Here is a 121225-nt window from a genome sequence, read left to right as displayed (position 1 = left end):
CTGTAAGTCTTCCTTGGGCTGTTGTCCGTGTGCTTGTGTAGTCTTAACACAAGCTAGGCTCTGCAGGGTGCGTTCCTTGGGCTGAAACTCCTCCGGATCAGTCCCAGTGCAAACCCTCTCTTGCACTGGTTGTGACAAAGGACTGGGGCAATGTACCAGCTCACACGGAAGAGGCTATTTTCAAAGCCTGTGGTCAGAGGGAGGCTCCTGGTGAAGAGCCTCACTTCTCCTTCCTTCCTCTAGAGGGGGATTGTGTTACTGTGCATGGGTGTTGAAGGAACCTTGCTTAAATGAGGTTTGAATAGCTTGGATGCAGGGTTAGAAATGTGTTCGTGCTTGTGTATCTGCTTATCCGCAGTCCCACCCTGTTCTGCACCTTTGACTTTCATGCTGCGTTAAGCCTACACGATGCGAACTTCTCTCCCCCAACCACACACATTTGATTCTATTTGCTACCTTATGATTTTGGCTCTCTGGCTGAGTGCACCAAGCTGGATGGAGGCAGTTTAAAACTCAGGCTGTAATAAATACCAGGTTCTAGGCTGTTACACTAACCCCTGTTATCCTGGTCCTTCGCTGTTAAACCAGTGTTACAGCCCGTTCTTTATGACGAGGAAGCAGCGGACTTGTGGTGCGGAGCTGGACAGGACCATCCTGTCCACCACTGCTGATGCAGGTGTGGCACAGCAACAGCCAACAGTTCTCTTTCATGGATCGTGATAGGATTACGCTTACCCTGCCAGGAGCCGTTCCTTTGGCTGTGTTCAGTGAAGGCTAATTGTAACGTAATTACCACGTTCCCATTACAGCGTGAGACTGGAGACTTGCCCACCTCTGAAGCTTCAGGGTTTCTTCTCAGGGAGAAATGTGGGTCCAGGATCAGCCACTGCATGTACTGTGCAACATCTGACATGGCCCTGACCCATTTTAGGGCTTCCAGACCATGCTGGGGAGCTGTGAGTGCAGCTCTCCAGCCTGTTCCTCCCTGGGAGGCTGCCGTGGAGCTGGAGCAGCAGAGAAGCATCTCACAGAGCCCCAGAGTAGGGACTGGAAAGTCTCCACATCCTGTTCAAGTGGTCTACAACCCCTGACTTCGATCTTAACAACACGTTGAAGAGCCTCACCCTCAGGGTGAACGGAGGGAATGAAACTCATCTGGCCCACTCCAAAGTCTCACACCCAAGCACTGGTGTGGGAGCTGAAAGTTAAAACTATTGAAAGTTTTTAACGTTTCTTCTAATAGCTGTTGAAGAATGGGGAAGTGAAGATGGTGCAGGTTCCATGTCTTGTTGCATAAGAGTGGGTATTTTTGTTGTTGTTCTTTGTGGGGTTTTTTTTTCCAATGAAAACATTTATTAGTTCGTTATGAAGATAAGTATTTGGTGGTGTTTTCATGAAAGCTGTAGGTCCTGAAGCAATGCAACTGTGGGAGAATTTAATTTTTCAGGGTTTTGGGGTGTTTGTTGGGGTTTTTTGCAAGCTAAAGTTCTATCCTCTGTAGTTTTGGAGAACCATGATTGACCTGTAATTGTTTAAAATGTTAAGGGAAACAATGATCCCCCTATTTGCTATGTTGAAGCCAGCCAGATTACTTTGACTTATGTTTGATTGCTTGGGGTTAGCAGTCCTCCTTTTCTGTGGAAACAAATAATATATATTGCTCTGACACCCAGATTTATTTTCTGGAACAAACGAAGGACGCTCAATGACACGAGAGCTCCAGCTTAGATTTATAACTGGCTAATGAGAAACTGCTGAATAACGTGCTCATTTTCTGCCACTAGGAGGTAATAAATCCTCCCAAACTTCTTGGGCTCTAAGAACGCCACTGTCCAGTCTCATTATCAGCTTCCAACACAGAAACGAAGGAGTCTCCATGGTGCAACACGCTTCCCTGGTGCACAGCAATCTCAGGGCTGGCTTTCATGGCTGCGAGACCCTTCCCCTGGGTGCTGTTGGATGAGAGATCTCCACGTGAGATGCCTCCAGTATTGCTGAGCTGCTGTTTTAACTGTGTTTCTCTGGAGGTGTTTGCTGTGAGGTGGCCTCCAGAATTTGCTGTGGCACTGACATCAGTGAGTTAAGCAGCAAATAGCCTCAGGGGTGGATTGTGAGCTTTACAGATAAGTATAAACTTCTTTTTTTGAAAGCAGCAGGGAGAACCTGGCTGCCAAACAATGCTGTGCTCTCTGCTGCCCAGCCCGGCTGGCCATGCTCCAGCCCAGGTGAACACACCTCGCTGGGGACAAGGAGTTACCCCTGGGGAAAATAGTCTTTGGCAAGAACAGCTCGTTGTCACCTGGCACGGGGAGGTCTTTCTCACTCAGAGGAAATGCAGGCCCTGCAAAATCAGGGATTATATTGTGTTGATGTTGGCTGTGAACTCCTCACTCCTTTCGTTTTTGGTTTGGGTTTTTTTTTTTTTTTTTTTAGTTTGCTAATCTGAATCAAAATCAGTGCGTGGGGTGAGAAGTGATGGCTGATCGCCAGCTGCAGACTGCTGGCACCACATGTGCCAGCTTGGAGCAGGGAAAAGCTGAATCTCAGTCTGTTGCCAGGCTCTCCTACCCTGCACGGGAGATTTCTGCAGCGCTCCGCTTGAAATGCAGAGCCTGAGCTGCGGTGGGGAGGATGCAGTTTAGACAAAGGACTAAGGATGACAAGGATGACTGTGACAGATTGTAGTGTCCTCTGTGCTCACTCCTGGCTTGCTGCTGCAAGTGTGCTTTATAAATAGGTTTTTTTAATCTTTTGACAAATCGTGCATTTATAATTTAAAAACAGACTCCTGTCTTTATCTCAGCCCTGCTTGAGAAAAAGAAGAAAAAAAAATTTTTTTTTAAAAAAAGATCAGTGGGTGCTAAACCTTCTACTTGATGTTGTAACAATGTTGGGAGCTGAAAACCGAGATACCTGGCTGCACCCAGAGGTGCCTCTATCTTTTCTGAACACTTAAGGAGTCAAACTACTTACTAATCTATTGAAACAGAAAAATTCAGACACTACGCTTCCTCTGGAGAGGGGACCTAGATGAAGTGACTCTGCAGTGCTGCGTGCATATTGTTTGTAGCCTTGGACTCCAAAGCCATACCATGAATAGCACTTTTCATCTGTAGATCTAGCTGATCACTAATGAGTTAATTAAACCCTGCACGAGTCGGGGAGACATATCTAGGGACTGTTTTTCCCAGCCCTTAAGTGCTATCACCTCCAGGGTGGAGTTAGCATCAGCTTGCTCAGAGATTGTTCTGAAGGCAGTGACACAAAATGCTTTGGGGAAAAGGTGTCAAATCTGCAAAGGGCACTCCTGAGGTTAATTAAGAGCCGGGTGCTGTGAGCATGGGGCACGCCTGACTTTGCTTTAATGTCCCTTTTTCTCCTGAACTGATGAGATGCTCTTCCCCCTAAACACCAGGGTAAAAACCCAAGGTTGTGACATTCAGACTGCTGTGCTGATGGTGAGTAGAAGTTCCTCCAGGCTTGGATCCTTCCTCTGATGTGGACCAGTAGCAGATGCCAGGGGAAGATGATAAGAAATGGTGAGTAATCTCTCCACTAACATATTCTTGCAGCTTCCAGCAATGAAGACACAAGTAAGCATCCGGATTACCACGTTCTGTGCCAAGACCTGTCCTGCATGAATTTACCTAATCCCTTTTTTAATCCATTAGATTTTGAAATTTAATATTCAGCGATGACAAGTTGCACAATTTAATTTTATGCTGGTGAAGGGGAAAAAAATTCCTATAGTTTGTCTTAAGACTGCTGACTCATTTCATGAGCTTGGCCCTGGTCCTCGTTGGGAGAACAACTACTCCATAGTCACCTTCTCTGTACCAGTTATAATTTTACAGTGGTCCTCTGTCCTCTCATGAGAAGCTTCAGTTTCTACAGCTGCCCCTCATCCCCACACGCAGCTTTCCAAGCACGGATCCACCATCCTCAGCAGACCTGAGTACCGCCGACTGCTGAGTACTCCCAGGGCTTGAGAAGGGGAGATAATATATTTTTAGTAGCTTCTCTTCCTTGATTTTGTGGATTAAATAGAAACATTAATGTCCAATTTAAAGGGTACATTTTACAAGGTTATTTATGGAAGTAATAAGCTTTTCTTCTCTTGTGTTTTTCATGAAAGAAGCTGGCAAGAGCTGAAATCCTTTACCTTGTTACTATAACAGCAAAATATTCACTCTTAGGCTTGGAGCTTCACTTGAAATAGTCAAATACTCTCTCCTTTTCTTACTTTTTTTTTATTATTATTAGGAAGACATTTAATATCCAATGAATAAAACAGCAGCAGTTTCTCCCTAGGTGAAGTGAAGAATACCTGACCAAGAAAGAAAGCAAAGGGGGAACCCCTGGTCTCTTGTGCACCTCTGCAGTGAAAGGACACAGTCATGGGATCGGCCAGAGCAGCAGGCAAATCCTCTCAGCCCATTATTCTGGTAGTGAGGTGACATTAACCTTAGATCATTCTGCTTTTAGCTCTGCGCTACTGTTTCGACCATCAAAAGCAGCCCTGGGCACGCAGTGGGTGTGGGAAAGCAGCTGCCTACAGGTGCTGTTTTTTGGCAAATTCCAAATTAGCCATGGGCTAGGAGAAGGGACAGCTCTGCGGTGGCTCTGTGGGTTGGATGGCCTGGGGAGTGATGGACGAGAGCTGGACGCCAGCTCTGAGGAGGAACACAGGGCCCTGCTGTGTGCGGGCAGGGTGCAGGAGCCGCCTGCCCGTCTGTGATGGGGGGAGTGATGGGATGGGCAGGTTTGGGGGAGGTCTCCTCATGGCACGTATTTCCTTATGAATGAAGGATGCTGCAGCGGTGGGTGGGGACGAGCCCTGCCTGCCCTGGGAGCACCTTAAAGGCCCTTTTGCTGAGACTGGCACAGACCCACCAGCATCAGCGACGGCGGAGCGGACTCCAGGAGATGTTCTGAGAGCTGTCCCAGGGCTGCCAGCGTGCACAAGGGGAGCCTGTTTTCCTGCCTTTATGGCCTGGCGTGATCCGCAGGACGTGGGAGCGAGTATGCTCCGGGAGAGCCCGGATAGAAGGGGCCTTGTTGGTGCAGCCCATCGCTGCTGCTCTCCACACAGCCGGGCTGCAGTGGCTGTTTGACTTGGACAGGAGCACTGAGGTTTGTTCAGCCCCACTAGCTACACCTCTGCTGCTCCTTCCTCAGCAGAGAGCTGGCGGTGATGCTGGCTGGAGGAAGAACAGTGTGACCAGCAGAAGTAGGGAGGTGATAGTCCCCCTGTGCTCTGCACTGGTGAGGTCACATCTGGAGTGTTGTGTCCAGTTCTGGGCACCTCAATACGAGAGAGATCTCGAGGTGCTGGAGCGAGTGCAGAGGAAGGCAACGAGGCTGGGGAAGGGCCTGGAGAATAAATCCTGTGAGGAGAGATTGAAGGAGCTGGGACAGTTTAGTGTGAGGAGGAGAAGGCTGAGGGGAGACCTCATCACTCTCTACAGCTCCCTGAAAGGACATTGTAGAGAGGTTGGTGCTGGTCTCTTCTCACAGGGAATTAGTGACAGAACAAGAGGGAACGGCTTTAAACTGCAACAGGGGAGGTTCAGACTGGACATGAGGAAAAAATGTTTCCCAGAAAGAGTGGTCAGACAGTGGAATAGGCTGCCCAGGGGGGGGGTGGAGTCACCATCCCTGGGTGTGTTTAAGGGTCGATTAGATGAGATGTTGGGGGATATGGTGCAGGGGAGAACTTTGTAGAGTAGGGCTGGTGGTCGGACTCGATGATCCCAACGGTCTTTTCCAACCTGAATGATTCTGTGATTCTGTGAAGACCAGCGTACCTCCAGCTACAGCAGTGCCTTTACCCTGTGTTGCCCGTTCCTTTGTGCTCTGCCCCCATGTGCAGAAACATCTTCCCCCACCCTCTGCTCAGACTGTGCTGCCTGGAGATGGACAATGCACACCCTGAATGCTTGCACAGGAGCACTGACATCTCACGCTGTCAGGGGTTTGTCCCACCCAGGTCAACAGAAAGGATACGGACATGGTGGAACAACTCATGCAAATCGGTGAAAGCCTGATGCTGGGCTCTGTTACGGGGCAGAAAACCTGGTGGGTATCTGATGAAGTCAACCAAGTTTGCAGCCGTCCAAGCAGCGAGAAGGTGGCTGCCAGACGGGGAAATCAGCAGCAGCACCTACAGCCCTCAGCCAAGTGATTCTGCAAACTTCACCCCGAGGAGCGAGCTGCACGCCACGTGCTCAGCCCTTGTAAAGGTGTGCCTTGGCACCTCCACAACAGCTGACACAAGAGCTGGGTCTGTTGGGATGGTATGAAAATCCCCTCCCGACTTGGCAAGGATTAGCAGTACTTGTCAGTGACATATCAACAGCTGGGTGTTACTGGGCTCTGCACCCCAGCCTGGACTCTGAAGAGCTTACGAAGCATCTGTCCCCCTCTCTGAAATGTTTCAGCATCCATCTCTTAGGGATCCAGGAGCCCAGCGATCATCTGAAATCTCACTTCTCAGGACTCGGTGACAAAAGGAAAGTGTTTCAATGATTTGCTTTTGGGAGAGAGGTCACAAAAGGTAAGGAAGCCATGGGAGGCACAGACAGCCCAGGGCCAGCGTAGCCAGGAGGGCAGGCAGGCTGTGAAAGCTGGTCCCCCTCTGCTCGCCTGCCACCGCAGCGAGCCGTGTTTTAGGACACTGAGCTCATTCGGGACTGCCAAGACTGTGTGGTCCCACGTGCCAGCTCGCTGCTGCTCCGCGGCAGGAGGCACACAGCTCCCCCTTTGATTTCAGACCTTGGCCCTGGCACTGCGTGCTGCCCTTCTCGAAACACTAATCTGAGCTTGTCTGATTTAGCAATAGTATGGTGCAGGGGGAATGTAAGCCTGGAAGGGTCTGCTTGTGCTGATGGGGGTATTGGCTAACTAGCTCCTCGCTGACAAACTGGTGCTAATGATGGTCTAACTAAATTAGACAGCTAACGAACTAACAACTAACTAACAGCATTTAGTTTATTAGTGCTTTATTAGGCTTCAGATTGAAGCAGAATCTCCTTAGCTGATACGATTTCCTTCCTTCAACCTCATTTCCACATTCTCTTTTGGTAGGTTTCCCCCCTCTTTTGCATTTCTGTTTGGTCCTTTATGCCAACCAGTATTTTTCACTCCTACTTTAACTAATGGAACTATAATTACACATGCATCCAATGGTAATGATGCATGGAATTAACCATCTCCACATCCCAGTTCCTCTGCCTAGTTCTTTGCTGAACATCACTGCTTTCAGGTCAGCTCTGGCCTGCAGAAAATATCTCAAATAATAAAAATGACTGGTAGTAGCTGAGGCAGGTATCAGTGCCTGGAGGTAGATTTTTAAAGGCTGTAGCTAGTATCACCATACAGGCAAATAGCTTGGCACCAGCAGAGTCCCAGACTCATCAGTGCCAGCTCTTGCTGATTATCAGCCTGTGCTTCTCCATCCAAGCTCTCTGATGGCTGCTACGATGCTCAAGCTGCTCTGAGCCCACTTTTTAGGAAGTGTGGCCATGGTGTTGAGTGCAGCCCACCCTGGGGAGAGGTGGAAATCCTGCAGGGAAGAGGTTGGGGGCAAGCCACATGGCTTGCATCAGGGAATGGCACATCCTGAACCCTTCATAGGAAAGTTACCGCATAAGGAAGGAGGTGTTTGTCCTTCTTACTGCTAATTGAACCACTCATCCTACAGCCTGCCTATGCCCAGAGCCTGCTGGAGTCATCTACACAGAGCAAGCAGAAAGGACACTGTCCGCAGCCTGCTGGAAAGCAGACCTGCCACCTTCCCGGCTCTCAGCTGAAGCCTGGCCAGGGACGAGCGGGTGAGAAACCAGCAAAGCCAGGATCAGATTGCAGCAGGCTCCTCCTCCAGAGACTACAGAGAGGGAAGGAGAGGCGGGGAGCTGGAGCCAGCAGCTCCAGGCTGCCTACCTGCACCTTGCCAGCCAGGCTGGGGACCGCGCTGGAGACCAGCATCTTCTCAACCCGCATCCCATGGGGTGTGTGGGCTACCCCGGGCACATCTCCCCACTGCTGCCCACCTCCTGCCCGGCATGGAGAGCCTGAGCACCAGCCTGAAGAAGAAAGCCACGGAGCAGCACTACAGGGCTGAGGTGATGATTGCTGGAGAGCAACTGAGGTAGGAGGTGATGGGGCCCTCCTCCAGGCTGGGACAGGGCTGCACCCTGGGGCTCCCCACTGTACCCGGTTAGGATGCTCAAGGCTTTATCCTTGAGCGAGCCCTTCCCCACAGGTGCTTTTCTCCTCCCCAGCATCTACTGATCCTTTTTTCACCCACCAAACCAGTGGTGAACCAGGTCCTTTCCCATATTACCTTGTCCTGCTGCTCCTCTCCAGGCATCCCCTGCCCTTTGCCTCCAGGTGCCAAGCAACTGGCAGGTGGTTTTAGATGGCAACAGGTTTTTTTCCTGCTTTTGCATCTTCTCCCAAGTGCAGAGCCCGATGTGGTGACACTGTGCAGCCTCCCCGAGGTCCCTGGTCCCTGGCTGGATAGCAACAGCACCGGCTCGGGGCTCGTTTGGACTTTGGGAGCGATGGGGGAGGTCATCCCACGGGTGCCATGCACCTGAATTGTTTTGCACAGCAACATGTAGGGTCGTCCCTCTCTTGAAATTCGCTTGTGGGAACTTCCACTGGTTTGTAGCCCCTGTTCTTGAGCAGCTTCTGAGGTTTTTTTCTTATGAAAACAGAAATATGTTCTCCTATACAAGAAAACCCACGTGGCTGAGAAAATGTGTTCCTTGTGTATCTGGGGTCAGACCCCTCCTTTCTTCTAAGCATGCGACCGTAGCTTTTCTAGCTCTTGAGCAGAGTTTGCTTGTTTGTGTCTGGAACTCTTCTGTTTTGCTTTGAAATGTGGGTGGAAAATAGGAAATGTATCCTTGAGTAATGTAAAGAGCCCAGAGCCCAAGTGTGCTAACATCAGATTCCTAAAATTAGCTCTGTGTCGCTCTGTTGTCCGTTCTCAGTGAGTCATGTTAGCCTTAGCTTTATTATTTTTACCGTATCAAGGATTGATAATTTCCAAATAAGGATTAGGGCCCCATCTTGAAAACACATCCTGTGTCCAAATTGGTTGTTTTTTAAACATGTAGTGATGGTTACTTGCGTTTCTAGTCTACTGTGTTTTACAATTATTACTGTCCTAGCTCCAGAAATTAAATCTTTTCTTCAGATAGTGACTGGGGAAGATGCTGTTGCAGGTGGAGGCTGCATCAACCTTTCTGCCTTTGCAGTGTTTGCAGTTCATGTTGTAAGCAAGGCTTTGAAAGCGAGCTTAACTTTCTTATAGGGAAAAGCAGCAGCTGATCTAAGAGTGACTTGTCTCATTTCAATAACTCAGTGTAAGAGATGTAAAGTTATAACTTTTTCTATCTTGTGGGCAGGGCAGGCTTATTCACATTTGTATTTCCAGTATTTTACTCCTCTGGAGTGACTGAGGTTTAAAATGGCTCCTATAGCCTGGGCCAAAAGAGGGTCAGGGATTCAGAGAAAAAATGAAATAATCAAGACGTGTTAAAACTGATCAGTGTCATCTAGGGGAATGACGTGGCTTCCTCGTGCCTTTCAGAGGACAGGAGCATGTCAGCTCCTGGAGCATTTGGTGATCGTGACTGTAAGGAGGAGAAAGAGATACAAGAAATCTATGAACAGAGCTCTTCTAGTGTACTGCAGGCTATGCTAGTTCTTCTGAGCAAGGTAAAGGCATAGGTCAAATGCTACAGATTTCTGAACACCAATAATACTAATTCCCTTTTTCCTCCCAACATTTGTCTGGAAACTTCACTCCTTATTGGCAGCATGAATGTGCTCTGGGCCTTTAAAAAGGATGCTAAAAGCCTGAAGGGAGGCCAGGTCTGTGCAAGAGGGAATAACTTTTCTTTAGTGCAGCTGGGATAAAGGTGAATAGAAAACCCAAAATACATGTACTTTTTGGGGCATCCATCTTTTTCTTTTTTCTTTTTTTTTTTTTCCCCCCCCACCCCACCTTATAGCCGGAGTGCCTTGGAGTCTCCTGGTTAGGGAGCTCCCAAAATCTGGGAGTTTTTTTCAGACCAAGCTCATGGCAGCAGGTTGCAGTTTGTTTGCTACCCCAGGGTGAACGTGATGCAGGTTATCTCTGCTGGAAGGGGTGATAGGAGGGCTTGGAAGCAAGGGTAGAGCAGAGGTTAGAGCCCTCACTTCAGATGCTGTTGTGCACTAAATACGTGGTGCTGGGGGACACGTGCTGTTTTGCAAACACCGCAGCGCAGGGAGCAGACCCGATCTGCCTTTGGGCAGCTTTGGCTGCTTCGTGCCCCTGACCTGCTCTTAGAAGGCTCAAGCTCGTTGGTGCGTGGAGAAGAGCAGGTGGATTCCATCCAGCACAACTGCTCTCTTCTTCAGCTGCGAGCTGTGGGTGATGGGTGTAAAGGCCAAGGCAGGCCCCCAGTGCTCACAGGGATGGAGAGGTGGGTCCTTGTGCTGGTGGCTCAGCACAGAACAGTCTCATCCTTCTGCTTTGCTCTGGGCAGGAACCTGTTCCCAGTGCAGAAAGACTGGAAGGAGCTGCTGGCCAGCACGGGGGTGTAAAACCCAGGCAGGAGGATGAAGAGATGGACATCAACCTGCTGTGGGGCTCCTCTTTCCCTCACTGAAAGGAGAATTGAGCGCTGCAGAGCAGAGCACGCTGTGTGCTCGAGCCAGTCTCTTGTCTTTTGGGGATCTTGCAGCCTGGCAGATAAGGAGTTAGTGATATGAATCTTCCTAGGGCCTGGATGCCCAGTAGGGAGCAATGGGGAAACTGAGGCAGAGAGGCTGGATGATGACTCGGGCAACAGCAGATGGGGCAGGGCTAAATGTCTGTGGAGTGGTCCCCTGCTTTTCCCCAGGAATAAAGAAGCATGTAAAGGAGCCTCGTGGTCTGCCCTGACTCTGTAAACCTCGATCAGCAAATACGCTGTTGTATTTACATAAAATCTCAAATATTTGTTTTTCCCTGTTCTCCGCTTCCTGCCCTGCCTCCCCACTATTGTATTTAATCAAACAAACCTTTGCTCCATCTTTACAGTTCTTTGGCTTCCCAGCAAGTTTGCAAATCCCTCTGAGTTTGGTTTGGCTGGAGGGATGAGCCTGTTCAGTGTCAGGATGTGCTTCCCAGACAGAAATAGCTGCACAAGCGAGGGGTGAGGGAATGCTTCGTGGGGATGGCCGGGAGCAAACTAACGGAGTCGAGGGGAGCGTGGAAGCTGTGCTTGGGGCTGTCTGTCTGCCAGGGTCCATTTGCTTCCACGGGGATGCTGCTTTCTAGTCCATGGGGAGGGAAGAGAGTTTTGGGTCTTGAGTCTCTCCCCATCAAAAAGACGAAGATGATAAATTTACACTTTGGTCTTGGTTTTGAGGGCTTCTGTCTCAGACTCGTTCCTCACATCTGCTGTCGGTCTTTATGTTTCAGACATATGAACTTGCATAAAAATCACATTAGTTTTACTGGGCGTTCTGTGGTCCTGGGTGGCATTCTGTAAAAGGCTCAATTAGTCATTTTTAATTGCAACAAATGGCTTATCTGCACAGAGATATCCTGGAACAGCTACTGAGCTTTGAATTCACACCCTGCTGTAATCTGAGTTTCTCAAGTATAGACAAGTCTCTGTGCGCTCTCTTCTGGGTATTCCTCATGGTCAAGTGAACCGGCTGTTCTCTAATAACTCTGTTAAGCTGCATTAGTCACTCTTAAACATAAAATATACTTGGTAAACTTATGTCTTGAGCAGAAGAAGTGAGAGGAGAAGGAAAGTTTTCTATGAAGAGCAAAACTGTGATTTCAGCCACTGTCCAAAATTTTCAGTGGTGCCGAGTGTTTTATTTGGATACTCAGATTGAGACACTGTTAAACAAAATGCTCATACTTTGATGCTCTGGACATTGGGCTCACTCAAAGGTGTGTAGCTGAACAAGACAAAACTTGTATTCCTGGCCAAAACTCTTGGGTCCACAGGAGATTTGGTGTTCTCTGTTGAACTTGGACCTCTTGAAGTGGGGATGTTTTCCTGGAGGGATCGTGGGACACTGCTTGATGTGGTGGTCACCAGCTGAACGTTATTTTCAGCCCTGGTGAACGTGAGGACTGGGAAGTAGACTTGTGCTTGCCAGGGTTTCTTTTTGAGATACAAGTCCTGTTTTCCTATACATACATTTAAATACAAGTAGGAGAACAAAACATCTCTGTGCTGCTTTGGGCTGCCACAGACATGCAAAGCTTTCCCCTCTCCCTTGGAACGTACTGGTGCTTTTGCAGACTGGGAGCGCAGCAAACTGGGTTTTGCTGAGCCTGTTTGCAGTGGGAGTTTTGCATGAACGTGCCTCTCCAGCAGCTACTTTGCAGATATGCTGTTGTGGTTGTTGCTGCCTTTTACTGAGCACTTAGTTGTTTGTTTGTTTGTGGTTTGGTGTTTTTGTTTTTTCTTTTTTTCTGTAGAGATAGGAACAGAAAAGATCCTTTGGGTGATGCATCTTTCCAGGGCCATTCATCTGTACTTAACCGCTGTGGGAATGCGAACCAGAGTTAATATCCTTGAAAGATTCACCTTGACATTTGAGATGCTCAAGGTCTGTTGACATGGTTAGGAGGTGATGGAGAGCAGCCCAGGGAGACTTCCCACTCCATGCTGGCACACACGAGTTCTTGGTGCAGAAAATCTGTCGCTTTAGGGATCGCTCTGGCTGTGCAACCATGACACAGTAAAAGCAGCACCTTTTCCAATACAAGAAAGCCCTTTGCTTTCTGATTTAGACTCTCAGCTGTGAAATTGCACAAAGTGTGAACACGCAGAAGTAATTGAAAGAGGAGCAACCTGGGTTGCCCTCCAGCAGTGGACACCCGTAACGCTGCTGGGAAAATGCTGGCCTGCCAGAGGAGCAGGGACGTTGTGTTTGTAACAGCTGAAGTGACTTGTGGGGGGTTTTTTTCTGTTTTGTGGTTTTTGGGTTGTGTTTTTTTTTTTTTTTCCTATTTACACTGCTGTGGATCTGCCTTTCAACAAGGTTACACAGGATGAATAATGATGTCTTTGTAGTGACCTTGACAAAAGCCCAGTTTGGTTACCCAACGCAGCCTACCCAAAGCAAACGCATGTGAAAGCAGCTCAGCGACTGCCAAGCGAGGAGTGTTTCGTAAGAGTCAACTCTCGTGTTCTGGCAAGTATTTTGTCCTTGCTTTATTCTGCTTGCTGCCTTTTTTTTTTTTTTCCCTTCTGAAGAAGTAATATGTACATGGGGAAGGCTTTGTCATCTAGAAAACTCATAATATTGCATTACACATCCTTCCTTAAAACTTTTTAATCTGGAAGCACAATTGTAAGCCACTCATAATTTCACAGGCTTTGTTTTTGCAACACGGACTGGTTTCTAGAGGGTGTCAGCTGAGCTGTTCGAAGACACAGTGGTATTACGTCCTTCTGTGTCTGAAGGACAGAATTTGTCTCCTCATAGTTGATGGGAAATGGTAAACAAGAGGGAAGTGAAAAGAACACAAGGACACTCGAGCTGTGCATCTTCCGCTGCCCTGGGCCTGCCGGCAAGAGAGCAAATTCGTCACGAACTTAAAACAGCCCGAGGATGCTGCTGCTCCAGAGGTGCTTAAATACCACTTAATTCCTGTCCTGGCAATTGTTCCAACAGAATAGTTTCAAAATAAGTGGTTTTGGATTTTTTTTTTTTTTAATCTTAGATTTTCGTAGTATAGTTTGCTGAAAACCTTTTTTCTTTTCTTTTTTTTTTTTTTCCCCTCAAGATTTATGCATTTTCTGCAGTATTCTGAAACGTGATAAAAAAAAAACTGTGGGGAAATATTATTCTCCCAACCACTTTCTGCTCAGGCCTTGTGTTATTATGGTCTATGTATTATTGTGGGTGAAGATGTGTATGTATATATGTGTGTGTATATATATCTAGTCTCTATAGACTCCTGCAGACTCTTGATAGCAATTGAGTACTCTTGGTACATTTCTTATCTCTACTAAACGTGCCTCTAAAGTGGCATCCCACTTGCTGATTACGAAGGAAAGAAAGCATATAAATAATGACTGCTTGTCTTCTCCCATAGCAGCGGGATGTCTGGGTGGGGAGCTTCTCCGTTTGCTGTTGCTGCTGACTGTGTCCAATTGTATTTTGACAGTGGACCATGAAATAAAGGAAGGAAAAAGCTAAAAACTCTAAAAATAACAGGCAGCTGTCTGTGAACTGTTCTATTCAGGCAAAATCCATATGCAGAATGACTGCTGGTCACTTGTGGGAATGAGCCTTCCAGATAGAGAGTAAAATACTGAATATAGACTTCAGTGTTTGAGGGAGGCCTGTCAAAGGCAAGGCCGGGAGCTGGTTCTGCATGAATCTTTGGTTTAGTATTTTAGTTACAGGGAAGGTTTGAAAATATCTGTTAAGATTTATGTTGGCTTGTAGCAGCCTCAGCATTAACTGTAACAATCAGTTACTCATTCTCCATCCAACAAAAGGTTTTACCTTAAGATTTTTGAGACCCTAGTATTTGTAAATCCTACAATATAGGATAAGCCATTATTACCTGATGGATTTTTAACATATTTAAAACTTCTCCTGTGGTGCCTGTAACTGTTGTCCAACATGCTGTGTTGTACACAACTTCTTCAAACAGAACAAAAGAACTGGAGGCATGAAATAAAGAAAGGCTGCAGTGATGAATGCCTTTGTAAAATATACTGGCTCAAGGCAAAACTGTGCATTGAAATGAGTAATTTGAAAACAGAAACATCCTGGAGTTACAGAGGAGATGTTTAATTAATATCTCCCCTCTGAGTCTGCTGCATGCACTGGGCATTTTCCAGGGTTGGTATTTTGGGAACAGTCATGACTACAGGGCAGAAGTTTGGCTCCTGGACAGATCTTCTGCCAAACTGGGTTGGCTTTGGCTTGAACACATAAGATCTCTGTGCCTTGTGGCTTGCAGAGTTGTTAAGGTCCTTTTAAAATTCAAAGTTATACTCACTTGAGTAACCTTCACCCACATATGTCTTTCCATCAGAGTCACAGACTAGCCATAACATCAGGGTTTTCGGGATAGGATGGTTTTTGTTTTGGTAAACTCTGTCCCAGTCTATCCCAGTTTAAACTAGATTTTAACTAAACTATCTCAGATTAAACTAGGTTTTAACTAAAATGTCAGGACTGTTGTCCACTGTTGCTATGGATTAGTGGGTATGTGTATTAGTAAGTAGGGCATGGGATCCACCTGGCACTTGCAGAAGAAACGAGGGCTCCTGTTACTGCTCCCACCCTGAGCTATGACTAAGGTTTTGTCCTGGGGGCACCTCCATTCCTGTTTTCATGGTTATCAGGAAGGATGAGTCTCTTTAACAAAGTAGCAAGCGCCAGGACAAGAGGGAATGGCCTCAAGCTGCACCAGGGCAGGGTCAGACTGGCTCTTAGGAAGGATTTCTTTGCAGAAGGGGTTGTTGGGCGTTGGAATGGGCTGCCCAGGGCAGGGGGGGAGTCCCCATCCTTGGAGGGGTTGAAGAGTCGGGTTGACCCAGCGCTGAGGGATCTGGTGGAGTTGGGAACGGTCAGGGTGAGGTTCATGGTGGGGCTGGAGGAGCTTCAAGGGCTTTTCCAACCGAGATGATTCTGCGACTCTGTGAGAGCCAGACACAGAATCATGCCAAGATGACAAGTATATGTACTACTATTTTTTTTTCTGTGTTTTGACCCTTCTTCACAAGCTTCAGTTAGCTGCTGTGTATTTTTTAGAGACTTGTTTAGAACAAAAAGACATGCTTCAGATTAAGACTCGTGCAGGCGGTTATATAACCTGTATAGTGGTAGGAGGAGAGAAGGGGATGATGGAGAGGCTCCTTAGGATTGACTGATGCAGTCTGGCAAAATCAAGAGCTTTGGTTGGATTTATAAGTCACTGGGTGCTTGCTCCCAGATCATCAGTGGTTCCTCTAGGCTGGGCTATTAGACCCAAATTCTCCTGTAACACCAGCTATGCTCAAGGGCTGTTTTTCTGTCTAGGCTTCGCCTCCACGATGGGAAGCTCATTAAGGACAGACGTTACCACCTCCGAACATACCCCAACTGCTTTGTGGCGAAGGAGCTCACAGACTGGCTGATCGACCACAAAGAAGCACCAGACCGAGAGACGGGCATCCGGCTCATGCAGAAGCTGATGGACCATTACATCATCCATCATGGTGTGTGGGTTTCTCTGCTCCCTGCTGAGTCTCCCCAGGGAGGTGGCCGTGTATCTGGTCACCGTGTGTGTCCATCAGCCCAGGGCATGGGAGCATGGTCAGGTCCCTGTTCACAACCCTCCTGTGGGTGAGGGCTCCTGGAGAAGCTGGGAGATGATGGGCAGGCATGAGGCTCTATGGGGTTGGATCTGTGTGAAGCTGCAGTGCTCTGGGGGATGTGCCAGCTCCCTGTCCCACAGAAAAGGGATTTGGGCTGTGCACTGGTAAAGCAGCACCTGAAGTGCCTCTTATTTGAAAGCAAGTTCAGCAACACCTGACCTATATTGCCCTACAGCAGTTGCATCAGCAGCTGGTGGTGGATATTTTTTAAAAAGCTGGTCTAGCTCATGTGCAGAAGCAGAAGCTGAATGAGAACACATGCTTCACCTCTGCAGGAAAGTTCATTTTTTTTACCGTAAGAGCCCAGCGTTCCTCAGTTTCCCCATCCATGCTGGGGTGGGACAAGTAGGGGTGTGGAGTCAACACCACTCGAAGCAAAAAGTCATCTGGTACCTGTAAACCTGGGGCTGAAGCAATCCTGTAGGAATGCCTCCCTTGGGAATTAAGTGTGTGACACTATTTTGAAGGCTTAGCTATGGAACCTGTTAAAATTAAAAAAAAAAAAAAAGGGGGGTGGGCTGGGGATAAAAGCAGCAGTTCTCAAGCCCAGCTTTTAGTACTCAGGCTTTGTTCTTTTTAAAAATTATTTGTAACTTCCAGCAGTTTTGGATTAACTCGGGTCATGTACTGTGGTCTGTGCCTGTCCCTGAGCTGCAGAGCAGTCCCCAAGGTCCAGCCCTTGGTCCCAGTGTAACAACAGGAAACAAGGACACATTAGCGAAGAGCTGTTCCTCTCAGTGTGATTTTTTTTTTTTTTAATTTTTTTTAATTTTTTTTTTTTTTGGTCAGGCCCAATCAGGAACAAAAGTCCTGGATTTTCAATAGGCCTGGGGGACCCCTGCCCTTGTTGGGAAGGGCTGTGGCTGAGCTGCTGACTCTTGGTTGAGCTCTTTTGCTTCCAAGTCCTCGGGGGAGGAGCTGTGGTAACCTGGAGTAGGGTGGTAGTTTGTCACAAGAGGATGAAGCTGAGGAGACAGAAGCAGGTGACAACTATTCAGCCCTCTCTTCCCCCCTCCTCTTTAGGGTCCAGAAATAGCTGCCTTGGACCACTGCAATGCAAACACTCTGTTGCCATCTGCTACTTGCTGAGGTTAATGCCCTTTACATTAAGCTGCCTTGAATAAAAATAAACTGCTGCTGTGCTTTATCACAAAAGTGTAAAGCTGAAGCAGTGAGTCCTCAGTTAACCATTAACACTTAAAACTGATTATTTTTCCATCTTTCCAGCCGACAGTTTCAAATAAATCCATTAGTTTGTTAAACCTGTGCAGCACTGGGTACCGGTGCTGTTTTGATTGCTTATCACGGACGTGTCCCTCCTGCTTCTGTGATAATTCCTGGCAGGACACAGAAGCTGACTTTCCAACTTGCCTTATGACCATTAATTTTTGTTGGTCCTATGGAAACAAGGCTGCCTGCTAACCGCAGCACTGCGCTAAGTGCTTTGCTGTCTAAACTGTTTGCCCTCTTCTCCACTGGGATCCAGAAGACGATAATTATCTCATGAAGATCATTATCTGTGCTGCCTCTTAACGGTCTGATGTGGTTTGAGCTGTTGTTCTATTACTTGCTGGAAACACCTTGAAATTGGACTTCAAATAGCAAAAATGCTTCGGTTTTCTAATGGGTGTAGTCCTGTGAGGTTTTTTGTTCAATTCCCAATTGCAATGACATCTGAATCATTGCTCCTTGGAGTTCAGAAAATGCAAACTTTCACCTTTTAAAACAACCTTCTCAGCCTGCCTGCTTGCTTGGTGAGTCATGGGCTTTAGCGTCCTGATTTCACATCAAGACCACTGCTCAGGAGGAATGATGAACTCCAAATAATCTGACAGTTTGGAGCATTTTGCTGCTTACCGAAAGGGGAATGAAGTTTTGCCAGCCTGCTCAGAAGAATGAACAAGTGCTAAAATTTTCACGAGAAGTATCTTGTATAATTTGAATTTCACTCTAGTGGGTTACCTTACTTTAGCGAGGAAATCTTTGTGGTTTTCTTTTCCCCTTTGACAAATTTTCTTTGGTTTTTGGGCATATTTACTTTTTTTTTTTTAACTGCTGAAGTTTCTCCTTCTTGCTTCAGATGGGTGGACCTGAAGAAGGGCAGGCTGACTGCTCTGAGCTGTGATTTTGGGGCTGTGCGGTTCTGTTTTTTGGGGTTTGGTTGGGGTTTTTTTGACTTGTAGTCTAGGAATCTGTTGCAGGCAAGTTTATCTCAAGGCTGGATCCCAAATATTTACTTGCTAAATGTTGCATGCACTTTACACAACCTGTAAATGCATGTCTGTTCTCATCCCCAAGATGAAACTGAGGCTTTTCATATAGATTTGATTATTCCAGTTGAATGCACGTAGCTTTGAAGAAAAAATTCTCACTTGAGGTCAGTTTACTGTGCAAATGAATTGGGCAGAGTTGCCACAAAATGCTGTGGAAAAGTTGGTGTCATTATACATTTTAGCTTACAGGTATTTTTGATGGGGACAGAGCTGATTTTATGGGGTTTTGGATGAAGTGTGGGGTTTTTCCTCCTGTCTTCCAAGTCTACTTACACGTGGCAGTAGCTTTCTAAAAAAACCTGATTGAGACAATCAGTTTGTTTTCTTTTAGTCTAAACCAAAACATCAACATTTAAATTTAAACAGCTGAAAAACCCAAAGACCAACAAGAAAAAAACAAACCCAAAAACTTCCTAGTTTGTTCTAATGAACATCTTAGTGTCTGGCTTAAAATGTAGACTCAACCTCGAGCTTTTCCGAGGTATGTTCAGTGGGAATGAGCTCTCCCACCAGCACGCTGTTCGTAAGCACCTAATTTGGGGAGCAAAGGCTCGGATGCTGGTTGCTCCGAGGTATGAGGGGCATAGAGGACATCGCCTGCAGCCCCCATAGCTTTTAACCAGGAGATAACACCCTCCTGAGCCTGTGCAGGTCTGTCTGTCCCTTAGGGACTGACAGCCGCCCCCAGCACTGACATCCCTGCTCTGAACCGCTTTCAGTCTGCGACGAGCACTCGGACTACAAGGACGCCAAGCTGCTGTACCGCTTCCGCAAGGATGACGGGACCTTCCCTCTCAGTAAGGACGTGAAGGTGTTCATGAGAGGGCAGAGTCTTTACGAGAAGTACGTGAGTTCTTCCCCGGCAAAACAGCTCCCAAGAAGGGGCGGTGGGAGTGCGCTCTGGCTGTGCTTGCTGCTGATGCTCTACAGCCGGGAGCTGCAGCTACAGCTGGCTTTTCTCTTCCTTCTCTGCACCCTGTGCTGTAGCGCTGGGAAATGCTGTTTCCTGAGCCCTGTCACAGCCGCAGGACAACTGGCCTCTTTGGGTCTGGGCCAGGAGCTGGATTCTGAACTTGGATGCTTTTGGAGACTCCAACCCAAGCGCAGGTCCTGGACCTGGCACGGGGAAGCGCTAGTGTCCAGGCTGCAGTTTGAGTGCTCCTGGGATGGGCATGTCCAGTGGCCATTCCCAGCCTCCCTGGGAATGTTGCTTCCACCAGCACAGTTAGGATTTACGTCCCACCAAAATCAGCAGGGTAGAGGATCTTCAGGGCCCTCGTGGGCCTGGATCCCTGCATCTCGCTTAGCCTATTTGCAAAATTTAAAATGGAAAAACTAATTCTCAAGCAGTAAAGAAAACTCCTTTCGCCTCAAAGTGTTTAGTTTTCTTTATGTTGATTGTTTCTGGTTCTAAATCTAAGCTATCTTCCCAGATATCTCACGAGTCCTTTTGTTAGACTGGGTTCAACCACAGACCCCCCCTGTTTCCTTTAACAGCCTCTTCACATCATCTGCATCCTCAAAGCCTGGCAATCAGATTCACAACCTGGCACTGAGGGAGAAGTCCTTCAGCCAGCCGCTGGGGTGGGGGGGTGGAAGGGGAGGATTTTGGCTCCCTGCCCCTCTGGCAGACGCGCATCCCTTGTACTTTGCTTTTACTCGGGGGTGGTGGCCGTGCGACCGGGAAGAGCATCCCGGCGTCCCACAGCTGAGCCCGCTGCACCCTCTCGTGGAGACACCGCATTTAGCTCTCGATTGTGCTGCAAACTGAATATGTGTTTACAGAAACGCACCTTCTCCATCAATTTGGATTATCTGCCATGTGGTGTGTGCATTCGGTTTCTTGCTTGGCTTTCCCCCGCGGTCTTCAGCTGAGGTCGCAGCTGGACTGGTTTTGCTGGAGCTGCTTCCTCCGCTGTGAGAAGATTTACAAAGCTGCCTGACTGCAGCTCTGCATCTCTCCCTCCCTTCCCACTGCTCCCAGGCAGCAATGTTTTGGCTGTAACGCTTTGCCCGCTTCTCTTGGCCTCGCTTCGGCCGGCTGCAGCTCCCGGGTGGGATGGCAGGGCTGCACAGCATCACCTCTGTGCCAGGCTGGTGAGCGTGGAAGAGTCAATTCTGAAGGTGAGAGAGGAGAACTCGGTGAAGTACCAGAGGACTTTCTTGGGCTGTGAGATGGTCGACTGGCTCATTCAGGAGGGAGAAGCGGAGAACCGAAAGGAAGCAGTGGAGCTGGGAAGGGCGCTGCTGGAGCACGGGATCATTCAGCATGGTGAGTGAGGGTCTGGCTGGAGCCGGGAGGAACAAATCCCCATTCATGGCGTGAAACAAGTGCTGGTCAAGTGCCCACTTGGAGATGGCAATGGGGCCTTTTAGTTCTAAGTTTGGAGCCAGTGACCTTTGAAATCGGATCAATCTTCCACCACCCACAAAGGCTTTGAGTTGAAATCTGAGCTATTGCTCTTCAGTTCTTCAAAGCCTCCGGCCGCAGGACTGGGATCCACCCCTGGGTTTGGAGGGCTGGGCTGTGAGGATGTAAGGTTCTGCTATGCTTGGCTGGAGATCATAACCATCTGCAGGAGTTACATGTTCAATTCAGAAGGCAGGGAGTCCTCTAAGTGTCTTGAGGCAGGTGGAGGCCTGTGACTTGGTGGTGCACCCCCAGGAGATGACATCTCTTGGGGAGGTGGCCCTGCTGTTCCTCCTTCCCTGCAGGTAGCATTCCCAAACAGTCCAAAAAACTGCAATAGGACACAGAGACATTAAAAGCAATTCATCTGGGTCCCTCAGTGTATTTGCTGTATGTTTTTTCAAACCCTCTCAGCCTCTCCCTCCTCCCCTATTCTCTCCTAGTCTCCAACAGGCATCACTTCTTTGACAGTGACATCCTCTACCAATTCTGGATCAACTTTCGACGGAGGCGTCGTCTCACAGAGTTACTCAATGAGAATTCTTCTCGTGCCCTCTCCGAGAGCCCGGACAGTCCCTTCTGTCTTCGCAAGCTCAATCCGGACCCAGGCAACACCAGCTTTCTCTCTGGTAACTGTGAATGTGTTTGTGGAGGGGTGTGAAAGCAAGGATTACATTGCCAGAGTATCCCAGAGCTGAGGGTGTTCTGCCAGGCAGCCCATGAAGTGACCACCCATCTCACTGGTTTGTGGTGGATGTCATGATGCAGTGGCAGTCTCCATCACAGCTCCCCATCCCAGGAGAATAACTCAACTTACCATCAGCTCAGCTCTTGGTCTTTCCTTGAAGCTGGTTTTATTCTTTCTAAGCTCAAATGCCATCCTTGGTGCATGGTTACCTCTCAGATGTGGGTCAGGCAGGTGGGGGAAGTTTGTTATTTTAAACTAGTCTGTTCCTTCCTGGGGTAACTGCTATTTCTGCCTCTTTCAGTCCAGACCAACAAGGAGATCAAAATTGTCTCAGCGGTTCGAAGGAGCAGCATCACTTCCCTCGCTGGAAACTCCAACCCCTACTTCAGCACTACTCCTGCGCTGGTGTTCCCTCCTGTGGCTGAGTGCAACCCCAAATCAGGTCTGGGCTTCTGCATGGCCCTGTGGCTGCACAGGATACAGCTATTCCTTCAGGGTGTGGGCTAGCTCAAGCCTCAGGTCCAAACACATCCACTGTCATCTTGGTGACTTGCAGGAGGAGAGGGGCAACCTCACCTCTGAGCCTTGACTTGAAAAGTTGTGCAAGTGTTTTGAAAAACATTGAGGTGAATGCAAAGATTTCTGTGGGCAGTAACTGTGGCTGGTTCTAACACCTGTTTGCCAGCCCATGGTAATCCCCAGGCTGCCTCGTTATGCACTTTAATGTATGAAACCCTTGATTCTGATAGGATCTGTCACCTTCTGCTCTAGTGTTAAAGAGACCCGTCACCACTGAAGAGCTCCTGTCCCCTGGGGCCCCTTACGTCAAGAAAACACTAACTGTAAGTGACCACAGCGAATGGTATTGCTAACCCGACAGTATCGAGTGCTCTGCCTGCTCTTTGATAGCTTTCTGCCTGCTGCTCCGACCTCTGTACGTTGAAACTTTGATTGCATGTCACATCATTACCGCTCTTTCTTGGTGAGTCTCAGTGGGTCAATGTCTGCAGATATTCTTGTGGGTGAAAATGTGCACAGCCTCTGCTTTAGCTTAATGTGTGTCAAAGGGGTAGATCAGGAAAGAGAATGTTTCCTGGGCAGAACAACTCCCATTTATATTTCCCCCAGCTCCATGCAAACTGTATAATCAGTTAAGTCCTGTGACAGTTGAGACACGTCCTCTGTGTCACACCGATATCACCTTTATGCACAGCTTTATGCATCTTTCAGGTTCCTGCTGCAGATCAAATATGCTGCCATGATCTGTCAGCATCTGATGGAGCAGCACTGAATTGGGAGCATCTGAGGGCCACTCTTCCCTTTCTTTGGATGGGCTTTTTTTTTTTTTTAATGGACAAAATAAACACACTGCAAAATCTCCAGGATGCTGCAGACAACCTGAGTTCTGGGCTTTTGTTTTTCTAATTATTTCTAAAGCTGTAGGACCGGTCAAGGCAGGGCTGGTGGGTGCTGGCTGTGAATGTTGCAAGACAGTTCCTGCCCTGCAGATCCTATCGTGCTTGTTTATTTTTGTGTAAAACTTCTCATCTCTTTCCTGCCCACCTTTGAAAGGGGGAATCTCACCAGTTTAGAAAGTGTGAGGGCTGTCTTGCCGTACGGGTTTGACACAAGTGGGGTTACAGAGGAGCTGTGGATCAGGTTCCCAAATTAACTGTGCTGTAGAAATTGGTGGGAAGGAGCAAGAAAAATAAAGCTGGTGATTAGTGTGGCATGTATGAGGATGTGTCGTTCATTCTCCTCCTGAATGTTCTTGCCCTGTCCTTCAACTCTGCCAGCCTCGGCCTTTCATGGCTCATTTCCTTCTGCTTAGTGTGCAGTTGCTGTTATTTATTTATATGGGTAATGTGCAAAGTCCTTTGGGAATTCCTTTTCTCTTTTAGTCACATCAGATGGCCACGGCATTACAGCAAACTGCTCTGACAGACTGAGATCAGAGTGGGAAAAATTAAGAGTGGCTACTTCCACCCTGGAAATGCTCTTCTGTGCCAAGGAAAAGGCGTCATGTGCGTGCTCTGGAAATGTTCTCCACACGTTCTTGGTGCATGCCTTGCACTTCAACTTCATGCTGCCTGTGCTTCACTCTTCTACACTTGCTGGCAGGGGATATTAAACAGAAAGCAGCATTGCAGAGAGCAATTAATCTGTGGTTGTGCATCTCGCTTGGTGCACAGCCCTTTCTCTCCCACCCATGATAGATTAGGATCATGAGCAGAGCTCTCCATCTCACTAGGAACTGTTGCATCTCCTCTATCCAGCCCATTCCTTGGTTTTTAAAACCTTTTTGTTCTGCTTGTAGATTGTGGGGGATGCGGTGGGCTGGGGGTTTGTGGTCCGAGGAGGAAGACCTTGCCACATCCAGGCAGTGGACCCAGGAGGACCTGCTGCTGCTGCAGGGATGAAGGTACTTCTCACTTGTGGTGACTTACCCAGAGGCAGGGACTTATGTCCTGTTTGAGATTTCAGGCTGAACACATCCTCTGTGATAATCTCACCTCCTGCAGTAGAGATCAGTTTGGTTGAGTCGGCCCATGGAGCTCTGGCAGGGCAGCGAGAGGCGGAGGGAAGGATGCTCTCTGCAGGCCAAGTGCACTGTGTGTGGCTGCACAGCGGTGGGTTTGCCTTTTGCCAGGACAGCACAGGGGCTGGGGGCAGCTAAACCCAAAAAAACTCTGTCAAAACTAAACTGTCCCTGTGGCAGACTTTGGAGTTGTAGAAACTGTTTGAGCTGCTAGAAACAAAGCAGAGAATTCCCAGCTCAGCTCCAGTAACTGTATATAACCCCAGTGAAGCAGGGAAGGACCAGAGCTTTATCCTGAACCACTGGCTCTCACGGATCCTGAGACGTGTAACGCATTTTGTGTTTCTCTGCTATTAACAGTGCAGTTCTGTGTGGAACTATTTTCCATGTACATGAAAGCTTAATAACTTCAGACTGATGCCTTGCTTTGATTTGTCAAGTAACTTCCAGTATTTCCAGCTCAGGTGAAATGAACTGAGGTCTTGAAACTCATTTTAGACCCAGGCACATATGGGTTTTGTGTGTCAAGTTTTAGGCATGAAGGAAAGAAATGTTGAGTCTCACGGTTCCCTATAAAAACCTCAGCAGTGAGGGAGTAATTTCTACATAAGTCTAAAGTCGTGTGGATATTTGAAATAATGGGATTCTTCAAAGGCAGAGTGTGACTCCTTGTTTGCTTCAGGCAGGATTGGAAGGGGATGGATGAATTTGTTTCATTTACTCAAGAGCCCAGTTAATTTCTCCTTACCTAATCTCATTTGCTACCAAATTGCTAGATGTTAATATTGTGCCTCATTTCCATCTGTGAAATGAACCACTGCTCATAAATGAGTGCTTTTTTTTTTTTTTCTCTCTGTTAGCTCACAGTCTATATCCCTTTGGTCCCTTTTTTATGATGTAGTGATCATAGCACAGTGATTATTAGTGTATCTTACAGAGTGGTAATGTTTTAGGGGTTGCAGGATTTTGTAGCAAGTTACTTGCTTTGCAGCCTCTGGCTCGAGTCCATCATGGGCAGAATTTGCCAAGAAGACGTCGGCTGAAGGTAACCTGCCCTTCCTCTCCTTGCAGGTGTGCCAGTTTGTTTTCTCAGTGAATGGTATGTGTGTTTTGCATCTGGACTATCAAACCATCAGCAGCCTCATCATGACAGGACCACGAACTCTCGTGATGGAAGTCATGGAAGCCATTGAATGAACAAAGCAGTCTCATCCCACAGCTGTTTGGAAAGGCAGGACACTCCACTAAGCAAGGACGGACTGTGGGGAGGGACCAGGCTTGACCATTCACTGTGAAATGTTAGCCAGGCATTTTAATATATTTTCAAATAAATACGTTCTAACGGACAAGTCACAGATTTTGATGTTGTTGAAATATTTGGCTCTACCTGTTCTTGAGAGGGTCTAAGCTCCTGCAGCTCCTTTTTAATGCCAGTGGGGGAGTTCAGCACATCATGAAACCAAGTCTCAGAACAAGTCATTCACCCAGCTAAGCTGCAAGGCTGGTGGTACAGGCTGGTAAGCAGCAAGAAGTTTGATACCCAAGCAAGTGAGTATATCTGAGCTCCCCTGAGTTGTCTGTGCAGTCTACCAAGAACACGATGTGCTTTCCAGATGGCCCGATAAGCCGTGCCATTGACTCTGTCAAGAAAATAAGGAAATGAATACAGTGATGTATGCTTCCTGGTAAAGAAAGTCTAAGGCTCCTGCTACTCTCTTGGCTTAGCCACACACACAGCCAGGACTGTTTGCTCTTCCCTGCTGTTTCTTGCAAAGGTGAGACTTCCATGACTGTGCTTTTTGTTCTTCCACCCCCTAATAATGCTTAAATTCATCAACCAGCTTCACCTCCGCATGGAGCCAGGCAGAGGTCCCAAACACCGTAGGCTGCCACCAACCTAGTAACGGGAGGCAGGGGGGGAAAGGAGCAACCCTAAACAGTGTCTGCCCAAAAGAAAATGTGTCATGGTCTGAGTTTGACTCTGGGAGGGAACAGAAATTAGTGAAAGCCACCAAAATCCAGCCCCAAGCCCTGCTGCTCCCGGGATGACTGCATTAGCAGACAGTGCAGAATATTCATACACAGACTACCCTGAAAATGAACTAAATTTAGAATAACAGGTAATAACAAGAAACTGGGGAGGTTTCTTGCTTTCCAGTTCACAGCGCATCCTGCTTGCCCTCAGCCTGCAATGCCGTGCATAGAGCAGAATGATTTCCAGGGCTCCTGCTTAGGGCAGGTCCCTCTGCAGCTCTTTTGGCCACCAACCAAGTCTTAAAAAAAAAAAAAATGCTAAACCAAGAAAACAGTCATTTTGATTTGTGCTAAAGTGGGAGCTGTCTTTCTTGGAAGATCAGATGTCAGCTGTATATTAAGTATTGCATTACTGCTGGCTGCCTTTTTTTTTTTTTTTCCTTGATATAAAGGGCTGTGTGCTCCCCCAGTGCTGGTGCAGAGGTAACAGGACTACTTGGAGCAGAGCATTCCTGGAACATGGTCCAAGCAAGATGTTTGCATTGATAATCCATTGGGGTCCTTCCAGCCCCTAAGTGAATCCAGACAATCTTTTAAGCCATTTGTCAATATACTCACAGTTGTTTTTAGCCATTCAGCGCACAAGCAAAGCAGCATCCATCTGTCTTTTTGCTTGTTAAATTCTGGTTTGTGTTGTTGTTCAGGGAGGGCTTGGGTGTCTGTGGTGGCCCCAAGGTTTAATCCAGAGTGTTGGGCTTGAACTAAACTCAAAGGCAGGAGACCACAGCATTTTGTGGGCACCCTGAGAAAGGCAGGCCAGAAAGCAACAAGCTGAATATAAGCACTGGAAGCAGTTCCAGATTTTTCTGGCATAAACAGAGCATGAATTTTAGCTCCGGATCTGAATTCCCTGAAAGTGAAGTGCAGGAGATCTCTGGTCTCTTCTTTCTCACCTCTTCTCATTTTTAAAGGAAATTGTAGCAAATCTGAGCAACTACTGAAATCCAGTAGGAATTACAGAAGAGGTAGCTTGTGGTATTTACATGTAGAGCAGTGACAACTCTGTCTTCTAAGGTTACCAAATGCTCCATGTTTTGTCTTAACAAGATTTAAGTGATTTCTTTTGGTGTTATCCTTTGGCCTGTATACTGTGATGCTTTTTAATACTTACTAGATTATAAAGCAAAATGGCAACAAATAGTTGCCAACAAAACAAACTACCAAATGCTTCTTTAGTTTGCACAAATATTTAAAAACTATGGGTTTGGGGGTTTTTCTTCCTATCTGCATTGACCCTTTCAAAGGTGCCTGTGTTTCCTATGGAAGAGCAATTGTGAGTTTCTTGCAGCTTGCTCTGTTGCAATGGGAGACTGATGCTGACAGTCCCTGGAGATGCAGCTGAAAATCTGGCCTCCATTTGTAATGAGAAATGCCACCGTCAGTTGTTCCACTCCTGGCAATGAGGACAAAATCTTCCTGAAAAAGTTTTGGCGCGGAGCTGGGCGCCTCTCCCAGGCACTCCTGGGGCTGGGGACCACATGCCGGTGGAGGTCAGGGCTGTATCCCACAGCTGGGGAGTCTGAAGCACCGTTGAGCTCCAGTTCATGATTCAGCCTCTGGCCTTGCAAAACTTACAGATGTGCTTAATTTCCTTAAACAAATGCAATTTGCCTTCAGTGCAAATGCAGGGCTCTCAAAAATATTTAATGGGATGCGAGTGGGGCCGGACTGACTTCATCCCTGGGAGCCTGACAGTGGGCGGGAGCCACGACTTGTTGCTGCACTCTAGGAAATCAGCGTGCAGCTTCCTGGACATATATTTAGCATTTAGTTAGCAAACCCACGAAAAGCTGTTTACTGTTTTTCGTAGAAGCAGTCTCTTGCTTTCCACGCACGCTTTATTTAGCTGCATGTAGGGGCCAAGCAGTGATCTCCGCTGCGTGGTGAGAGGGAGGTGGGGGAATCACTGTCCTTCTCCCCCTGCTCTCCCTCCCCTTCCTTATTCCTCCTGACGTCTGGGAATTGAAATCTCTGATCACGCCGAGGAGCAGACGAGGCGCCAGGGCTGCTTCTCCCACAATTTAAGAATGTAGCTGGATTCGTCGCCCTCCCCGGCTGACTCCAGGGAAAGCTGCGCTGCTCCCCAGAGGTCTGTGGCTCGTTCCCCGTTGGGGCTCGGTTCGCAGGGATGCTGAGGAGGGGCTGGGTGGTTCTGGGACACGCGTGGGTATGGGCAGAGCAGGGAACTGTAGGGCTTTGCTCTCCGGGAAACTTAGAGCTGGAGCAGCTCAGCTCCGGGCAGCGCTGCCGAGGCTGCACAGGGGTGGCAAGTCTCATCCGCTCATGGTGAAGTAGCTTCAAGACTCAAATTCACTGCAGGTCAGGTCTAAATAGTGCCAGGGCTGCTTTAGCAATTCTTTTGGAGTGATGGCTGTGAGACACATACGTTGGTTTGGTTTTTTTCCTTCTATTTTGTGGTTACTACTATAAAACCTGCAGGAAATCGCTGCCAGAGAGGACAGTACCTGGAAGAGTTTGTTAGCGATACCAGTGGTCTGAGTGGGTTTTTCCCACCTGGAGGTGTGGTGTGGGTCTGCATCAAGCTGATGTTACTAAGCCTGCCCAGGCTGGGGGGAGCTCAGCCTAGAAGTGAAAATTGTGCCTTAATGTTTTGAGACAAGTGCTGGGATAACCGAGACTTTTTGTTCAATAGTGGAACTGAAATACAGATTTCCAGGAGAGAACAGAAAGGGTTTAATGGATATGATTTTTATTTTTTTTTTTAAGTCCGTTTTAGGTCCTTTAGCTAGCAAAGCACTCAGAGTGTGGGACAGATTTCTCCCTGCTGCTGGCTACGTCGGGCAGGTCACTGGTCTCTTCGGTGGGGCTGTCCCTGCTCGCGTGGGCCATGAGGTGACATTGCTTCTGCGCAGAGATGGTGATGCCCTCTGGGGTGAGGAAATATTCCCCAAACTGTGGCTGTGGTGGGTGGAAATAGTTCACAGTGCCCCCAAATCCCCACTTTTAGTTGTGCTGATTTAAACACGTGATAGTGATATTTTGCATAGAACTTTATTTTTTATTTATTTAGAGCGACTACTTTTAACATTTTCTGTACAAATAAGGGGATCTCTGGCTGCCTTAATCTCCAAATCCCCTCTGAGCACACAGCTGGGGTGAGCAGGAAGTGGTGTGTGTCCCCCACACCCATTTTCCAGATCCTGGAAATACTCACCAGATGCTCCATGTGTTGCTGTGTCCAAATTCCTTCCCAGGGTGAGTTACGGGAGAGAGGCATCAGCGTGCCGGAGGCTCCCTGCCCGCCAGCTGGCTGATGTCACTGTGGTCCCCTCCATCCCAGGGTCCACAGCTCAGACTGGCTGGGTGGTGGCACCAGCAAGGGCAGAAATGGATGGGAAGGGACTACAGAGACCTGGAGTAGGGTCTTGGGGTCCAGGAGGTAACCTGCAGAGAGGGAGCTCCTCCAGTCATGTATCTTCAAATGGGTGCATTTGTTACTGCTGCTTTACAGGTAGGAAAACAAAAGTTGGAGAAGAGGCAGAATAGCGATGGGTTTGCCTCTGAGCTGGGAAGAAGAGATGAAGTCCCTGCTCCTTGCTTTAGTCGCAGTAAAGATCCACACCCTGGGGGCTTATTGGATCCAACCTGGGTTAATATGAACTTACCCTTACTGACACATCATAAGTAAGGATCGGGCCCTGCAGTAAGCCCGGTTCAATTCAGGCTGGAGAAGCCTGTGTGTTTATTTCACTGGACTTCTGGTCCCATATAATCCTGATTAACATGAAAAGATCACACACAGTCCAGTGCTTTTGCCAGAGTTTGGTATCCCGTTTGCCAGCAGAGCCACAGGGAAGTTGCAAGGAAATCAAGAGCAGTTTGGTGGCATTGCGAAATGGCACAAATGAACTTTTCATTCAGGGAATTTTTCCAAGCGCAGGCTTCTTGCTGTTGTTTGGCACATGTACCTCTGCAGCCATGGCAGGCTTTGCTTTTCTTGAGGTGACAGTCAGACTCCTGAAACCCACCTGTAAAATGTCTGTTGTTTTTTATAAGCAATGACTTCATTTTATTAGCTGGAAAAAAAAGGCAAGTGTTTCCCATGGCTAAGGGCTTCAGTTACACTGCAGTTGTTCCGTATAACCTGATCTTCAATCAGAAAAAAAAAATAATCACAGACTGAGCAGGGTGGTTAACATCTCTGTTATAACTTGCATATTTTTCCATTCATTCTTACAGCAATTTAGAACTGATTTAAACCCCAGGAGATCATGGCTGGGTCACTCACGTGCATGTTTATTTTTTCTTGAAACCTCTAAAAAGCTGACATATTTGAAGGGAAATAGGCATTTGCCAGGAGCTTCTAAATACCTACCCATCAAAATGAATAGAAGTGAAATGTCCCTGCAGACGGAAGAGGAAGAAACTTATGTATGGTCTGGTTCTGCCGAAAGCAATAAGGCTGAAATGTGTAGCACAAAAATGACAGATGCCAATGATGCATTGCAAAAGGCCAACAGCATATATTTTAAACCTGGTGTACTGAGACTGAGATGAGGAGGAGGCACTGTTTCCTTCGCGGGGTTTTTATGCTGACCTAACATTTCTGACCCAAGCTGAATAAAACTGAAATCCAGGCCAGCAAAAATAACTGAAGGTGCTCGATGTCCATGGGCTGAGGCTGGCTGTCCTTAGCCAGCCAGCTTTGTCAGTGTGGCAGAGGTTATTTCTAAGTCAAACTGATCCTCTGCCATGATTAAGTCTGTAACTGCATCTGTTTTCAGCTGAACTTTTCAGGTGAACAAGTTCAAACAGGACTATCCCAACAAACCCTGAATGTAACTTCTTGGGAACTCCACTGTGAAATAAGAAATAAACCCCTTGCTTCTAAATTGTTAACATATAAACTCAGCTAGGTCTGTGGTATCCCTCCTGCTGGATAATTGCTTTATCACAGCAACTGCAAGGTCATTAAATCTGTGGTGTGAGGAGCTTGTGTGCCAGAGAGCCCCTCTAAATGCTTTTCCACTCATGATCAGTGCATGTGTTGCAGGGACATGAGAAAGGTGCTGTGTGTTTGTACAGCTATCTTGATTTTGCTTATGATAATCGGAATTAATTACTTCTATATGATTTAAAGTGGAAGTTGTTCTGGTATCTGTGTCTGTCCAGTGATTTCGTCAACGTTGGTTGTTTCCATGATCAGAGCAGAACCCAGCACCTATTGTACCACTGTTGAGATTGTCCCACCACGAGAGCAATGCCCATTTCCAGGCTGAGAGGAGTACTAGGTGAAAACCTACTCCCCATCAGGTTCATAAGCACGGTTTAGTACTGGTCCAAGGCATGGAACAGCTGCATTGAAGAGACCGGGAATATAAAGTAATATATAGGAATTGCAGGAAAATTCATATGTGCTTCTGCATCCACTCCTTCAGTGCTGTCAATGATGCATAGAGCTGTAGATCTCAGCTTGTGGTCCCTTAACTGAGGACTGCCAAAAACTGGGCTTTGACAGGGTGAAATGTAACTTTTACTTCTCCTTCCTGATGTTTGCCCTCTTGTAGGTCCTGCTCACCATGCTGATTCATACTTGTTTCTTTATTGCCTGCCTGCCTGTGGCGAGTCATGTCTGGGGACGAGTGGGCCAAGGTAAGGAGCCTGCCTGCCCGTGCCTGGGCAATTCCTTGTGCTTTGGCTGTCACCTGGGTTAGCCCAGCCCCTGCCCGAGCCCTTCCCTTTGGCAGTGGCACCCTGTGCAAGGGACATTCCCAACCACACGCAGCATTTCAGGGGGCTGCCGTGCCCTGGTGTCTGTTGGTGAAGCTCCAAACAGCCTGTTCCCACACACAAAGAGCAACAGGAGATCACAGGGGCCCATTTGGGGAGAGTGTCTCAATCCCTCCCCACCCTGCAAAGCCTGTCCTCATCACTGGCAGCAGTTCAGCACGCCGCTCCCTCGCACCAGGGATGCATTTCAGCCTGTATGAGCAATGAAGGGTGCTTATGTGATCTGCAAATGGAGCTTGAGAAACAAGAAGAAAAAGGGTGTCGCTTCTGTTAGTCGCTGCATCTGTCCTGTGCTCTGAAACTACAGCTTTGGACGTTTATGGTGATACGTGGTGCAACATCTGAATAAGAAAGCACATGAGGTGCATTCCTCCCGTAACTTATAGTGCTCCCATAGTACCACAAATGACCAGAAAATACCTGTGACACCTCACCATAGCCTTTCTGACATCGAAGAACACCTGTATATTATGTTTGAGCCTCCTGTGGAAGCAGTCAACACAAAGGGTTCGAGAGAGGTGATGGCACTTCAGAGTTTGGACAGACATATCTTCCAGACCAGCCTCTGCAGTTAAGTCTGGGCTTAACTCTCCATCAGCTAGAGAGCAAGTTTACAGCATCAAATACTGCACATCCAACACAGGGCAGGGAAACAGTGGAGCTTTCATGGCACTGGGGTTCATTTGCATCCAGCACATAATGGCGCTTTAGAGGATGCTGTCCTTTCTGATCTGTCTGGGGACATTCTTGCCTTTTTAGCTTCTGGGCTCCTAGAGTGATGGCCGAGGAGCTGGACCATACTTGGCCAAAAGAAGACAGCTCCATGTTTAATCTAACTATGAATTCCCCTCATTGTTCCACGATCTCTTACCATTTCTCTTAGGCATGATTTTGGGATTTGATTTTGCCCCTCACCCCTCATCCCCATGTTTTGTTTCTTCCCCTTCAAAGTTGCCTGGGTTGAGATGTGAATCTGAGCTTTGTTTCCCCAAAATAGTTATCTGCTTGTTGGGCAGCCTGCAGGAAGTCTCTGCAAAGAAAGGTTAAGGCACAGATGTTGTGCTGAGACAAGCAAGTCCTCATTGCCAGCTCTCATTGCTTTCCTGGGCTGTGACTTCATGGAAAAGATGTCAGGAGCTGTCTGGACATCGTGCAAGATTAGGGACTTGAGGAGTCCTGTGCAAGCACTGAGCTGGACGCTCCGGGTCACCTTAAGCTTTTTTTATGACTAATGGTAAAGAGATTGATATCAGCTGCAAACGAGGGGGCATCTGAGTGCAGATGCATATAGTGCACAGGCAAAGGGTGCGCTCACTCCTTGCAAATCAGGGCAGCCTGCTGGAAAGGTGCAGTGTCAGGAAGGCGGGGAGATAAATCTGCTGAGTCGCCATCCTATATCCAGTCAAGTGAAAAAGTTTCATATGGTGACATTTGTATGACGGTACAGCTATGTTTTACCAAGGAATCATTGATTCAAAGAACGACACGTGAGTTCAGATATCTAGCTGGGGTTTAAAAGGTGTCTGTGAAATCTCAAGATGATAAGGGAATGTGCTCTTTCTTCTCTTTACCTCCTTGTCCGATATTATTTTTGTCTTCAGGATTTGTCATTTAGTTTGCTGCTCCCTGCAACAAACTGATACAACCTGGTGCCCATGAGTTATGGTCCTGCCAGGAACTGTTATTTTCACTTTATCAGGTTTTCTTTCTTTTCTTCTTCTTTTTTTTTTTTTTCTTCTCTTTTCTTTCTTTCTAAACCCATCTGGTCCTTGAAGTTGCCTCCGAAATGATCTTTCTGGAGCAGTATGGGATCCACCACCTGGGGAATTTCTGTATTTCTCAGCAGCCCAAGACTATTGAAGAGCCTCACTGAGCCCTTATATCTCTTTCCTGCCCTTCCATTTCAGATGTTTGCGCTAAACACACTTGCTGAAACAAAACATCCTGCATGAAAGCTCCCAGGAGAGTCCTCCAAGATGTGAGGGGTGCAGAGAAAGCCCTCACTTCTGAGGGAGGCTGTTTTCCCTGTTGGCAGCAGTATATATTGAGGTCTCATTTGAGCACATGAGCAACTCCTCTTCACATAGGGTGGGGGCTACAGATTTCCAGTGACTTGTGGCAGGTTTCCTGGCAGAGGTGCAGGGGACTGCGGGAGTTGCCATGCAGCGTCAGGGGATGCTGAGGACTTGCATGGGACAGTGAAGGTTTCCTCTGCACTGCAACTGTTCCCGTGTCCATAGAGGAGGTGGTATATGTGGTGTTTTGTGTGTGCATGCGCAGAGGGAGGAATTGCAGCCATAACAGCGTGGACACATCTCCTCCTCCCCAGGGTCAGGCCGGCTGAAACTCACTGTCCTTTCGGAAGACAGGCTCCAAATGAAATGGAAAGAGACTGAAGGGAACATCAACGGCTACAAAATTCGGGTAAAGCCCATGGCAGGTATGTGCTAACGTGTTGGACATCAGACCCAGCAAAGATTTGTGTATGAGTGAGGGACTGAGCTCCACCTTTTGACTGGTGGACAACAGGACTTAAGTAAAAGCATTATTTAGACCTTAAGATGATAGAGATAATACAGAGGGAATTATCCACTGGTTGTTCTGGGTTTAAGTGTTGATTACCTAGATCAAAACTTTTCCCTGGCTGTACACGCAGTATGGACAAGAAGCCTTTCTGGCCACTATAAGAGCAGTCTGTAGTGCCACATCAGTGCAGGCACAGTCCCTCTATCACTCATTCCCAATAGGGAGTTGAAGTTCATCCCTCTTCATCCTTGGGGAAAGCACTAGCCAGAAAGTGTTGCTTTTTGGGACTGTGTGAGAAAAAAAAGATGAGGAAAGATCCATTGTCTGGTTCTTCTGTGGGAGCTCCCAGCTCTCTCCCCACCTGCAGGGACACAGGATGGGAAGTGCTTGACCCCGTGTGTGTGGGGGCTCTCCCTGACTTTGGACATTGAACCTGGTGGTATTGGAAGGACATGATGTCCCTTGGCAGGGAGCAATGGTTGGAGGCAACCTTAGTCTTGGCTGGCATTTGGTTTTCAGTCGCTGCCACTCTCCCAGTGAGCCAGAGAAGGGAGCTGCCAGGCAGAGTGCGTGCGGCAGAGCTCTTGTGATCATCCACCCACTTTTAGCTCAGTCCCCACCTGTTCCCCAAGCTGGAGCAGGAGGTTTCTCATTCCTTCCCTGCCCTGCTCCTCCTCAGGCCTCAGCTCAGCAGAGAGCGATGAGCATCCCGGGAATGCAGGGAATCCCCGCCAGTGCTCCCGGCACATGCCTGAGGCTTTCCCTCTGCGTAGGCTGGGGAGCTCCGTCTCCAGCCCTAGGCATGAGCACAGGGATAGTGGGGTCAGAAACGCATCCATTCCCATAATTTAAAGCTTGTAGAACTTTCTTAATTAGAGGATTTTAGGGAGCTAGTTTGCCCCTCTCCCCCTTTGTTTTGTGTAGCACAGAGACCATGATGCAGCACTGGCTGCTGCTTTGCAGAGCTGCCTTGCTCCATGTGTTCAATGCCCCAGTTCCCAGCTGGTCCAGGTATCACAGCCCCAGGACAAGTCCTACAGCCCCAGGATATGGCAGGAGGGGTCTGGAGGCAATGACAGCCCCAGAAATGAGCTGTCTTCCTGCAGACAGAAGCTGCCCTTGGGAGAGATGGGGCTTGTAGAGGCAGCCCAGCGAGAGTGGCTGGGATAAGTCAGAGGAGTCCTAAGTGCCAGTGATGACCTTCAAAAACACCAAGCCTCTTCCTCACTTTGTCGCATATGACCTCAAGCACATCAATTGGTTAGATGTTTTCAAGCAATACTTACTAGGAATTGCCCTGTCTTTGCCCTCTGAAGACCAGCTTTTCACTCAGCAACTCCTTGAGAAGTTGGTGAGAGTTGCGTTAAAGCTGGATGCGAACTCGTTTTCCATTTTGGGCACGTATCAGGGATTTTAAAAATAAACCTATATGTTCTCAGCTCTGGATTGGGAAAAAGAGTAAAAATCGGAGATCTACAAAATTAAAAAAAGAAATAGTTGACTGAGGTCCCTAGGCAGACATTCCCTGCATTTCAGCAGTGCTTTTGCTACTGTCAGCTTAAATTTAAGCTCTGACAGGCTCTGAACTGTGGCTTCATCCCACCTCAGGGGACTCTGAGCAAGAAGTCATGCTGAAAACCAAGACTCCCAAAGCCACAGTGGGGGGGCTGAGCCCTACTAAGGAATACACGCTGCAGGTCTACGTGCTCAATGGCTCCCAGGAATCCTTGTTTGCCAAGAGAAAATTTGTGAGTAAGTAGAGTGTGCTACATTTTACCATTCAGAGAGCTCCTGAGGGTCTTGGAGATGTGGCTCCTCAGAGATCGTCCTCTGGCATATGCCCTGTAGACTGTGTGGCAGTCACAGAGCCTGTTACTATTTTGGTTGGAAGATGGGAAAGGGGGATGGTGAAGACCCAGAGGATGAGGGATGGACTGTGACTCACAGACCTGCCTAGATTGACCTTCTCTCTCTGTGTTTGGTCTTCCTACAGTAGAGGAACTAAAAAATGCATCCCAGACAAGAAATAACCGAAGAAACTCAGGAGCTGCGTCGGGAAAGAATCTCACCTCTTCGGGGAACTCAGCAGCTGAGCACAGTGGGGTGGCAGAGGCCACCCCACCACCCCTGAACACTGTCTTGACACAGCCAGGTGGGTGCGCAGACCATCCTGGAGTCACATTGGATTGTTTTTTAGCCATGGCCTCTGCCATGCTACTGTGGTTAGAGCATTAAGCACAGCTGTCCCTAAAACCACTCCCACCCTCTCCCTGCAACCCTACTTCAACAGAGACATTCGTTCAGTGAGGCATGCTAGCTCAGTCTCATCCCTTGCATGCAGGTCTTAACTACAAAAAACCCGGTAAGTCACCTAAAAATATTTGCCCCTCATGCCAGACCACCTGAAAAAGCATATCCATGCATTCCCGGGGCTGACAGATACTGAAGTTCAGCAGATACAGTCATATCCTTTAACTGAGAGGATTCTTTGAGAACAAGCTGCTCCCTAAGCACTGGGGCTAATGGTGCTTGATCCCCTAGGCTCTGTGTCCCAAGGTTGGCTGCAGATGGTCTACAAGAAGGTGTGAGGCCTCCCCTATGGCTGAGGATTTTATATTAGATTCTCATGTGTCTGGCAACAAGGTTTGCATGAGTTCAAGAGTCAATTGTACTTGTTGGTGGAAGAAATATCCATCAGGGCCGTTATACAAAAAAAGACTTGCACTAGCTCAGGATGTTTCCGAGTCACAGATTGCTGAGGTCTGGAGAGTACACTGGGTATCAGGTGCCATGGTATGTTTTCCCTGATTTATATAAAAGTTCATTACTTTTCATCATCAAAGATAATGGTAAAGACAAACTTTTGATCTTATTATTAACTCATGAGTCCATGCACAACCCTCTCAGAGAGACAGAATGGCCTCCTTTGTCTAGCTACCTATTTGCATAAAGCTTGTAGGGCTTTTATCCCCTCTGAGCCCCCTACACCTCTGTCAAATGTGGCTGGAATCAGCTGCCGGCCGCAGCAGGTTGCATGGGGATAACACAGCCAGGGACAATGGATTTTTTTCTCTTTGGAGCACAGCAAAGGAGAGAGCTGAAAAGAAAAGGCAGAAGGGGACTCAGCCAAAGGGCTCAGGAGAAACCACAAAAAACCAGGCCAGTACGGAGGCCAGTGTGACAGAAGCAACACCAACAACCACAAGATCATCCCAGCGCGCTCCTGCAAACTCGGAGCGAGAGTCCCTAGGAAAAGAAAAACCCACAAAGGATTCACTGAGGCGAGGTGAGAGGGGGTTCAAACAGGGCTTGCTCCTTCTTCCCCACAGTTTTCCCTAAATCTTGTTGAATACAAACTTTCTACCCCACTCTCTATCACCAAGATTTTCAAGAGTACCAATGCTGCTGATAGTGCTTTCAATAGCAGGGTCAGGCTTTGGGGAGCTGTCAGGGATCACTGGGGAAATTTGGAGTTCTGTAGAACATCACAGATTTTAAGGCAAACCGGAGCTAGGCCAAAATTTCCTTCCAGATGATTTAATTTATTGATTTGCCACTATTCTCTCTCTTCATGTTGACACCTCCCCCTGCTTCTGACAGATCCGTGTACGAGTTTGTATTCTACAGCAGACCTGCCCAGCCATGGACCTTTCCAAGCCTTCAGAAGGGGAGGAGTGCATCAGTGATGTTTGTTACTCAACCTGCTCCTCCTTCTGGACTTGTTCTTCATGTTTCACAGATAACTGATTCATAATGATCCTCCAGATTCGTCACTTGACACTATGGCAGGGCAGATGGCTCGCAGCACTGTTGAAGTGGGAATGGGATTGGCCAGAGCATCCTTATTTGGTCCCTGGAGACCAGTAGGAATCCATGGCTGTGAAAAGAGATAGGAGAGTAACCTCTCTGCAGCCCACTGAACCTTGATGGGATCATCTATTTCCCTCCACCAAAGATAAAAAGTCTCCCATTTGAAATATATTCAGGGAAGACGCATTTGATCAGCAACATGCCCTATCTTATCCTGCAGGCCTGGGGTGGGGAGAAAGGCAGGGCTGGAGTATCTGTGATGCCAGCAGGTTTTTACGGAGGGATTGGATTTAATATAAAGCCACGAAATAATTATAGCCCACAGGGGATCTCGCGATGGAATGGAATTAAGCAATCACCTGCAATTCTTGGAGACTTAGGCTAAATAAAAGGGAAGCACTGGGCTGGGGCTGAGATATAATTGAGCTGACAGCTTGAAGAGAGCAGTGCTTGGGCTAGGCACACACCTCCTGACAGCTTTAACCCATTCTTTGCAGAAATGCAGCTGTGTGCCACTCGATTTCTTGGTACTGGGATGGGTTACCCTCAGCCACGTGGTTTTCCCAAGATGCTGGGATGCGTCAGGCTGGCAGATGGTCCAACCCACCATCCAGACAAGGCCTTACACTGCAGATTTTCTTTTTATCTTAAAACTGAAGCAGTTTTTCCTCCTTTACAATTACTTCTCTCAGTATCAAACCTTATACCCTCCAGGTTCCCAGTTTCAGTGCGACACATCTGCAATGACTGATATTGTCCTGCTTGTGGATGGATCTTGGAGCATCGGACGCAACAATTTCAAGCTCATTAAGGAGTTTCTGAGCAATCTGATTTCCCCATTCAGTATTGCCCAAGACAAGATAAGAGTAGGTAGGACACTTTCCTGTTTCCTGACCTTGGAAAGTCCGTGTTTGAAGGAGCCTTGGTCTCTGTTCCTGTGGTTATGTGCTCCTTTGAGGAGTTTTTCTTCCTTTAGGGTAGGGTCTTGCTTTCTCTTGGCAGCTTTTCCCATCTGATAGCAAGCTCTGGCCTCTAGTGGCTGTGAGCAATGGCTGCACAGTGAACAGGAGCGATGTCTTCTGTGCAACACCAGCTCAGGCGTTGGTGCTGAGATACCTTTGGGATTTGCGACCTACCTCTGACGAGGTGCTCAGCCTCCACAGCACCGCACAGACAGATGTGGTGGCAATGCTGCATTGGAGCTGCTTTGAGTTCAGCTAAGAAAGGTGCTGCTTCCAGTTCTGAGTGTCACTAACACTGGCCAAGCTGTACGTGAAATAGGACAGCGTAAATCCTTCCTACTCCTTGCAGCCAACTAGTTCAAAACTGATTAACACTGAGACCTTGTAAAATACTTCAGAGCCCTACCGCAGGGGTAAGTACCACTGTGCCCAGTGGCATCTGAAGCATCACCTTGCTGCCTGCACGGCAAGGACCATGTAGAACAGTGGAGCTAGAAACCAAATCTGCTCACCCTGACTCCCTTCCATTATTTTGTGGCATCCTCCCATGGCAAGCCGCCTCCCCCAGAACAAGTCTCCTCTTGCAGCTTACCTCGGCTTGCATGATGCCGATAGCTCTTGCCTTCCCCAGGGCTGTCCCAGTACAGCAGCGATCCCCGCACAGAGTGGGATCTGAGCGCTTACTCTACGAGGGACCAGGTGCTGGAGGCCATGAGGAATTTGCGGTACAAGGGCGGCAACACCTTTACAGGTACCTCCATCTCACAGGTCTCTGCTAAATGATCTGTGTGGCTGCAGTGGGGGAAGGTGTTCCCATGGGATGACGTCCTCTGTGGGGAGCAAGGCCACTGGGGGCAGAGAAAAGAGTAAAGGTGGTGGGGGGCAGTTGTCGGCAAGGCTGTAGCACGCCATCCATCTCTGCTCCTCCCCAGGTCTGGCACTGACCCACGTCCTGGAGAAGAATCTGAAACCAGATGCTGGTGCCCGGCTGGGGGCTGAGAAGTTGGTGATACTCCTGACTGATGGAAAATCCCAGGATGATGCCAACCTGGCTGCTCAGACCTTGAAAAACCTGGGCATAGACATATTTGCCATTGGTAAGATCACAGCCATCGATAAGTCATAGGATAAAGCCAACATACTTTTGATCTTCTCCAAATTGAAGGTTGTGTTCCCTCAACTTTGGTAGAAGCATACTGAGGCTGTAAAACTAAGGTAGTGGGTAAGACCTCATTACATTGTGTCTAAGATGAAAATTAAGTCATTTGTTCAGCATAGGCAATGTCTTCAAAGGGTTTTGTGTTTGTTTAGAAAAAATATTCACATGAGAGATTTCACACCTCCTGTCTAAAAACCTTTGTCAGCCTCAGAGACCTGTGCCATGAGAACAATATTCTCAGCTGTGGAATTAGGCAAGAGAACATTGTATTGGGGAATGCAGGAGACCTCCTTTATAATTACTGCCTCTCACAACTTTCCATTTCTCTAAATAATGTTATCTGCTCCTCACTATCTGGCAGCAATAATGAGACACAAAATGGCCTTGGGCAGCTCTATCCTTGATGACTACATGAGCCTGCTAGAGACTAACACATGAGCAATAAAGTTATAGAAAAATCTCCTAAAATTGCAATCCCCAAACTTCAAGTATTAATTTATGTTGGGAAGAGACAAGCAAGGGTTTATTGCATAGGGTTATGCAGCTAAGTGACTGGCACTGTGATTCCTTTCATGGACTGAGTGGAGCTGCTGAGCCTCAGCTGTATGTTGTGCAGCACAACAGAATAACGTCATGTACCTGAAATGACTTGGAGATCTGTTCCTGGCTGGGGTCTTTGCCTTTCCACTCTGGTTAGAGGAAGCTCACATTGTTTGGCCCTTAGACAACAGGACCTGAGTATTAACCTCAGTAGCACCTTGGTTCTCACTGCAAGAGCAAGGGGGAAGGAGGCCAGCAAAGCTGTTAAGATAATGGTCTTGGACTTGAGAAACCAAGTGGGATCCCCATTTGGCAGTGATACTGCTTGGGCAATGCTAGGGTGACCTTGCATCTAACACTGGGAAGCAAAATAAGTTGTATGCTGTGGGGCTTGGTCTGCAGAGGGTTAATGAAGATGTGGAGTGGAAGGATAGGGATGGAGAATGCTCTGATGGTGAGGTTCTGCTAAATAAATGGTCTGCTTTTTGCTCATCTCCGACACTCTTGAAATGCAATGTGATGTTCTGATGAACAACAGGCTCTCTGTGGGGAGTCCTGGCACCTCATAAATATAAAATTGTTGTTTATTCATTCACTCATTCCCCCATTTATGCCAACTGCCTCTTAGGCTGAAAAATATCTGCCTTTCTGGTAGCAAAGACTGCAAGTGATGAGGAGGCAGGAAAACAGAAGAAGGATTCACTAAACTGTCTCCAGGCCACAAAAGACCTTCTGAGCCCACAGAGTTGGAAGCCCTTCCCAGGCTGGACTGAGGCTGGTGCTGCAGGAAAGCCCAAGGCCATTCTCAGACACCACCACCCCACTGGAAGGACTGGGAAGCTCTGCTTGGAGAGCAGGATGGTGGTGGACCCATCCTGCCCCTGAACAAATGGCACAGAAGCAGGAGGCAGAAGCTGCTCCTCTCTGGGGGGTTTTCTCACTCTTGTTCTCTGCTCTGGTTGCAGGGGTGAAGAACGCGGACGAGGCAGAGCTGAAGCAGGTGGCCTCAGAGCCGCTGGAGCTCACTGTGTACAATGTGCTGGATTTTCCGCTGCTGAGCTCTCTGATTGGCAGGCTCACCCGGGTCCTCTGCACCAGGATCAAAGAGAAGAGCAACAAGGAAAATGCAGGTGATGTGAAACTTCCTCAGTGAGGGCTGAGCTTCCTTCTGCTCACTATGCACTTGCCATCAGGATTGACCCTTTCTCATACCTGTGTCTCCATGAGCTCCAATACCCTGTCAGCACCACCTAACACTTCTTCTCCAGTGCTGATCTCCTTGCTCAGCCCTCTTTCTGCCTGACAATGGTCCTTGCCATGTCAATGTGTTGGCCAGTTCCTCCTGTGATTGTTGTCTTCTACAAGACCCTCCGGTTGCCGTTCTTCCACTCTGACTCTGCTGCAGAGTCCCTGCTGTCTCTAATAAGTCACGGAGAGATGTTCCCTGTAGAAGTTTCCATTCTGATCCTCTTGGTTTAGTTATCTGCTGTTGGCATGTGAGCTAATACAGGCAACAGCCATTTCTACCAGGAGGTTGGATAACTCTTGGTGGATATGATCACCTAATGACAACAACTACCGTTGTAGGGAAGAGGGGACTTCTTTTCCCTCTTCCATTATCATATGGTGTGATAAATGTGTTGTAGCCATCTCCTTTTCTGAGTTTTTTCCGACCAAGAAGAGGCAGAAAAAACAGAAGAGCTAATTTGAGAATATATTGGGGAGAGTGTACAGAGGAAATGTGGAGGTACAAAAAGAAGATGATAAAACATTTAAACACATCTTTTTTTCTCCACACTTTAAATGATGGCTCTCCAAGGCATTTTCAAGTTAAAACCAAACAGCCTTTTTCTTTCCTTTGCTGGAGAGCAGTTTGTACGATGCACAAGAGAATGAAGAACCACTCCAGATGTTAGCTTAGATCCTCAGGAGAAATATCATGTACGTATTTCCATCTCTCTCTGATCTAAGATTGGCCTAAGGCGAATGGGAAAGTCTAACTTTCAAGCATACTTTTATTTTAATGCTCATGTTTGATATAATTAGACATTTTTCAAAGGTACAGATTAGGCTAAAGAAAGATGGACTGCTCAAAAAAGAAACCAAAATAGCTTATTGTTCATTTTGACAAATTTTCATGATGAGGAAAGCCATCTTTTGGATATATGCAAAAATGCAGACTTGTGTTGAAAAGATATTCCCAGCACCCAGGAAAATACACAGCCTGTTCTCTATGGAGTATTTATGTTCTCTGTATGCCCAGTTTTTAAATATTTATTTCAGAGCAGTTTGGAACAGTTTCTACAGGGAAGGAGACTGTAACTTGATTTGAAAAATGTCGCTCACATTTATGAGCTAGAAAGTATATTTGGCATGAGAAGTCTGAATATAAGAAAGTAACTGTGTTTTTAATTCCTAGGCAGCACTGTGAAAGATATCCCTGTGAACACGGGTCCCCAGCTGAGCCCAACTGACCTTAAAATATCAGCTGTGACCTCTAAGAGCATGCACTTGACCTGGAGTCCTCCTCTGAGACCACCAAAGAAATATCGGATTGTGTATTATCCATCTAAGGGTGGTACTCCCAAAGAGGTGAGAGACCTTTCTCTGGACATCTGAGACTGCAGTATCTTCCAGATGGTGGCTGGGAATTTAAGTAGACTTGGGTAGACAAAAAGATGAGGGTAGAGGTACAGTTCCTGTGGGACATCAGCTAAAGCCAGGGATGAAATTAAATGCACAGAGTGTAAATGTGATCAGCTGATAGGATGACAGGATGGAAGAGGACATCAGATAAATGTCATCTTGCGAGAAATACTTCAAGCCGTGCCAATGCAAATTTTTCTCTTATGCAGTGTTATCCCCTCCCTAAAGCACCTGTTTTGACTCAGAGGACACTCAGGTACACAGAGCTGTCCAAGGATGCTCATCTGTGATGGATATGACTTAGAAAAGCAAATCCAAATTGATGATAGATTTCTATTGATTTCAGTGAGAGCATGATTAGAGTATTGTGCTTGATGTTTGCACAGATCCCGGCCTTAGAGGACAGGAATGCTTAGTGCCTCTTACCTCTCTCTTTTGGGGAGATGCTAGCTGGCCCAAAATTCAGAGGGCGACTGGACTTCATGTTTCTGTGCACCGATCTCCCACAAAGAAGCCACGCTTGCTAGGAAAGGCCAGTTCAGCCATTCATTTGCTGAAAACCAGCTAGAACCTCCCTGTCTTGACAGCTCTCCTTTGTGCTTTCAGGCGGTTTTGGACGGAGCAGTCTCCTCTTTGCGGCTTTCCAATTTGACCTCCCACACAGAGTATCTGGTGTCAGTGTTTCCTATTTACGACACAGCTGTTGGGGATGGGCTGAGAGGCGTCACCTCCACATGTAAGTTGTGAGTAGAGAGAATTATGCTGATGCATTATTTTCTTTGCAATCGTCTCAGACTGGAGCCTGGCATTGTAATTTCCCCCCTCCCTCAAGTTCAGTCTGTCTACAGCTATCTCCATCCATGGAGATGTTCAGAACTTGACCAAACAAGACCCTGAGCAACCTGCTCTGATTTGGCCCTGCTTTGAGCAGCAGGTTGTACCAGAGGCCTTCAAGGGTTCCTTTCCACCTACGTCACTCTGCAAAGGAGACCACTATGTTGAGCTCACCCTGACATGGCTAGAAATATCTTGCACCATGCTAGAAATATCTTGCAACCCCCTGCCACATTTTTATCCTTGGGATTCAAGTGAATTAAACCTATTATCTGTGAGGTGGCTGCTCCACTGTGTTAGACGTGGGGTAGATGTCCACCAGCCTGCAGTAGCTGCTGCAAAGCCAGGTCTCCTCTGGGGTTTGAGCTGTCTCAGACTTCATACACTGAAGATATCTTTCTGCCTTGTTTTTTCCTTCAGTGCCTTTGTCTTCCCCTCGCTCCCTGCGTGTCTCTGAGCTGAGCCACAACAGCATGAGGCTGAGCTGGAAGGCAGCCCAGGGAGCCACGCAGTACCTGGTGCTCTGCTCCGCAGCCCCCGACGGAGCGGAGGACTATACGACAGAGGTAGAGTTAATAAGAATAATGACAGTATCATTTTTTCTCTGACTGGTCTGAGTTTAGTTCTAGCTCTAACCTTTGTGAATTGGTATCATGAGTTTTAAAAAAAAAAAAAACAAAACAGTGTCAATATTATTGCCAGCAACATCTTTCATGGAAGCGTTTCATTTTTTAATGACGTATCTCAAACCGATTTATAACTGTGAGGGTTTCACGTGGGAAATAAAGTCATAGGGAGAGAACTGACTGCCTCATGGGGCTCTGGAAACCCAGGCACTGAACTCACATCTTTGCAGCCCCAAGTGTAACTGCTGGATCCTTGAGGCTGTACATAAATGTTTTACTCTGTTTATCTTAAAATGTTAACTGAAAATTTGTTAGGGCGGTTTTTGCTGACCTCTAAAACCAGACCTACGACACCGCATAAGAATGAAACAATGCTTGATGAATGGAAAATCCTTAAAAACATCTAAGAACCCTTAGTCACGTGTGCATTTTAATGGGCTCTTGAGTACCTGTAGATTGAGGATATGAATTAAAAAAAAAAAAAAAAAGTGGGGGGAACATTTATTGCCTCTATGACTCAGATTCCTACCCCACATGCACAGCTGCAGGAGCAATTGCAGGATGGTTTTCAAAACAGAACAATTAATGCTTGTACTCTGCTTTCAGCACATAATTGTGGTTTGGGGTTTTTTTTTTAAGTTTTGGAACATTTGAAAGAGACACCAACATTTAAAAATGCATTTTAGCATATTAGAGCATTTCTGCAGTAACCTGACCTACTCACTGTAAGAGCGCAATGCTCTAAGGCTACGGGATGTCTGCAAAACCAGCGTTACAATGTTCCCTGCCTTTTATAAAACCGTTTTCCATTGTGTGCAGACTCCTAAAAGTCTCTGGGGTGCATTTTTGCAGCGAGCAAGCTGGAGGAGAGCTGTGGCCGTGCTGTGTTAGCGGCAGGTGGCAGCAGCCCAGTTGCTACGGGTCTGCTCGCAGCAGGCAGCTCTTCTGCAAGAGCTTTCCCTGTGTCTGAGCAAAGTGGGATCACATCTCTCACATACAATCACAGAATCAGAATCATCTGGGTTGGAAAAGACCTTGAAGATCCTCCGGTCCAACCATGAACCTCACACTGACCGTTCTCCACCAGATCCCTCAGCGCTGGGTCAACCCAACTCTTCAACCCCTCCAGGGATGGGGACTCCCCCCCTGCCCTGGGCAGCCCATTCCAACGCCCAACAACCCCTTCTGCAAAGAAATCCTTCCTAAGAGCCAGTCTGACCCTGCCCTGGCGCAGCTTGAGGCCATTCCCTCTTGGCCTGGCGCTGGTTCCTTGGTTCATCCCCCCTCTCTGCACCCGCCTTTCAGGGAGTTGGAGAGGGCCATGAGGTCTCCCCTCAGCCTCCTCTTCTCCAGACTAAACCCCCCCAGTTCCCTCAGCCGCTCCCCATCAGACCTGTGCTCCAGGCCCTGCACCAGCTTTGTTGCCCTTCTCTGGACACACTAGAGTCATTCAATGTCCTTTTTGTAGTGAGGGGCCTCTGATCCAACCCAGAACAACAACAGCAGCAGTATTTTTGTGTAAGAGACTCACGCCTCTGCAGACCAGGGTAGGAGAAGGTGATGCGTACCTCCATGGTGCTTGGTGTCCTGGACAAGAGAGCCCAAGCACTGACCACTGTAGAGCACCCACCCAAGTGGTGAAGTCCCAAAGTGGAGAAATCCCCTTGGTGTAACCAAAAGAACTTTGGCCAGTGTCTCTGTAAGGTCTTGTTCTGTTGAGGGCATTGGCAGGTACCCTAGAGTTGAAGGGTGCCCCAAAACATCTCTCTGTTGGCAGGTGAAGGTGTCCCAGCCTGAGGTCCTGCTCCACGGGCTGTTGCCCAGCACGGAGTACTCTGTCGCGGTGTACGCGATGTATGGGGAAGATGCCAGTGATCCAGCCAGCATCCAGGAAACCACCTGTAAGTGCTGCTGCTGCTTACTGAGTTGTTATTAAACCCTTAAGGCAGGAGAGACGTGTTAAATGAGGTGCTTCCCATACTGTGCATGTGGCTTGTAAACAGGCTGTCTCTTCCTTGGCTGATCTTAAGTGAATATTGGTCCCTGAGGGGATCTCTAATTACATGGTGAGCTGTGAAAAAGGAGTGATTTTCCCCTGGTAAAAAAGGGCTGCTGAAAGAGCTGTTCCCCAAGGTCTTTGTTGTCTGGGAAGAAAACGGGAATTATTTGGTTGTTTCTTCACCTAAAGCCCAGGCATCCTTTCATGACATCCCAGAGGCATGTATGGTTGTGACATAAAAAGAATATTTTCCCACATGGTGAATGAGTCTCTTAGTTCAAGGTGGGGTTATCTAGGAGCAGCAGGAGGCAACCGGTGGCGTTGTCAATGTGCAGCCTGTGAAACCTCGGAGTGCTGTCACTAACTGTTGTTGCAGTGGCCTTGAGTCCTCCCAGATACCTGAGCTTCTCTGAGCTCAGCCACGCGTCCGTTCGAGTCAGCTGGGAGGCTGCGTCTCCGGCTGTGAAAGCTCACCACGTCACCTATGTTTCTAACAGAGGGAGCAACGCTGGGAAGGTGAGTCCTCAAGGGGTTGGTGGAAGGAAAAGAAACTTGGGATGTCAGATATTGCCTTGTTCTCCTTCGGATGCATAGTTCAGGGAGGGCTTATCTGCTGGCAGTGTTTTAACTGTGAAATGAGCAGTTTTGATGCAATTGCCACCCGTGTGCTAACTCCTCTGCAGCTGTACCCAGGCTCCTCTACAAATCATGGAATCATAGGTTTGGGTTGGAAGGGACCTTTAAAGGCCATCTAGTGCAACCCCCCTGCAATGAGCAGGGACATCTTCACCTAGATCAGGTTGCTCAGAGCCCCCTCCAACCTGACCTGGGATATTTCCAGAGATGGGGCATTTACCATCTCTCTGGACAACCTGTTCCAGTGCTTCATCACACTCACAGTAAAAAATTTCTTCCTTATATCTGGTCTGAATCTACTCTTTTAGTTTAAAACCACTACCCCCTCTTCTATCGCAACAGGTCCTACTAAAAAGTCTGTCCCCATCTTCCTTATACACCCCCTTTAAGTATCAAAAGGCTGCAATAAGGTCGCCCTGGAGCCTTCTCTTGTCCAGGCTGAGCAACCCCAACCCTCTCAGCCTTTCTCATACAATACTCATACAACTCCTCCACTGCAGGTGGAGGTTCCTGGCACTGCAACATCCACTGTCCTGAGACCTTTGTCCTCCCTCACCCAATACTTCATCAGTGTCAGATCTACGTATGATGAAGGGGACTCCTTTCCAATTACTGGCAATGTTACCACCTGTAAGTAGGGAATAAAATTGGTTTTGGTCCCAGTAACAGGTGACAAAATTGGCTTATGTGTGTCTGAACCAGGACGTTTTGAAGACTGGTCCCAGCAGCTTGTGGCCAAAACCCTTGCACAAAACCCAGATGACTGTTGTTCTTTGCATGTGGAATATGTCCAACTGTGTTATGTTTAAAATAAGATGGAAAGAATAAAGAAAGGAAGTAAATGAAGAAAAAGGATGATATATCACTAACCTCTGTGTCCTTGAGAGCCCTCCTAGTCTTCTCCCCTTTACAATACTGGCATGATTCGTGTCCTCTCCACAAATGAGATAATCTTGCTTAATTAGGGTTTTAAAAATAATTTACCCCTCTCTGTCCTGATGGCTGTTGTCATATGGGTCTGAAGAAGTGAAAGACAGGCTGGTCTCAGACATCTGCCTGGTTGATATTTTGCTCCCCAACCATCTGCTCCCCACCTTGGCTCTGGCAAGGTGCTGTCAGTGCCCACACTTCAGCTCATTTTCCTTCTGCATCCCTCAGTAAAGGTCCCCCCGCCACATGCACTGAAGGTCACAGAGCTCTCCGGGAACAGCCTTCGCCTGCAGTGGGAAGCTGTCGCTGCCTCCGATGTGGTTGTCTATCAGATCAAATGGAGCACAGTTGGTGGAGAGAAGCCTCAGGAGGTATGGACCCACACACAGCTCTGGGGAGGCTGGGTTGGCTTAGTGCCTGCTTGATGGCTCTGAACTTACCTGCAAGACTAGCATGGAGCGGTGTAAAACTATTCAGGTTAACGCACTCAAGCAATTAAACAGTTCAGCATCCAGTCGAAGGAACCTATGGAATAAGACAAGGTCTGTCCTGGGTCTGGCTCTGTTCAGTAGAGCAGTCACCTTGAGTGCTGGAAGCAGGAGCGACAGTGGGATGGAGTCCTGCAGGCTCTGGGAAGATTGCAGAAGTGTTCTGGAAAATCTCAAGGATGAAATTCAATAGGGACAAGCAGAAAGTATTAAGCTTAGGCAGGAATAATTAACTACAAGTATACAGGATGTTCGACAAATAGCTAAGAAACAATTCAGTAGAAAAAAGATCTGGGGTTGCAGAGAATCACCCACCCACAATGTCAAATTGTTATGGAAAAGACAAAAGTAATACTCAAGTATTTATAGCTAGAGGTATCGCCTCTAAGGCAGGTGAAGCAGCTTCTGCTTTCCTCAGTGCTGGTAAACACTGTCTGCTTTTGGGATACTGCTCTTCAAGAAGGATGAGGTTCACGTGGGGAGCACATAATGGAGAGCGGCCAGAGACAGAGCTGGTGCAGGAGTGGCAGGGATGGACCAGGTGACCTCTTCCATCTCCAGCCCCTAATTTCAGTATGAGTGCAGTTTAAATGGTGGTTTAAATACACGAGCCTCTCATGCAACGCTTCACACCTGGGCTGGAGTAGGGGTGTATTGGGGCTTCTGTCCCCAGCACACCTAAAAGCTGGAAACTGAGCAAAGGGATTTCATGCTCCTGGCAGGTTGACTGCCTTGTGTCAGAGCACTGCAGCGTGGTGCTGAAGTAGCTGTTGAATATAACTGGGCAGCAATGCATGGGCATCTACAGTGCATTAATCAGGGCTGGAATTTTGCCTTTGCTTAGATATGTGCAACCCACAACAGTAGACTTTGTCCCCAAAGCCCAGTGCTAACTCATTTGTGCCTACGGGCAATCTGTGAGCCAACCACTTGGATGGCATGAACTATCTTGGGGATGCCTGGGAACTTGACTGACTCATTTCTTCCCCTGCTGCAGCTCTCCGTCACTGGAAATGTGGCAACTGCTGTCCTGACAGGCTTGCAGAAGAATACGGACTATAAAATATCCATCTGGGCCTATTATAAAGATGGTGCTCGAAGTGACACGGTTTCTGTTCAGCACAGGACCAGTAAGTGATCAATGCTCAGCATCCACAGCCTAGGGATAACAAACCAGGCACAGAATGCCTCAGAACCCATCACTGAGCAGCAGCTCAGAAAGACGGTCATCTCCAGCTCTGAAAACCCAAACCTGAATGTCTCAACGGAGTTAGAGATGTTTGGCCTTCTGTCTTAAAGTATTCTGAATTTGTCCTGAGAAAAATAGGCTGGGCAAACACAAGCAGGCCGGTGTATTTTATAGGCATCTGATACCGTTGCAATGTGTTTCATGTAGAATGCATCGCTTTCAACCCCCCTGCTTCTGTGTGGTGTATTGATGCAAATGAATTGGCTTTCTAGAGGGTGTTCAGCTGAACATGTCACTCTGCTGCCTAATGAATGTTTCCTGTTAGTAAAATATTGTCTGTTAAGGAGGGTGAGGATTTCTTCAGCTACATCAGTGCTGAGCTGTGCTTCATCGGAGGGCACTTACAAAAATGAGAGAGAATCCTGCAGGCAGACTCTGTCTTGGAAGCATTATTTAAATCTCACTTTGTACAGACAGGATATGAGGTTAAAAAGTGGCGCTCCCAGAGGTCCTCTTAATTAATATTGCCTGTAAAATGGCTTTGTTGGTGGTGAACGGAATACAGTTCATTCAACAGCAGCAGTCCTCTCCTCCATCTCTCAGCTCTCAACCTCCTTTGAAGAATAAACTCGTCTAGGCTGGTGTTGAGCTGATGAAGCTCAGAGTAAATGGCAGTCTTGGAATAAGAATCTCAGGTTTTATTAATAATGAATAATAATAACATTTGTTTATAGAAAGGTACCTCAGGCAAGTGCCTAGGAGCTGCATACTGAGAAACAAGCAAACAAACAAAAAAGCATTCTACAGGTAGATGATGCTAAAGGGGCAATTAGAGATGTTTAGAGGCTTCAGAAAACAAATGGCTATGTTTTAAGCCATGAATTACAAAATGCCTGAGGAGCGCTCTCAGCCCGCTGCAGATGATATGCGATGGTGCCTTTCTAGGCATATTTGAACAAGCCAGTCCTTGCTGGTGTTGGCACCCCAGTGGGACATAGAAGGCAATTTGACTTTTGCTTGTCAGCTGCTGTCCTTTTTCTGAACAAGGATGCCTTAGGGATGTCAGACTTTGCCATGCTGCATTGAAGAAAGCAAAACACTCGAAGAAATTAGATGTGCAGTTGGGCAGCCAAACCCAAGTGTCAGTGCCTGGGTGCTGCCATGAACACGCTTCTCAGGGCCAATATTTGCATGTGAAATCAATGTCTTTGATGGTGATTCACTCTTTTTAATGTTTAAAGTAAGAAGTGCCCACAGGGGAGAAGTGGCACAGGAGAAGGGATGGCTGATGGTTTCCAGGAGGCAGTGCTGATCTTGGGCAGTTCAGAGGAAACCTGTGGATGCCAGCAAAGTGAATAAGGCTTGTGCAGTGATGTACGGGAAGATGTGGCACTAGGCAGCACTCTGGGAAATTCTGGGATACAGTTATACTTCAAACCTTTACTGTTTCAAGCAAAAGCTACCATCTTGTGCTGTGCAATTACGAGTGGTTAGGATGTCCAACAGGGTCAATCTACATGTCAGAGCTGGTGAATGGTAACTCATTCAGTTAGAGCATGGCAATCTCTTACGTTATCTGGAAAACTAAGCCCTTGGTTTGACTTTTGAGCCCTCTACACCCTAACTTTCATTATAAAAAAGAAATTCTGGGGGCTGAAACCCCACTGAATGTAATCTAGTTCTCCTCAGGATGGCAGACTTTGGGTTGCAATCTGGTGAACAGCAGTGATCAGGCTGTGCTGAATGAAAACAAAAGTACACGTTAGAGGAGGCTGAGAAACCACCCTTCTTTTCATCATTGCTTTTCTCTTTTCCTTTCTTGGCAACATCCCTTTATATAGGAATAGGTCAAGTAATGAAGATTTTCTTAAAAATGCCTTGGTCGAATTTGCAAGAAACACTGAAGTTTAAAGGCAGTGGCTGAAGTGAAACTCAGCAGGAAGCGCTGGTAACACAAGCTGCTTTCCCTGTCCTTCATCCTCCCTGGAATACTTTCTTCTTTGAAGGTTAAGGGAAAAAAAATGCCAGGTCAGATCAATCCTCTTTGTATACTGGTTTTGTGAAATGGAGCCACGTGCCTCCCCTGGGGGTGAGGTGAGAACACCAAGTTCATTTTATTCAGGACCACTAATCCCTCCCTCCTCCCCTGAAACACCCATTTCAAGGCCAAATGGGTTATGCTCAAGGGACCCTGCAGACACCAGTCCCTCACAGACAGCAGGTCATCAGAAACATCTTCCTTTTATAAAAACCAAACCCATTCATCACTGTGATGTGTCATTTGGTAGGCTTGGGATGAGGTTTCTCTTCTTCCTGGTAGGAAGAAAAATTGTTTCAAACTCAGCTTAAAGTGGGTGAATAGCTTTAGCTAGAAAAGGAACAAAAGTTGGAGAGAGTGATATGGTGCAGGTCACTTCTTATCTTCTTATCTTGCTCAGCACCTGGTGTTTAAGTTGTAATGGCGTAATTAAATATTCAGAGAGAGCAAGAGGGAGTAAAATTTCCTTTTGGAGTTAAGATGTGTAGCTGGAAAAACTCAGGCCCTCAGTCTTTTTTAAAGATTATTATTATTTATTTGAATATTTAACTATTTACGTGGAGAGAGATCATTGCAACATAAATGAGATGATACCTTAATTTCATTCTCACCACCAGTGCTAGGTGGTCTGGGCATCCTTCTAGGAGGAGGGTACCCCACCCCACTGCTGTGTGCTAGTGAGGGAGGGCTGACAACCACCTCTCTCCTTCCATAAGTCTCATCCTTCTCTGCCATTGCCTTACTTTTATATGAGCCTGCAACCTAAGCAAAAACCTGGTGCCAAAGGGAGTGCTTTAGTTGTCGCAAAATGCATGGAGCAAGTGGAATTTTTTCAATTCTTACTCGACTAGGGAAAAAAAGAAAAAGTTTAGGATTATTTTTCAGTAACCCAGTTAAACAAACCTTTCTCTGCAGACTTCTGAAGAGGCAGAGCAGGAACAAAAGCACAGTGATGCATTTCCCACAGATAACAAAATTGTTACCGTGTGTTTATCCATGGCTCTGATGTTTCTTCTTGTCTCTCTGTTATATTTAGACTGAAGTCTCATTTGGGTTAAGAGCTCTCCTTTCCATATGTTACTATAAATTGTCAGCTGTAACAAAGTCCTTATCCTTGTCCAAAGGCTCTACACAGAGATCATTTGTCATATTAATAAACAACCTTAGTGGTACTTCAAACAGATACAAACCTTTCATGCAAGTTAGTGGGAGTGCAGAAGATGCTCTTTGGGAGAGGAAGCTGCTGGAACATGGAGATGATGCTGAGCAGTGGTCCTTGGAAGATGCTGGAACGGGGGGTGACTCTTGACCCCGCTGAGAAGCGCAGGGATCTCTCTTTTATACTGAGGGGAAGTTTTTTCATCCAGGCCGAGGAAAAAGAGCTTGAACAAAATAAAACAGTCGCCTGTTTGTTCTGAAGGACAGGGATATTGGAGTCTCTCTCTGCCACGGTGTTTCAGGATTGAGGCTCTGAGGCAGTGGTGATGTGAATGAGTGTTGCAGGACGTGTTAGCAGCCCATGGTGACACAGGGACTCCCCCTGTAGCAAAAGGGCTGTGACATGACTCGGGAACCTGTATGCAAGGGCAGCACTTTAAGGTATATTTTATATGTAACTGAATTTCAGCAGTATAACATGTTACTCAAGCTGTCAGTTGAAATATGCTGTCACCATAAATGTTTAGGTACTGCTCACCATCCTCACCCAGCTTAGCTTAAATCCTACCCAGGAGTTTAAAGTGAAGTTGCATTGTGTCCCAGGCTCAGTTATGAGGAGCAATGGTTACAGGTTAAGCCACCATATCTGACCTGTGTTTCTGAATCTCAGTTGTTTGCTAATATGGGCTTTTCCAGGCAGAGGGACAAATGGACCAGACCCATGTGGTCTGGTGGTCCATCAGCATAAGAACCACAGACGTGGGGCCCTGAAAGAAGTCCCTCAGCTTAGGCAAGATAAGACAAAAATCAGTAAATGTGGACTCGAGAAGACCTTCTTCACAAACTTGGCAATGTTACCTCTCCCCATCTGCTCAGAGAGTGTCTCTTGGAAGTTTTTTGTCACCAGGACAGAGCACACGAATGTGTCTCATCCTCTTCTGTGTGAAGAATAAGAGAGCAGTTTGGATGGGAACTGCTGTTGAAGCTGGGCTGAGCCACCCTCGATGACTTTGCACTGAAGTGCATTACAAAGTGTTTATGTGTCCCACTTCTCTAGCTAAGCTGTGCCAGCAGCATCTCCAGCCTGGGGCTGATAAATGTCTTCAAGTCCTTTACCCAGCTCCTCAATGAGCTCTTCCTAGAACAGCATACATTGGAAATAAAGGGAATTGAAATGTGGGGAAGAAACTTCAACCCATGGCAGTGAGGGAAGAAACATGACCTGTATAATCATTGCAGATGAGTATTTTAATGGAGTGGACTCCACGGTTTTACTCTTATTTGAAAATGTGCCTGTCATGCTGGTTAGACCTGAGAGCAAGCAGACTGGGATCCCTCCTATGGAGGAGCAGAGGTTCAAGAGGTAATCAAAGACACAGACAGTGTCCTCTGTGTCAGAGATGCTTCTATCCTCCTGGGCAGCTTCAGGAGGTGACCTTTCCTCTGGCTGTCAGATCTATGCCTTCAAATTCTGCAGGGCCTGGGGGCTTTCCAGAATAAGCCCAACTCAGAAGACTTTCCCTAACTTTCCTGTTAAAGTTCACTTAAACAGAGCCTCCACTTACCTCAGCGGAAGGAAATAACCAGCGCAGCCAGCAAAGATGCAGACGAATAGCACAGCACTAATAATAGAGCTGTTGAAGTGACTTTACCTCCTACACTTGTTTTCTTCTCCACTTTACCTTGTGGTGATGCACAGCAACAGCCTCCAGCCTGATTCAGCTGCTAGCAATCAGTAAAAGTAAGGTCATTTTATACAGAAAAGGGAGGGAGGATCAATGAAGTTGCAAATGATCTTCATTCAACCTGTGCTTGAAGGTTACCCTAGAACTTTGCTGGGTGGACAGAAGAGCCTCACAGGTAAAATTGCAGAGCAGAAATCTTGTAGTCTGGGGGTGTGTCCTTGGCTGTCTTTAGGGCTCACCCATCATTTTTAGTCTCTTCTGAATAAAATGCTTCTTTTTCTCTAAGACTTCTGTTTTCACACCAGCGTGAGTTCAAGGCCAGGCACATGCATCTATGCAGAGCAAGACACTGCTTGGAATCAAGCTCTAGAAGTAGATGATCCCATGTTCTTGGGCCCCTTGTTTGAACAGTGGATGGATTTAGCCCTCTCTGCCTTTCTCTTACTAACTCTCAAGCCCTGGCCAGAGAAATCACTCCAGCATAACAGCCTCTCTTGTCAAGTCCAGTTTACTACACAGCAGGACCCCAGGGAAAGAAATGCATTTACATAATTAAAAATTGCGCAGCTTTTGTCTCTGGCAAACCCTTTTCTGGCTGTTCATGGCTCAGCCCATCACCTATTTGGGATACATCCATACATTGCAGTGCAGGGCCAGAAAAGGGAGAGTAGCTCAGGCACTGTACATGATCCCCTCCTCGAGGCTGTGGGTGTTGGTGTGAGAAGCACTAGACAGAACTGTTGTGTGCTGGCTGCTCTGGGGTTATTTAGAATAATTTTAAAACAGAAAGAAGAAGCTGGAAAATATTAGAAATTATGATGGATTAACTTTGTGTGATCCAGGTTTAATTGGCAATAAAGCTGTTTGTCCAGTGTGTCTCCAGATCTTTAATGAAATTCAGCTGTGGCTCGGGTCTCTATGAAGGGTATCCGTTGGTGTTTGTCTGTGTCGTATGCAAAAGTTCTCTTTTCCTTGTGCTTCCAGGACTCCTCCCTCCTTCCAAGATATTTTTCCACGTCCTGGGATTTGAATTGTTGAATGCTTGAGTTGTACTCAGGCAATCCTCATCCCTCCAGGTTCTGTTTCCTCTCTTGCCCAGTCCCCAACGTGGCTGCTGCTGCTCTGAGCATTGGTTAACAGCACAGCAGCACACTGAAGCGTTCAGAAATGGGCTTGGAAGCAAGTGCTGCTGGCCCTGTTTATAGATGTTACCACCTGCTTTTTATGCTGTTCACCTTTAATCCCCGTTGCAGATTCCCGGAGCCCACCCACCAACCTCTTCATTGACTCCGAGACACCCACCAGCCTCCAGGTCCACTGGACACCCCCCGAGGGCCGCATACAGCACTACAAAATCACCTACAACCCTGTTTCTGATGCCGGTGCCCAGCAAACAGTAAGTCTCCAGCTCCTTTGTAGGTGACTGGCACTGGACCAGAGGGACATGGGGACAATTTCATGCCCAGGGGAACACTGCTCGCTCCAGTTGGGTTTACCAGAAGGTTTACCTGCTGGTTCACAGGACTACAAAACCAAATCTCTTCTGCTGACTTGCTGATGTGTTGCTTTGTGAAGAGGACCTCCAGGCTTCTCTGTGATTTAGATATTTGTGTCCATCAAAGCTGCTAATAACTCAGCTTTCTGCCCAACCTGAACGGCGGTGGGGAATTCTCAGAGGCAGAGGGGTTAGAGGATAAACCTACTGCCCCTCTGACTTAGGGAGGTTAAACATTAACCTTTTAAAATGCACATTTTCTACTCAAACCCAGACTGGCTACCACATTATAAGGCATTTTGCTGCATTTTCATGGGGAATATTGGGGTCTTTACACAGGGAAATGTTCTTCCCCTGGACACAGCTAGTCCAATGTCAACGCAGAGCCAGGCTTCCTCAGCTTGCTCTCACTGTTGCCTGAACTAAACAGGGATGCTGCCCTGAGCCCCACTGTCCCAGGACTCACCTCTAGAACCCCTCCGGTAACTCTGGGGTGTGAGTAAGAGCCATAACAGGAAGCCTGCCCAAATGTTGGGCTCTTTTTCCACCCCGTTGTAGATCATGGCTTCTGGCAAAAGCAGCAGCGTGACCCTGCAGTCTCTGCTGCCTGATCGAGCCTACAAGGTGGTTGTTTCTGCCATCCACTACACGGGAGAGAGTGAGATCACGTCCACAACAGGACGGACAGGTAAGTGTATTGGTCAGAACGTGCATGTTCTTCATAAACTTCCATCTATCAGTCTTGAGGCAATCTCTATCGGGGCAGCAATGTCCTTGCTTGTACTGGGCTGTGGCCAAGGCCAGGGTTTTGCTCAGCAGGGTAGACTACCAGCCTTGAAAAGGGAAAATCCTGCCCCAATTTCTGCACTCCTGTGCATTATTGGCAATTCCAGGATGACTGGGAAGGGCTGGTGACCATCCAGGTCTTGAGCCAGGCATCGCGGCCCTGAATAACAGAGCTCACGCATGCATTGCTTTCTCTTTCAGCTCCTGTGTTGTCTAAATTCCCTTCAATACGAGGATTCATTCCATCTAAAACAGAGGGTAAATCGTCTTCTATAAAGTCTTGCTTTGGTTTGGTGTTTTTTTGTTTTGTTTTGGTCCCTGCCCCCCCGCCGTAACAAACCGCAGTGTGGGCTCAGTGGCAGCAGTGGATATGTCATTTCTTGACAGATACCTCTGGGGATTGTCCAAGGACAGCCAGAAACCACACAACTTCTTAAAATCAGACTCACTTAGTAAAGAGAGTGATAGTATTTTTAGACGATCTCTGTACAACTTGACCAAAATGGAGCAAAGTGAATGATGACACATTTTAATTTAAAGTTCCCTGTAAAGGCCCTTATTAAATTTAATGAGCATGTGCTCTCAAAGCTGATATAAACCAAACTATGAAATAGATTAGTGAGAAATGTTGAATTAATAGGTTTATAAAAAGTTGTTAAGAAGTAAATATTAGAATACAGGTATCATGGCAGTGTTGGCCTTTCCTGTCTATTTGAAATTATCCTAAACAATACTTCACTTTTAAAATGTATTGAGGGAAGCCACGACAGAAAAATGAAGCAAATTAGATGAGAAAATTTTAGTTTATACCCAGCAAAGAACATATCAGACTAAGTTTTCAAGTGGCTTATTGAGGAAATCTACAGGTGTTCAGACCACAGTGGAAAAGTCCTGTGAAATTTCAAACAGAAAATGATCCTCCCATAAGGTTGATAAGTCACCTTGTAGAATTTAATATAGCTGTTTGGCTATGATACTTGAAAAGACAATAGAAGAAATATTAAATTCTGTATGTTTCATAAAGTAACTTCTTTTGAAGTGGAAACTATATGTAATAATGCTGGCAAAACTGTTGGATGTGCAGTAAAAGACTCCAATATTGAAATGTAACCAAATTATGGAGAGAAATGGTCTGACGCAGGAGAGAATTTTTATTGTACAGTGAATAACTGTATTTGGCTGGGACTTGGGGAGAAAAACAAAAAACAAAGAGAACAACAAGATAGCAGGAATCTTAGGCTGGAAAGTCTAGGTAAAATTCTTCAAAGCAGAAGTGCAAACTGACAGTGGCAGGGATCCTTACCCTTGACTCTGATACTCTTCGTCTAAGCTGAGCATCGCCAGATCAAAGAGCTGTGAGCAATCCGAGTGCCTCCAGCCTGGGAAGGAGGTGAGGACATCAGCAGAGGAACCCTGGGGTCTGGGCAAGGGTCAGAAGGAGCTTCCTGACTCCCAAGCAAGAAAGTCAGATATCTGGTGAACAGGCAAGTTTATAGCCTGTTCATACGACTTTGGGGGGATTTTTTTTTTATTTTTTTTCTTCATCACGCTTCAATTCTGAGCAATGCTTCTCATTTGGGAAGCTAATCGGTTTCTGGAAAGGGAAGGGAAAGAGCAGTGTATAGCTTGTAGACAAACATCAGATCTTCCTGGATGCAGGAGATTGCTCCAAAACCAGGGGCTGGTCAAGCTCAGAGAGATGGTTTTCAGGGTCAAATTTAACTGATTTCCATAGATCCCTTCAATAGTTTTATACTCAGTTCTACAGGAATTATGGTATGTATGTGTAAAACTATGCATCAGGTCAAATAATGGATGTCATGGCAACTTGTGAGTCTTTGTGTTTTAACTTCTGGCTTCATCAGTCCCATGACCATCAAAGTCATAGGTTTGGGTGCCCTTTCTTTGATGTATGTCTTGATCATGAAGAATGGCTTTGAAACTCCTATAGACTTAGGAATCTCAGGTGCCTTGGGGAGGGTAAGTCACCCCCTTTAAATTTTTTACACATTTTACAGAAGTTAGGTGTGGAAAATTGGAAGCCCTGCTTTTCTGATGAGGTATGAAATGGCATTGATGCAGGAATAGCAACAGCAACGCTATAACAGAGCCTCAATACAATGATCTGCTAGATTCTATTATACTGATGACCTAGAAAACCATTTATGAAATAGCCCATCTTGTCAAGTGTCCTTGATTTTCAGGGACATTTCTCATTTTGCATCAAGCATTCCCTTTGTCCCAGCTCCATCTGGCATCCATGGCCTGGGATTTACACAGCAGCAGATAATGGAAAGTAGCATTCGTGCACTGTTTTCTAAAACACTCCCTTACCTGAGCCTTTTAAATAGAGAGTGCTTATAACCATTGTGCTTCGTGTTCCAGCTTCACGTTCCCGCCTGTTATTCTCTGGTTTTTCTTTCAGTCCTGTGGCATATTAAAGGATTCATCAAGGGAATTTCTGAAAAGCAAACTGCAAAATTGTCAAAACTCTTTGTGTTTCCCTAAAGAGTTCAAAAGCCAAACTCTCAGGTTGAGATATATATTTTTGCTGTGTGTATTTTGAGTTTCAGGTACAAAATTTGGGACTGCAGATAGCTTGCTTTATTTTACAACACCATTAAGGCACATGTTGCAGTTAAAGCACTGTTTAAAAATAAAAATTCGTGGTTTGATGTCTGTTTTTAAAGAGAAACTTGCAGAACATGATGTTCCCTTGTATTTCATATTGTTTCGTACCGCATAAACACAAATTTCTCTCTTTCTCCATATATATATATATATAAAATCCAGGTTAAAGGCCAGGCTCTGAATTAAGCTGTAGAATATTCTAAGTTTTGCTGTGTTTTTCCATTGCTCTGCCTAGAGGAACTGTGTTCATTTTGCTTCCATAATCCTCTGCTGTCTTTTTTTTCCCTAACCAGTTTTCCCTTTTATTTTCTTCTCACAGCCTGCCCCACCATCAGCTCTCCCAAAGGCTCCGTACGAGGTACAGTAGCACATCAAGCCCCAGAGGTGCTGGGCTGTGAATGTGAGGACACTACCTGGCCTTGGCTTGTGAGAAATATGCAAGAGCTGAGCAGGGAGGAAATGGTTTCCCTGTGCTGAGGGGAAGGGGTGAAGTCTGAGAACCAAAATAAGAAAATATTCCTTCTCAGGTAGAAGGATATTCTGCATTAACTGAATTGGTATGCCCCTGCTGTTCCACCAGTTCATGCTCTCGGCTCTTAGTGCTTAATGCTGGGATTTTCACTGGCCTTAAGGAAGCTAGGCTTGAAACGGCTGTTGAATATCAAGAGGATTTCAATTCCTAACTCACATAGGCTCCTTAAGAAAAACTGTCAGTCTGTCACCAAGATCACCTTTGTATCCTCTGGAGGAGGTATAGATGCCCACAGAGCTCTCTGCGGTCAGGCCGTACGGACTTTGCCAGGGTAGCAAGTTCCCATTTCTCCTGTCTCAGCTGTAACAGCTGTTCATGCAGTTGGGGTTGCTGTGTGTGTTTGTTACTTAGGAAGCAGTTAGTTCTGCTTATAAAGTGATATCACCTCCTTCCCAGAGAGCTTTGTGGGTGGGTGAGACTGAGAAACTGGCTTCAGTTCTCAACTCTGCTGTTACTCCATGGCTGAGCCACTTCACCTTTGCTCAGCTCCCTCCCCTGACCCTTGCAGCTCACGGGGATGTGCATCCCCGCCTGGGGGGGCTTTCAGTGCTGTTGCCCTGTCTAGGGATGCAGAAGCCAAAGCAATCAAATCATAAAGCCACAACAAATGTTGACCTCTCCCTCTTCTGCTTGACAAAGGTGGCAGGAGTAGCCTACTTCCTTAGCATCTCACTGAAACCATTACATGGCAGATTCATGATATGATAATCATATGATTACATTGCAATATGTTTATAATTGTGACTCAAGCCTTATTTTCAGTCTTTACACTGCAATATTTCCTGCATGTTTTAAAGGAAGTTCCAGTGCCAGAAGCTCCATATCAGAGATAAATGGTTCTCAAGTAGGTCATTTCTTTTGGCAAGCTCCCTAGTACTGTTGGGAAATGAAGGGATTAAAAAAAAAAAAAAAAAACCAAACGAAACACACTGGACCAACCCCCAGGCGAAATAAAAACTCAAACCAAGAAACTGCAGAAGACTGCAAATGGTGAAGGGGTGAGGGAATCCAGACTGAAAGCACTGCGTTGGAATGAAGTTGTAGCCTTTCCATTTGCTAAAGAACAAGATATCTCCTTCATCCCAGCCTACTGCAAACTCAGATAAATTAAAAAAAAAGAATCCTAATTGCAAGATCTTGTTTTATTGAACAGAAAACTGAAATGAGAAAATTACTTGGAGCTTTGATGGTGAGCTGGGAGAGCGAGATGAAACTGCGCAAGCCAGGGAGGAGATGTCAGAGATGCTGGGAGAATCTCTGTAGACCACACGAGGCAGGTCACCCCTGGGTGTCTCGTGAAAATAGAGAGAAATGGAAATGCTCATATTTTAAAGTTCTTCCCTAATTTTTCTGACTCCTACATATAAGGCATTTCAGAGCAGAAATAATTCTTCCTCCCTGCTAGCAATTACTGGACTGATTCCATGGCTTTTGAAGATAATATTTTTGCATCTGGTTGAAAAGGAGAAGTTGTTGGAGTAACTTCTTTCTCATTTGTTTTTCATTCTGAAGATTTGAAAACACAATTGTGAAAGTGTCCATCTTTAGTCTACTCTCCTCCAAGAGGAGGAGATTAGAGAAAATGTGTACAGAGGATACAAACACAAACTATTCCCCTTGGCTGCCACTTGTGGAGTACACTCCAGGTTTCTAGTGAATTTGCACAGCCTTGCTGGTGTCATGTTGCTATGTCATTTCTACTATTGCCTTCTCCGTGCTAGCTAGAGGCTAATTCCACCCGCTCTTCACTCTTTTCTCATCACTTATTTTTCTGTTTTTCTTTGTCTGTTCCAGGATTTGATATGATGGAAGCTTTTGGCTTAGTAGAGAAGGAATACGCCTCCGTTAAAGGCGTAGCGATGGAGCCATTCGTGTTCAGCGGTTCCCGTACCTTCACCCTGTTCAGGGACACTCAGCTCACCCAGAGAACCAGGTGGGAGCGGAGCTGCGACCGGTGTCATCTTCCATAGCTTCCATTAGCTGTGCTTACAGCGAGGGCAGATCGCTGATTTGTGATGCAGTCCCACTGGCAACTTCAAAATGAAATGATAAATATGATGAGCTGAATCAAGCCATAGGTAGACTGACAAGAATGCCAGAGTGTTTTTCCTTAATATATTAAGAAATTAACTTCTGATTTTCCTCAAGATAAGTATGGAATAAGTCATGCAGAAGTTAAGAGGACACAATACGCATATTAATTATATTTTTTTATGCAGCCAAACATTTTTAGTGAGATTTTTCCTTTTTACAAAATCACTTTTTCCAGCAGTGTTAGATGCTGTGATGGACATAAGGATTGTGTCATGTATGGACACTGCACAATTCTTTAGGCACTCTGTCCACAACCACGTGCACCTCAGTGATGGCAGTTTGAGGTCACGTTTTCATCTTCAATCCCTTCTCCCAGCACCTCTGGTTGAAGACAGATCTTTGTTTTAGAAAATATTTGTCCCATAGCTGCTCTCTGCAGCTTGGTCCTTATTGATGAGAGGGAATAATCACTGACTCTGGGTTGTGACTTGACCCTGTTTCATTGTGTACGAGGCTTCTCCACAGGGTCTCAAGCGGGCCAGGCAGCTCCCATGACCTCACTCATTTTTTACAACTATAAATCAGGAATGGTCTGACTCCTGACATTCAGTGCTACTTTGTTTAAAGCCTAATTACCGAGGCACTGGCTCAGTTTAATCTCAGTTAAAGAAGCAAAGCTTCTTAGAGTAAACAGAGTGGGGGAGATTCAGAGAACTCTTTGGTTTAAATACTCAGAAAATTATGGGCAAATCCTTTTGTTCAGCTGGTATATATGCCTTTCCAAGGACATTACCCCTTCAGAAACAGAGAGAGAACCTGGCATTATTTATGAATCAGTCCTGAAAAGATGCTTGATGAGTTGTGTATATGCCCATGCAAATGTGTCCTGTTTCAAATTACAGATGTATTTCAGGCATAACCAATTCGACCTTCCTTGTTGCCTCACATCCTCTCGCTGCAGTTTCTGCCCAGTATGCTCTGATGGGCTTGGCAGGGGCTGCAGAGGGAGCTGGGTGGTGCCAGCAGCTGCTGATGGGCAGCACTGCATGGTCATGAGTTCCAGCACCGAGCCCCAGTTTTGCAGTTGGGATGTGGGGACCCAGAGGGGCCTTTCTGCGGGCTCTGTGCTTACCCCTGAAGGGCACTTACACTGATTTCTGCCAAGGCTTAAAGATTTACCCCATGATACACAACGACCATTCCTCCTTCTTGAAGAGGAGGCCATGGGGACTGTTTTGGAGCCTGGCAGGGATGTTTTGCAAGCTAGCACTGGGCTCTATTTTGACAAGCATTAAGGCTGCACTCACTGTGTCTTGGCATTCCCCAAGGCAGCTCTGGCAGTGATGGACTGACACCGACCTCTCCACCTGGGTACCCCCCTGGCATGAGGGGAAGGTTCCTGAGGGCTCATCACTCAGCACAGGCTTCAACAGCCTGAGATGGATGCACAAAACAGGGGCCAGTCTCTCTCCTGGCATATCGTGTTTAGCTCCTGGGGGTGAAGCTTTCCCAGGCCACCCTGCCCAAGGGACACAATGGATGAGCCCTGCCTGTAGGATCTTGCCTGCTGGCTCTTACTGCTTTAAGCCACTGACACTTGTTCGGTTTGTCCTGTTCCAGTGACATCCACCTCTTTGCAATCCCACCCGAGCACACCATCATCATCCTCCTGCGCCTGCTGCCCGAGACTCCCAAGGAGCCCTTTGCTGTGTGGCAAATAACAGATGAGGACTTCCAGCCCCTTCTTGGTGTTAACCTTGACCGTAAGGTTTCTTGTTGAATACATTAAATTCAGGTAGCTGCATACATTTCTGTGAGCAGCAGAACTCATTTTGGCATTCACTTGGAAGGTTTTAATGTTTTTATTATACAGAAGTAGTTTTTGGGAAGCTTTGTTGTTGCTGCCAACCTTGCATTTTAAATGCTGCCTAGTGCAATTAAAATACATATTTTCATTTTTATTCTAATTGTGACATAATCTTTATTTTTACATATCCTTTTTCTTTTCCATTGTTTAGATGAATTTCATTATAACATATGATGTCTTTCACCATGTTTAAGCCTATTTATTTATTGTTGTTTGTACGTGGGTGGAATGAATTTCTTTTAATTCTAAGCTGTTATTTGTCCTATTTTCCCTGTAGCCAGTAAGAAATCCTTGACCTATTTCAATCATGACTACAAGGCTGATTTACAGGAAGTCTCCTTTGACCAGCAGGAAGTGAAGAAGATATTCTATGGGAGCTTTCATAAGGTCCTTATCAAGAGAGGGAGAAACATGGCTCACGATCTCACTCCAGTCTGGGAGTATTATGTCATCAATGTGTATTGTTCAAAGTGAGGAGTGATTATACAAATATTTTGCATCCAGATTGCTAGGGAACTGGCAAACCTATTTCATATGTTAAGGTTTATAATTGTAAAGAATTAAGGTTCATCCCATATTCAAAATATGATTTTCACATACTGATTACTTCCCTTTCCCCCTGGAAACTCCAAAACTGGGGGGGTTTTTAGGTCTTAATAACCAAGAAAAATTTAAAAATCAAACATTTTTTTAGAATTTGGGATTCTGGCAACCATTTAGTGCTGTAAGGAAGGAAAAAAAAATCTAGCCTTGTGAGAAAGCTACCTTATAGTTCATAACAGAGTGGGGTTTTTTGGACATCTGTGTTCTCAGAGCAAAGGTATTCCACCCAAATGAGCAACAAGCACTTTCTATCAGTATCTGCAGGCAGTTTCATTATTCAACTAGTTCTGAAAACTGAATTCTTTAACACTGCAACTCCAGAAAGGCTTCTCCCAAGGCGAGGTGAGGGGTACATCAGGGAAAAGTGCAGTATTGCACAGCAGACACAGCACATACTGACACTTATTCCTGAGCCCTCTTGATCCATTTGCTCACTAAAAACACACCACCAGTAACAGCAGCAGTCTGGGAATTGGGCAGAAGGCATTACTGTCTTTAAAAGACTCCCTCATCTCGTCGCGGAGCTCCAACCAGCCTCTTTCCACCCGCCGCCCAGGTGCACGTGGCTGTGAGCCACTTCAAGATCAAACTCTATCTGGACTGTAAGAAAATAGCGGAGAAACCTATCAACACCCTCGGCAGCATCTCCACCGCTGGCTTCATCATGCTGGGCAAAGTGACAAGGACCAGAGGACCCAGGAGTGGGTCTGCATCGGTGAGTCCCCAGTGGTGCATGATGTGGGAGAGCGGGGGATGGCTTAAATTTGGAGCTGGCTAGGGTGTGCAGATGGAGAGGAGTGCCGTCTCACATCATTCTCGCTCTGAATGCCTCCAAACGCTGCTGTGACGCACGACCGTGTCCTGATCCCGCTGATCTCTGTGATTTTAATGAGCTTTCCTAGCGCGGCGTTTCTCCCCCTTGCCTCCTACCTCTGTTTGAGGTCTGTGATCAGAGGCAGCAGCGTGAGCGTGTCCCGGAGGTGCCTTCAGCTGGCTGCATCCTCTGGGGACCGGGGGAAGCACAGACCCTGAAGCAGTTTGGGAATTGCTTCTGCAAGGGAAGGTTGGGCACATCAGCCCCCACCGAGTGATATCAGGACATGCTGGTGACTGAAGGCAACAGGGCTGGATGTGCCTCAGTCTCCAGCATGTTTGGGCTTGCCTATCTGCATGCAAATGATAGGAAAATAATCTTCAGTATAGAGGCTCTTTGTCAGCTGCTACTTGAAAAAAAAAAAAAAAAGCCAAACACTTGGTGCCAGCCTGCGGGTATGTCCTTACGGCACTGCACAGCACTGCAGAGAGCCTGTTCCCTACAAGAAGAAAGAATAAGGGAAGTATGGACTCAGTGTCATGCCCTCTGACAGCCCAGTGCCCTGTCCTAAGGGCAAAAACACCCATTGCCTGGCAGTCTGTTGCCATACTTACTGCACAAAACAGGACTGTTACATATACACAGAATAAGGGGCAAGTTCCTCACTCACAGAGTGCTAGTGGGACTGTAGAAAATCAGTCACGACTTATGTGAAGCTTTTACTCCTCGGCTCTGCCTTTAGATCTAGAAGTCCGGGGGAAAACAGCACATCAGTTGATTTACAACCTCCCTCTCCTCAAAGCAGTTCAGTAAAACCAGGTTGCCCCATATGCCTCCCCAACTGCAAACAGAGAAGCAGAGGTCTCGGATATACCAGGAAAAAAGTGGACACTGGAATTGTAAGATATGGGGTCAGCTGTATAACAAACCAGGGGACAGTGGTATTCAAGCAGTATTTACTTATTTCCTAGATAAATTCTGTGGCAATTTGATTACAAGCCTGTGGTGAACAAGGCAGAAATCTGTGCTTTCCTTGTCCCTCCCAAATCCTCCCTGCTAGCATCTCAGCTAGACAGATCTAGCTAAGCAATGAACAGCTTCGTGCCACCCCTACTCCCCTTGTCTTTGAAGCCAGCAAGTTTCACGTCTTCCATGATTTTGCTGCCCTTGAGAAGACGGAGTGTCTCATTACTGGTTATTGTGGAACCTTATTTAATTTAAGATATCTTTAAATGCCACTTGATCTACAGGGCTCATCTATATCTGTATGCTGCGTGTCACACTCCCTGGGCCGTACAGCTTGCTCATTGTGAAATGCATAGAATGAAAGAAAAAAGAAAAAAAAAAAAAAGATGAGAAATGATGTCAAGGAAGGAAAAAAAATCTCTGCCTCATTATTTTGGTTTGACTTTTTGCAGTGTGTGCTCCTTTGTTAATCAGAACGGGAAGATGTGGCAGTTGTGAGGGATGTGGTGAGAGAGACAGGTTGGGGTTTCTTGGGAGGGATCATATCTGTCCTGGGAAACGTGGCTGCCACATTTATCTCCATATGCCTAAGGGGAGCAAAGCAAAGTTTGCTTTCACATTTTGGTCATGCTGAAGCCCAATTACTTGAGAACCTGCCCGCTGTTGCAGGACTGTGAGTAAATTGGAGACCTGGCTTTTGCTGGTGTGAAGCTGCTTGTTGACTTGCTTAGCAAGACACAGAGACCTGAGGGCTTGTAAAACCCTCAGTGGTCGAGGATACTTTTCATGTCGTGGGTTTTTTTGGGTGCAATTATAGTTGGGACCACATGGATGAGTCCTGTCAATTCATTGCTGAAGATTATTTTTAACACTTGAGCACCGTGAGATTTGGTGGTGGACCATGTGTGTCAATGCTACTTTCTTGTCAAACTCTGTTTTCTCCACAGTTCCAGCTGCAGTCTTTGCAGATCATGTGCAGCAGCGTAGGGGCAGAGGAAGACAGATGCTGTGATCTCCCTGCACTGGTACGACAAGAGGGACCACCCTGCTAATGACATGAAGTTGGTTATGATGGAACAAGTCCATGGCACTGAAGTGACACTGCAAACTGTTTTAATAGACTCAAGAGGGAAACCAATTTTTTTCCCCCTCTTATCTTGGGAATAACATCTGTGTGTTTCTTGGTGAAGTGAACAAAACTCTGTTTGCTTCAAAAGGAAAGAAATCTTCAAATCCCAGTGCAGTGTATATCCCTTCTGTCATGGCCTCATCTGTGACAGCAGCCCTGACAGTCCTGTGGCTTTGCTACCACCTCAGCCCTGAGCCACAGCATTCCCCTGCTCTTCCTTTCAAATTTTCTTCTGAACACAGAAAGTTGTTTTGTGGGGTGTATAAATACTTAGCAAGGAGAAAATTATCTTCCAGTGTGTGTTATGCAAATTTTAGGCAGGGCTGGTTCATACTTTTTGTCTAAACTTGTTATTTGACAGTAAAATGAAGCACTCAACTGTTCACAAAAGTCTTTCAGTGGAGTAGAGAAAATTTCTGCTTTCCTCCAACAGAAAGACTGAATTTTGAAACACTAAAAATGTTACCTCTGATCCATCCCGCTGTTGCTATGCAGCTGCTCATGCCACTTTGGCTTGCTTTCATTTCAGAGGGACGAGGAGACCTGCCCTACCTTGGCTCCTGCCTGCTCTTGTACTTCTGGCCGCCCGGGCTTGCCAGGACCTCCAGGTCCCCCTGTAAGTTCACCCTTCCATGCAGTATATTGCACACACTGGTGTTGCTTCATGTTGTTTGGACGTGCCAGGCATGAGGATGATGCTTCTGGGGTTCCATGAGGTTTTAGAATCATAGAATTGTTTAAGTTGGAAAAGAACCTTAAGATCATTGAGTCCAACCGCTAACCTAATGCTACCAAGTCCACCACTAAAACTGTGTCCCTAAGCACCACGTCTACACATCTTTTAAATAACTCTGGGGATAGTGACTCAACCATTTCCCTGGGCAGCCTGTTCCGATGCTTGACAGTCCTTTTGGTGAAGAAATTTCTCCTAATATCCAATCTAAACCTCCCCTGGCACAACTTGAATCCGTTTCCTCTCATCCTATCTCAGGGAGCTTTGATGTCCTCCTTGTGCCAGGGCAAGGCTGAGAGGTGCCCTTCAGATTTCAGATGCTGATGAAATAGGGAGATGGCGAGTTGGCAACGCAACAGCTGCAGCTGGGAACAGGCTGAGCAGGTCCTGGTGCCCCGTTAATTCTCTTAGGAGAGGAGGATGGGTCACCCTTGGTGCCTGCAGAGATTTCATGGATTGGAGGCTCTGAAACTCTTTGTAAATGAAAGAAACTCACCACAAAACTTTGCTATCTGGTTTTCATGTTAAGTGGGAGCCTTGTAAGTGTCTGTGTGGGTGGGCAGTGTAAAAAGAAAAGGGAGACTGCAATCCAGTCTGTCCCCAAAACTCCCTTTTTACAGTGAACGTGACCCGCGAGAAAACCCTGAAGGAAATGGGGGGGAAGTGAAAACAGTCATTAAGTATGTAACATGCTCAGGGACAAAGGGCAAACGCAATATTTTGCCCTATCCATTACAGATGCAGGAGAGTCACCATGGGCTTAAATTGCAGGAGAAAATATTCCAATTACACTAGGAAGCAGTTATCAAAAAGTTTGGGTTTTGGAGGTTTTGAGGAAAACATTTTATTTGCACAAGGCAGCTGAAACCTCCCAACTGTCCAGAGCATTTCAACCACTCCAGGTGCTTTTCTCCTGGAAAATAACCATTAAAAATGACATTGGTCTCCTTTCTCAAGTGAAAAGGTTTCAAATCACCTCTTGCGTTACTGTGGTTTAACTGTGAATTCAGTTCCACACTTTGCAAGAAACAGCACCTCGTTGCAGAGTAATTATGTGCTCATTCCAGTGGAAGTTTAATTACACAGCACACTCCACTATCACAGTTTGCTTCAATATCCTGAGTGCATAATTACCAGCTTGCGTTACCCTGTGGTTTAAACATCTCCACAGTACAGCTCTTTAAAGAGCAGGACTCTTTTAAGCAATAGAGACAATATGTTTTTGACACATAACCTTATCCTCACACCACTAAACCCTTGGTAATTTGCTGTAGTTACAAGAGCATTCGTCGCTATTTTTAAAATTCCAGTTAGCCAGACTATGTCCCACCTTGTATTTATCACCGTCCTTAATGAGTGTTTTCAACCAGGTCCAGCTGACTTCTGAAATGAGCTTCGGAGTGTTTCTGAAAGCGCCTTTCCCAAAGCTCCCTGCCTGTGCTTCTTAATTCAAATCCATTGTTTTTTTAGATTCAAGAATAGAAACTTTCAGATTAAAATGTCAAAAGTTCACATGATATTGGTTCATGCCAGAAGATTGGTTTCTTCCCTCCATCCAGTTATACAAATGCAGAGCTAAGCCAGAACTGGTTGCTGCCCCCAGTCTCTGTTGTCTCGGGATATTATAAAAACCAGCATAGTCCCATCTCTTGGGATGATATTATAAAAACCAATATAGTCCCAAAGGGTTGTAGATGCAAGCACCTCTTCTTTCTCTTCTCAAGTGTGTTCCCATGTTCCTATGTGACATTGTCTTGGCGTGGATTTGCTGGGGGAGTTGGAGGGAGCAGGTTGAAGAGGTTCAAACTTCACCTCTCCCTGCTGGGGGTGAGTGCAGTGTATCCACGCCTGTCACGGCGGGGCTGGGCTGTTTCTCTCTTCTCCCCTTTTCCACATTTGTTGGATGACCTGATTCATTTTCTTCTTGTCTCCATTTGCTGCAAGCTCTCTGGGGCAGGAAATACCTTTCACTGTGCACAGCAAAGTGCACAAACTTCTGCTCCTTGGGCTCCTGGTTACACTGCAATAAAGATTCTGCTATTCCTAACAGCAGCTTTGTGTCCTGCTGGCAGGGCAGCCCTGGGAGGAGAGGACCACAAGGGGAGCAGGGCGAGCCAGGACCCAAGGTGAGTCCTGATACTCAGCATTACCTCTGGCTTTGTTTGCTTCAGGCTGTGTCCTGTGCAGACTCCTGTTAGTGCAGCTGCATGTGTTCATTCCTGGGCTCCTGAGCCTGGGGACTGTCTCACTGCACCAAGAGCCCAAACAGAACCTTAAGGATGGATGCACCGAGGAGAGTGGGATCACTTATTCTTAATTAAATGCTGAGTTGGGCTCTGGAAATTGAGATGATGAGCCTGATTGCATGAATTAATGTAATGTATGTGGTCAGCAATGTTCTCTGAAAGCAGCCTTGCTGGAAAATGGTCAGTCTTTGTGCTGTGTTTGCTCTGGCTGCCAAATCTCCAAACCAGACAGATTGGTGCTGCTCTGGGGCAGAGCAGTGTGAGGAGAGAAGCAGAGCAAGAAGGACAATAAGCCTTCAGGAGCAGCCCTGAGGTGAACATAAGGAAGGGCTGGGTCTGAATTCCCAAACCCTGGGGACTGGATCAAGCCCTGGTGCAAGTGTTCACGGCTCCACTGACCAACACAGGGCAAAGCCAGACCAGCCCATTGGTCCCCTTCTTTGGGATAACATCTGGCAAAGTACAGGGGAAAGATCTGGGGAAGGGATGAGAATGGATGCAGATCTCAGCCACAGGTTAAAGAACATTTCTCTTTGCTCTCTGGCCACCTTGAGTAACAGGAGTGACCCACTGCATGGTAAGGTGAATTGTGCTTTGCAAAGCACCGTCTGCAGCTTTGTTGTCTTCTCCCATGAAAGATGCACCAAAACCTTGCACATAAAAGGCAAAGTCAGCTGAGGTTACTAGAGATCCCCTCACTGTCCTGACTTCATCTTGAATCCTGCAGATGTGCAGCGCAGCCTGTGTGGAGAGCAGACACTAATTGCTTTCTTTCCTTATGTTTGATTTCATGTCTTTGGCTTTAGGGTGAACCAGGCCCACCTGGACAAGTAGGGCCAGAGGGTCCTAGTGGCCAACAAGGCTCTCCAGGTTCCCAAGGAATCACGGTTCAGGGTCCTGTGGTATGTGATCTCTTCCACTGCCTTTTTTTGTCACTTGCTAACTTGCAGTTAGAACGTGTCTCAGAAATGGGTGTCTCAATAAAGCCTCAAAAATGTGATCTATGTATCTACATCATCCTTACTAACAGCTGGACAGCTGTGCAAGAGAGAGATGATGATCATTTTTTCATGCTGATGAGGCCCTGCACTTAGTTATTCTGGCAAAAGACTGCTTTTGTCCAGACTCTCCCTAACGTGCCTTTAATGAAAACATCCCAGTGGAGTATTCAGGCATTTTTCTTTGCAATGATCATTATTGTTTGGCAAGGAGTAGAGGTGGAAGCTGCTGCGTGCATGCCCGGGGTGGCAGAACCCCCATGCACATGCTGCAGCTGAAGAGTACCCTGTAGCACTGCAGAGAGCAGGAGCCACCCGGGACATGGATGTGGAGCAGCAGGATGCTCTTTGCCTTCAAGGAGGCTGCAGAATGTCTAACTATGTGCCTCTGTTTTAATCCAAGGGACCACCAGGAATTAAAGGAGAGAAAGGAGACACTGGAAGTCCTGGCATGCAGGTAATGGTAGACACCATTCTTTTTAATTGTATCAAATATTTCCCATTTTTCCCAGTAACTAGGCAAGATTGAAAAGCCATAGAGTTGTTACTGTTGTCTGCTTGGAAGCTGTCTTTCATTTTGGAGTGTCATCACTTTCCCAAGGGAAACTGAGTCAGTTGGTGCAAGAAAGATAAACCTATCTTGAAGTTAGAGATAATGGAATTAAAGGTGGGCTAACAGTGATTGCTCTGTTCAATGAATGACTGTTTCTTCTTCCATCTATTTCTTATGTGACCTATTACAAGATGAATTAGGGCAATGATAATCAGATGCCAACTTTACCCAGCAATTCTGATTTACAGGGCATTCCCGGTGTGCAGGGAGCTCCAGGCAGGGATGGTCTTCAAGGTGCAAAGGTAAATAGCTCACCTTTACCTCAGTATTCATGCCTAAAATTCTGCTGTGAGCATACCATCAGAGACCAAAACCATCCAGCTCTCCTAATGCACTCAGTGCGTATGTGAATGGTCTTTTCACAAAGCTGGAGGGATTGGGGGTTTAAAAAAAAAAAAAAAAAAAGGTCATCTCAGATTTGGCCAAATTTGACCAGGTGCCACCCTTCTTGCCTCCTTGGCAGATGCTTTTTTTTACCCATTCCTAGCAAGCCCCCGTTAAAAGAAGCACATGGAAAAAATACCTCACTGCTTACTAGGTCTCTTTGAATCTTCTCGTTAATAAATGACTGGATTTGGCTTTGCAGGGGGTGAGGGGGCTAGAAGGCACAGCTGGGCCTCCGGGACCTCCTGGACCAAGGGTGAGTACTCACTATGAGAGACGCGTATTGAAATCTCTTCCTCAGCAGGGGTTTGTGGTTTCTGCTGACCAGCTGTCACCCAGAGGTGTCACAGCAGAACGCCTTCTCGGGGTATCACGGGCAATACCTGGCACATTGTGCAGATGTCCGCTTTCCCTGCCACTCAGTGTAAGAAGTAAAAACTTGGCTTCTTCTGGCACGTTCTGGGGAAGCAAAGAGATGCTTGTTTTGCTATTTTTGCTTCCCCGTTGCTACTATTTTTCAACTGTTGGTTGAGTTTGAGGTATATGGGCTTGTTAGACTGAAATCAGCAGGGGCTGGAGGATGCAGACAGGTGTGAAAGGTTTCCCCCCACACCATTTCCAATATCTGCTACCATAGCTGCTGTATGTAGATAGGTGCATTTGCACTCTGTTGTGTCCAGGATAACAGAACCTTAAGATCTGTTGATCTACATCCATCTGCTAATTGGAAGGCACCACAGCCCTTCCAAGTTCTGTGAAACAGGTACACATCACGTTACATGGGAAACTGAACCAAATTTTATTTTAGATGATGAGTGGTGGACCTGATAGTTACTGATTCTCACTCCTGAAGTATAAGGACTTTGGCAGTCCTGAATCATGTAAGACGGAGATTGCTCACTGCTGGTTTTGCACTAGACCCTACAGTAGTAGTGCTGAAGTTCGGTATTTATGGGAGCTAAGGTTGAATTCAGCTCATAACTTTGACTTGCTCATCTTGGGAAGATGTGGAGCTGGCAGGGTTGAACCTCAGCTTTCTAAATGCAAAGAAAGAATTGTAGCCTTCAGAACAGGCTCTGAAAGCTGTTCTGGTGCTGCCTTGAAGACTTCTTTCATTTCCACTGATCAGAAGAGCTGCTAACCTCTATTGAGTTTAAGCGTAATAGCTGGAAAATTATAAAAGAAAGTATTTCTACTGGTTGTTTTTCGCCTATTTTTTTCTTCCCTTTATGGCTCCAAAGGACACAGAAACTTCAGAAAGAGATGACCAAAGAAGGCACTTCACACTCTCTAAGCTTCTGTTACTCTTTTAAAGTATTAGAGGCAAACACAGGTCTTCTTAAAGGAAAAAGAAAAGAACATCATGGTATTAGGAGGCTGAAGAAAAGGGTTATGCTCTAGGCTATGTCTAAATCTGAATATATAATGAAGGATCTAAAGCCTGTAGGGTAAATACACACTGCAGTTTGTTGGCAAAACTCAGCTTTGCTGGCTTGACCATAATTGAGACAGTAATAGGAAGTGATGCGAACATGACTCACACACGATATACTCTTAACATTGGACTCGTGGCTGGACGAGGTACTGACATAAACCTTAAGGCTACAATGCCCTTGCTAGAGTCCTCTAAACTCAAACTGCTGGTGCCCCTGGAGCTGCAGGGAGATGTCAGCTTTGAACAGAAAAAGAAGAAAGTTAGGACTTTTATCTGTGTCTTGTAATTAACATCTGCAGGGTTTCCAAGGAGTGACAGGCTCCCGAGGCAGCAGTGGAGAGAAGGGACCCCCGGGTGACGTTGGGCCAACAGTAAGTTTCTGCTTTTAGGTCTCAAAGAAGGCCAAGACATGAAATAATTGAGTGGAAACAGGCTCTTCCCGCAGCAGCTCTTCCTCAGAGTCTAAAGGACAGTTTTAATTCATACTCATCCTTCTTAAGGAAATGCCTGGATATGCAAAGCTCAGGCTCAGGCTACTTAACTGTTTATAAAGCATGTAACAAATCCCACCTCCCTTTGCTCTCTGTAGATTTACAAACCACACAAAGCCCAACATCCAAACAAATTTTTTTAAAAAAAGTGTAAGATTCTAGAATAAAGCAAGAGAGTCAGTCCTGAGCTGGAGTAGCCAGCGTTGGTCTACGTGTTGCAGTTCTTTCTTCTTCTCAGATGTTAAAAACCACCTGATATGTTGGGAAATCTGTTTGAAGATTATATCTGAGGAATTTCTGCTTCCCAGTTGATGGTGATTTATGGCACTGCTCCAGCTGCTGCTTTGTTATTTTTTTTCTTAAAGAAGTAACCAGAATATTCCTATGAGCTTGAAGCTCTTCTAGTCACTGTCATGAGGTCAAGGAAATGACAAGAGTGTGGGAAGCAAACTTTGTGCTCCATGTCCCACTAATGTAACCCACATCCCTACTGAATTTTTGTTTTCTTCTGCTCTTCCTTTCCCTAGATATTTTTTTTTTCCTTTTCTTTCCTCATAGGGGCTGCCGGGTCCAAAAGGAGAAAGAGGAGAGAAAGTGAGTTTTTCTGGTGCTAGGCAACACTGTCACTGTATCCTACACTCAAAAGAGAGGATGTGGTAACTTGCTTTGCAAGCTGTGCTTACAAATAGAAATCAAACCTTTCTAGTGTTGAGTAACTTCATGTACCTATAGTTTGTTGCCTTTCTGTTCACCTGCACTGGCTGTGCTGGTGGGATATAAATAATCCTGCAGCAGTCAGGAGCTCCTTACTATCAACTGTAATAACGAAGACAAAATGCCAACTGAAAAAACATTCTTTGCTGAGAAGGAAAAACCAAAACTGCTTGTCTTCACTGAGTTGGTCTTTTTTAATGAATTGCATAAGAGGGGACTCATTTGTCATAATCCTCTGGCGTGCCCTGGCACAGAGCCTCTGAGGTCAGGAGATCCACACTGCCTTTGAAGGTTATTTTATTGTGAGAAGAAGTTTTTCTCATCCTGACTTTCGGTTAGAAAGAAACCCTGTGTCTTTCTAGGAGTCTGAGTCTCATTGCCAAGATTGGCTTATGTGAATTAGGCTTGAGACAGGGATGAGGTGCTTTTGTCTCAAGTTAATACCTCAGTATTATAATTTTAAACAATATTCTCCTTCCTTTCCCACCAGCTTTTCCTTTTCTATACACTTTTTCAGTGGAGCTTTCCTTTTTCCCCTCCCTTAGGTGTTGTGGTAAGCTTTTTTTTAAGTCTGGGTAATCTACACAGTGATCCAAGCAGAGATGTACATTTTATAAATGTTTTTGGAAGTATGCAGTGTGTTAGTTATGAATTTTCACAGAGAGAGACAGTGTTTATTTTTAAGCAGCTTTTTGCATTTTCATCACTTTTCCCTACTTTACTAAAATTTTCTAAAAGACCCCTCATATATGATTTATTCAGAATACAGTAACAGTAAGAATCAATATTCATAAAAGATTTAGACAAAGATATGATGTTGTAATATCTGATCATATTAAATATTTTACATATCACAGAACATTGAGTTATAGACTTAGCATCTTTTGTGATAAAATTTGAGAGTGAAATTTAGTCTCCCTTTTTTGGTAGCTTTGGTAATTATTGAGATTCTGTCTGGGCTTTGTGATATGCAGGAGAAAAGCAATTATCGATGTTTCCCTATTTCAATCTTATGGCTTCAGAGCTTTGTGATAAATAAATAAAGCTGCATGTCACAATAACTAATATCTCTGAAACACAAGCTGACAAAAAGAATAGACAGAAAGCAGTATGATATCGATCCTTTTTAAAAGATATTGATACTTCTTTTTTTTTTAATTTTAAAAAATGTTTCGCTTCAGGGGGAACCACAGTCCTTGGCCACAATTTACCAGCTCGTTAGCCAGGCTTGCGAACGGATGATTCAAAGTGAGTATAACCAGCTCATCTCCTGAGTGTGTTCATGCCTCTCCAGCAGTGGTGAACAAAACCTGAGGGAAGACGGCATGAAGCTGTAATGATCCAGGGAGCTCCTCCATCCTGTGCCGTGCTGAGCACCTCGCACAGCAAATGTCCCATCACAGGCTCTCACTGCTACATTGGTTTTATTGGGTGGCATTAGCACAGAAAACTGTGAAATATTTCTTTTGAAATCCCTTTGGCACTCTGAAAAAGCTCCTTTATTTCTTAAATGGAAAAGCTTGAAACTAATTTGAAAGAAATTATTCTTTCGGTGGTTTGTGCTGATTCCTCTTGAGGCGAGGCGTTTTTGGTAAAGGTCCTGTGCGGTGAAGCACGAAGAGAAGCAGTGGTTTGCCCAAGGTCAGGCGGCAAAGTCATGCTTCAGCTGCCAATCTTCCTCCTCAGCTTCTGGCTCTCTCAGTTTGGACTGACAGCTTTTAGCACTAGCTGATCATTTAAAGTACCTTTTTAGACAACGTCCTTTAATTTTTGTCTCTTTTCTGAATCTCCCAGCCAAGGAAACATTAATTTTCTGTCTTGTCTTCTCAGCTCATGTGTTGAAATTTGACTCATTCATTCATCAACATGCAAGGAAGCCAGTTCCTGTTTGGGAAGAAAAGTTAAAACCAGGAGAACCAGGACCACCAGGGCCTCCAGGTCCCCCTGGAAGCAATGGAGAAAGAGGAGAAAATGGCATCCCTGGACAGCCAGGCAAAGATGGGTATCCTGGAGAAAGAGGTATGGACAAAAGCATTCATAAGCATATTTTACTATATTCTTGATACTTTAACTAAACATTTTAGTGCCTCAAGCAGTACTATAAAGGTAATCCATGATATTATCTCATCTCATTGGTATTTTCCTTTTGGACTTCTCTCTTCTAGGAAGAGTCATCCAAGTTAGACAGCTCAAAGAGTAGGGAGAAGACAGATGCAGCCCATTATTTTTGCAAGCCCTGCTTTGAGAGGAAGGCCAGTTTGTTACCACGTGTACGTTTTGGGGGATGGAGAGTTTAATTTTAGAGGGCAGGAGGCTTTCCTTACAGAAAGGCAACAGAAACAGCCATTGGGATGAACACGTGGTGGTGGAACAGATCACCTCTGGGCAGAAATGACGAGTCTTGGGAAACACTGAAGGAAGGCATGAGGCAGCTGAAGTAATATTGAAAGTGGAAGTAGGTTTCTGGAGCAGTAGTTCCAACAACAAAAGCATCACACATGACTAAAGAAATAGATTAATGTAATCTCAGAAAGTGGCATCAGTTATTGCACATGAATGAGTGAATGCTGGGAATATGTTTTGCTTGGATTTGCAGACAATGTTTGTCAGTGGCTCACGTAATTGTCTGTCAAAATAAAATGAAAAACGTTGGTTTCAGTAGTGTCTTAACACCTCTAAATAACTAGAGACCTTCTGTTTAACTCCTTACTCTGGCACTATTCAGTCTTAGCTGGTGTCTACAGAGCTTATCAAAATGTCACTTAAGAGAAAAGGGAAGTAACAACCTGCAGATGTTTCCAGCCTGTCGAGCGAGGAGATGGGATAAGACAGTTCTCACTGAAAAACAATCTTAAGGACATGACTGATCAAAATATTTTCATCTTAAAAATATGAAAAAAGGTATTTTGTCAAAATGCATCTGTTTCTCTGAGATGTACTGGTTTTGTGAGCAATTTGGATGCAAAACCAGCAATACTGGCTTACCACCACCTGGTCGAAGAGGCAGTTCAGCTTTGTGATTTGTCTGATCCATGTGAAGAGCATGAGAGTGGACCTCACACTCAGGCCAGTGCACTAACACCAGCACTATGAATTTCTCTGTGAGAGATCTCCATTTTCACCCATATTGGGCTGCAAATCGATGCTAGTTGGAGCCCTGTTGGTCATGGGCAAATGGCTACTCTGGAAAAGAAAGTAGGTGCCCAGACAGAAGTAAAGGAAAAGGATATTCCTCTGTGTTGCCAAGGGCTGTGGCTCCACTTCAACATCTGAGAGCCTGGTGGGGAGCCTGTAGGAGCATTAATTCAGGGTAAAATGTGAAATGCAGTGATGTGACCCTTATCTTTTATCTGTGATTAGGTGCCCCAGGGCCCAAAGGAGAAAAAGGGATGTCTGGAGCCAGTGAGGAAGGGATCCAAGGACCCAGAGGCAGAACAGGTAGAGTGAATACAATCTCTTTGTACTGACCCAGTGGGGCCATCCAGAGCTCACCAGTGCCAGATTGAAAGCGTCATTCAGCCTTAGGACCACTGCGGTGGTGCAGACTGACCTTCCCACAGCAGCACTGTTGGCAACATCTTGGACGGTTCCTCTCTGCTAAGATGTAAGAGACTTCTCCAGGCAGCTTCTTCCCTCTGGTACCCATTCCCAGGTAATGATGTATTTTAAGGACCTGAGACACATCCAGGGAGTTTAATTTTGCTGCCTTCTTGCCTGCAAGACCAGATGCTCAGAGGATAGAAACTCTGAAAATTCAGTCCATGAAACACAAGGGGTTTTGAGTAATCTGTTAGGATTTGGTGTACTCCTTCATCCTGATCCCTGTTACTTGGAATCTGTGGGAGGTTTGCCACTGACATAACAAAACAGGCACCATCAAGAGAGTGTGGTCAAACATATTCTTCTCTATTTAAATTTTTATAGTTGAGATGTAAAGACACAGAAAACAATGACTCTGGGATGGATCCTGGGGTTAAGGTGATTTTCTGCATTGACACATAGGTGGACTTTGTATTCTCATAACCAGGCTCCATTTTTAGCCAAGCTGGGCACCTTTAAGGTCAAGAATAAGCCCTCTGGTTAGTGGGATTCAGAAGAGGTTTTCCAACTGTCACGTTCTATTTTTCCACCAAATTGAGGAAACAGTACTCAGAAAATTAACCACCATGTAGGATGGGGAAAACATAGAGGAGGTATTACAGCGAAGCAGCTAAAGTAGATGTGCTACAGCTTATAGTGCTTCTTCTTCTTCAGGTCCACCAGGAGAAGTTGTGCTGGGGAAACCAGGTCCGAAGGGCTACCCTGGGAATGCTGGTCCTCAAGGTTTTCCCGGTGTCAGAGGGCAGCCTGGACAGTCTGGATATCCAGGGGGTTGTGATATCTCTGGATGTTATGGAGCAGGTAGAAGAGGTAAGTCCTGACTATCTCAGAGCAAAAGTTAGGGGTTTATAGCTGGTTACTTCTCTTAAACTAGGCAGAGACTTTTGTTCATCCTTGAGGCACTGTCAGTCCTGCAAGAGCCTCCTTTGCAAAGCAATCAGGATGATTCACGTGCTATTCATATGGATAAAAGCCAGTTCAACTGACTGCTCCTCAGCCATTCTTCATAGATTAACACATAACTGCAGCAGTAGTCGAGCAGGTGGAGTGACCGTGGGGGTATCTTCAGTTCTTAACGTCCCCAGCAATGTGGATAGAGAGAAGCAATATCTCAGTTCCTACACGCACATTTCATGCAGGCTCAATTGTACAAAGTCCTGGGCAGTGAAGAAAATTACTGGCACCAAGCAAAAGATTTACCAGGGAAAAGAATTAATACTATGTCATTCCTTCTCAGTGCTTGACACTGATTTATTCGTTTGCTCAGTGGCCTCATCTCCTTTCCACACACAGATTTCATCCCCTGACGGCTGGTGCGGAGGCAGCTGAAGACGTTCCCCTTGCCCTGGAAATCTCTGGGTAAAAGCTCCACGCGCTCCAAGAGAAGCAGCAACCTGAACACCAAATGTGGTGTTTGTGTTTTTTTAATGTCCCATCATTCCTATACGGGCAAGTCAATCAAACACTAAAGCCACCAAGCCAGCCTGAGTTCAGATGAGTCATCTGTCTGTTTTCCAGCACTGGACAACTGCAGTGTCCAAGCTCACATTGCACGTCCCACAGCAAGACAAAGACACAGTCAGAAGTGCAGGCTGACAGACTTGTGAAAAAAGAAATAATGTATTGAAATGCTCAGAAATAACAGATAATTTTTGCCCATTTGTCTGCTTGTGGTTTATTTTTGTCACTTGTTATTCTGGGTCCCCAGCACAGAGAAAAACAGCACCTCATGCCCAAAGATGCAAATCCACTGGAGCAAAACTGTGTTTTCTGTTGGTTGACAAGGTAACAAAGTCTAGCACCATTTTGACTGTTTCTGCTTTTGGCAAAACGCTGATGGCTTCCTTGCAGGGATGTTACGTTCACAAGCACCGCAGACAGCGTGACAACCTTCCCGTGATGTGACAAACCCCACCGTTTAGCCTTGTTCTCCAGGGCTTGGTAACTGTCAAGCAAAGCCTTAGATCAGACAGAGCATAGTCGTGTACTGAGAGGAGCTGGGGATTAACCTACTGGCCTTTTCCATCTCTCCCTCCTGCAGTCTGAGTAGCTTCTTTACATTTTACCAGGTAGAATATTGAATAGCTCTGAGTCTGACTTTAATCTATATGACATGAAGGTAATTGTCATGTTACACCCCTTTCCTTGCATGAGCCATAGTCCAATGTGTATCCACAACAAACCATACAGGTACTGATAAAAAATGTACCTCCTCCTTTGCAATTGCTACTTTAGGCTGAGCTTGGTTACACTGCTTGGAAACTGCCCTGACTTAAACCTGGAGCAACAAAATCTTTCATTTTTTGCAAAAGCAGAATGAAGCAAAAAGAAGCAGTACAGATTTTTCAAAGATGTTAAGAGGCAAAAAATGGAGCATCATGATTATTCCTGTGCACTTAGTTTGGATGTGCAATTTCTGCAGCTACATGCAGGCTGGTAGCTGGGTATTCACAGAATCACAGAATTGTCTAGGTTGGAAAAGATCTTGAAGATCATCCAGTCCAACCATCAACCCAACATTAACAGTTCCCAACTACACCAGATCCCTCAGCCCTAAGTCGACGCTGCTCTTCAACCCCTCCAGGGATGGGGACTCCACCACCTCCCTGGGCAGCCCATTCCAACGCCCAACAACCCCTTCTGTAAAGAAATGCTTCCTAATATCTAGTCTAAACCTTCCCTGGTGCAACTTGAGGCCATTACCTCTTGTCCTATCGCTTCTTACTTGGTTAAAGAGACTCATCCCCAGTTCTCTGCAACCTCCTTTCAGGTAGTTGTAGATATGGCTAAAGCCAACCTTTGAAAGCTTAACAGCAAATACCTCCACATCTAGAAAGTAGATTGTCACATAAATACCAAAGAGGTCTACCTTAAGAAAATTAGGTTGTTTAGACAAGGAATCCAAGTATTATTTCTTCTTGTCATTATGGAAAAATCCTATAGAATTAAGAAGTTTTGCTCAAGGAACATCTGAATACATCAGACTTGTATGGGAGCCATCCTACAAAAAGGTCACACAGAAGTATGATTACTGCATCCTGTAAGTATTTAAAATAGTCCTTGGCTTAATGTATGTTCATTCTCTAGAAACTCCCAAGAATTAATGTTTTCGGTATGACATATATTCCCTTTGGAAAATGGAGAAAAATGCATAGAAATTCTGTTCTGACAGAAGTAGCATTTCTGTTCACTTTGGAGCTTTCCAGAGTTGCCCTGACATAGGAAAGAGAAATCCTTCTAGCTTAGATGAAATGTTGCTGCAGACAAAGCTCCAGCCAGGAGAAAAGGGAGAGGTCAGAGGAGCTGAAGTATATAGCACGTTGGGAACATGGTGTTTGGAAGAGATGCATTCATTGAGATAGACACCCTGCGTACGTGTTGTAGATGTTTCCGTTTATACAGGTCAAAGAGCTTTTGATCTGTGTTTTCCCTATTCTCTGAAAAATGAAGACATTCTGAAAATAAATCTACCAAACCTGCATTAAGCTGCATTCAGAATGGTTCTGCATTTAGCACTGGATATGAAACCCAAGAGCTGTGATAACTGGCAGATGTAAAGCAGTGGGCAGGAAGGGCAAGGAGGTAAACGGGGTACCCTGCATGGCAGAGCCGAAAATTGGTCCCACAAAACACTCACAAACTGGGGAATGTAAGCAGCTCAGTGTGGAACGTCTGCTTTTTGCTTTTCGCAGGTAATTCTCCTTCCTTTCTGATTTAAATCAGCGCAGGCAAATTCCCAGTTCTGAACTTGCTGTTCTGCCTGTTCGAATCTAGTAACTGCAGGTGATTTGAGACAGAGCTCCTTTATTTTTTCTTCAGCACCTGTTTTTGAGAGTTACCAACATCATCTCACTGCCTGCCTTGGGATTTAATCTATTTGGTAGACTTTCAAGTGACATTTGCTTTTGTCTGATTATTTCAGATACAACACAAAGGGTCAGACTGTAACAAAACTGCGTCCCAGAAGGGCTGTTCATTAGGAGACAGACAACCTGCACAAACAACTTGTCTATTTATGTTCCTAAACTTTGTCCCACGAGTGGTTTTATTTACTTGAAATCGTGGGTATTCAGTCCACCTAGTATCACAGAACGTATGTGCAAGTGTTTTGTAATCCAATTCCTTGAAGCCAAGGAGCTTTTCTCCTGAGAGATTTTAGTATCCTAATAGAGCGATGAACACTTCATGCTATCAAACAGCAAAAAGAAAAGATTTCAGCGGCTGAAGAAACACAGCAGCCCTAATTGTGGAGGTGCAGGGAGGCTCAGGAGACCCTGCCCAGCCCAAATTGCAGTTTCCTCCTCTGCCAGTGAGTACAGAAACCAGCCATTTGAGAATATTAATATCCCACGCTCTTTGCTTAACACAACCTGTTGTTTTCCCTCCTGTGCTGTTCTTCAGCACGCTTTGTACTTTTCTGGCCCAATTTATCACTTTTAATGCAAACTGTAGTTAAGAACAGTGTCATTCATTAGCAATGCGGTTCAAAAAAAATTCTCTTGCAGATCTTTTCTTAGTAGGGACTTTGTTCTCAAAGCTTTAATTGCTACAAATAAAAGTTTGAATATTAGTTTTTCGGGATCTAAACCTGTTTTCTGAATAAATCTGAATTAACCTCAGTGCATAAATTTAACATGTCCTTGTAAAATCCCACATGTTCCTACCATTTCTTCACCTTTGCAGACTAATGCCTGTTTACCTCCCCTTCTGTTCAGTCCTCACCGAAATCCTTTGTCCTGATTTGCTCATTTTTATTACTGCCCTTAAGTAATCTGTGTCACAGAGACTTTCTTTTCCACACAGCATGTAGTGTGACATCATATCTTCAGTTTCTTTAAAACTTCTATCCTCCAGTCCTTAAATCATGATAAAATTGGATTTTTACCTCTGCTGCAGAGTTTGGCCCACCTGATGCAGCTGGATTCTGGCAGAGACTGAGGACCTTTCAGAGACAGATTTTTTTTTTTTTGCCCCAACTATCATTTTAAGGTATTAAATTGGTCTCAGGAGTAAGACATAATAAGCACAGAAGACTAACCAGCAACACTGCTAACAAGGAGCTCTGAAAAGGCTTTCTCCAGGGCTCAACAGCTTGGCTTGACCAGATTTAAAGGGCTAGAAACAAAGAAGACATCCTGGGTGGGGATGGAAGGTCTCTTAAATAGACATCACTGCAGTGGGGGAGAGCCCACTGGGGCTATCAAGGCAGGTGGAGCTGTTTTGGGGGGATTTTCCTTAATACTGCATGTGAACCTTCCATCTCACACATGCATCTTTCTGCCTGTCTGTCTCTACACAGGTGGAGTTCCTCGAGACACTGATAAATGTCTAGAGCGAAACTTAGCCAAAAGGGAGGTGATATGAGGATTAGCTCGCTGGACAATGAGATGTTATGGTGGAAAACAGGCCTGAAAAAGCTGGGGAAATAGGGAACACATAGATCATCCTACCAGCCAGCTCCAGATAAAATATTGTGTGTGCCCTATGGCTGGGAAGAGGACCCAGACAAAGTGAGCATTAGGAAACCAGAAGAGAGGATGTACAGAAAAGCAGAAAAATGGTGGTAACTGAAGTTATTCCAGTCAGGTTTCTATGTCTTTGGTCTTCTTCCATTCACGGCCAATGGAGCTATTCCAGTGGGAAAGCATGAAACACCATGGTGAGGATATGATCTCTCCTCCACAGGTAAAACAAAAGATCAGCATCTATGTCTGCTTTCTGTGATGCCTTTGGGGTCTTTGAGCTTAGTTTTGCACTCCTAGATCCTGAAAACCAGCTACTTTGCTCTGAGACTCTTCCAAGGCAGTTTTAGAGCTCCTGCTGTATCCCAGTCTTGCTTCCTCACTGTTCTGATGTCAGCTTGTTCAGTCAAGTTCTGGGAATCAGTTCTGAGCTGGGAACACTGCAAATGTTAACAGCCTGGCTGCATACATTTTCCTGGAATCTTTCATATGCTAAAAAGCTCTTTCTTTGTGTTTCATGGGTTTGGAATAGCAGAATTATTCATTGTTCTACATGTTCTTATAGTCTGGTTCATGTCCTAGTTTTATTCCAGTTTCTGATCACTGAGTCCTGTGGAGGATTCCATAGGTCGAGGGAGGGGATTCTCCCCCTCTACTTTGCTCTTGTGAGACCCCCCCTTGCAGTGCTGTGTCCAGCTCTGGGGCCCCCAACATCAGAAGGACACAGACCTGCTCGAGCGGGACCAGAGGAGGCCACGAGGATGATCGAGGGCCTGGAGCACCCCCCTGTGAGGACAGGCTGAGAGAGTTGGGGGTGTTCAGCTGGAGAAGGCTCTGGGGAGACCTTAGGGTGGCCTCCCAGGGCTTAAAGGGGCTACAGGAAAGATGGGAAAGGACTTTTTATCAGGGGGTGTAGGGCTAGGATGAGGGGTAATGGTTTTAACTGACAGAAGGCAGATTTATATCATATATAAGGAAGAAATTCTTTAACATGGGGGTGGTGATGCACTGACAGAGAAGCTGTGGCTGCCCCCTCCCTGGAAGGGTTCAAGGCCAGGTTGGACGGGGCTTTGGGCAACCTGGAAGGTCTCCCTGCCTGTGGCAGGGGGGTTGGAACTAGATGCTCTTTAAGGTCCCTTCCAACCAATTCTGTGATTCTGTGATGGTCCTCAAATGTCAGCAACATCTTTGTAACCGATTCCAGCTGTCACTTCTCAATTTGTCCGGCCAGACCCTGTGATCTGCAGTGGTACGGACTCTTCAGGGACATGACCACATCCTTAGCTCTCCTAAACCACACTGGATATTTGTGATGTGCTAATGGGGCAGATGCATGTGGCTCTTTCCTCCTCCTGCATGGCAGGGCCGTTCTGCCAGGGGCTGCACTGCAGTTTCATGTCCTTGCCAGGCGGTCCTGTTCGGTTGCTGTCACAGTGCCACGCTCCCCTTGAGACTCTGCAGTTCACACTGCATGCACTGGCGATAACTTTTTGCAGAAAAGGTGAAGATTTGAGATAGGCCCTTTGCTGTGAACAAAGCACAGCCTATGCCTGCCCCTACTGAATTTCCCAATACGCCACTTTAAGCATTTGGCTTTTAAATCTGTCCTTAAACCTTTATCAATTCTGTTACCCCCAAATCATTCCCTTCTGCTAGGCAGGGGCCCAGCCACAGCTCTTGCTGTACAGACACCCTCACCTCTGTGGGTGTCCACCCCTGGCTGCTTTGGCCATCGCTCCGCTGCTGCCCAAGCCCATGTTCGCCGGGGGATGTGAGCAGAGACCCAAGCTGCTGCTGACTCTCCAGCCTAGCTTGAAAAGTGCATGTGGTTTTATTGCTAAAAATGTGCATGCACAGCCAAGCCTCCCATCTGCTCCATCGCTGCCAGTGCTCATGGGCTCGGGAGAAGGAGGAGGTTGCAGTGGGAGCTCTGAACAGCCACCGTGGGCATTGCTGCGATTCTGACCCAGCAATGCCCAGGGTCAGAAGTCTTCCCACCTTCATGATTATTTTATTGGTGCACTCAAAATCCAGAAAGGCACTGGAGGGGGTTCAGGCTGTCTCTGTGAGTGCAGCCTGCCTGCAGCACAGACCGTAACCCAGCGCCGCTGCCGTCCCCCTCTGTGGCACGCAGCCCTGTCACGCGGAGTGCAGCTGCGGTGGTACGTTTACGCACCAGACCTTGAAGATGTTTGACTGTTTGTTTTCCTTTCATTGCCATAAGCAAACTCACTGACTGTGAAAAGGGATAGAATAGCATCTCCAAAGACTGAGTCTCTCTTTATTCTGAAAGCAAGCAAAGGGGAGCAGCAGCTCGGGATCCCTCATCCTCCCCCCCCCGCACCGCGCCAGCACAGCTCTTTGTGGAACTGGCCCAAACCACAGCTACTCTACATTTTTGTGAGTCATACAGATTTTAAACATCTGGCTGAGTCTGTGAACACAGAGATCAGTGGTAACTTCTTAGATGAGGCTAAATGGGCTGATCACTGCATTGATTTTTAGCCTGTACTCTTCAGACTGAGTGCAGTAACTTGTATTTCAAAGGAATCTCTTTAAACCATATTGTTTCAGTTCCAGCACTACTATCACAAGCCTACGCAGCTCTCTGCTGCTCCCTGAGCTATGTGGCATGAGCAAGCCTCATGTGCCAGGCTACTATGTAGGGGTGCCACACGTCTCACCTGGGGTCTCACTTACCCCAGGCTCTGTCTTCTACCAGGACCTTCTGTGCTGGCCTCCAGGCAGCTGCCTGCCTCTCCTGGTGTGTGTTCCTCAAAGTGCTGGGCTAGTCAGACCTGCCTAGGAGTAAAATTCACAGTGGCCAGTCTAGTGTGTGTTGATCCAGCTGTGAGGTGCGGAGGAGATGCTGGATGAAGCATAGAGCCCCTCAGCTGCCAGCCTGGGCTTTGAGTCGTGCAATCACGGCAGATCCCGGGGGAAGGCTGTATTTTTAGACTATGTCTGCCTTTCCTTGCACGCTGTGGTAAAATGTTTATCAGCCCTTCTGCCTATGAGACCTCTGAAGTAAGCAGGGAGGCACTGGGCTGGGCGCTGCTGTGCTGTTCCCAGCAGTCAGCAATGAGGATGGGAACGGCGGGTTTGTAAGCACCGAGCAGAGGGGATGCTGATCTGGACAGACTTACAGTCTGTTTCAGTGTGGCCACTCTCCTGCGGTTGCAAATGCATACAGAGAACAGACCGAGGATAGATGAAGCCCACGCTTGCTCTCTGTCTTCTGCCCTTTCACCCACACATCTGGCCCAGCTGTGCCCTCATGCACCGATGTCTCCCTGCAGTAGGACAGGGCTCCAGTGTCCCCCCTGCCTTGGCAGGTGGTGTCTGTCCCTGCCTGCTTGCTGCAGGTCCCAAAGCAAGGACAAGATGTGCAAAAAGGTTGGCTTAGCTTGGGTAGAGCTGGGAAGAGCACAGCTGCTGAAACAACTGGCCAAATTTAAGGCAGTTTCTGCAAAGCACCATTCTGAATTCCCGAGTGTGGCTGTGTGTCCTGTTCAGGTGTCCCCAGATAATGGCACATTTCCTTACCATGCTAAAGCCATCCTGGATTTCTGTTGTGGCTTCCCCATGTTTCAGTACCTTCCCCACCTACAGCAAGGGTCTTACAGCTCAGGGTGACCCTCTGCTATTTTACAGGAGTCATAGCTTGGATCCAGGAAATTTCCTTTGAAAGCATGCTCTGAAACATGGTTTGAATTTTAACCCCAAACTCTCCCTTCATTTGCATGATCCTTGCTCAGCTGTGGTCCCCATGGCTTCTGAAGGGCATTGACCAAAGTAAAATCTGTCAATATAAAGACTGCAACTGCTGTGCTAATGATCACTCTTGGTCCCAATGGGGCTGAGCTGCCTCAAGCAATTCTTTCAGCCTTTCCAGTCTGTCCGTCTTTACCAGCTGAGCACAGACCACATCCTGCACTGGTATCCCAAATCTGGAACTTTATTTATAAAATTACTCATACAGGGACACACAGTCCTCAACCACTTTGGCTTGACAGGGCAAAATTACTAGGCAGGGCACACCGAGACCTCTGAAGACAACTGGAGCTAATTTGCCAGGGGCTGGTTTGTAGATGCGAAGCCTCTTTATGTGCTGCTTTAGGGAACAAGCTCGTGTTCTTACACTGCTGAGTATATGCCAATGGATGCCACCATGCTATGTACAGACTTTAATAAGAACTTTTCCCCTAAATTAGATGGAGGAGATGAAAATGGCTTGGTAAAACGACGCGACCTTGGAAAGTATTCCCAGCGAGCTCTGGAGCAACTCAAGCGCGGACACGCAGTAAATTATTCAAAGGGCTGCCTCCATTTCTCTGCTCCTTTCCTTCCAGGTTATCTAAAATCCACAGAGTGGGATATAATTTCTTCCTTCTGGGGCTATATTTAGATCATTCCTGCCAGCCATGGTGGGAGGAAGAGACCAACAGTTCCCAGCAAACACACAATGATGAACATCCAGAGGAAGATCCTGTCAATGACCATTGCAACGTACTTCCAGTCTTCCTTCACCTGGGAACACAGAGATGAAAGGCCCATTACTAACGTTTATTTGAGACTAAAACTTATGAAGACTACTAGTGCTTTATTCCAAAATACGATATTTTCATTTAAGTCCAGAGATAGGAGGGGAAGGTCTTGCTTGCATTTAGTGGTCCTATATGATGGCAAAGATTCTTTCTATCAATCTCTGATGTGGGAGACAGATTCCCAGACTGTGTGGGTGTGCATGTGCAATTGCAAACCCTGCTCACTGCTCCCCAGGGATGACATACGCCTGCGGATAATTAAGCTCATCTGCACACTCACTATCCCATTTTCCATGAGCAACAGCTGTAATTGGGTGTGTAAATGAGGCTGCGATTCAAGCTGGAAGGGGGGGGGGGGGTGGGTGGGTGAAGAAATTACTCGTTTCCCCATGCTCATAAACAGATTTGCTTACAGATTAACAAAGCCAACTCTTTCTGCAATGGGATTTACAGCTTTGGGTGAGTAAGCAGTGAAAATGAATCAGAAAATAGAAGTGGTCTTCCTCACTCTGCTTTTTCCCCCCTTTTGTCTTGCTGTGGGAGGATTTTCCAGCAATTCCTCTCTGGGGAGGTCTAGTACTTATTAATACCATCAGGCAAGAATTGTAAATGGCTATTTCATTAAGTAAGAAACCACATACATATGAAAACCTCTTTTATTACATTGCTGTTATTAATTTCTTTCCCAGGAAGAGGACTGATCAGATGGCAAAGTTTTATTTGATACGGCTGTACCCATAATAATTTCCTACAATATACCACTTGGTGATTAATAGACCCGAGGGCTGAAATCTGGCACGCTGCCTTGGTCTTCAGGGAAAACAGCTCAGCAGGAGCTAGCTCAAACCTCTTTGGTGGCCGTGACTGCAGCTAGTCAGGAGTGTGGTGTAAGGAGGAGACAGCAAAGCCAAGGCTGGGGCTGCTTTACTGTGACCCTGAGCAAACAGTGGCTTCACCATGCCCAAAGCTGCCTCGTACACTGGGCTGTAGCATGAGTGAAAAGCACAGTACAATAATCATGTAACGCTAATGGTGCAGGCCTTGTCATCCACAGATCCTAGGTTTGTTTTAAACAGAGATAATAATAAGGGAGTAGCCAAGAACAGTAGGTGTGAGCTAGAACACAATTTGTAGGAGACCTGGCTGGATTATTTTTTTTAAAGATTTGCTGATTATGCTGAAAATTTGTTTTGGTAAAGGAAAGCAATCCACAGAAATAGCCATTTGCAGCAGATGATGTTTTCACAGGTATAGTGGCAACTTCAGGTCCTAAAATATTATGGTCTGTTAAGCACCAAACAAACAAGCTGTGAGCACAACACAGTGACTCTGTAAACTCACCTTGAGTCCTCTCTTTCTTCACCAGCCATGGATGCACCACTAAATTTTATCTTATACCTTGTGGATGGTTCAGAGGGAGAGAATATACAACCCTGGCTTCCGTGACCAATGTTGTGACATTTTATTGAGCTAGGAGAATTATTCCTTGCAGGTAAGGTACGTGCATTTACCTCATTTTGGCATGCTGAACCCTTCACAAACTGATCATGAATCTTCCAGTGTATTTGCAAAGTACCTGTCATCACGCCGGGCCTCAACGCAGACAAGGTTTAGCTGAAGCAACGCAGCAAAGTGAGCTCTTTAACTACACCTTTTATTATTTGCCATGTGGACTGCTTGGTTAGGCCTTTAAATCATCTGGTATTGTTCTGGCCCCTTGGCTTCGTAAGCAGTTTTGTAAATTGGGAAATGAGGCACACGCTGGAGAGCATATCATATTTTCCCATAATTTGTACTCTGAACAAAGCATCTTAAATTTCAGGAATACCTGAACATTTTCAAAAGTGTAAGAATCGGTTAAATATTTTCATGCAATGGATAATTTTATTCCCTTTAAAAATAGAACCAAGTTAAGCAGGTCTTTACTATTCAATAGGCAGAGGTAAACAAATAGAGGTTCATCCTAAAGCTTGTTAACTTCTTGGGGGAAACCATGTTGGTTTATTATGGTACAGCCCTTAGCATATCCATCTGTAATTAGGGTGAGTAAAAGAAGTAGTGACCCTTGAAATCAAAAGGAATTCTCTCATCCCAAGGATAAGGTCTCAGTGGATAACTCCCCTTTGCTGTACACGGTTTGGGATCTACCCACCACTTGCTGAGAGTTGGAGTGAGTCTCTGGTGCTTAAAATTCCTCATGAGAAGGGCAGCTAAGGAAGCTGTGGATGATTGTGTTTATGGGATTAGTGTTTCATGATGCAACCAATGTGTAAAGAAAATCTGAAATTTGCCACCCTGTGTCCAACTGGAGAGCTGGATGAGTAAATAGTGCCTGATTCTGGCAAAGTAAACTTTTCTGTGTATTCACGCTAGTAAAAGTAAGTGCTAGATCACATGAAGAAAAGAAACTAGATGAGTTTCTCTTTGAGAAGAGGAAAATGTGAGAAGAAGAACAACTTGAGAAGTTCAACAGAAATTTGCTTTCGAATGTAATGGTGTATGCATAAATACCCAGCCCCTCTTGGAAATGATGGCTGGGAGTGCATCAGATGTTTGCAAAATCAATATCCAGCTTCAGACCAAAAGCACAGAAGGGTGAAATTGGAAATTATGGAGAGACAGTGAAAACAAAAGAGGAGAAAGAAAAGAAAATGATCTGGATTTTTTGTTTTGTTTTCTGTAGCATTTTGCTGTGGTTCAGCACCTCACATGGAGCACAATCTGCAGAGGCCTCTCTGACAATGTCTATGCAGCTGTCAACATCTGCCACCCCAACTCCTGAGCTGTATTTTGATTAGTTTTTAAGAAGCTCACTCAAAACTATTTTTGGGAAAGGATCAGGGTCAGGAACCAGATGACTCTCCCACCCCCAAATTCCCCCGAAGTGCAGGAATCTGCAGCTCTTCCCTGGTCCAGCGCCTTGCAGGGCGGAGCAGTGGGAGCAGGGCATCCTGCCCCAGGACCGAGCAGAGGGTTGAGGTGCCTTCGCCATACCTGATCCTCAGGACCCAGAGCCTGCAACACAGATTAGAGCAGTCCTGGGTCGTTTTATTGTACTTTGTTAAAAATAAACCGGTGAGATTATCCCGTGTTTCCTCCCTCTCAGCTACATTCTCTCCCATTTTAGTTTTAAGCTGCCTTCAAAGTCTCCTTATTAGATTAGTCTGGAGATGCACACACGCATGAGGACGACAAAGCTTTCCAGATGGTGCTGTTGGTGTCTGGTTATTTTGCCTCGTGTGTGACATGCAACTTGTTTTGCTTCTCAGTCTGTAATTAATTTCTAATGGCATTTCTATCATATGCTGGGACAATTTGGTCTTGCATTTTCCCCGGTGTGCCATTGTGCTGGTATTGTTTGCAGATATCTTTTTGTTACAAACAACTGCCTCTTGCATTTCCCATTTTCTCTTTGCTGAAGCACTTAATTAAATGAGCTATTTACTTTTAATTTAGAAGCACTGCCCCCGTGGCAATGGTGTTTTAGAAAAAAAGCCAGGAACTTCAAAAGTAGCTCTGTTCTCATTCTGGAAAGGTGCATGTCTCTGAAAATATTACCCAAGAGACAGCAAGCTGTGTCTCAGGGGCTGCAGCTGCATCGGAGGTGCCTGCTGATAGATTTGTTGAAGACTTCCATGAAGAAATGCCACAATTTGATTTTAAGATGAAAGCAAATTTCTGACTACTGATTTTTTCCCCAATAAATTCTCATTTTATTAGATCAGTTCTGCTCCTTGCAGTAAATTTAAATTCCAGAAGATCATGTTTTCTTCTTCTTTGTCACTTCCACCTGGAGAAAAAATGTGCTTTCCCACTGAACATTAGATGGATCCAGAAAACGAAAATAGTATAACCTCAGACTGGGGTCAGCAATTATTCCCCCAAATCTGAAAACCCAACCTCTGACTGCTCTGCCAGCCACAACTGCTGTGAAAGAGCAGAAAACTGCGAGCAGGCTTGCAGGCTCTTCCTGGGGAGTCTGGGGCATCGGTGGGCCTGGGGGTGACCCTTCTCCACTCATTGCTGGATATTTTCCTGGTGCCTTTGTTCAGAGGCTGGGTTGGCAGGAGGTCTGGTCAGAGCCCTCAAAACTGCTCATTTTCCTCTGCTTTTGATGTTTAATGCTGTAAATAGCTTTGTCCTCAGGATAATTGGTTCAAGAGGGAAGAGTAGTGGAAGATATAAGAAGAAAATTCATGGCTCCTGAAGACTGTTTTCGTTTTAAAGAAAGTTGCAATCATGGATTAAAAGGAAAGAACCCTTGCAAGGTATTAATTGACTCAGTTCTTGATGATATCAACAAGCTTAACAGAAAAAGAATCAGTTGAAATGGGAAGTATTATTGGTGTAATATTCTTTCATTTGCACCATGGGGAAACAAGTGAGTTAAAATCAGCTGACTGCCATGGGTTTACTTGTGATTATTGCTAGGAGAAGAGAGCAGAGTTTATTTCCCGCAGTCCTAATGTGCTTGCGAAGTGCTTTAACCTGGCAAAGAATGCTGGGCTGTCAACTAATGAAGATGGGGATTCACAGCCCATCTCTGCCACAGATTTGTTCTGTGACCTTGAACAGGTCACCTCTTCTCTATATTTTGGCTGTCACTCCTCAACATGAGGAATAAACAGTTACTTCCTCAAAGGGATGTTGTGAAGTGAAATACATTAAAGAACTGAGGTCTCTCAAACTATGGTACCAAAGAGTATATAAATGGACAGTAGCACTTAATCTTTTGCTGCTGCTGCTAAGTGCTCAGTGCTGTGAAAAATGCAAATATAAAGACACTCTTCATGCCCAGGAAGCCTTGCATAAAAGTACTATGACTTGCACTGACTGTAAATCTTGAGAAAATCAAACTGCAAGCATTGCTGACAGATCCCTCTACGAAAAGCTAGATAAGACTTTTCTTTAGTAAGAACAGTAACTTCAGGTTATCTTGCGGCTTCCTTCATTATGGCCACGATTAGCTGGCACACTGTACCCATAGTATTGCAGGGGAAGAGCTACAAGAGGTGTGAATGGATGTGGCATTTGTACGTGCATCACCATCTCCATTAAAAGAAATTCTTTCAGCCTCTACTTTCCTTCTCTATTTGTAGCCATATTTACCCCTTCAGAGGAAGTGTGAAATTTGCCTGTCCACCCACCTTCCTGCACAGAGCCAACTGCTCCAGTGGAAGTCCACTAACGAGGAATTGCATCATGCAGAACTAAACATACCCTGCAACGTCCCCACGCTACTATGCGCTTCCCACATCCACAACCTATTTTGGGAATTTGCTTTCCCAGGCTCAGTAGCCAGAGTCAATGCCTAATAAAAACCAGAGAGTGTGAATTCCCCATCTGTCAGAGGCTTCTCCATAAAGAACGTCTGCTACGTTCCCAGCAGATGACTGTTTTTTTGGGTATCTTTCACAATCTTAGATGTTTCCTTCCTACCTAACAACAACTTTACTCCCATTTTCTGCTGGAGAATCCTATTTTTCTAGAGCAGCTCTGAGCATGGTCTGGTTGTGTCACCCCCTTGGCCCACATGCCTGCCAAGACCCCAAAGGACAAACTCTCCAGCTGTGCCTATAGTGGCCAATGTGTTCAAAAGTCACAATATCAGGGATGGCTGAGCCTGCATCAGCAAATACATTCCCTGTGTAGCCCCCAGGTTTGGTGGGGCTTCCTTAACAGATAATTTTTGACTTACCCAAGGAGAGCAGGCTAAGTTAGCATACTTACTGAGAAATCCGCATCTTCTGCTCGCAGGTGGTCTGCGATGTAGTGAACCCCTTCCACGGCCAGCTTCAGGGCTGGGGACATCAACACAAGATGTTGCTCTTTGGTGTTGTGATTCTTGCTTCCTTGAGCTGGTGTGCCAGCTGCCTCGTTCTTTTTGCATTTACACTTGCACTGAGGGGGCTTGTGCTGAGGCTGCTCTTCATTTAGGTGGCACCGCTGGGACGCTGGAGAGCCAGTGGATTGACCATTGGTCTGGGAAGAGTCCTCCTGCAAGTAGCAATACTGGATGCTCCGGGACCTACAGCGGATATTCCCTTCCTCTGCCTTATGGGGGCTGTACATCTGCTGAACACTTAGTGATCTGCCTTTCAAGACGGAGGTGGTCTGGGTGTCACTCAAGGGGTTGCATGAGGGTTGTGGAGAGGGGCAGGTCACCTGTACAGGCTCTGGGTGCAACACAGAGTACTGCCCAGAAGGGGACTTGCAGATAGGCTGAGGCTTGGCTGGCTCCTCGAGGTGGGCACAGAAGGAAGAGGTGGGTGATGGATCATTACTCTGTGGGCTGGGGGAAGTTGAGGTAGTGAAGTTGGGTTCCACATCAATCTCAGACCAAAGCCTTGGTGTATTGGTTATTTTGTGCATGGATTCAATGAGCTTCTTGCAATTGTCTTTCACTGCAGAGGGACGTTTCATGAAGAGGAGGCGTGGGACTATGTCAAGGAAGATCCTCCTCACCCAGTCAGGCATCGTGTGGGTACGTGGGGAACGATGGTGCACGTTGAGCACAAAGACAGTGATGATGATAGACAAGGTAACGAATATCATGGTGAAGAGAAGATACTCTCCAATCAGAGGGATGACCAAGGAGGTAGAGGGGATAATCTCTGTGATGAGCAGCAGGAACACAGTGAGGGACAGCAGCACGGAGATGCACAAAGTTATCTTCTCTCCACACTCGGAGGGCAGGTAGAAGACCAGGACAGTCAGGCAGGAGATCAACAGGCAGGGGATGATCAGATTGATTGTGTAGAATAGTGGCAGCCTCCGGATAATGAAGGAGTAAGTTATATCAGGGTAGATTTCTGTGCAGCATTCATATTTCTTGCTGTTGTAATTGCCCACAGCGTTGATGATGACCCATTCCCCGCTCTCCCAGTAGTCCAGCTGGTCCACATGACTGTGCATGCTCACCAGGTCTATCTTGGCTTTGTCATAGGTCCAGGAGCCAAACTTCATTGTGCAGTTTTGCTGGTCAAAGGGGAAGAAGGTAACATCGATGCTGCAGGAGCTTTTATAGATAGCAGGTGGCATCCATTTAATTCTCCCATCATAGAAGAGGTGGGCCTTGGTCAGGTGGGTGACTGCAAAGTCACCATCAGCACTGGGGAGAGATAGATAAAAAAAGACTAAAGCTTCTCTGGGACATCTCAACTTTGTTAAAGAAATGGGAGATTTAGTGCCTGGCTTCCAAAAACGCACTTGGGGCACCTGAGAGGTGCAAGAGGCACATCGTACGCCAACACTGAATCTGGCCACTCTACCCAGTGGGTTTTGAAATCTGTTGGCTTATGCAAGCACTGGATTTACATGCAAATGTCAGCTCTCACCTTATATAGGTCAGGCCCTTGAGGTGAATATACACAAGTTTTCAACAAAGGTGTCCTATTAATGCCCTGGAAAGGGCTGAGTTTGCTTTAGAGAGGTGGGAGGAACCACTATCAGGCAGTGTGGCTGTGGGCTCTGCAGAATTAATTGTGACAGCTGCTATAAATGAAACAGTGTTGGGTAATCATTCAGTCTCTTACATGAAAAACAGCAAGCACCTCCTATTAACAGGAATAATGAAAGTTAATCTCTTGATTTCCCAGTCAGGAAGAGAGCTGCCTTTTGTGGTGTCTTCTTACAGGGACTCTCAGTTGGGGTCTGTGTGCTGGTATAAGATAAATAGATAACGACCCAGGATTTTATATCAGAAAGCCATTTTCCAGACAGTGTAAAAGCTATTCCATGAACAGCAAATTTTTTTGGTTTGGATCTGCTTTTCTCAGCTGATCAGTGCACTGATTTCTTGCAGCACCGCGCCGTGTACCCGTGACAGCGGCTGCTTCCAGCTCGTCATGGGGACTGGGATATGAATGAAGAAGATCCAAAAACGCAACAGAGGAGGGAAGTGCACTGGGGATTTGGCGCTGGAGAAAGGAGGGAGACTGAGGAACCCTGGGAATGGGATCCCCAGCCCTGGAGACAGCCCTGTGCTCCACCTGCCTCAGCATCACCAGCCACAGCTCCGCTGCTTCCTCACACCCACAGCTCTGCTGTTAAACATTGAGCCTGACACTTGGCCCTGTGTGTGGAGGCCACAGCAAGAAATTAGCTCATTAATAGACCCAATTAGTGCAGCAGGTAATTAATGCCCTGTGTGGCTAAGCCATCAAGAGGGGCTGTTCCTCCCCTGCTCTCAGTGAAGAGCATATGTGGACTGTGACACTCCACGTCTGGAGCCAAGTCCACAGGTACCTTCTCTACAGCAAAGTCCTTCTTCCAGGCAGTGTCTGCAGGATCTGCAGCCTGCGTTAGCTTACACAAAGAGGCAAAACTGAAGCTTTCAGAGCTGCACAAGCAACATATCTCCTTGTTGGCATAATCATCGTGATGGGGACTGGGTGTTTGAATCACAAAATTGCACCTTTACCTGAAAATGAGCCAAGCCCCTACATCTGCAGCCCCCTTTGACTGAAACTTCAAACCCTCTCTCTCCCTTGATTTCTATTTGCAGACAGAGGATTTTGGTATTCTTGGACAGTCATGACCTGGATCAAACACCCTGGTTCAAGAAGCCTTAGAATGTGGATGAGGTTTGGATAGAGGTGCATTTTTTTTTTATCATGAGCAAATGCCTGAAAGGTTGAAATCCCAACCAAATAAAGCAGGTGGAATCTGTTTGTAGAGCAATGCCCTCAAGTCTACATACAGGAATAGAGAAAAGAGCATCCAAAAAGCAAGGAGGGAACTGGGGACCATCTTAAACACCCGGCTGAAGCCGCTGCAGAGCTCAGGGATACAGAGGAAGAAGCCTGTTGTGCGATGCCATGTCACAAAGAGCAACGCTGCTAAACAAAGGGGAAGCTAAGCAGGGAAGGGAGAGCTTCTGCTAAAAACTTGAGATGAATTATTCAGGCTGCTATAGATGGAAAGCTTTCTGATCCTGCCCAGCCCTCCCAGCTGGAGCCGATCCAGCCTGCAGCCACTTTCCCAGCAATCGGCAAACTCCCTTGGCCCTGCTCCGCTGCTTCAGTGCTCAAACGTGCCATGACAGCAGCCGTACAGCAACGGGGTGCACGGGGGGTCACACCTCCCCTCTTCCTCACCAGCAGCAAGGTAAACAGCACAGGGGCCATCCGGCTGGGCCCCTCATGGTGCTGAAGGTAGAGCAACTTCCCTAAATTTATTTCTTTAAGGAGATCATCCATAAATTCATAGGCAAATGGGAAAAAAAAAAAAAACTTTCTGATATTTCGTCTTGCCCTGCGAAGCATCCTCGTCAGTCCATGACCACACTGGTTTCCAGTAAGGCTGGTGTAGTGTGGCTCATTTTGGGAAACAGCGGCAGGATCTGGCCTTCAGGAAGTGTCTTGGCTAACATGGTATCTGGGCAGAGATGGCACATCCCCCCAACTCCCAGCATCACAGCTCAGATCTTTGACTTTTGAGACAGTTTTCCAGGTTGCTTGAATTAATGGAAAAATAAACTCAGAATTACTGTGTGGTGGAGAACCAGGTTTTTACTAAACTCTTCTTTGTTTCTATAATGGAAACCCTTTGCTCTTTGTGGCAGACTTTGGAAAAACAAAAGAACACAAAAAGACCCAGTGCTTTTTAGCCTCTGAACTGGACTTTTTCTAAAGCTTTAAAATGTCTTAAGACAGGAAAGCAGCTATGTACAAATCCAGACTGCTGGATCAAACCATTGTGTCTTAATCCAATGCAAATAAACCCAAGCAATGACACTGTACCAGCCAACCAACTCCTTTCTTATCGCTTCTTTCTTAAATCGAATTTACACTCCAGGACCACTTGCTCTGGATGAAAATTATCTTTTTTTTTTTTTTTTTTTTTTTCTCTCCTGGGTTTTGCCTGCGCTATAAAGCCAGATTGAGACATGAAACGTGCACAGCAAGCAACAGTCCAGCATTTGCTGTTCTCAGTGGTTTTCTTTATACATCTCGATAGGAATTTGGAATCCAATTCTGGATTTAATGAGATCTCTGAGGCATGATGAAATCACTCATTAATGGAACAGTATGTTTATGATTGGACTCATGTTACAGAAAAGGGATAACGAGCATCCACTAGTGTTTCCCTTATCTGGAGCAATGTGTAAGTGGCTGAGTAAACTACACAGGTGTGTGTTTTTCCTTTCAAAAACTGTTGGAAAAGAGCATGAAATTCTTGCTAAAAATTCATCCAGAAACAATAATAATTCACATAATTGTGTTTCATTCCCAGAAATGTCTTGTCTGGCAGTTTTGCAGCCTCTGCATGACTAGCCACACACCTCTCTTCTGCAAGCGTAGATGTAACCAGTGGGATGATGCAGATCTCATGTGTCAAATATTTCCATAAATGATCTGCTTCTTTGATGAAGAAGATATTTTTTAACTGTTTGCCTAACAAACCCAGCCTCATCCAGCTCACCCATTGTTACAGATAACACAGGTACTGCCTTCCAAGCTGCAGTGCCATGACAGGAGTGAAACCAGCAGCAGAACTCCTTGCCTTTGAGAGTCAGCTAATGACTCTCACCAGCCATAAAACACCCTGGGATCCTCCTGCTTCTCCCTCACCAACCTAACAGGGCTGTGAAGTAATTCCTGACTTTACTGGGCATGTTTGAACTTCTCACTGCAGTTCAATGGAGAGATATTTGAGCAATTTGTAAGCAGGGTAAATGAGCCGTGCTGTTGTACATAGACTGCATCCAAGCCAACTATAGCATGCAAAGGTAATGTTCGCAGTTGTCTTAACCCTTCATGCATACATATATTTTTGGCTCCTCGCCCAAGATTACCACCCACACTGGACTTTCAAGCATATGCTTACTGGATTGGAAGCTACACATGCCCTGATGTTGTGGGGTGAACCTAGAGAGGTGCTTTCGTCCTGGGTGAGGCTTTCATTCTGCTCCTCTTGACATGAGATAGGGAGCAAACAAGGTCACTTGGCTGTTGATGGTCTTCCAAAGGCTTTCCCCAATCTTCTCCAGGGGATGAAGGTGAGACAACTGACCCCAGATGAAGTCTGCAGTTAGGAGATCGGGGAAACCCTGTTTTCTTGTGGAAAGCTTGGCTGTGGGAAAACCCATTCCTGGCCAAGTTATGCCAACAGCTCTGGCTGCATAATATGAATATTTCCTTAGACAGGAAGGTGGGAGATCTGATATAGTGGGACGGAGAAAATCTGCAGTCATTCCTTTATAGCGGTAGCACATTTTCTTCTCATTCAGTCTAGATCACTGTATTGTGACAGTTGTCATGAAAAACCATTTGGAAAAAGGAGCAAGCGCAAGGTAAACATCACAACAAGAGCCTGAGATTTAAGATAGTCAGGATCTTCTGATTACTCTGACCTGACAGCTCTAAAAATCTGTCAGTAATAAAGTACTGAAGCTCTTATATTTTCATGTCAAATACAACAGTGCACACCAATAAAGAGGAAAGACAGTTACTTATTCCTTTGCCAACAGAAATAGCGCTGCTGTGTTCTGCAGCTTTTGATTCCTCATTTCCAGAATAAAGGCTGCTCTTCTAAAATCTTCTAAGTTTATAAGGTTCAAGACTGGCATTGTTTTACTGACAGCCATCAACCGTATTTCATTAAAAAGCTCAGCTGATGGTGAATCTTTTTTTTTTCACCAGTTTCTATTTTCTCTGCAGTTGGGAGATACATCATCTCACAAAATTAAATGTTTACAGAATGCATGTAAATGAGGTACACATTTATTTTAATTTCTGATGATACAATTTAAATCCAAACAGAGCTTTAAAAGCCTGAAAATTAGATATATATATATATATGGATATAGCAAGAATGTCCTCATTTAAAGCATTTTTCATTGAACAGCAGTAACCAAGACAAATTGGAGTTTTGAGAATGTTTAAAAAAATGTACCCTGCACCCTTCTGGTAGACATTAAGAGATGCTTCTGTAATGTCGAGATTAAAATACTCTCCAAAAACAAATCGGAGAATATTTTATTTAACAATTGTTTTGTGCTACTAAAATGGTAACTACAAATTCACAGGTTGGAAGGGACCTGTGGAGATGATCTCATTCAAACTCCCTGCTCAAAGCAGGGTCAGCTACAAGAGAATCAGAACCTTGTCCAGTTGAGTTTTAAATATCTCCAAAGTCTTGGCAACTTGAGTACGAAACATCTTGGGTATGTAGATGGAGGTGTGTGTGCACTGATGTGTACTTCTTTAGGCCACATCCAGCTTTTGCTTGCTTCAGATATTTAGAAATCAGTGGTAACCAATATTTTGATTGTTCCTCAGGAAATAAGCACCTGTCTCAGAAATGGCTGTGCTACACCAGTGAAATAAGCACAAGTTTCTCAGAAGGCTCTAGCAGTGCTGAATTTGTGCATTTTGCTTCAATTCTTCCCTTTGCCAAGCATCCTCATCAGCACTTTGGAGGCAAAACTCTAGCTCTGTCCTTAGCATAATGGTAGAAGTCCTTGGATGCTAACACAGCAACAGCCCATGAGAGCGATCCCTCTTATAGATTTCTTTCTATCAGTTCCTGTATTACTGGGTAGAGCTTGGCAGCAAACCTCAAAGGCATCTGGAGATATCATTCCTCTCCAGAAACATTAGTCATTTAAACTCCCAGAAGAATCAGGAAAGCTTAAGTGTGAAGTAAGCTATTATGGGCCTATTATAAGTATAATCTGGTGCAAAATGACAAGACTCTGCAAGTACACACATACACACACAAAGAAAAATGTCAAGAATGTTTCCAATATTTTAAAGGTTAGACCAGGGCATCTTTTGATATTTCTCCTCCAAACAGCTTTGGGATGAGTCAGGAAACCAGTGTTACTCCATAAGTGTCACTGGTTGCAAGCATCATAGTATAGTTCAAAAGAACAAGTCACTATAGTATAGTTCAAAAGAACTCATTGCTTCCTCATGATTTTCAAAAGCTGCCTGCCAGATGATCTAACCCAGTCCAGTAATCCTTTGTGTCCATATTACCACTGGGTAAAGTCCTCAAGATATTTCCTACTCCTAATTACAGAAATTTGTGTCCGAATTCCCTTCATGTATGATCTTGTCTTTTAGTCTTTTTTTTTTTTTTTTTTGTGAGTGTGGAGGCTGAGGCAGAGATTACTTTTTGGAACAGCTAACACCAGAAAATATTGAGAAAAAAGAAAATTTTGAAGTCTGAATGTTCCCAGTAGCTTCTTCCAAGGTTTTACAATCATCAGGCTAGAGAAGACAAATGCCATGATGTTATCATGAATATCCAGTTGAAAACCAGCCAGTGAAGCTCACATTTCAAGTACCCTGCCCATCATTAGGCTCAAGGACATGGTCTTGCATTCCTCTGGGCAGCCTTTAACAGCTGGAGCACCTGGCTGTAAATCTGCGGTTTCAGGATTTTCTCCTCTGGAGTTTCTATGTTGCACGGGGTCCAAATGGCTCAACACAGTAGTGAAACAAAAAAAAAAAAAAAAAAAAATTTGAAATGCAGCCTCAAGAGCTTATTCCCCGTTTAGACAAAAAAGCTTTTTTTTTTTTTACTTTAAATTTACAAAGGAAAACTAAAGTGTGCGTAAAGTCCATTCATGAATGGGAAAATAAGTCAAAGCAGAGGATTAGATAATTCATTTACAAATGATTTGGTGGTGTCTGAAGAGCCTTTACAGCCTCAGATAAGGAACAGCTGGCCTTCTTGGCAGAGGAAGAGGCTTTGTCGCTTCCCTATTAACTCATATTCCTCTGTTATACATATGCTTTGTCACTTCTAGTAGAAACTATTTACAGAGTCTTGGAACTTCTCTCATCAAGCCTGAAAATTCAACAGCATATTAATTTCCCTGTAGGATATTAATTTGGTTTTAGATTCCTTATGAATGTTGACAACTACATATACTCTCTAGGCCAAACCAGCTGAATTTACTGATTTAATTTGGGCCTCTAGAGTGGATAAATGGAAGTTTTTGACAATAATGAGCTTAGATATGAGAATAACCTCACAACAAGGGGTTAGGTTTCCTTAAAGATGTAAATCTCAAATCAACTTAAATTTCACTATTTCTATATATACACCAAGATGGAAACAGAAGAGGCATTTGTACAATCTCCTGCCCAGAAATTCTCTTTTCCAGAGGATACCACCCCAAACAGAAATACCATACTTCTGCCAGAGCATGTGATAAGCAATAAACAGCTCACAGTAAAAAGCCTGAACAGTGCAAAAGGCCAGTGTGGCCACTCTCTCTCTTCCACCAAGGTCTCTGCACAATTCTCTTGCTCTTAGGGACCCAAAATTATGTGCATCTACTTTAAATTCCCTCTAAACAATATATATATTATATAATATGTAAAATATGAGAGGGATTCCTTGTTAGCATCACCCATGACTAGTCACTGTCTTTGCAAAGCCTTTCTTTCTGAAACATTTCTAGCTGAGATGCCCACAAGGAAAAAAGCACTGGTTACGCAGTTGGTGAGCTGCCATGCAGAAAAGCCTCATCTTGGTGTCCCAGCACGCCACAGGTTTTGCCTTGCACGCACTGTGTTTGCCCTGCCTTGCCCTGCAACCCCTAAAACCCACGGAACCCAGTTGTTAGAGCAGTGCAACTAAGATACTGATTGCAGCTTCAGATGTGTTTGATAGGAAGTTAGGTAGAAGAGAGAAGAAAACAGTTTATGTAAGACTGTATGAAAGAGTATGGGCAAATATAGCTCTAAAGAGGTATAGAATTAATGTAAAACCATTACTGACTAGGGCTAATGGTTGGCGTCTACGTCCATGTTTAATTCATACATAAAGTAACCAATTAAAAATGCATGATAGACTTATGACAACCAACAGAGGAATTCATGATTATTAATGGTAAGTATGGATAAAGGGAGAGAAGTAGCTTGGATTTAGGTAGCTGGGGCACTAGATCTCCCTGCACGGTAGCAGGTCACCAGACAGTTAGACTGGCTATCTGCCACACCTCCCTGCAATCCAGACTGGGCCAAGCAATCTGGTGGGCAAGGCTGAAGGACTCGCACCCAGAGAAGGGGGACATTCTGGACTAGCTGCTGTGGCCAGCAGATAGGCAGCTGGCCCTGGAGTCCCCCAAGTGACAGTGGCAGGGAACTAGGAGAGCAGGGCAGAGGGGCAGAAGCCAAAGGCTACCCCACTCAGAGGTCTGGGTGCCCAGTGTCTTCTGGGGGTTGCTTTCAGCATGAAGTCTTAAAACGTCTAGAGCACAAGAGGATACTGAGGTGTCCTTCTCTAGTGCCAGGGCCCTCCTTGCATGGACCATGCTCATCAACCATGGTGAGTCAAAGGAGCAGGTGCAGAGATGACACATCAGGCTCTTGTGTATCAGTAGCTCCAGCGAATGGATGGTTTGAAACACAAGGATCCCATAGATAATGGAGATTTGTGTAGCACTACATCCTTTGGCACTACAGTCCACCACAACAACCACCAGAAGCTCCAAAAATACTAATCCTTACCATAGTCATTAATTAAGCAGTGAGAAGGACAAGGACACCCATTTTTTCCAGTGGAAGTTGTGAACACCTTTCTTGTCTGAAACATGAGGTACTTGTAATGTAATATTCATGCTCAGAGAGTGTCCCTGTAAGATAGGAGTGTCCAAGTGCCTTCGAATTAGTCACTGCCGTTGGTCTAATCTCCAAAAGGTGCTATGTGAGGATGCAGTGATTTCCAAGAGGTTTGCAATCACTCCACACCACTGAGGATCGGAGACAAGCTAATGGGAATGATAACAATTTGCACAGTCTCCAAAGCTCACAATCCTCTGGACAGATTCCCCCTTCAGCCATTTTCTTAAAACAAAAGCATAATCATATCAAACTAGAACCAGGCAACTGTTTATTAAAAATGAGCCTGGCTTCCGTTGTGTTTTCTCTGAGTGTTAGCCACATACGAAGATGTTTTTGTCTGATGCTTGCAGCAAGTGTTTTCTCTGGAGCCTGTGCTGGGGAGGGAGACTGGGATGTCCTACATCCTAGGAGACTGGAGAGCTCTGGTATGATAAGCCAAGGAGAAAACAGTCTTGGCACTTGGACAGTCTAAGAATATCAACAGGCTCCAAAGGAAAGAAGAAAACCAACCACCCGCTCTCTAGGAAGTGTCCATACAAGGGACAGATTTCAAGAGATCAGGGACAAATAACTATTTAAGAATAATTCTAGAATGGTATTGAGCTGACCTGTATTTGTAGACACACAAGTCTGACATGTTTCAGCATATTTTCCTTAGTAACTGGCTTTTCCAGTTGATGGTGATGAATTAGGGGAGAGCTCCTTGGTGAAACGAAATTGAAAAGGACTGAAAGCTCAAATCCAGCTTAATTGTGTATCATCTGACACGTGAAGAGACAACTATACCTGACATCCCCCAACAAAACTTGCTGTTCAGAGAAAGGATTGTTAGGAGAACAAAGCCCTTGTGATGAATGTTAGTCATGTCACTTAAGGCACGTCTGGGACAGGTATTATGAGAATTTCCATGGAATTCAACCACAGAGAACAAAATAAGGAGGAATAATTGCAAGAAGCACCTTAACGCTATGGGCAGAGAAAATCTGTGAGGATGGGTTTGGCCTCTGGCCACAATGCTCAGACTCACTTGTTGTAGAGGACAATATCCGGCCTCCAGATGAGCTCCGAGGGGATTCGGATGGATGTGACATTTTCATACTCTTGGGGGTCCCAGCGTAGCTTGTAGTCATGCCACTCCTGCTAAAACCAAGGTGGTTACAAAGCTGGGAGGGTTCAGATTACAAAATTGAAAAGGAACATGGAAAAGCACATATTCTGGTGCACCCACCTGCTTCACCCACACGTTCGTGGTCATCATTTGATTTTTCTCATCCTGAAATGCAAGATCAGATAACGGTTACAAAAGCAGATGAAGCAGCCCAAGGAACTCATTACATTTCTCTTAATTATACTAAATTTCTGTAATTATAAATCACCTCTGCAACAAATGTAAGTTCCATCTTGGAAATTAAAAGCAGATGTTTCTGTCATTTAACATGGGACAGGGCACAGCTGCCTGATAGCACTGAACAGCTGAGCCTGCACCTAAGCAATCTTGTGAGCAGACAGACTTGAATTTATCGGGATTTTTCTCGGTGCTGATTGATTCAGCCTAGGATGATGGGCCCAGGCAGAGGAAAGAGCTCCACAGCTTGGCTTTGAACTGAGCACTGAAGGAAAGGGAGTGATGGATATATAAGTCCTTACACATGTGTGTGTGCACTACAATGCTCAACATCATCTGCAAGTGGTGTTTAGTACTTCTAGCGTGAAACATCCGTGAACACAGTTCTGGAAACGTGAAACTCAGCAGTGTTTCTTCTTCTACCAAATACATGAACTTAGAGCACTATGGATTGGATTTTATAAATAAACCCAAGCTACTCTGTTGACACATAACCCTTGGACAGCTGGTGTATACCCATGCTGTCAATCGGTAGACTTTTTCCCAACTCTAAGTAGTACGGAAAGGCAGAAAAATATATATTATATATACACACACACACACTTTTAAATAACGTAAGGCAGATATAATGCTGGTGACACTGTAGTAGAATTAATTACTGCTTGTTGCTTGCCTTGCGTGCTTGTTATAATCCCTATGCAAATAACTAAGGCAAATCATGTGGGGCAGAGCCTAGTGCTGGTTTAGTGTCACACTGGATCTCAGAGCTTATTTGTGTGTTTGTTTCTTTTCTCTCTCTCTTCGGTCAGCATGAAAACCAGCACAATTGGCAGGGCCCGTTTGGAGACAAACTGCTCTTCATTAACCTGTGGCAGTTCAGGATTAATTCTGAACATGAAGAGCCAAGAGATTCAGGTGGCGGACTGTGACTCCCCCTTGCTGAGCCTCCTCACTGCTGTTGTGGCACCAAGTGTAAAACCTGGTCCCCTCATCTGGGGTTAGGGACCAGAAGCACACAGAGAAAGGAGGAATACAAAAACCATCCAAATGAGCAACAAGGAAATGGAAAATATCCACCTACTTCCTTGGGTGCCGATGGGAGATGAATGGCACTGGAAGAGGCTGCATGCCCTGGACTGGACCAATCCCTGAGCATCTGCTTCTCTTACCACTTTGTAATTCAAGCATCTGAGAGTCTCCACCACAGAACCTGCACTGGGGATCCCAGTCTCACAGGCGCTACCCTTTACTGGAATTTTCCTCCCTGACTGGGTGCAGACCCTTGGTGGGAACTCCTGCCCATCACTATTCCTGAGGGCTCTGCCATCCTCCTGACCCAAGCGAAACATGACTCTAGTCCTATGGTTTTGTCTCGCGGGGGGTTTGCAATGTGCTGATGACTGCCTGCCTCCTCTGCCGGCACGGCTGACTTCTCCTGCACGGGGGACAGCAGGTGAAGCTGCAGCTGACGGTGGTGTTGCACTGCCTGGCCTCTTTTCTCAAGGTGAACGCAGCACACGAGGTCCTGCAGAGACATGGGCTTAGGAATCCCAAAGGGTTTCTCAGTGGCTGCTCCTAGACACATGCTTGATCCCTTACCACTTTTTTCTGGGCTCAGAAAACCCTCAGTACACCAGGGTGAGGTAAGGACACGCAGGGATGTCAAGTTCCACATTGATTTTTTGTTCCCCCTCACCTAGCTTTTGTCAGCAGGAGCTGGGGTTTGAATACAGCTCCGATTTCTCTTTCAGACTTCTTGTCGTTGGGAGCCGAATGTTGGATCTAACAACTGCAGCAGGGTTTGCTCCAAAACAGTGTCACTGTCAGTAAGGGGGAAGAGACAGCTGAAGTGCTGCAGTGGTGGCAGGGGGTGTCATCAGTCCCCAGCCACGGGGACTGGGGCAGGAGGGGATGAGAGCTCTCCTCCAGCTGTGCCCACTGCCCCAACACAGAACTGCCTGTTAGCTGCACTTCTAACCACTGACATGATTTTAAGAAGATTAATTCTTCTTAAGTAAACTGAGAAAAGCACTACGGAGCAGGTGTATCGATTCCCCCTCTTCCACAATTCAGCAGCTGCATAATGGAAAGTCTCTCTCATGCCTCCACAGTCACTAATGTCTCATCTTTAGTCTTATCAATTATTCAGATGAGAACCATACAACTTCAACATTAGCAACTGCAAACAGCCCTGGATCCCTCAGGCTGACGTAAGGGAGAGGAGGGGAATGGAAGACCATTTCCATGCTACAAAGCTGGAAGCTGATGGCTTGGGCACAAGGAGATGCAACTCTCTAGCACCCAACGTCTTTGCTTGCCCACCTCCCGCACCACCTCAGCTCTGGTTCCTCTGCATCTCAAAACTCTTATCTCAAAATATAAAATGTTGTGGAGAGTGATCTACTACAGTTGTCCCACACCAGTAACTCTTTAAGTTGCATTATTCTTTCCATTATCACCCCTTTTACTCTGCCACATGAATACAGTAAAAAGTGACAGAAAGCCTCCAAAAGCAAGGCCGATACTTGCTCAAGAGTTGTGCATCTACACAAACACACTGTCCTGGGACATGATGTGTGCAAACAGGGACGGGAGGGAGAAGCATGCGGGAGCAAGATCTGCACAATCTAGAAAGCCTGTGCGTGTGCTTAACTTCTGCAGCCCTGCAGGGATCTCCTTTGGATTCAACACTTGACCCCAACACACTGCGATAGAGTAAAATCCTTTAAATACCATTTCAGCGGGCATCAGCCCAGAGTGCTAACCACTCCTTTTTGTACACAGCATATGCAGTTTACACATGTGTAACTTCTATTTGAGCAAACATTCAGAGACAATTTTCTTGTTAATATCTGCCAGATTAGCTAAAAACCCTCAAAACTTTCATTTGCAGAAAGCTCTTCAGGCAAGCTATCTTCCAGAGATGCGTAAACCACTGTTCCTATTAGCTTGTGTAAATTAGTGTTAAAAATTATGGCTCAAATTCCAAATCAGCTATTTATTTTTTGCCTTAGCCAGGACTCTCTGGCATTTACCCCAGTTGCTCCACTGCTCTGCTGTGATCAGTCCCACCAGTTTTGTTAAGGAATTTAAAATTTTGCCTATAGTAAATGAAGAATAAAGGATCCACTTTGATGACCAGCTACTCACAGGAGTCATCCCTCATTCCAGCAGAGCTGTCTGCATGATAACTCTTCTCTGCTGCGAGCAAAGGCTTCCCAACCTGACCCTGGACCAGTCTGTAAAACCCACATGCACCAGGAGCCTCTCCCTGAGCCCCGACCTGGTCAATCTTGGCTGCTCATTGTACTATCGGGTTGCACTTACAACATCGATGAGCTGGGCAATGGACAAGCCGAAGCGGACGAGGACCACATCAGAAATGTTGGCGACGGGGCGGGACCACTTGTTATAACCAGAGAAGAGTTTCTTCAGGAGACGCTCCTCCGCGTGGGCTCGGGTTTCCACGTGGCCGAAGGCTGTGGGGAAGGCATGGGGCACAGCGGGGTGAAACACGTGCAGCTCCAAGCACCAGCATAGCTGGAGCCTTCTCCTGGGGGGATCCCCAGGCTAAACCCAGCAATGGGCAAGTAGGAACACAGGGGAGGGTGATGCCACCCTGGTGACTTGCTGCTCTGCTACCCCCAGGCATTGCCAGGTATTTCTCACTCTGTTCACCCACCACAGCCAATTCCCAATGTAGGGCTTCCATCGCAGAGCAGGATTGCTCTGCAGAAAGTGGAGGCATCACTAAAACCGTCTGAAAAACTCTACACGGGCCATTCTCACCTGAATCTGGTCTAATTTTTATGGCCACTTTGCAGCAAGTTTCTAGCCCTGAAGTCTACAAGCAGGAAAGAGGGATGTTAGAAGGGCAAGGCAAGAAGGCAAAAGTAGCCTCCTGTTGGGAGACAGGGATTTTGGATCAGATTTACACATAAAAACTGGCAGCAAACACATCACCAAAAAAAAAAAAAAAAGGAAAAAAGGCAGACTGGAATTCAGCTCTTCAAACTAATCTTCACAGCTGGTCTTTCACAAAAATGATGGGTGAGAAAGAGGATGCGGGAGAGCACAAATTGGGTAACAAGAGAACAGCCTCCCTCAACAACGACTTCAAAAGTTAGAGGCTGCAAGGAGCAGCCCTGACCCTGTACATACGCTATGGGAACCATCGAAGGTGCTTGTTGGTTATTAAAAATTAAAGCCACCCTTCTTCAGGGGGCTGCCAGGGGAGCTGCACTCCCATGCCGGCTGCACGCAGACGCATCCTCCCCCTCGGACGGTGGGGAGAAGGAGCCGGGGGCTCTCCCCGCATCCCTCATGGAATATGGCTCCTACTTAGTCTGCAGCTGCCCTGGATTATACAAAGGGAAGCATTAGCTGAGCTCTGCCTGAGCTCTCCCCAGCCGGAGCTGTAGCCCGGAGACACATTAACACACTTTACCCAGGGAAGAAAAACCCAGGCTAGGAGGAGGATGTTGAACCCCTGCCTGTATTGTCCCTCCTGTCCCTTGCCCAGCGCTGCTTTAACCCCTTCCCCATCCCATCGGGCAAGGAACAGAAAAGCAAAGCATTGCTCAGCAGAGGCGGGTGTTCGGGGGACCTGTAACGATGGGGCAGGAGGATGCAGGAGTGGGGGAAAACCCTTGTTCACAGGGACCGGTCTTGGCAGCATTGCCTCTGAGAGGGATAAGGGAGAACAGAGCTAAGGAGCAGAGCAGGGGCAGAAAAGCTTCTCAAACTTACCGGGGAAGACGCTGGCACACAGCAGGAAGAGGAGGTTTCCTTTAGACACGAGAAATCCCATCGTGGAGCAGAGCTCAGGCTCTAGTACGCAGAGTCTCCCGTCAGGACAACTTTTCCTCTCTGAGTCTCTGGATCCTCCAGCTTCATTCCCCTAAATTCCTTTCTCTCTCTCCCTCCCACCTGCCTCTTGGGAAGGGATAATAGCTGGTGGTTTGTTTGTTTTTTCGTTTCTCTTCTGACTGATTCCCAGCTCTTCCTCCTAGAAGGATGCTCTTCCCTGGGACACCGATGCACATACACTTGCAAGAGATGCGAAAGGGCTGCAGAAAGCTCCTGTAAAGAGACATGAAACGCACAGCCTCCCTGGGCTCTCCTGCTTGCTCCTCTCCCCTTTCCTACGGGGCGGTTTAGCTGCTCCGTTTATTTGTTGCTGCTGTTTTCACCCTTCCCCCAGCCCTTCCGACAGCCTTTGATGATTTTCCTGCTGATGGGCCACCGATGCCCACGCCAGCCCTTGGTGGAGCAGAGAGGGAGCACAGTATGTTTGTATATTTAATGTAGTTGGACCTGCCCACCTCCTGCTTAGGAGGAGGAGAGAATCTGTGCGCTCCAGCAAACAGGCTGCAGGGGGGAAAACTTGTAGCGTGAGAAATAAAGGGGGAGATCCAGACCCCCAGCTGCAGCCAGAGGTGGTGGATATGGGGCCATCTGGGATCTTTATAGCACCTGAAGCCCAAACAGTCCTTAATTAACGAAAGCTGTCTGTTTGATCTTGTCCAAGTGCTTTTCAAAATCACTCCTGTAGACTGTCAGGGTAATTAGCCTGAGAGATATTTCTGGCCTGGGTAGGTATCTTTGCTGTTGACAGTTATTGGGCTGACGAACCTGCCCGTGAGAACAGGGCTCTGCTGTGCTTGGCACTGTGCAAGCGTGCAGTACAAATACCAATATTAGTCTCTGGCCATAGGCAATATGCAAATCAAAGGTGAGACTGAGACAAGACGTTGCTTGAATGTACCTTAAACATACCACAAATAACTCTGTTGAAGTCATGCAGACTTTTTGTGGAGGAAAGGATAATTCCCAGTGTTAGCAAGCGATAACAAGGAATTATCACTCCAGCCCTTCATCTCACTTCCCTGATTCCTTGCACTGGAGACACGGAGTAGAGCCTTCTCCATTTCATTTTAAAACTAGCTTTGATATTAACACAATTACTTCCACACGGATAGCAAATGGATTTAATTTTCAGGCAGGGGTAATGTTGCCAGCTGCAAAATTAATCGAAGTCTGTTCTAATAATACTAGCCACATATTTTATGTGTAATAATTTCTCACTCCCAAAGCACCTCAAATACCTTCCAATATAATAGATTGCTGGCTGAAAATGGGGAGGATTAAAGCCACAAGAGAAATTAGATCTGTAGTGAGATTATAAATAACACCAGTGTAGTACCAAACTTGTCTTGTCTTTTCTTGTCTCATCTTCCTCAACGGTTGTCAGCCTTTCAAAAGACAAACCCCACCATATTTTCCACTGGATGTATGGACTCCTGCATGATTTGCCTGCCTTGCTTTCAGTGTCCTGACCCTCATTGCAGCACCTGAGCACCTGTGACATGCTATAGAAATCTGTAGTGCTTGTTCCAGGGAACCATCCAGCATTAATTTAATAAACTGCAGATGTGAGATCAAATTAACTTAAAGCTGAAATGCAGGTTGCATCCTGAGAGCCAGGTCCTGTGCAGCACGGAGCACCTTTCCTTCCCACAGCTAGCAATAAGGTAGCAGAAGGGTAATCATTCCTCGTCAGGGTAAAACCAGCATCACTCAGTCACACACTGCAACCACATGTTCCTAAACATCCATGCAGCAACCAGAAAAATCCATTTCTCTAAACCCCTTTGCTCTATGAAATCTGGAGGGAGGGGGACGTCACTGCAGCTCGTACACTCCTCTGCTCCTCGCTGGGTCCAGCGTTGCTCAGTTCAGACCCAGCAGCCTTAAATGGGGAAATCCTGAGTTTCAGCCCATCTCATTCCAGCAACAAGCACCAGATACAACAAATCCCAAAGGCTCATGGTGGGAAATAGGATTTCTAAAGGCCATTTTTCAAGGAGGCTGGTACTCTGCACAGGTCACACATTGGGCGACCAAACCCAAGGGATCCAAGATTAGCTATTCCCTTTTGAAAACCTTGGCCATAAATAATACAGGTATCCTTGACTACAGGCCCTCCTGCGCAGAGCTGATTCAAATCCCATGGACAAACCCCATCCATCTTCACCTTGCCTCGGTTTCTATGCTGGCGAGCAAGGTAGCTGGCGAGCAAATACTGCCTTTAAATTAACCCTATAAATAATTTTGATTAAAAAAGGATTTCTTACTTTTGGAAATTAATCGTAAATCATCGTTTCCTATAAGTGGAAGGTTTATCCCTCACCTCCCTGGCCCTGTTTTTATATGATGTGGGGAATATTTTACAGGGGTTTCTGTGCCTTGAAGTGACCTTGTTAAATCTCACTGCCAGTTTCTTTCTGCATCATTGGGCCATAACAAAATTTCCATCAGCTCCTGTGTGTATTTGGAAGGCAATGTCTTCCCCTGGTAGATGTGCAAGGGACTCAGTCTGACTGGGACAAAAGATGCCATTTAAAGGTTTTTAATGATTTTTATTGTGGGAGAAAGCTGCAACTCCGGCCTGATTCTCAGGCATCTGGCTCTGAGCCTCCTCATTATTATTATCTTCCTTTGTCTGAAAAAGTCATGGATAATTTCAGTAATCCAGATGTTCACAAAAACTGAATGCAAACATCCCAGCTATTGAAGATTGTAGACTAAACTAAACAGAACTAAAGCAGTGTTTCCCCCAAGGTTTTCAATGAAATCTCAGACTTGTCCTTGAAATAAGGGCAAGCCAGTAACAAGCTCAGGTTCAAGTGTTTTCGGTCATTTAGTAGAATTCCATGATTTTGCAAGAATCTGGTAACTCTTGAATCCACTGTCTTGCATTCTGCACTCCTGCAAATTTCTTCCCCACTTTAGCCCTTTCTCAGATAATTTTTATCCTGTAAAAGGCACTGACAGAAGGTCCCTAAGAGTTGGGTGCCTGCATATAAACCGTGCCTGAGCCCCCTCTCCTGCCATCACTAGTTCAATATGGAAAAAATTCAACTGCTCAAGGAGGCAGAGGCACGCTGCACTAACAGGGAGTCCCAGGACTGCATGTTTTCTTTGGATTCGCTCTCTCTCTCCATGATCTTGTCTTGGATGTCACTGCCAGCTCTCCAGGGCAAGCCCTTGGCCTCTGTTTATTTTGTAAAATGTCATCTGCATGTTGGAATCTACAGAAGTGGGACATAATAATGATAATATCTCCTTACTTGTTCTCTGTTTGGGTTAATGGAATGCTTGAGAAGCACCATCTTTGCTTTCAAAGGTGATCTGATTTTTTTTTCCTTGTCTCCATTCCTGTGATAAAGAAGATTTCTCTCTCCTGTTCCTAACGGCTTTGTCATCAACAGAGACTTCAGGTGGAGCAAAAGCAGTAGGAAGAAAACCAACACTGAAGGGGGAGAGATCTCCTTTCAGCGAAATGTGGATGGAAATGAGCAGAGCAGAGGGACGTGCAAGGCTGTTTCTCAGAAGAGCGGCTCGATCTGCCTCTGGGGAAATCTGCAAGGTACTGCTGGCCTCACAAGAGTGACTGATTTATTCATATTTATTTCAGATTGCCTGTGAAGTGCCAGAAGACACTGAAAGACATTTTAAACTAAATTAAATATTTTTACTGTGTAAGAGACTTTTGGCCATGCAGGGACACCTGCATGGGAGTAAAAACAGAGAAAAAGCAAGTATAGTAACGGTTATTTCCAAAGCAGTAGATATGGTCATGAAGCCCAGGTTTCTCCCAGGCTTCTTTCTTTTTTAGAAGTTGGCTGTGGAGTGGATGGGTTTCCAACCATACAATACTACTGTAGCCTCTCATTATTTCCTGGAGCATCCTCGTGGCAATGATCAGACTCTGGGAACAAAGGCAGTGTCATGGCTTTACAGCAACTACAGCCAGAAACCACCTTTCTGTTGGCGATGAGCAGCGCGTCTGATGTGAGCTGCTGCTCCAAAGTTGCATCACCCACGAGATTCCTTTCTAGACCAGTTCCCATCACAGAGCACACACAGGGAGCCGACAAAACTGGCATCCCCTTGCCTGGCAGCCAGGCCCTGGGTACTCAGGGCCACCACAGGGTCATGTCCCCCAGCCAGGGCACCACAGTGCTGACCCAGGAACACCCCCCATGGTTCCAGCCATGTGGAGATGCTCAACAGGGCACGGAGCAGATAATATATGCACTTCACAGCAGGGTGGTATGGCTAATCAACATCTCTCCCTCCTCTCTGTGAGCTGATGGAGATTTGAATCCAAGCGTGGAGCCCTAATGCATTAACCTATTGTGTTGTCTTGAAATTCCTGTGCATTACTGAGCTGGGAGTTAAGGGAGCTCAGCACCTTGCAGGATTAGCTCCATAACAAATCTCTGGGGAGCATCCAGTTGTATTTACCTCTGAACAGGCTGTGCTGACAGAGAGCAGGGGGAATTCTCTCACCACCTTTGCCTCCTGCTTGGTTCCCACTTCTATCTCCCCTCCACAGCTGTGTAACATGGTGATCATCTTTTTCTCTGACCATTGACTCATGATGTCCACAAAATGCACTAATCCAGATATTTCTTCTTCTCTGGATTTCTCCTATTCCCATTCCTCACTCAGACATATCCTGGGAATTTCTGAATAAGGTTCATTATTAATAAAGCAACAAGAGGATTTGTGATTCTGGCTATGCTAAAACAAAGCAACAAACAAAGTGAGTCAACCATTGAAAATGGAAAGAAACAAAGCAGCAAGTCGTGGCCTCATTAAGGCTTCCATCTCTACAACTATTAAAGACCTCATGTTACAAATCAGATGATCCTCTACGTCTTATTTGTAAATGCCAGACTTCATTGTAAAGAGCCGTAGAGAGCAAGGAGGCAGCTTTCACTTCTCTCAAGATCCAAGAAGATGGATTTTTTAAATTGGAGAACAGAAGCATGTCTCTCCAGACAAGTTTGTTCTCCAAGGATAGCTTTGATTTCACTGCTCAGCTTTGTAGATCTAAATTAGGCTCTTGTCCTTCCTTACCAGAGGGCAAATGCTGTCCAATTCATTTGCTAAAGAAATCTGAAGTTGACTGATTGACAAATCCTTTCCCTTTTCTCTTCATAATCAGCACCAGCTACAGATCACATCTTCCCAACCAGCACAAACCTGTCCAAGGATGCTGCATGCTACAGGCAAAGCGGGGCTTGATGAGAGCCACAGTGTAATTAGCCAAATGAGGTGGCTGAATAAGTTACAACCTCCCCCGAGCTCCTGGCCTGTTGTTTTAATGTGAAGTGTAATAAATCTGCTGAGCACCCTGGGCTACGAACGTCAGGGGCTTAGTGGTGCTTGCACCGTCCATCCAGCTGGAGAGTGGAGCTGGGAGCATCTCCAGCTACCCCTGGTTGAATCAGTGGAGCTCAGGGGGTGCTGCCCTGATTTGAAGTCCTCAATCCCAGTGCGTAGACACGATCTAGAACACCCACACCAGGCATTAGCACCCTGAGTAGAGGTCATTTTAGCCAGGCATGGAGAGCAGAGCAGAGCAATCCAGGCCTTCTGATGTCTACTTCAAGTGCTCTCACCGAGGCTGCTGTGAAGGCAAGGGTGAGATATGCCAGAGAGAGACCCTGCTCCAGGCTCTGTCATGAGGACTTCAGGCTTCCGTTTCATGCCCACGTCAGTGTGAATGTGATCCGTGTCCTCTGTGCAAAAATCAGCATTAAAAAATGCAGTCAGTGCTAAAAACTTGGTCATAAATATTGTGCTTGGCACCAAGCTTTGGCCATAAACATTTCCTTGGTTAACCAATAGGAAATGATAGCTGTTAAATCTCAATTATAGTTGAGTAGTAACTGGCTCACACTCATTGGCACTGGGGTCCTGCCTTGCTTGTGTGGGAAATAAGGGCAGCTTTCCCATCACTTTTGAAGCAACCCTGAAATGCTGATTTCTGGTGATTTCCAGAATTCAACAGCATTTTGTCCCTCCTGAGTTTGTAAGAACTAGGATGAAAAAATATATGTATACATACTTCCTTAAGCTCTGTCCAAAAGCTTCCTGCAGTAGATGTAAAGACAGTTCTGTTCCAGCTTCTTATTTTTCCATCAGTGTCCTCACTGCTGGCTGAATTCATTCATATACAGCTGACAGACAGTCTTAGGATGTGAATCTTGAGAAGTACTGTCCAAAGAGGGGAGGAAAGATGGAATTGGGAGTTGTTGAGATGCTACCACCCTGTCTGATAGACTGGCTAAAATCAAGACAGCTGAGATGACCTTTGGTACCTACTATGAAGTCTGCATTCAAAGTTAAAAAATAAGAAAAAGGAGGTTCAGAGCATCATCTTTTTATGGCTGCGAGACAAGCCGTGGCCACACTCACTGTACTGGTACCTGATCTGGGTGCTGCATCTCTCCAGTGTGGACCTAGGGAGGTGGAATGAAGGCAGCCCAAGAGCTCCAGAAAAAGATGCCCTAATAGTCTGAATTAGGGCCAAAGATCCCTTCTCCCTTTCTGAGCAACAGAAGAAAGTCTTTTGATAACCAGGAAGGTAGCACCTGGCTTGTCTGCATCCATCTCCCACATCACTGGTACCTTCAGGCTCACATCTTCTTTTTGCTCCTTAAGACACATGCTTCTATTATTTTCCTGCTGACTGGTCTACATGAAAAGAAACATCAGCCATCTGTTACTCCCACAGTTTTCTGGATCACAAGGGCTTCGTTGATTAAGGAGGAAGTTTTTCAGAAAGACACCCATTTTCCACTGATTTCCAAAAACTATACTATCTTCCTCTAAAATTACAGCTTCTTTGCCTGCTTTCAAAGCAGAAGTCCTGCATATTAATAACACACTGGCCTTTACTTGGGTCCAGATTCATGTACAATACGCGAATTTGCACAGCAGTTATTTACAGCACTACGTACCCCTCAGTCTGAGTAGAGGAACATAAACACTTGGTTTCAAGTGCCTGAATATCTTTGGAGATCTGGACCATGCCCATCAAAGTATTGTCAGAAACCCACAGCAGTCTCATACTATTTAAGAACTCAGTTATTTTTTGTACTTTTCTGCAAAAATATTTTATCAGGATGTCTTTAGACCTCATCCTGCCACTCTAAATATCCAAAAGTGCAGGGATATTTATACCTGTGCTTCTTTTTATTTTACCAATGGAGATGATTGGGCTGGCATGACTACAGCAAGTCCCCTCCCATCATGATGACAGTAGAGCTTGGAATTAGCATGAAGATACTTTGACATATTTTATTCCCGATTCAATTCTTCTTCATTTGGCATAGACTAATGTCCCATATGGCCTATTGTTGGACCCTGCACCAGCTGAAGGGAAAGCATCTTTGATTGACACTTGAAAATACCAAGTTGTGCCTTTGGGCTGGCTCAGGCTGAAAATGCTCTTGGCAAATGGAAGCAGTCATGTCATTTTTATTTCACTGTTCAACAGGAAGAAGACATTTTCTACGCTGAGCAATATACATAAAAGTCTATTCCCTAAGGGGATAAAATATTCCTCTTTTGATCTCCTGTAACATATTTCCAAGTGGAAATGGGTTTCAGATCAGATGTTCATCTCTGAATGAACTTGGAGGAATAGAAATCCATTCCCAGCTCTGGCCTCCAGGTTTAAGAATCAAATGGCTCCTTTCTTTACAGAACAAAACTCTTGGTCTGAATGATCTCTTGCTCCATGGGTTTGAAACCCTCACACGGGGTACAACACACCCAAAGTACACAGGATCTACCACCTCCTCTCATCTGTGATGATGGACATTCAATCAAGCTCTTCAGATGAGCTGGGGGTAGAAATTTGGAGGAATGGACACTGGCATATTTCTTTTTGTCTACCATCTCCAAAAACACAACAACATGTCTCTACTTACTTTCCTTGAAGTCCTCAGGACTATCTACACTATCAGGAGTAAAAGTTCATCCATTCTTTCAAATTTTGGCCTTATAGACTAAGAGAGAAATGAAAAAGGACTCCACAGACTATTTCACACAAAGAGAAGTATGGATAAATGAGCAGCAAATAACAAAAACCCTCCTTGTTAGTAGCAAGACTTGTGCTAACATAATTTTTCTTGTAATCCTGATGAAAGCATTTTAGTGCAGTCAGAGAGGAGCTGACTAATTTGTGGGCTGCAGTAAGAAGTAAAATTTGTGTAAAGGAAGAAAAGATGGGTATGGGCAAATTGTCCCTGCTGCCTGTCCAAAAAGTGCTCAGAATATTTGCAATCCTCAAATATTCTCAGTCATGATCTTGTTACTGTCAGGAAGATCAAATCAGACTCTTGGAAGAGGAGAACATTGAAACCACAGATTACGTCCTTTTCATGGGACAAAAATTTTGGTGGATGCAGAGCTGTTCCCATGTGAGTTTGATCCTATGGCTTAGGTACACGTTACACACATACAAACTCCTTGAGCAACGGAGTTTTTAAATGGAAATCAGACATACAGCTCCACACAGCACAGAGGGAAAAAAAAAATCAATCAACTATAATAGCAAATATAAAAGCCTGTGCCAGAACCTAAGAGCCATTTTTCTCTCTGTATTCAAACAACTCCAGCGAAAGAGGTTCCTGTGGTGCATCCTTTCTGCCGGAGAGAGATTTCTCATCCTTGTCCTTAATGAAGACTCAAATCACTGAGCTGAGCTTTTCTTTGTGCAAGGAAAAAAGGGCTGACCACTTAACACAGAAACCAAAGAGCCCACAAACATGAATCACAGTCCAAAAAGCAGTTTTTCTTAAAAATCATAGGATTAAAACATGTATATGAGGTTCTTTTCAATCCTTCTTTGCCCCATCCTACAGAGACCGTACACTTGTCTTCTTGACTAAGGCTTTTTGCATCTATAAGAAAGAGAAACACCAGATGTTCTGAGATGTTTATTTAACTGCAGTGGCTGTTGATGAGGCATCACAGGCCCTCACTAACCATGAGAGCTGGCAGTGCCAGCCCTCAGCCCTTCACCCCGTGCCGGTGCGCAGCCCTCTGCCAGCACCGCCGCTGCATCGGTCCAGGGGAGAAGCAAGCTTAGACAGACACATTCCTGCGTGGCTTGTTCTACTCTGGAAAATGTTGTTTGCTGGGCCTGTGGAAAACTTTCTACAATTGAAAATCCATGTAACTAATATTTTTTATGTTGCTGGGGTTTTCTATTTTTTATTTTCTTCTCACATGAGAAAAGAAGCTTTGGAATTCATGAAAGTGTTTCTTTGAGGGATATTTGCTTCAAAGAACTGCCTCTGTGAGCAGACCCAGCCATTGTTTGCTCCTTTATACGCAGGAGGCAAACACAAATATATAAATCATGCAGGCAAAAATCAATGAGGCTTCTGAGGGGGGATTCACTGAAACTGGTTTTGAAGGCAGAGAGCGACTCAGCTCTGCTACAGCCAGTGACTCATAAGTACTGATCACACCAGCCCTGCAGTTTATTAAAAATCAAGTCAGGTCCCATGCTGAAGTGATGTTATTCTAGTATCGCAATCATTTCAGCAAGGTGTAAATTGCTAGGTTGCAAGGAATGACGTTGCCTGAGGCAAGCTATCAGTTTTGTGGAGAGAGGCAGGAGATCATTTGTGGAAGACACAGCACAAGAACAGGCAAGAGTCTGACAGTCTGAATATTTCCGTCAGGATCCCAACTGTAGCAACCAAAGCTTCAGTCAAAGACAATCATTGCTAGGATACAAGAAAATCTGTCCAGAGCCATAGCAACAACATATTACAAGTAATTCCCCAAATGTTCAAGGGGATGGTTCAAGGGGTCCTAGATCAGCACCTCAACTTCCTGGTGTTTATCCAAGATATAAACATCTTTACCCAAATAATCTAGCTGGCAGTTGTGAAAATCAATTAAATGGGAAAGCAGATGTCTGCAAAAATGGTCCCTGAAAGATCTCTGGTTAGGTGAGATCCAAGGGGGTCGGCAATGTTGATCCCAACACAGGAGCTCAGAGCCACATACATCCCTTTC

The 121225-nt window shown here is 45.9% G+C and overlaps 3 protein-coding genes across 6 annotated transcripts; 2 read left to right on the top strand and 1 right to left on the bottom strand.

Moving 5' to 3' along the window:
• Window positions 1-7812: 7812 nt before the first annotated feature.
• LOC141931267 (DEP domain-containing mTOR-interacting protein-like) lies at window positions 7813-25657 on the top strand. 4 transcript variants are annotated; one of them, XM_074843179.1, is made up of 11 exons: window positions 8067-8149; window positions 13086-13206; window positions 13501-13643; window positions 16057-16235; window positions 19387-19510; window positions 20761-20939; window positions 21521-21706; window positions 22067-22207; window positions 22537-22607; window positions 24083-24187; window positions 25376-25657. In XM_074843179.1, the coding sequence occupies exons 3-11, from the start codon at window positions 13627-13629 to the stop codon at window positions 25499-25501; spliced, it is 1128 nt and encodes a 375-aa protein (XP_074699280.1). In that variant the 5' UTR covers window positions 8067-8149; window positions 13086-13206; window positions 13501-13626; the 3' UTR covers window positions 25502-25657. The 4 variants fall into 4 exon arrangements, with proteins under 4 accessions (XP_074699282.1, XP_074699280.1, XP_074699279.1 ...); XM_074843178.1 differs by lacking the exon at window positions 8067-8149 and having other exon boundaries at window positions 12644-13206; XM_074843181.1 differs by lacking the exons at window positions 13086-13206; window positions 13501-13643 and having other exon boundaries at window positions 7813-8149.
• Window positions 25658-28294: 2637 nt separating this feature from the next.
• COL20A1 (collagen type XX alpha 1 chain) lies at window positions 28295-81045 on the top strand. Its single transcript, XM_074842921.1, has 40 exons — window positions 28295-28427; window positions 31867-31951; window positions 34419-34529; window positions 36224-36367; window positions 36609-36767; window positions 37701-37901; window positions 39140-39295; window positions 40019-40138; window positions 40320-40484; window positions 42052-42216; window positions 43506-43678; window positions 44339-44468; window positions 44987-45132; window positions 46970-47093; window positions 47568-47707; window positions 48328-48457; window positions 48986-49128; window positions 50243-50375; window positions 56569-56711; window positions 57369-57498; window positions 57798-57854; window positions 60547-60585; window positions 62554-62692; window positions 64414-64556; window positions 64938-65047; window positions 65820-65978; window positions 67991-68068; window positions 68702-68788; window positions 70978-71031; window positions 71958-72053; window positions 72553-72606; window positions 72951-73004; window positions 73349-73402; window positions 74881-74952; window positions 75631-75666; window positions 76968-77034; window positions 77617-77805; window positions 79147-79224; window positions 80041-80196; window positions 80680-81045. Exons 2-40 carry the CDS (start codon window positions 31879-31881, stop codon window positions 80691-80693), a joined length of 4422 nt encoding a protein of 1473 aa, XP_074699022.1. The 5' UTR covers window positions 28295-28427; window positions 31867-31878; the 3' UTR covers window positions 80694-81045.
• Window positions 81046-88970: 7925 nt separating this feature from the next.
• On the bottom strand, window positions 88971-111456 carry CHRNA4 (cholinergic receptor nicotinic alpha 4 subunit). Its single transcript, XM_074843586.1, has 6 exons — window positions 111077-111456; window positions 109655-109806; window positions 106211-106255; window positions 106010-106119; window positions 95126-96506; window positions 88971-89378 (listed from the first exon to the last, which is right to left on the bottom strand). The coding sequence occupies exons 1-6, from the start codon at window positions 111135-111137 to the stop codon at window positions 89253-89255; spliced, it is 1875 nt and encodes a 624-aa protein (XP_074699687.1). The 5' UTR covers window positions 111138-111456; the 3' UTR covers window positions 88971-89252.
• Window positions 111457-121225: the final 9769 nt, after the last annotated feature.

This window comes from Strix aluco, chromosome 17 (assembly GCF_031877795.1).
Source record: "Strix aluco isolate bStrAlu1 chromosome 17, bStrAlu1.hap1, whole genome shotgun sequence".
Classification (NCBI taxonomy): Eukaryota; Metazoa; Chordata; class Aves; order Strigiformes; family Strigidae; genus Strix; species Strix aluco.
Note: the sequence above shows the minus strand (reverse complement) of the source record. Positions and strands in the feature narration are given on the sequence as shown.

Excerpts from the sequence above, each read along its gene's own strand:
- LOC141931267 (XM_074843181.1), top strand. The coding sequence starts at position 8,064 with ATGGAGAGCCTGAGCACCAGCCTGAAGAAGAAAGCCACGGAGCAGCAC. Across the intron at positions 16,236-19,386 it reads CCATTACATCATCCATCATG|TCTGCGACGAGCACTCGGAC; the intron begins GTGTGTGGGTTT and ends AACCGCTTTCAG. Across the intron at positions 21,707-22,066 it reads CAACACCAGCTTTCTCTCTG|TCCAGACCAACAAGGAGATC; the intron begins GTAACTGTGAAT and ends TGCCTCTTTCAG.
- COL20A1 (XM_074842921.1), top strand. The coding sequence starts at position 31,879 with ATGCTGATTCATACTTGTTTCTTTATTGCCTGCCTGCCTGTGGCGAGT. Across the intron at positions 68,789-70,977 it reads CAGGACCTCCAGGTCCCCCT|GGCAGCCCTGGGAGGAGAGG; the intron begins GTAAGTTCACCC and ends TCCTGCTGGCAG. Across the intron at positions 73,403-74,880 it reads CGGGACCTCCTGGACCAAGG|GGTTTCCAAGGAGTGACAGG; the intron begins GTGAGTACTCAC and ends TAACATCTGCAG.
- CHRNA4 (XM_074843586.1), bottom strand. The coding sequence starts at position 111,137 with ATGGGATTTCTCGTGTCTAAAGGAAACCTCCTCTTCCTGCTGTGTGCC. Across the intron at positions 106,256-109,654 it reads TTGCCCAGCTCATCGATGTT|GATGAGAAAAATCAAATGAT; the intron begins GTAAGTGCAACC and ends CTTGCATTTCAG. Across the intron at positions 89,379-95,125 it reads CAGAAGATGCGGATTTCTCA|GTGAAGGAAGACTGGAAGTA; the intron begins GTAAGTATGCTA and ends CTGTGTTCCCAG.